The following is a 144179-nucleotide window of genomic DNA, read 5'->3' on the forward strand; positions in this document are numbered from 1 at the left end:
AGACTTTTAAAGTTAAAATGTCAAAATGTATATTGAAATGCCCCTCAAGGCAACAACAATGAATGTTTGTGAATGACAAATTAATTAGAAATAACAAAAAAAAAGAACAAAAAATGGAAAAAAAAAGAAGAAAGGCAGAAAGGAAGAGCAAACTAGATGCAAAACATACTCCAGTAATCAACAACCAAGAACAGCAGCAAATTTTTAGTACTTACCAAAAAGAAAATTGAATTCTTGTAACAGCGATCAATGAATGAACTGCCAATGGATTTTGAAGCTTCAGAGGTACAGGACTAAAAGCAGTCCTTCAGTGGTTTCACCAACAAACCAAAAGGAAAAAAGGAGACCACATAATACATACGTAGTCAGTCAGTCATTTCCTAACCAGTTTGTGCTGAACAGGGTTGTGGGGGTCTGCTGGAGCATATCCCAGCTAGCATAGGGCGCAGGGCAGGAACAAACTGTGGACAGGGCACCAATCCATCACAGGGTATACATACGTAGTACATAAATAAAAGAGTAAAATAACAGTAACCAAAAAACACATAAATACAAAAAAATCAGAAAAGTAATACTTTGCAATTAACAAAGAAGACACAAAAAAGAAAATAAACACAAATCAAGTACAAAACAATGGCTAAAACATTACAAGATGCAGACAGACTCACTTCATGCTTTGTGTAAGAGATGGTGAAGTTTGGTTAGATTTTTGCTGTAAATATGTTTGTAGCCGGTATTCCGACATAGCGAATGGCTGAAATTAGCAAACAAAATGAGCAAGAAATGTATCCTTACCTCAAGAAAATAATACCAAGAATCTGTGATGAAATAATTATTTCTAGTTGCCTTATCACAAGTATACCTCATAAACACAAAAGGCATGTTTTCTTAAATCCAAAACTTTGCCACTTCAAAGTGGATTTATTTGGTATGTTTTAAGGATTTTTTTTCTATCACCTATGCTTCTATGTACCCTAAAGACCAAATATAAACTGCAAGAACAGAAAAAGTATTTTTAATATTTATAAAAAATGCTTCACTTCAGAACACAATTTTCATGTGACAAAATTAATATATACCATGATTGTGAAGAAAAAGCTTTGAATTGAAAAATATGAAACTTATCCTTTAACTAGCCTCCATTTCAAAAAAATGCATGTGGACAAAGGAGTAAGCCTTATTTACAATAACAGTATAATGTATCCCACTATACACTGAGTAGCCATTTTTGAGTACTTCTGCTCTATCCACATTATTTACTTCTTAGCATCAAATGTGGTGATAATATATTTTAAAGAAAAAGGACAGATATGTATGTGACATTTGAAATGAAGAACAGAAAAGTCTAATGGTTTAAATGTGTTTTATCTTGACGTGGCTGTATATGGAATCGCAACTATGCTGCGGTTTTCACACGTGACAGTGCCCCATGTACATTGGGAAATGGTGAACTACCACTTAATAGACGTGCAGCAAACAGACTGTGGATGAAACGGAGAGGTAAAGGCTACAGACAGGCTATAATCACCTAACTGTAGATATAATAGTGGTCCTTACAGAGGCTTCTGAGAACACCAAGCACATCATATCATTTCACAGGTGATTTATGACAGTTGACAAGGTAAATACAAGAAAAATGGTTGTGGTGAGGTAAGGTTCAGAAACTGGGGACACAGTGAAGATTTTCATTGGTCTCATGAATCCTGTTTCGTATTGGTTTATGCTGATGGCTGGATTAGATTATGGCAAAAACTAAAACATAGAGGGGTAGAAGTAGTAAAATGGCATAAGGAATGTTTTTTTCTAGCTTGTATTAGATGTCTTGATATAGAAAATCATTACTCAAAATACTACAAACTATCTGATCATCATCATCACGTGCCTTGGCAGTATTTTATCCATTGGTAAAGGCTTTTTTTAGCAATGTAATAATACTATGTGCTACAGTGCTGGTGTGTTCCTGAAATGGATCTAGGAAAATAACAGTAAATTCAACTTAATGCATCCAATAATTCATTCACTAGATCTCAATCGAATTGCTTATCTGTACAATGAGATGGAAGGAGCTCTTCAGAGTACAGACCCAGCAGCAGCTATCCTGCTAACAATTACAAACAAACTGGAGCAGAGGTGCAGTGACAAGATATGCAAGACAGATATTTGCCCCCGAGGGTGCCCGTTTACATAGGTACTCCTTACAAGAACAAATCTATGGGAATTTCCCTTGATGCACACTACAAAGACATGGTTGGAAATCCCCTTAAGGGCAGCTTCAGTCTCCATTTTAGTGTGTGAATGTTTGTGACAAATGTTACTTGTTTAGTAATGTTAAATGTTATCAGAGTGGATTTTGTAAATCATGCAGAGCATGTATATGTCTGGAAGCAAAAACTGGGTTGACTAGGTTTGTTGGTTAATTCTGATTCACCTGTTCAGCCACAGAGTGAGTGGGTAACAGTGAGACAAAGGACTTAGAAGTCAAAATATAGTCCCTCAGCAGTCCTGACTCTTCCTTTCACTGCTGCCTCGGGTGAGAAACATTTCCATCTTTAAAGCTGTTCATGTCTTACTTGAGAGCTGTCACGTACCAGCCTGAGTTCTAACTTCAGTATAATGCAGTGTTCAAAGGTCTCGAGGACATAGAGGTTGCATTTGCTATAACCAAAGCTCGCAAACAGCCATTATTGTATGACCCATTTTTTTGTTTTTTAAATTTCTGTTGCAGGTATGTGCACTTTTTAAATATTACAATGTGCAATTTGTATTTTTTGTGCATGTTATATTTATTTGCATTTTATTTACTTCTTCATTTATTTAGATTTTTAAAATTTACTTTATTAATATACTAGGGGCTTTGCCGTGTGCTTGCTTCGCTCACCAACCCCCCTGCCTGCGCTACGCGCCAGTAACTTCACAACATGAATTAGACGATCTGTAAGCCTCCGACTTAATGTTTAAAGCCAAACAATATCAACATACTTCTGTCACATCACCTATGTCCATATATTTGATTTCTTTTCGCTTTTACCTTTTCGTCAATATCGCATTGAATTTTGATTCTGTGTTTGGAATTACATCGTGACAACGCAACGTATAACTGCCCATGAGTGATTATCGTTTCTTTCTCTCTACACGAACTGTGTCTGACAACAGCATTTACACAAATGAGAAATGATTGAACCGTGTGCGTGGTTGTAAATGTTTCAGATGTGGGCAGGACTTTTCCAAATCTCTTTGCATAAAGTCTTGTCTTGCAGGGCTTGAAATTTTCTCTCGCAACAACAACAAATCTTTTAATTCTCATGGATACGCCTCTTCATTGGGAAGAAACACTACTTTTCCCTGATGGCAACACAAATTAGATCTGCAAGTCTCCGGCTTAAAGTTTAAATCCGAACAATATATTCGATCTGTTTTCGCTGTTCTGCTATTTCACCGAGTAATAAATTACGTTTGTTTGCGCTAATGCAATCTTTACCATCATTTTTTTGAGAGTTTCGAATTTTTGTACTTCCATTATCTCTAACATGCTCTGCATGTGTATCGCGCCAACGTTTTTGAATTCTTTACGATTTTCTACTTTGTCATCTACTCTTTGTCTTTTATTTCCGGCCCTGGGCATGGTTAAATCTCTTGACACAAAGTCTTGTCTCGCGGGACTTGAAAGTATCTTTCTGAAAAAGTCATGTCTTGTCTCTCTTCCCAAGTTTTTTTATTATAATAGAGAGATTAATATTCATATAAATGTATTTATTGCAGTGTTTTATTTAATTGGTTGTTAACAAAATAAAAATAAAGGATTTAGTATGTTTGTTAAATCCTCCCTGTTGATTTTATATTAATCTGTATATATTATATTATATTAATTTGTATTGATAGTGATAGTTTTACAATGCTGAGGCTCGACTGAGGGTGAGTCGGAGAGCCCCATGGAGGTTTTTGCCTGGGGTCCCCAGAGTCTTTAGAATTACCTCTGCATTGGAAGCAGCATTGCCACTTTGTCATTAAATATATGCCCTGACACATTCAGCATATAGTATTTAATACTAACACATGGTTTAAAATATAACTAGAATAGTGCACACTAATTAAAGTAAAACTGTTATTGTGGGTGATACATCTAAAGTACTTTCTGAAACTTGTTTTTTCTTATCATTTCCACGCATGTGGTGCAGTGGTAGAGCTGCTGCCTCGCATTAAGGAGATCAGGTCCTCCCTACGCGGACAACACTTTAAGTAGTGAGAAAAGCACTGTATAAATGTGAAGAATTATTATTATGTGTTATTTGACTTCATCTAAACTTGCTGACCTTTATTCTTTGTGAATTGTTCTTGCATCCTTATCTAGCCATAAAAATCAGCAAACCATTGCAAACAGTCTAGCTTTGCCACAAGCAATATTTACTTTTCACAAAGGGTACCTTGGAAAATGTAATACATTTAAAATATTTCTAATGTGAGACAGGCTTGTCGACTGCTACTACCTGACAGACAGAAATAACTTGATTTGAGTCACTGTTTTTGAGTATTTTGCATGTTCTACCCATGCATGCTTCTGTTTTTCTGTGGGCAGTTTTTGCACCAATATGCAGATTGGCTTCATTGTTGCCTCTGTATTGTCCCTGTGTGATTAAATGTGGATGTATATGTGAGTGTGCCAAGCAATAAACTTTTGCCCTGCACTTTGATCCCCTCAGACCCTAAATCAGGCAAAGCAAGATGGAAAATAGATGAATTTCTACTTTACACTGCAGATAAACACAATTAATGCATTAACCTTTTTCAATATAGATATTTCGACTAAAAAAATACATGAAAAGGTTACAAGTGACTTTTTAAAGTGGCTGCTCACTTGACCATAATAAAGATTGCCAACATAAATTTGAGTACTTTACATAAATAAGCAACTTTGTTCATTGCAAATTCTTTCTCTGTAAAACATTGTTAGAGCTGTAAACGTCTCAGGCCTTAATGACAGATATCAGATTTTTACAGCATGCTACTGATCAGAACTTTGGATCTCCCATTTGTGACATCTAAAATCACAACTTCATTCTATTGAACAGCTTTTTGATTGAAAATTCTAGAATGGTAATGTAGGATAAAGTGAGCATTGCCATTTCTGCTAGGCTTTTTAGTGGCACACAAGGCCAGATTTAACAGGAATGAAGAAACTCAGATTCACCCCTAATCAGCCTTCTCAAGAACGTGGTTGAACAGCAACTTGTAACATTTTTGGTCAGCCCTGTACCACATCTGGCCACAAAGGTGTAAATCAGGGTTGAAATGAGATCTTTGCAGACTCCTGGACACATGGAGGTGCCAAATGGACCACAAAGTGGGAACAAAGAGCTATATTTCAATTAATGGCAAATGTGATGGACAGTGCTTTAAGCAGACACTGGTTTTGTAACTGGAAGTGACTTTAATTTCAGTTACTAGAGATTACATCTCATTTAAAATTAGCTGCATTCATCTCTCACATTGTCTAGAACCTCTCCTCTCCGAAACCTAAATCCTGATGAGCTGCTGTCTCTTTGTGGACCTATAAGCTGAAATTCACTCTGTCAAGACAAGCTCTATGCCAGTGACACAGCCCAGCCTGAGAAGACTGAGAAGCAGCCATTAATTCAAGAGGGGGACTTTAGCATGAGTAAAGCTTTTCCCTATGAAGTTGCAGAGAACACAGCAAAGAACTTGAGAAAAACCCAGTGCACCACAAACAAAGGACCATGTTGCAAAGAGAAAAATTGCACTCCACTTGAATCGGGAAATGCAACAGCAACCACTCCATGCAACATCGGACGCCATCCCTACAGACTTTGTATCATAAAACGGGATGTATTAAAACTCTAAATAGCCACTGAACAGACAGCCTCTTCTGTGTTGTACGTTCGTCTGTCTAGTCTGCCTTGTTGTGTCTTGCTTTATATGTCAATATACATATGCAGTTATCATAATTCTAAAATCCTTGTGTTTCTCAATAAGTTGTATTATTCTGTTTCTTGAAACAAGTGTGCTTCAGTTACCGTGATATAAGTCTAAGATATAAGATAGCTTCCTACAGAGAAAGGTAAGGGAAATAAAGTAGGGGCTTTACTCAATCATATCATTTGTAGCCAGTGAATCATTATTATCATTATTATAAAATGAATGTGAGGCAATATCATGGCAATGACCAATGAACAATGAAACAGCAATAGCATGTATGACAAAGACGTGTTTCAGACTCATACAGTGCCCCATGTTGATTCACTTGTGCTTTGATGGATACATTCTATGCAACAGTTCCTTGTTTGCTTATTATAAACACAATTTAATATACAGCAGGTAGTCTGGCTTTTTCTTTAGTAACTAACTGTGATGTAAAGAAGTTATACATGACCACTTTCAGCAACAGACAACAGCTCTGATTATGCAGCAATCATGACATACAAACTGAGTTTGTAATTATCTGTTCACTTTGAATGTGATTAGTGCCAATAATAATAATAATAATAGATCAGATTAGATTTATTGATAAAAGCACATTTAAAACAACAGAGGTTGCACCAAAGTGCTGTACAAAAAAAGCATTAAAATAAACAGAATACAAACAATCATGCAAAAATAGATTAATAAAACAACCAATTGTAACATCCACCAGAATCCCATCATACACAGTGAAAGACGAAAGAAAACAAGTAGGTCTTAAGCCAACTTTTAAAAACCTTGATTGACGATGAAGACCTGATGCGCAGAGGCAAGTCATTCCAAAGCTTAGGGGCATATATTATATTATATATAATAATATAATAATAATAATAATAATAATAGTAGTAGTCCTAAATGTACCTGCATTTTGGATAATTATAAACAGTATTAGTATACCAAGTGACAAAAGCTAATGGAAGGTAGCACATAAGTTAAGCCTGAAAAGTTTATTTTCTCACTTGTTGCTGCTAAAGAATTTAAGCTAAGCTGGCATCCATACAGCCTTTTCTACTTCATAACACAATAATGTCTCTTTTTAGGAAAATTGTCAGTGTTCAATGTCTGCAGGCATGTTTACTATAGAATTCTACCTAAAACATTGACAACCACAAAGCAAAGAGGATGTTATGTACAAATAGTAACATTATTCTAGAGTCACTGATGTGTTAGCTTCACTTTTACATCCGTTTTTGTGCAGCCTTTAGCAAATTTACTTTCTGAGTAATCTGCTTCCTTTTTCCACTCATGCAAAAAGAGTCGAGATTACATATATTTCAAAACCTTAGGAAGACATCATGAGAAGTGCAGCTTTCCTAAAGTGGCTTGCAGGTTTTTCTTACAAATTTTAACACACCTGATAAGTGCAGTCTCACTACACTGAATTGGATTAAGCCATTCCAAAAACGGAAGGGCAGAAGTCAGTTTTGTACTTCTGTGATTTATTAACTTTACTAATGTTACAAGTGAGAAAGAGCATTGTGTTTGCCTTACTAGATGGTGACATAATGATAATCATAAATTTTGACATCATTTTGATTGTGACTGGCTTAACATGACATGGTTTAATTAAAAATGGAAAAAAATAGCTTTTTAAAATGGGCTGCTATCACTTTAACTCAGAATGGAATGTCTCTCCTTCAAAGGACATATGAATAAGTTCACCTTGCTCATTCTTGGTTAGTTTATTGCTGCCAAACACGCATAATTCTGTGGGGAGCTGAAGATATAACTAAGGTGATTACTAAGAAATGTTATTCACATACTAGACAGAGCAATATCTAATTCAGAGTTCCTCAGCGTCCATGCTGGAGGGTTACAGTAGCTGCAGGTTTTTGTGCTCAAACGATTTGCTTCATCAGAAGACAATCCTTGTTATTTAATTTCATGGTCTGCACGCAGGTCTTCCAACTTGCAAGGGAAAATTTGGAGGTTGGTGGCACTCCAGTCACCATAAAAAGCCTCACATTGGTTCCATTCCATCTGAACTAGTGTGGTGTTAAGGTGTCACCCCTTGCATGGCTGCGCTCAGATCCTAATTTGAGATCCTGAGGTGGTTTGTCTTGTGGTTGGTGCAGCAACACACTCAATCCATGCTTGCTCCCATACCCATCTCTCTCACTCTCTCTAAGGGTTTTCATTTTCCCATATCAGGTCATTCTTATATGGTAATTTTTTCCTTTTATGACGATATCATTTAAATAAACTGTGTGTTGCACCAAATTAGTAATTATCAGTTCCATTTTTTCCCATAATATTTAATACATTTCATGAAAACACACACATGTGTAAATGGGCCCAATATACAGTACAGTAGATGGCAAACTGATGGCTCCTTTCTCGTGTGCATCACAATTGCTAATTGGCAGCTCGCTAAAAAACAGTAGACAATTAAAAACAGAGAATTCTACATAGACTTTCAAGGTTAAAATAAGCACTTAAGAAGTGGGAATATTGACAAGCAAGCTCATGAAAATGAAGCACAAAAATATTGTTTGAACAATAGCTGCTTTGACAATGATGACTGGCTTGTAATTAAGAAACTGGGGTGGAACAAAAACCTGCAGCCATTGTTGCTTTTCAGGAATGAACTTGTTGGACCTGATCCAGCTCCTAAAATCAGGGTTGTCAAACTCAGCTCCTGGAGGGATGAAGTGGCTACAGGTTTACCTTCCAGCCACTTTCTTGGTTAGTAACCAGTTACATCTGCTGATGGAGCACATTTCTTCCACCTTCATTTGAATTTACTTTTTTGTTAAGATTCAGAACTCTTGTTTCTTTTTCCTTTTAACCAACAGCCACACAAAGTGTGCTAAAAGATGAACAGTCAACTCAGGGATCTGAAACTCAGCTTCTGGAGAGCTATTATTTTCAGTAAAAGCAATTTCTTAATGAGAAGCCAATTCATACTTTTAATGAAGCTTGCTTGTTCATTCTACGACTTGTCACTGCCCACATGCTGCCACACCACTTCATTTTTGGAGTGGATCATCATCATGGTTTGTGCAACAGAGTGGGTCAGTATTTCCCAGACCTTCATTTACTTACTTTTTAGATATTTTATTAAAACAGATGTTGTATGGTGGACACACAGCTGCTGGAAACAGTTAAATGTTCTGAATCTTAAAAATCAAGTCAATTCAAATCTAGGCAATGAATGCTGATCTGTTAGAAGCAGTTGGTGACTAATTAAGAAAAACTGTCTGGAATGAAAACCTGTAGCAATTGCAGCATTCCAGGCTGTGAGTTTAACACCCCTGCCTAAACAAATGAATGTCACGATAATAGTGTAATCTCTGAACAATTTAAGTAGTTGCACTTAATATGACATGATGCTGTTTCAGTAATCTTGAGGGTAGCTCCGCTGCTTCACAAATTCACTTACCATGGGTATCAGTCTTGCACCTGGTCAATGTCTACCTGGAAACTGCATGTTCTCCCACACATATCTCCAAAGGCATGCTAGTTAGGTGAACTGCTGATTTCAAGTTGGCTCAGTGTGAAGGTGCAAGTGGGTTCTGCAGTAACTGCAGAGTGACCAGGAGAAGCCCTGGCCACATACAACTCTGAATTGGATTAAGAGGATGTGAGAGTGTTATTTTACATTGCTACTTCTACACTACAAAGTATTGAAGAAATTACATATCGGTAGTGCAATAAAATGTACTAATTCCAGTGCTGATTTCCTGTCTACTCACATGTATACAGGGAAAGTATGTGATTTTACAAGTACAATTTTGATGTAACACTGCTCAGTTTGCTGGGAGACATGTTGAGAAATTAATAAACTTCATTCATAAAATGAATATGTGGGTAATTGATCAGAGATCACTGGAACTGTAAGGCAGCAGTGTAAACCAATCTGCTATCACATCACCCACTGCAAAGGCCAGCATAAACTTTACATCTTTTACTTATAGACAATAACAAAGTGCTCGATTTTTGTACTGAATATGCATGCCTCCTTTCTTTCTAATGCTATTATACGCCTCAGTTGCCCTGAAATGTAAGCTCGTTTTAAAGTGCTTTGTAATACAGGAAATAATTAAAGGTGGTGCCCTTGTTTAAGATAACTATTGTGTAGTGTGGTAATTGTGTATTAGCTAGTAAAGTGATACATACGGTATATGCATGTTACAAAATATCTTTGAAATCTGCACTTGTTTCAAGTATTTCCTGACACAAAATAGTTTTCTTTTTTATTTCTTACTCTGAAGCAACCAACATGAAATAAGGATGGACTCCTCATGTCTACTGCCACTGTTTTTGAAATCTGTTATGCTCACCGCAGAGTTCAATTGCATTGGCAGTTACATCTTTTTAAACTTAAAGATCTGTTGATATCATAGTTCTATCTGTCATTTTTTCCATAACAAAATTGTCATTTAATAATTATAAGACTTTACAATGTAATGAGGACTTAAATGTCAGAGAGAGACATACTGCATAAGAGGTACTCCAATTTCTATCTAAGGATATGACAAGTGAAATGTGACACTAGAAAAAAAGATCAGAAATTCTGCAAGATAAAGATCTATCCATTGTTATAATATAGTTTTAATAGTGTGACATTCTTTTGAAACCGGGAGCTAATTCCAAGATGAGTTTAGAGACATACTGTTAATAATTTTGTCTCTTTATTCAGAAGAATGAAAACTGGCATTGTAACAAAATCATCTGTAAGAGATTTTCATAAAATAAGGCTTATTAAGTATAGGCAACAACAAAGTTCAAAAAGTATTCAACACATCACTATTTACTGTCTATTTAAGAAGCTTTCCACTCATGTACATTACCAACCATTCATCCATTTTCTCAACCTACTTATCCAGGAAAGGGTTGCCTGGCAGCCCATCCCAGCAAGCATTGAGCACAAGGCAGGAAGAATCCCTAGACCCGGCACCAGTGCCTTGTAGGGCAAACACCCCCACACCTGTACATACACCATGTCCAATGTAGTAATGGCAACTCTTATCAGCTCATGTCTGTGGACTGTGGGAGGAAACTGAAGCACCTGAAGGAAACCCACGCAGACATGGAGAGAACAAGCAAACTTCTTGCAGGGACCACAATGAACGTAAACTCCATTTTCCATATTGTGAGGCAGCAGTGCTACCATTGCAGCAGCCTACTATTCCATAAACATTTCCTGCTTATGAAATATTATTCTTTCATATACCATATATTTTACTTCTATTTGTTATTATTTTTGTGCTTACTTTTTCTTGTTTTTATACATTCTTGTTTTTTTTTCACTATTATGCCGCATCAGGCCTTATTATGACGCCTACAACTAGTCCAGAATGCTGCTGGTCGCTTATTGAGTGGCTCTCGTAAGCGTGACCATATTTTACCAGTACTGACCTTGCTCCATTAGCTTCCAGAAAATTCTATTACCTATTTTTAAATGCTTGAATGGAACAGTCCTGTCTGACCAAGGTCAAGGATGAAGCAAAGCGGGGATCGGGCTTTTGCAGTGGCTACTCGTTTTCTCTGGAATGGCTTGTCTTATTAGGTACGACCCAACACTGGACAATTTTAAGTCATCATTAAAGTCTTAACTCTTCTCGCTGGCATTTTTATGCTTACTTTTTCTTGTTTTTATGCATTCTTGTTTTTTTTTTTCACTATTATGCCGCATCTGTCTGTCAGAAATTATTTCTGGGGTTCTTACTGGAGAAATACTGAGAACATTCTTTTTTTTCCACAGATTTCTCACAAAAGTGGTGTAATGATCATAGTTAAGCATTGATTGGTTTATTGTAGCAAAACAATATTATTTAATCTAACACAGGCTTTATCTTAAAATCCTCACAGGTGTTGAACCCTGGATACACTGAGGACCCATTCACACTAGTAGCACACATTAGTCTCCATTTTTATCTTTACTTCACACTACTCCAACGTTTTCAACCTCTGGAAATAGTGACTTTTGAAAACACTCTCCAGAGTCATAGACTTCTGAAAACACAGCTTCAGCGTTGCTTTTTTGATGGGCAAAAACTCAGATTTTTTAAATTGTAGACTCTAATTGTGCTCAGATTAGTTTGTGCTTATTATGTGTCCATTCTCTGAATGGATCCTGCTAATTACAAGTAATTCCCTGAATGGTTACCCATCATGGAAGAAAACCATATTTCAACAAAGTGGGCATTGAAGAATTGCTTTGTATGGCACTTATTGTGTTGCTTGCCTATATACAGTACAACTAAACCGTGTTTTGTAAAGTTTCAATGCTGCATACATGTCCAAAAGGCAAATAATTTACCAGTTGCTATGCCTGCAGCATCACCACACCTTCAAGAATTTTTCTACAGATGCAAGCATGCCCAGTGTAGTTGAACGTCTACATTATAAACGTTTTCGGTCATTTTGGAATGTAATGGGACTCTTATGTAAACAATGTGAAAACACTGGTATGGACTGAGATTGTTTTCATTTAAAAACAATAGTGCGGACATAGCCTGAAGCAGCAAAACCATTGACCTGGTCAACCTTGGGATGTTTGATTTATGGTCCTCTGTAACCTTTCAATCTCCAAACTTCTGCATATTCCAGTAGCACTTGGAGAAGGTAACAATCAGAGCACTGAGCTAACACAGAGAGTGTAAAGAAAGAAAGAAAGAAAGAAAGAAAGAAAGAAAGAAAGAAAGAAAGAAAGAAAGAAAGAAAGAAAGAAAGAAAGAAAGAAAGAAAGAAAGAAAGAAAACATCCATTCTGTGAATTTCAAATAGGTTTTTCCAAACAAAGTCTGGCATGGATTGTAATACTGAATGATTATTTAATACAAGATAAGCATAGTATTATTTGTGTCACGATTGTTTTTTTCTTGCTGTTTTATTTATTTTACCAGTGTTGTGGCTTTGAGACAGCATTGCAAGTGGGACATCCTTTTCATGGTGCACTTCAAAATATTGAACCTGTATTTTTTTTTGTGAAGCTAACACTCCCTTGCGTAATACAATATTACAATAGTAAAGTTCTTTTAGATAGAAATATGTACTTCTGGACGAAAATAGTATTTTAGAAAAATTCCAATCCGGTTTCAGATCCTATTACTGCACTGAAACAGCTTTGTTAAAGGTTTACAATGACCTCCTCCCTACTACTGACGCTGGAGATTCTGCTGTTCTTGTACTGCTAGATGTTGCCTCAGCTTTTGCTATTGTGGATCATGTGATTCTTATATCCCACCTTGAACAGTATGTAGGAATCAAAGGTAATGCCCTTAAATGCTTTAAATCTTATCTAAGCAATAGAAGTTTTTTTGTTCACTTGGATGAGTTCTCATCCTTTTTAGCCCCCCTTACTTGTGTGGTTTCACAGGGTTCCATCCTTGGACAAGTTCTCTTTTTGTTATACATGTTACCATTAGGGGCGGCACGGTGGCACAGTGGGTAGCGCTGCTGCCTCGCAGTTGGGAGATCTGGGGACCTGGGTTCGATTCCCAGGTCCTCCCTGCGTGGAGTTTGCATGTTCTCCCCGTGTCTGCGTGGGTTTCATCCGGGGGCTCCGGTTTCCTCCCACAGTCCAAAGACATGCAGGTTAGGTGGATTGGCGATTCTAAATTGGCCCTAGTGTGTGCTTGGTGTGTGGGTGTGTTTGTGTGTGTCCTGCGGTGGGTTGGCACCCTGCCCAGGATTGTATCCTGCCTTGTGCCCTGTGTTGGCTGGGATTGGCTCCAGCAGACCCCCGTGACCCTGTTCGGATTTAGCGGGTTGGGAAATGGATGGATGGATGGATGTTACCATTAGTCTCCATTGTTAAGATGTATGGCATTCACTGCTGTGATGATGACACTCAAATCTATTTGCCACTAAAATCAAAGCAGAGCAAAATAATACAGTGTTTGAATGCTATTAAAACCTAGATGGCAACGAGTTTTCTTAAACTAAATCATAACAAAATTGAGATTGTGGTGTTAGGTGTCTCTGATGTTGCTTTTGGACCCTTTGCCATATAAAGCTTCAGTTAAGAATCTAGACATGATTTTTGACAGCTTTTGACAGATAAATTCTCTGGCTAAATGCAAATGTTCCCAGCTAAGACTTTTAGGTAAGGTAAAGTCTTTACTATCTTTTAGTGATCTTGAAAAGGCCATCCATGCTTTTATAGCATCTTGTTTGGAGTATTGCAATTCTTTATATGTAGGTGTTGATCAGGCTTTTCTTATGACCCCTAAAACTAGTCCAAAATGCTGCTGGTCGCTTATTGAGTGGCTCTCGTAAGTGTGACCATATTTTACCAGTACTGACCTCACTCCATTAGCTTCCAGCAAATTCTATTACCTGTTTTTAAATGTTTGAATGGAACAGTCCTGTCTGACTTCTCGGAACTTCTTCACTTGTATGTGTCAACAAGAACCCACTAGCCAGATGCTCTCAGTTGTGCCAAGGTCGAGGATGAAGCAAAGGGGGGATCGGGCTTTTGCAGTGGCTACTCGTTTTCTCTGGAATGCCTTGTTTTATTATAGTTAGGTACGACCCAACAGTGGACAATTTTATGTCATCATTAAAGTCTTATCTCCTCTCGCTGGCATTTGAACCTGCAAGAGGTTGAATTTATGTTTGTATGTGTTGGCTCATGTACATTCATGATTGTAAATATATATGCATGGCTGTGGGTATTTTGAGTTTATCTTTTAACTCATGGTAGGTTATGCTTGCAGTTTTGTGATGTGTATATAAATATATTATTTTAACTGCTTCTTATATCCTTTATGTACAGCACTTGGGTTAAGTTTTGGCTGCTGTTAATGTGCTAAATTAATAAAGTTTGCCTTGCCTTGCCTCTTCTTGCCTTCTTCCTAGACTGCCTGTATTATATTAAGAAAACATGTGTTTTCATATAAAGAATGACAACTGAAAACATATGAATATTCTAGGAAATAAAACAAAACCATAAGGTTTTTCATATGCTCACTATTTTTGTTATTAGTTATGAGAATACCCAGTGTCGCCCAGATACAGGCCATTTATAACAATAACATTTCTGTTAGTTCTGCAGTTTCTTTTTGTAGAAAACCATCTGAACTTGTCATTTCCTAACAGGCACCACTGTAACGCAGCATCTGTAAAGTTTCTCCTTCAACAAAGTTCAGTTTGCTTACAGCATAGTGTGGGAATTTTCCTTAAATGTTGCACTGCAAAGTATTGTCTTTATTAGTTTTTGAGTTATAAAACATACATAGATTACAATCTGGCCTTTTGGGCCCCAAGCTGAAGGACCCAAAAGTCAGAGGGCCCCTCATGAAAATTAAACCAACTAGTCATTTGAAATCACTCTGTCTAATGGAGAAAGGGAGTGATCTGACTAATAACACCAACTTTGACGATATTGTTAATGATTGTAAGAGGAGAAATGCAAGGTAACAACAAATGATTTATTAATTATTACTCTATGTTTCTCTTCTAGTTGTATTTTCTACTGTATTCAGACCTGGTGATATGTGTTTGTATATATTGATTGATTGAGTAAGAATATTAAACATAATGTTGGTAGCTATAGTGTTGTTGTTTACAGCTCTTCAGATTCATCCATCCATCCATTATCCAACCCACTATATCCTAATTACAGGGTAACGGGGGTCTGCTGGAGCCAATCCCAGCCAACACAGGGCACAAGGCAGGAAACAAACCACGGGCAGGGTGCACACATACACACCCACACACCCTAGGGACAATTTAGGATTGACAATGCACCTAACCTGCATGTCTTTGGATTGTGGGAGGAAACCCACGCAGACAACATGCAAACTCCATGCAGGGAGGAAACCCGGGTCTCCTAACTGCGAGGCAGCAGCGCCACCCACTGCGCCACAGTGCCGCCCTCTGCAGATTCATTCAGGCACATTTCACTGTCAATACAGTGCTGGATGATTAAAGCTCAGCTTGTGAAAGTCAGCAGTCTCATGCTGTAGATTTCAGTAAACTTCAGGACTGCACCATCTCAATTTGAGTTAAATAGTGGCTGTCATTTTTGTCATTGCCACATGGGAAAGGAAGGCAGCCAAATGAGGATTACATTATTTCTCAGTTTGTTTTATTGCCAGTTTTTACTGGTTTTGTCTTTTATTGTTAAATGTGAATCATTTATACAATTGTGTTTTTTTCTCATAAATGCAAGCTCTTCCACTGAAGCATGCTAATTTTATGTGCTATCCATTCATCTAGGAAATTGAATTAATTAATTGTGTTTGATATCTTATAAATATCAATATATGTTAGAATTTGGTTGAATATTTAACAGGTCTACATGTTGAATCTGGCAGGTGCTTTTGGCTTGCCCAATATCTTTTCAGGCCCAGGATCCATCTTTGGCCTATCCCTTCAGGACTTGAGATCCATCTTTATTACATACACAACATACTAGTTAAACTTACACATCCACCAATCTCTTTAAACCACTTTCTGTTTTATATACTACTGGTAAAGCAGGACCTCTCTTATATTAAAGCTTAAGGCAGAAAACTGTTCTGTGAGAGAAATCAGTCCATCGCAGGGCACACTCTCAATTTAGAGTCACTAGTTTGCTCATTAGTTAATAATAGTTTTAATAATCACAAAACACCAGGAGAAGCAGAAAGAAAATCATCATGAAAATCATCTTAAAATTAAAGATGTAAATCAGTTCCATGTCAGACACAGAAATGTTTGCTACATTTCAATAAAAATTTAGAAAAGTGACTGTTAGCATTTTTGGTGTTCACGTCAAAACAAAGAAACTGGGAAACAACAGTTTGTTTAATTATTGTAGGAGGAGTCCACTTAAAAGTAGAAGTTGGTTGCGGTGAAAATCTGAAGTCCTCAAAACTGAAATTGAGAACCCTCATGCTAGACTTCTAGTTATATTTCATGTGGTGGGCAAACATTTAAGGATCAAAGATCAAGGATTTTTATTCCCATTCCAATATGCATATGCAGAAACAAAGTTTGGTACTCAGGTCCCAGTAATTAAACAGTGCCCACGATAGCCCCATAAAAAAGTACCCCATAAGTAGCCCCTTAACCCCCAAAGCTTTGTGATAAAGGTATCATAGATAAACACAATAAAATAGAACAAAATAACATTTAGTCAGTCATTACGCAACCTGCTATATCCTAACACAGGGTCACTGGGGTCTGCTGGAGCCAATCCTAGCCAACACAGGGCGCAAGGCAGGAAACAAACACCGGGCAGGGCGCCAGCCCACCGCAGAGCACACACACACACACCCACACACCAAGCACACACTAGGGACAATTTAGGATTGACAATGCACCTGTCCTGCATATCTTTGGACTGTGGGAGGAAACCGGAGTATCCAGAGTACCCTGCTGGTTTAAATGTCCTTGATACTGTGTAGGCTGATGCTGATAATCCACTGTGCAGACTTAACCACTCGTTGCAGTGCTCTCATCTCAGTGGCAGAGCAGCTGCTGTACCACACCGTAATACAGGAGGTGAGGATGCTCTCTACCACACGCTTGTAAAAGGATGTCAGAACAGATGGGCACAGATCAGCCCGCTTCAGCCTCCTCAAGAAGCAGAGGCATTGCTGGGCTTTCTTTACCAGACAGGCCGAATTGTAGCTCCAAGAGAGGTCATTTGTAATATGCACTCCCAGGTATTTGAAGCAGGTAACAATTTCAACCTCTTCTCCTTTGATGTAAAAGTGGAGAGTACCAGTCTACTGAGTTTTTTGTTTTTTTTTCTGAAGCTAAGGTTGCTAACCTTATACCAAGCCACCAGTTTAGCCAATTCCATCTTGTATGCTGACTCATCATTATGAGTGACAAGTTCTACCACCACTGTGTCATCCACAAATTTCACTATTTGATTGTTCGGATAGTGAGATATCCAGTCATAGGTCAGCAGAGTATACAGTAGGGGGCTCAAAACGCATCCCTGTGGGGTGCTGAAATTGAGAATGATAGTAAAAGATGTAATGCTGTGGATTCTGACTGACTGGGACCTGGTTGTTATAAAATCCAAAATCCAGTTTCAAAGTACTGAGTTTAAACCAGTTGTGACAGCTTGTTCACCAGTATTTTAATAATAATAATGTATACCATATTGTTCAATATCAATACCGTATTTTCTGGACTATAAAGCGCACCGGATTATAAAGCACAATATCAATGAATGGGTCTACTTTCATACATAAGGCACATCGGATTATAAAGTGTATTCAACGAAACAAAACAGTCAGATAAGTCAAACTTTATTCAACTCGTTCACAATAACTCTCAACATTGTTCAGTTGTAACATAAAATACAAAACAATACACTCACTTTTTCAGTTCATTCCTCTTATACAAATCCATCAAATTCTTCATCCTCAGTGTTTGAGGTAAATAGTTGGGCGATTTCAGCATCAAGCATGCCCGGATCTCTCTCGTCATTATCCGAGTCAGTCTCATTGCTGTTACTTAGCTGTTTAGTGATGATTCCGCCCTTCATGAAAGCTTGAACGATACTCGAGACTGATACCTTAGCCCAGGCATCCACGATTCATTGGCAGATAGTGGCGTAACTTGCCCGGCGTTGCCTTCCTGTCTTGGTGAATGTGTGTTCGCTTTCTGTCATCCAAAGCTCCCACGCAGCTCGCAATTTAACTTTGAACGACCTGTTGACACCGATATCTAACGGTTGGAGTTCTTTGGTTAATCCACCCGGAATGATGGCAAGCTCCGAATTAGTTTGCTTCACTTGGATTTTGACAGTATCGGTGAGATGGGTGCGCATGGAGTCGCAGATCAATAGAGACGGAGATTTGTGGAAAAAGCCATCCGGTCTCCTGATGTAAACTTCTCTCAGCCACTCACTCATCTTCTCCTCGTCCATCCAGCCCTTTGGGTTAGCTTTGATGATGACGCCGGCCGGAAACTTTTCTTTTGGCAAAGTCTTCCTCTTGAAAATGACCATGGGTGGTAGTTTTTGGCCATTAGCCTGGCAACCGAGAACTACAGTGAAGGATGACTTCTCGTTCCCTGTGGTGCGTATAGATATCGTACTGGTTCCTGTTTTCTCGACAGTATGGTTCACGGGGATGTCAAAGGTGAGAGGGACCTCGTCCATGTTGGTGATGTGTTCTGGCCAGATCTTCTTTTCAGTGATCTAGTTCTTGCAGTAAGTGCGGAAAATGGCTAGCTTTTCTTTGTAATCCTTTGGCAGTTGCTGCGAAATGGTAGTTCTTGTGCGGATGGAGAGATTACGTCTTTTCATAAAACAGAAGCACCAAGAAGGACCTCCTCGAAACTCAGTGATCTTCATGTCACGTGCTACCGCTGTTACCTTGAGTCAAATAGAGACTGTAGAGACGCTTCTACCTGCTGTTCTCTGTTCAATAACCCACTGTTCAAGTTTGTCCTCTAACTGTGTCCATCTCGCTTTGTTCCCTCGGGAACTCTGTTTGGTCTTCTTTACTTGGCGCAGGTCATCTTCTTGCTTCCTCCACTTCCGCACCATTGATTCATTAATGTTGAATTCTCTCGCAGCTGCTCTATTCCCATGTTCTACTGCGTGTCTGATAGCCTTGAGTTTGAAATCCACTTCGTAAGCATGTCTCTTAACAGGTGCCATTTTGGGGTCCTAATAAACACGCCATAATATTACCGTATGTTGAAGTACAGTACGTATTACTCCTCGAGGCCCCTGTCTACGGTAGCCGTAATGCTCCAACAATCCATCAAGCGGTGCGGATTTGTAGCTTACCAAAGTCATTCTAAAACATTTTGACAGATTTTTGAGCACCGTGTATCACATAAAATCGGTTCGAGTTCAGTAAGCACAGCCATAATTGATACATAAGGCACACCGGATTATAAGGCGAACTGTCAATTTTTGATACAATTAAAGGATTTTAAGTGCGCCTTATGGTCCGAAAAATACTGTACTTCACATTTATAAAGCACTTTTCTCATGACTCAAAGTGCTTCATTGAGTGGGGAGCCACTTCAACCATCACTAATGTGTAGCACCCAACTGGAAAATGTGACAGGAGCCATTATTGCACCATTATGCTCACCACATATTAGCTGTTAGGCACTGACGTGGTGACAGAGATAGCCAATTAGAGACAGGGGATGATTAAGGGGACAGAATGACTAGGCTGTGGTGAGAAATTTAGCCTGGACATTGGGAAACACCTTATTCTAGACGAAGGATGCCCAGGGAAATCTTTAAAGACCAGAGAGAGTCAGGACCTCGGTTTTACATCTTATCCAAAGGACGGTGCCATTTTTACAGCACAGTGTTCCCATCACTGCACTGGGGCCCTGGGATCCACATTCAGATCACTGCTGGCCTCAACAGTACCTTTCCTAGCAGCAACCCAAGCTTTTTCTAGAATGTCTTCCGTCAAACTACTGGCTGGGCCTGAACATGGTAAGCTTTAGATGGATGACGTGTTCTGCAGTGCATGTGGAATGACTGCTTGATAATTGTAAATTTTTAATCAAATCCCCTCAAATTCAGTAGTAAAGGAATATTGTCATTCTTCTCATTTTGTGAAAATGCTATGGGACATCTGTATTTTTCAAGACAAAGTTACAGGGTGTCACTGTCTTTTCTGCTAAGCAGGAACCAGCTTCAGATAAAACTGCACTTCATCACAAGGAATACTGGGACTCATATCTACACTAGGTTTTAACAGTGTTACTACTTAACATGGGTTTCTTTAAGATAATGGAGGAAACCATGGAACATAGAGGACATGTGTAAAATTCAAAAACACCTGTAATGAGATCTGCAATGGAGTAATGCTAATCATAGCACTGCTATATCATCCAGTATGTAACACGGAAAACTGTATATTTATGTTTACAGTGTACATATAATAATTTTTGCAGAATTATTTTTGCACCTTTCATTGGTTAAGGTTGATTTTAGATTGATTAAAAAGTTTTTCTCTCAGTAAAGTCACCTTTCATGACAAACAGCCCAATGCACAACCAAACAGGTTTCAACCCCATTGTTTTTTCTGTAATTTCTCATCTCATTTTCTGTCCATTTATTGTGCTGAGGGTAGTGGGGGTTAGTGGATTGAGTAGGTTTGACAAGTCTTCCATTTCCCAAGCAATAGCTTTCAACACCTCCTAGCGAATTTGCAGGCACTAACTGAATTCTTTCTGATACTTTTTCAGAGGCAATCAAACTAGATGAATAAAAACAACTATTGCCTTTGGCAAGCACATTTGCTGATGCCTTTGTTTCTCAATCCTTTGTTCATTTTGATGTGAACAATACACCAAAATAGTCGTACTGCTCCAGTTGGAGTAAGTGAACTCCTATCACTTGCAAAGACTATAGCCCTGGTCCCAGAGCCGGACTGACCTTTACAGTCAGCTGGAGCGTTCCCGGTGGCCTGCTGCCTGGCCTTGCCTGGCATTCAGAGCAACCAGTGAAATAAACTAATGGTGAAATTATATAATGTTATTATAATGGAAAATGTTCTGTGGTGGGCACATATCCTTTCGGTTTAACGTTAGAGGGTTTCTTGTTTTTGTTAAAGTCAAGTTTTGACTTCGCGTGCGTCTCGCGCTCTGACAATTAAAAAGGAGCGCAATGACGAGAGGTGCGTATACGTCTGGTGCTTTTGTGATTAAAGTTATATATGAAGATTGTGTAAAAGTTTATAATATACTTCGAATTATATTTTGATGTTGTATGGGTTTTGGTATTTGCAGGGCCGCTGCTGGCCAAATGGGTGCCCTAAGCAGAAATTTACTTTTGTGCCCCCTCCCCCAAATATTAGTTAGGCAGCTTTTAACAGAGGTGAGGGCGCGCGCGTCATCACGTGTGCTTAGCCTACTCTGCGTTCACCGTAAAATGCAATATATACGTTTATATTTTTGTTTATTTGTATATGTATATTATTAATATTAATTTATTATTATAATATATAAAAACGTTTTTTTTGAGCAGCTGGGATGGTGCCACCCTGGGAGTTGGTGCCCTACGCAGACTGCGTATTCTGCGTATAGGGAGCGGCGGTACTGGGTATTTGTTACTGTGAATTTACTTTGTTTTATTTTTGTTTCAAATTTTAGTGAAGTGTATCGTATGGTCACTTATTTATCGTTTTTGACTGAATAGACTACACGAAATGCTTTATTTATTTATTTTTATTAATGAAACACGGAGTGGAATGGTTTGTGTTTTTAAATGTACCCGTTATTTTTATTTCATGATAAGCTTGTTAATGAAAGTGTCTTGTTTTTATTTTATTTTAGTATTTTTAAAGTGCGTCTCTTGCGCTCTGACAGTTAAACCTTAGCGCTATGATGAGAGAGTGACTGAACAGGCTACACGTTGGATAGTTTTTTGTTTACTAAGTGCATTCTTTAAAAATGCTTGACAGAATTCTGTGACACTGAGACATTTTGTGAGTCTTTTGTCTATTGACGAAATTCAAAGTGGTGTTTTTTGATCAACACTTTAAACTTTGTGGAAGGGTGTTCAGCAGTACCATCCAGACGCTGAAACTGCAAACCTAATCTATGCACTGTGGATTCCACTGACCACTATGTGTAAAAGCTGAGTATACTGTCGCCTCGTTCATAAAAAATTCCAAGACAAAATTGTGTTTGCTGTTTTTTTGAGTCTGTGCCTGTACAAGAAAATCGATGTACTGTATATTGTGTGGCCTTAGACTTGGGAATCCCGGCCTGAATAAGCTTCCCAGTCCGGCCCTGCCTGGTCCTCTTTACCAGGAGCAAACCACAGACTCAGGTATGGAGGTGCTGATTCTGACTGATTCATGCTCCTTCATATTCAGATGTTAATCATCCAAGTGCAAGTCAGAGATCTGTTCTGTGATTCTCTTTACTAATATGATAAGGTGACTTGCTATTTCTGTTATTGATATTTATTATATTATATTAAACCTAGTAAGAACGTTACATAATTTTTAAAGCTGTAATTGAATCTCTTAAATGACAGCAACCAAGAAACAGTATTTCTGAATTCAGTAGAAACAAGAGAATGCAGAGTGAACGTGTAATGTTTTAAAAGTTTAAATAAATTTCTTCTTAATGTGACGTGATGAAAACATTCTACATATATTTTATTGTGTTCATGAATGCAAATAAAAAGAACTTCTCACAGTTATAACAATTGTTTATGATTTTAAATTTTGCAGACCTGTGAGCTATTGACAAACGGTACGCAGCCATCTAAAGTCCAGCCTTCTTCTGTGATTGCGGCATCGATTATCATGAGAAGAGTCAAGGAGGCGCCTCGCACACACCTCCCTGTCGTCTTGAACCCACCTACATACAGATGAAAGATTAGGAGAGAGACAATAAGGGCGGGGCCGCGCGGGATTGGTCCGCTTTCGTCTTTATTATGATAAAATCCTACAGCAGACTTCATCTCTTGATTATTGCCTAGACTGAGTCGTTAGTACTGCGTGCCAAAGGCTGCGACGTCCTTTGTAGCTTTCTAGGACCGAACACACACGAGGAGCGGCGCCCAGGAGTCGAAGCTTTTCTACGGATTCTTCCCGGTTAGCAATGTGAGTTTCGAAGTTTCAAGTTGCCAATTACTTACTGTACTTCAAGAGCTAAAAGTAGACGAACGCTAAACCAAGTCCAAAAGGCAGAAACTAACCGCGAAATGTTGCTAGCATGAAACGCGTTAATATGAACTTTTTGATCCACATCGCTTCCATGCGGTCGTAGTTAAGTGAGAGTGGAGTGGCCGCGCTTTTCAGCTTTAGTTCGATCACTAAGCCGCTGCATCGGCGAACAAATGAAGGCGATCGAACGAGAGCGAATCCGACATACGCTTTAGGAAGCAAAAGCTTACTTAATTCATAACGCGTGAAAATGTATTGTTTATCGCGAGGGAAATTTTGTTACTTTCGAGTCACGTCTGTTGTACCCAAGGAACATGCCCCCCCCCCCCCAGTCTGAGGGGCTTTGTGAGCGCTGTTTAGGGGTTGGGGCTCCTCCGCCGCCGAATTCTCTCTACTGCAGCGGTTTCTTACTTTTTCTTTAAACCGTGTACGTTAAATTAAACAGGACGTCCGCAAATGTGGCACTATCGTCCCTTTCAGTATCAATAAATGTGATATAGTTGAGAAATTATGGGTTAACTGGAAATACTGTGTTGGCTGCTTATTGAATTATCAGTATATTTCAATAACGGATAGATTCAGTCATTTCACTGAATGAGCTGGTTGGTGCGATGACTACTTATTATAGACCTCAAAAACTTTTATTTGTATAGCACATTTCTGTACAAAAAGAGTAGCTCAAAATGCTTTCAAGAAAAAAAAACTAGAAATTACAACTAACAGTATAACACGAAAAAGTTTGGATTAAGCATAAAGTACTGTTGAGTGGGTAGTTTGTAATAGTTATAAAGGCAATGTCTAATTTGAAAACGTATGCTATAGCCAGATGGCTAGAGAGGAGAGGAAAACAAAAACTCTGGCTGGCATGAATAGTTGGAAAAAAAAAAAACAAACCCCTGTGCCAGTTTGTAAGTTCATTTTTGGGAGACCTTAACGCTGCAGCATTTTGCTTCAACAAGATTCAAAGTCGGGGAGTTTGTTTATCTGTAATTGACCTCATTGTTTGATTAACTGGTCGTTTTTGCCTCTCCTACTCTGCATTTATAAATTTGCTGTACTACGATTCAAAGTATTATGGCACCCTGGGTGGAGCACCCCCTAATTCACAGGTAATGAAATAAACAAAGAATTACAATAAAGTTGAATAAGTTAATATAATACCATATAATACTGTGAAATATAACACAATAATATACAACACAACATGCTTTGCCTGGGTATGAAATTGTGAAGCAACACTGCTGAAACATTAGTCTTGTATCTCTTGCCACCTTAACTAACTGAAATCAATACCATTCCTCTTAATTCATCTTCTTCCTAGACTTCATGTAAGCAACATTGTCAATTTCTGATAAATCAGATTTTGCTACTGTTTCATTTTTAATAGAGAGAATTGCCAGCGAATTCAAATTTGTCTTGGTCATGGATGATCACAGATATATTTCAATTAGCTTTTGTTTACCAAGACTTCTGTTACTAGTTGACACAGTTATATGAATGGTTGGCATAATTACCAATGTTTGCAAGCATATTCTGCATTTAAAAACTTCAAAATACCTGAAATATAAGATGCACTTTCAGGCAAAAGTACCACCAGTGTCTCCATTTTTTGGCACAATACTTTACAATTTGCATCACATTAATTGACATCACTAAGCTTTAGTTGAAGTTTTTTCCACCTTTGCAATAATTTTAATAATTCATTGTGGTCTTTTTTGATATGGCACAAGAAACCCTAATTTTTCATCGAACTCTTTCATTTGTTAATCTTTAAGTCAAGAACGTGATTACATTGTCTAATGTTACAATAAAGTATTAAGGATTGACCTATAAAATCAATAAGTTGGAGAAATTAAGTACTTCTAAATTCACATTTAGTGTTATTGCTGAAATTTGTGCTACATTGGAGGCATTTATTCAGAAATTCTTAACAGTTTTTTATGGTGTAGTAATTCTTTGCATTTATATAGCACTTTTCTCACTACTCAAAGCGCTCAGCAATTGCAGGTTAAGGGCCCAACAGAGCAAAGTCCCTTTTGGCATTTACGGGATTCAAACCGGCAACCTGTCAGTGCAGATCCCTAGCCTCAGAACCACCACTTCTGCAGAAGCAGTAATTGATTCAGTGTTTAAATTTTCTGCTAGTTCAGTTAAGGTTTTTCTTAATTCCAGGGCTTCATTTTTGATGGCTTTAACACTACAAATTCTACATTCCCACCTAGTGTTGCACAAAGGTTTAGTGTTTAATCTGTTTCTTCTGCAATTCCATTTGCAGAAACAGAAACATTTGTATTACACCAAAGAAAGCCCTTGGAAAATGTTGAACTTGCAACACTGTCCCCATTACTAAATTAAAAGAATGACATTCACAATTGGCATACAAAATGTGTGTGGATTATACTTCAGTGTTCTAGCGTTAGGATGCAGTATATTGTTTTCTACAAAAATGACGCTGCATGTACAATTAATCTGAATGGTAAGGGGAATGATGGTAGGTTCTGTCAAGTTGCAATCAAAAAACTACAAGTGGTAACAATGTACTCGACTATGAACACCCTTGATGCTCTTATATTGGCACCATTGTATTATCCCTGTCCACTGCAATTATCTAAAATAATTTAATTTGCCTTATGTGCTCGGCTTTCTCATTTCTAAATCAATTTAGTAAACATGGTATCCAAAATATAATGAATTACTCTACGGGCTAACTTTCCACAACTCTGAGAGTGCAAATGTAAAATAATTAGTTTACATTCATGCTGGAGCACCCAATACATTTAATATACATGAACGAGTGTGCTCCATGAAGTATGTCAGTGGTTTTTGATTTAGTTTTTTACTTTTTAGAAAAGTGGAATGGCACCATTTAGCAACCTGTCATAATCCCTATCGATCAATAACTATTTGCAAATCAGATAAATTAATATTTTGGTATATCTTATTCCTTCCTAGAAATGTGTTGTGCTTCTGTTCCTCTCGTTCCTCATTTTTTTCCACACTTCTGCTGATGGAACTGTCCTCTGTAAATCCAGTGTTTAATGTCAATGTCATTTCTGGACATATTCTGTACTCAGGCCATCTCTTCTTGTTGCGTTTCTTTTGCACATACGTGTGGAGTCCCCATCCTGGAAGGCAAAATGAAAAGGTGTTTCATATATTTCTAGTATGTGCCCATGCTTCGCTTATGCAATTTTATTGTTTAGACAATGAATTAAACAAGCCATGGGGCAGACCCCCCAAAGTCTCGAACTCCAGGCAGCCGTCCAGTTTGCCCAGTGCTCGTGCCGGCACTGGTGATTTATACTCCTCCAAGAAAGGTTTATCATAGTTCTAAATTCTCAAAACTCCCTTGTTAAGTCACCTTTCCTGTGATGTTTGCTTACTTAATTATAACCTAATAATAACAACAAAGAGTAGATTAGACACTGGGGTAGGGGTTCTTCAACTTAGTCCTGGGAACTCCATGTGGTTGCAGATGTTTGTTCCAACGAAATTATGTTTTAAATTTGATTCCTAGCCTAATTAAGCAAGCTGTTATTTCCCAATTTCTGTGTTGTGGGATCAATGTTAAAATTACCAAAGTTCTTTTTAATGTATGAAGCTTTTATATGAAGCATGTTACATGGTGATGACTCAATGTTACTGTTTTTTACTTTGGGTTTTAAACATTGTGATTGTTTTCACTCTCCTTTTCCAGATGGTTATTTAACTAATTATTTACTAATGGGCACATTAGTGGGTCTGACACTGAAGCAGTTGCCGTCTTCCAGCATTCATTGTCAGCTCTGCTTGTTGTTAATTGTTATTATTAGGGTACAATTAAGGGAGCAAACTGCCCAGAAAAAAACAGTTTAACCAGAAACAACTAAAGAGAGTTAAGCATTGAAAGCTATAGCCAAAATATTTCAGCGAGTAAAAATCACACTGCTGTACTTTTTGGAATGCAATATAAGAGAACAGAAAAAAAGACCAGCTAATTAAACAATGAGATCATTTTAAAGTAAAATGACTCATTGACTGGGAAACTTGGAGGAACACAAACCTGCAGCTCCTAGTGAGCTTCCAGGATAGAATTTGGAAACCATTTCGCTAAGGCAGTGCTACTCCGTTAATTCTGGGAGGTCGGAGTGGCTTCTGGTTTTCACTTTAACCAATTTCCTATTTTGAGCCCAATTTATTTACTACCAAAGGAATATGTTTTTTTGAGTTTAGTTTTGGTTAGCTCTCAAGTTGCAATTCAGCACAACTTATCTATTTTAGTTTTAAACTGATGCATTAAGGTTTTAAGTTTCTTAAGCAGCCATCTTAATACATAATTCGCCTGCCTCCTCAGTCACTCATATCCATCCGAAGCCGAATGTGCAGTCGCCTTCTGCCCAGCTGCCCGAAAAACCTTACGAGACCAACATCCAATCCCAACATCGCGGCAGGCGGCGGATTTATGGCCGCAAAAATTCAAAGAGAAAGGCGACTTCAATTAAAACTCTAGAGGCCTGAAAGGCGATTTCGACTACAGCTCGAGGCCTAATTACACATTCTGATTCAATTACGCATTCATTCAATACACCTATATCAGGTTTGTGATGCTTATACTTATTACTATTCCATATTGTACTGGAACATTCATCATTCAGTATTATACTATAGGCCTGGAAAATTCATCAACTAACATTACAAGCCTGTACAGTAATGAGTAAAGTGGACTACAATCATTACAAAACAACTTCTTCTTTACTTATTTGTTCTTCATTCACTGCTGATACAAACTCGTGCCCGTTTCATCTTACGTTGTCTAAATGGGCTCTTTGTCTAGTTAGTTAATAATGAGGGGCAAATAGCGAAGGAACCACCGGGTTCCCAGTTATACTGCTTCCATTTAAACCTATGTATGTGCATCATAAACTTTCTGTGTTTATAAAATGTTTTGAAAGTAATGAGAGAAAATTAAAGGACCAAAAGGTACAAATCTGTTAGTTTATAAGGCATATGGACAATGTTTTCAAAAAACCAAAAATCTACAATGTGATTAGGATTTATCTTAGAAGAATGAAAGCATTAACATGCCATATACAGTACAATCCCTCTTAACTGGCCTCGCATTAACCGGCCGAATGGATTAACCGGCCTGTTAAAATAAAATAAATATTTTAGAAATAAAATTAAAAAAATCTTTAATCCTGAGTTCTTCTTTATATTATATGTATGGACTTCCTTCTTTCCTGGAAGGTGAGAGGGCTCTTACGCTCCGAGTGATTTCCGTTTACATATTCCTTTATGAATTTTCCACGGTGCCTTCTACCTGGCAGCTCCCCTGCTTCGTAACAGGGGAGTCACCCTACCTGCAGGTGCAGCTGCCTTCCACACTGGTCCAGTAGCCCTCCAATCCCTGGCTACATCGGGCTCTATCCAGACCAAGACTTGGGTTCTTTCCCCAGTGGCCAGGGGGCTCACGCTGGGGCTAAACGAGCCCAAAGCCTCCATGACTGCAGCTGCCTTTCAACGGCCAGTCATCTTCAATACTGGTCACTCCAGCTCTGTGATCGTTCACCTGGAGCGACCGCTTTCTTCAGCCCCACCGAGTGTCGGCCAAACACTCATCAGCAGGGGTTCACCTCCCAGCTGCCTGCCTTTGCTCCATCAAATCTGCTCTCGCTCGCTCTCCTTTACTGGCTTTCCTGTATCTGCTTCCTTCTTCATTAACGTCCCGTTCTTTCCTGTTCTCCCCGTAGCCGCCTCGCTCTTCTATTTATCACAGGGGCGTGGATCAGATGTGGCAATTAGCAGTTCCCGGGAACAATTACGGATGCGGGCAACTCCTCACCTGTGCACTTAAGCTAGGATCGCATTGTGAATTCCACGGGAACCGATCAGCCACACATATTCTCTAAGCCGCGAGTGTGGCGATTATTTATTTAAAAAGTGGCCTTTTTGACTTGAGCTGTGGACCCGCTACACCACACTGTCCAGTTGTTGTATGAGAAAAAAACCCGTGTGTGAAATCGTGGATGAAGCCTTGTGGATATGGTTTCTTCAGGAACGTCGAAGAGGTACAGTACATACTTTAGAAATATTTTTCTACATGAAATAGATATGCGTCGGATTAACCGGCCAAAACGGCAACTGGCCATGGGTCCAGTCCCAAGGTTAAGAGGGATTGTACTGTAATTAAATACATTTTATTATCAGCTGGGCCTGGCTTCTAATTACTAAATTGGTTGGAATGAAAGCCTGCAGCCACTGTGGCCCTCCAGGAGCATAATTGAGGACCCCTGCACTAAGGGTTCCAAGGCCAATATACTACCTAGCCACTCTTAGGCAGTTTAATGTACAATAAATGTGGCAGAGCTATTATTTGTTCCTGTTATAATGTACCATTTTAAGATTTAGTGTGGTGGGTTTTATCAATAGTTGCAGCATCCATATTCATCCCAGTATCAAAGGTGGCTACAGCTCTTCCTAATAGACCACACTTTCATTCACACCTTTGTCTTTCTGGTAAATTTATTTTTAGTTAGCAGTGTGTTACTGTTGCCAAATGGGAATTCATCTACATCCATGATAACAGATTCACAACACTGGAAAGGTTCCTGGAAGGCTGCAGTCGTTGCAGACTTTCACTCCAGCCACTGTCTTAACAAGGAGCCATTTAATAAAGGGATAAAATTGTAAGATATAAAGGCTTGTAAGTTTTAGTTTTAGGAACAGATTTCATCTCTGTCAACTAGTCACATTAAGACACTGGGTCTGTGAGCAATGAAGTAATTTGTCCATGATAGTGGATTAATACATGATAAACAAAAAACCTAAAGGAAGACAGAAGTTTAGAGGTAATGCAGTAGTGCTTGCTGATCTTGGCACTGGAGAATGGCAATGTGTTGCATGCTGACTACCACATGCAAGTTAAGATGTGACCCTGTATATGTGACAGTGTTGATAATATGAGCCTGCTCCTGCTACTAATGAAACATACTTTGTTGCCTTGATTTGAATTCACTTGCCTTTTCAGTTTCCAAAAGCAAAATTGCATTTTTCCCCTTAACCTGCAGCCAGTTCACAATATGTACCAAACAGGTCAAGTTAAAATATATTCAGGTGACAATTTTGAAAATAGAAAATACATAATATTAGAAATGACTGTGCTTGAGTGAGTGCACTGAAAAGCTAAATAATGGAGTTTCATTCATATATATATATATATATATATATATATATATATATATATATATATATATATATATCCATCCATTTTCCAACCCGCTGAATCCGAACACAGGGTCACGGGGGTCTGCTGGAGCCAGTCCCAGCCAACACAGGGCACAAGGCAGCAGACTTTATTGTCATCTCAATCATATACAAGTATACAGATAGATGGAATTGCGAAGCTCCAGGTCCACAGTGTAACAACATGAAGTCCATCCATCCATTTTCCAACCCGCTGAATCCGAACACAGGGTCACGGGGGGTCTGCTGGAGCCAATCCCAGCCAACACAGGGCACAAGGCAGGAACCAATCCCGGGCAGGGTGCCAACCCACCGCAGGACACACCCACACACCAAGCACACACTAGGGCCAATTTAGAATCACCAATCCACCTAACCTGCATGTCTTTGGATTGTGGGAGGAAACTGGAGTGCCCGGAGGAAACCCACGCAGACACGGGGAGAACATGCAAACTCCACGCAGGGAGGACCCGGGAAGCGATCCCAGGTCTCCCAACTGCAAGGCAGCAGCGCTACCCACTGCGCCACCATGCTGCCCACAACATGAAGTGCAATAATAAATTAAAAATAGAATTAAAATCCATATTACTAACCGAGAATGCTAAACCGGATGGACGCAGGGACATCCGGCCATGGGCCGCAGCCGCAATAAGACGTACTGCGCAGGCGCCCCAAGAAATGAGGGGCCGCGAGAGGCGGACAAGACCACAGAAAAAAGGAGTGAGCACAGAAAAAAGGAGTCAAAGAAATGAGGCGCCGCGAGCACAGAAAAAAGGAAAAGGCACAGAAAAAAGTAGTCAAACGCAGGCGCCGCACGAAACCCATTGCACATGAAACTAGCACACAAAAAAAAAGAAGATGCTCGCGCACAACAGCAAGGCACCCCCCCCCACTTACAGGCACCGGACGGGACACACACCAAGAGGGGGATTCAACAAGCCCCTGGAACACAAAAAAAAAGAACACAAAACCACCCCACACACCCTACAAGCAACGGACGGGACACACACAAAGAGGGGGATTCAACAAGCCCCTGGAACACAAAAAGAAAGAAGACACTCGCGCAACAACAATCCTCACCCACCACCCCCCCCCCCCCCCCCCCCCCCCCCACATCAATAAGAAGTGACACCCAAAGCCACATTTCTAAAGGAAACATCCATATTAAACATACGTCATCTCAACACCTTCACACTAGGCAGCATAGGTGTCAGCATAGGTGGATCTCCTTACAATAAAGCACTATTAACCGTTCAACTGCAGAAAAGGCTACATATTAACAGTGAGTGCGATCCTCCTTATTACTTATCCATATTTCGCATGCTGAGGAACAAACAAGTCATGAATACACGGTCACGGGTACAAAACGATTCGGATCGGATAACGGGACCAAACACACGAACATGAATGAAACAACAAAATACACGGCGGCGCATACAACGCACTTCGGAAACTCGAGGAGAAAAAATGTCTCGGATCAAAAAACGCAAAGCTCAAGTAACCCCGTTACAGAGACGTGCCCAAATGGACAGACACAATGAACGTAGACGCATACAGCGCGCGTCTCAAAGTGCTGCATCGAAACAAGCACGATTTCAAACCGAAAGAGCTCGCGTCTCAGACATACAAAAAAGGGAGCGAAGAGACAGAATAAATGAACGCAGACGTGTACAACGCTTATATGAACTGCCAGAAAACAAGCAAGCAAGACTCCAAAAGCAGAAAGCTCAACTGACCGACATACAAAAACGGACAAGGCTCGATACAAACAATGCACGACGTAGACTGAAACAGACTTTTCGCAAAGCGGAGGCGAATCAATTAAAACTCAGAAATAGCGCGTCACAAATAATGGACATGCAACAACGCGGCACTCAAACGCCACAAGCAAAACATGCCCGTCGCGGACGTCAACGCCAGACACCTGCTACACGCTTACGCCAGTTGGCTGACAACGCCTTCAATAATGAGTCCACTATTGAGGAAAATTCATTGGGATTAATGAATGTCATTTGCAATCATTGTCATTCACTTAACTTCCCAGAAGAAACAACTGGCAATACAAATAATGAATTTACACGTTGTTGTCAAAAGGGGCAGATTAGACTGCCTCCTTTACATTTATATCCTGAATATCTACAGAAGCTTCTAACTAACGATGTGCCTGAAAGTAAAAACTTTATGAACTGCATTAGATCCTGCAATAGTTCATTTGCTTTTGCATCTACCAGAGTACATATCAGGCCACCAAAAGGCAATGGCCCATACTGCTTTCGCATATGTGGTTAACACAACGCACTATATTATGTCCAAAAAATATTACTGTTAATCACATTAATAACCAGGTCATTTCATTACTTCCTGGAGAGACACGGCTCTTTCTAAGCTCTGACAAAGTTGACTCTGATGACAACAATGAACATCTGAATTTACCCTTAGAATATTTGAACACTATTAACCCGGCCGGATGACCACAACACAACCTTACCCTTAAAAACGGAACAATAATCATGCTATTAAGAAACCTTAACACTAAACAGGGTTTATGCAATGGCACACGGTTAGTCGTCAACACCATGACACACAATGTTATTCAAGCAACAGTTCTTACAGGATCACATGCTAACAATACTGTTCTCATTCCTAGAATTGACCTTACGAGTTCTGACCTAGAATTACCTTTTACATTGAAACGCTGACAGTTCCCCATTAAACCTGCATTTGCCATGATCATCAACAAATCACAAGGACAAACCATGGACAAGGTTGGCATCTATCTCTCTGAACCCGTTTTTGGACATGGACAACTTTATGTTGCCTTCTGACGTGTTCGACGTTCATCTGACGTTAAAGTTATAAATGATCCATGCCAAGGAAGACTCATTCAAGGACAAGACACCATCTTTACTACTAATGTTGTATACAAAGAAATATTCCAATAAAACATTACTCTATGCCAAACACTCTATTTTTTATTTCTATAGGCATCATCCAAACCTGCACACTATTTTATATCTAATTCATACATCTCACTCTTTGTCATGCCCCAACGCCAGGGGTTGGCGAGCGAAGCAAGCAGGGGGCGGAGCCCCCTAGTTTAAAATTAAAACACAAACAAGACAAGACATTGTGCAAAGACAAGGCTTAGAAGTAGCAGCAATGTTGACGTGTAGTAAGCAGTATGAACAGCGGCGGCAACTTTTCTGATCCATCCATGTTACAGGCCAATAGCAGCATCAGTCAGTCTTTTGGCACTTTAGTCCCAGCAGCTTCATGGTGTTTAAATGTTAATGTTCCCTCAGGTGTGGCACGCCAATAAAGCCCAGTTTCATCAGCATTGAAGATATCACGTTCATCATACTCTTTGATGTCAGGAAGAACTTCAACTATCCAATGCTTGACACCAAATTCATCAGTGTCCTGCTTTTCCCCCGTGTTGCTGTTTAAACTGGATGTTTTCTCGTTGTTTCCAGTGCTCCAGCCATCCATTTGAAGCATTAAATCCCTCTATGCCAAAGCTAACAGCAAGCTGATTGGCTTTTTCAATCAACTTCAGTCTGCTAACTGGCAGCTGTCTGCTTCTAACTTGGCTGAAATAACACAACAAAGCGACCTCAACATCCTCAGGTTTTCCTGCCCGTTTTCTTTTTCGGTCAGGATTAGCGTTTTTTTTGCCAGTCATCAGTCACCTGCTGCCATTGCTTAACAATGTGACAGATTTGACTTGAATGAACACCAAAGTGCTTGGCAACAGACACTTGACTTTCCTTTCTATCAATTCGTTTTAACACTTCTACTCTATCCGCTAATGACAGGGCTTTTGATGCTTTTGAAGTCTTACACGCTGCCATATTAGACTAGACCTAATGTAATGATATTCCAGCAACTTTTCAAAAAACTAAATTATGTCGGATCAGTTGATGTTCTTTTCAGATCTGTCGGCTTTCTAAGTTACTGAAATAACAGACACCGCCCACGCATATGCCTGGCACTGTCGACTTTATATGGTGTTGTCTCTCTCTGTACAGTGTATCAACTACAGTTGACTCCACTTGTGTGCACGTTGGTTGAACGCACGTTCCACTTAGCTGCACACGACTTGCACTGTCCCTATTTGCATAAAGTCAAGGGAAGTCGACTCCGCTTACGCGCACGTGGTGATCTTGTCTGGAAGTCGTGCACTTAAACAGAGTAGACTGTACAGTAAGTGGAAAACGGACTTGCACGGCCATTGCAGCTATCCGAAGCCAACTGACCTGAAAATCATGAAACGGTAATATTAAAGGCATTGTAGCGAACAGGAAATTGCAGATAAGCAAATTGCAGCTAACCAAATGTAGTTAGCAATGGAGTGTATAGCAAAAAAAACGGCCCCAAAACCTGCATTGCAGCTAGGTGGAGATTGCAGCTAATCGAATTGCAGGTAAGTGGAGTTGACTATATATATATATATATATATATATATATATATATATATATATATATATATATATATATATATATATATATATATATATATAACCTTTGCCGCCCTACAGGAGCTGAGTTTGAGACCCCTTATCCACATATTTTGTTTACGTAACCCTTGTTGAGTTGTCACTTTTGGTTATGCCTTGTGACATTTCAATTTTCATCCTGTCATTAACTTGTTCAATGTGAGTGTGTCCTGTGATGGGCTCCTGCCCCCTCCAGGATTGGCTTCTGCCTAATGCAGTGTTGTCAGTGCAGACATGGGCTCACTGTGACCTTACACTGATTAAAACTGGAAGGATGGTTGTAAAGCTGTGTGTATTTTCCTCAACTTTGCCATTTTTGTGTACTGTATTAATCAGTTTTCTTTTTTTAACATAATGTTAATATTGTCATTGATTTAATTATTCATTTATTAAAAGAGCCTTTAAAAACTGAGATTATAAGGTAAAAACAAATTATATAACCAATTGTTTTATTTATAATTTTTGAAGTGCATATTCTAAATTTTAATACTTTTTTTTTTTAATTATGGATGACAAAGTTACAAAAATGTAATTTAAAAGGTAGATTCAAAAAATAATAAACACTCATCACTGTTATCTGTGGTTATCTATCTTTCCAGTCCATTCAGATCATAACTAAGGAAAAATCAGTAGATGATGTAAATCCAGGTTTCATTTTAATGTCAAATTTTATGCTGTATCATGTCATTCTTGTCCATCTTTAGTATAAACTCATGTTTCTGTGTCCCTTATCCCCAGTTCTCCCCACTAATATTTTAGAATGTGTTATTTGGATGGAAATTGAATATGTAAATGGAAGAGGTACATCAATATACGGGGGGTGTTCAAAAAAGTTTCTACACTTGCTTTAACTCTATTTGTTAAGAATTTCAAAAACAAATGACATCACTTTTCTACATAGTCACCTTCCTTTGGGATGCAATTTTCATAGCGTCGTACCAACTTTTTAATGCCATCAGCAAAAAATGTTTTAGGTTGAGCATGTAGCCACTGATACACCACTGCTTTCACATCAGGTTTCTTTATTCATTCTTTGTGGTCGTGGCTGTAGCTGGATGTCCAGAGCACTCTGCATCCATCACACTAGTACGGCCATTGTCAAACATTTCAATCCACTCATAGACGACACTGCGAGAGAGAGCTTTATCCCAATACTGAGCACACATGCGGAGATGAATTTGTGCTCCTGGCACACCTTCTGCCTACAAAAAGCATATGACAGAACGCTGTTCCTCTTTGGTGCAATTTATAAGCTTTGCAGCCATCTTCACCACATAGTGACAACACTTATACTAAACTGCAAGGGCAGCCAGCTTGCCAGACAGAGCTAGTCACATGACACTCCCAGACACGACCAATTCTTACTCCTCCCGTCTTCACCTTTTCCAACGAAAATATAAAATTTGGAAACTTTTTGAACTACCCTCGTAGATTTACTGAGACTGATACAGACTCAAAATTAGATACTGGGTGTAGCTGACTATCCTGGGCAAACCTATGAAATGGTTGTTATCCTGGAGGGGATCATACAGACTTGAAGTTATTTTGCAGTATTATCATTTAGCTCTAAATTTGAAACAAATTTTGGTATGACAAAGTGTGTGTTTTGTTGTTCTTAGATTTCCATCCAGTATTTACAAAAATGCTTAATTTTTTAAAACAAAACTATTAACTTCATATAAATTCAGCTATATACAAGGTGTGTATTTATTGTCAAAAATAAGAACAAACTTGACAGGAAAAGTATTTTCCGCTCGTAAAAATACCTCATCCTGAAAGTGCATGATTTTAAATAGTGATAAGGGTACAGCCTGCATACTTGAGCACAGACCTGTGAGTTTAAATGTCAGAGTAGTAAACTGTGCTAAAAGAGAGAAGTGGTCAACTCACATCTTAGATCATTAGTTATTTACAGAAGTGGGAGTATATGGGCTAATTGGCACTAAGTAATCTTTGTGTTCTTTTCCCTGTCATGGATTTAAGCGATCATGCTTTTTATGTATTCCCTTTTTGGTCAGTTGTTAATGTGTGTTAGAGGTTTGATGGGGTATTGCATATTACGCACGTTTCAAAAGAGGACTGGTAATGGCAGACACTCCTTACTTGTACTCTGTGTTCATTTTATTAGTAAATTAAACTCCCCTTGCTTTCTTCTGGATTAGTTTTGATATATAAGAAGAAACTGCTAAAGCTTTTCACTCACGGATTTATGGTTCAGCTTCAGCCAAAATGGCTGCACTTAGTCTCTGCATCAAGTATGCTCTAAGCTTCAGTTGTGAATATTGCATTTTTAAAATATTGATCATGTAAAAGTGAAATCTTGTGTTTCGTATTTAGACTTCTATAAACCAGTGCTAATAAGTTCAACGCTTTAAGCACTCCCAATAAAAATGACTGATATGTTTTCCAGTCACGGTGCTGCCAGCAACCGAGAATAGTTCATTAAAACCTGTGAAGAGAGGCCAGACAGGGAAATGTTTTCCAGGGTCAGGGGTACAGAGCTGAGGAAATTCCCACAACAGACTTCAAATAAATGTAAAAGGTCAAACTGGCTGAGTGAGAGCAACTTCACATACCATTTTTTGGAAGGACAGGTTCTGCCAAAGGCAGAAATTCCTGTCAGGTATGGTTGCTCCTGTTGTAGAGCTCTACAACTCTTTTTAATTCTTTAACAGCACAGGCTGCTGCTGAAGGGCTGCTGCAATCTCTGGGTTGCAGGGGCCACTAGAGGAAGTGTTAGCCTGGTTGTTCTGTAGCTGAAGAAGTGCTTTTCTTGACCTGCCTGAGCGAAAGTACCCAGGGCAGCAGATTTAGTCCAGCATTACACCAAACTCACAGTGGAATCTGTAATTAGAAGTCGTTTTTTGACCCCACATGTCTTATTGGTCATGAATTAGAGGTAGATAAAGGTCAAATTGTAGTTTTGTGTTATTGAAGCACTTTTTAAGTGAACGGCAGGTTCAAAAAACTATTGATATAGTTTCTGTGTTGTAGCAAAATTTTGCTGTAACATATTGTCTGCTTATAATATTTTAGCTTTATGTTTTCCCAGTTGATCCATCCTTTCTGTTTCCTCATACTTTTTGTTATATTTCCTCAGGGCTTCACTAATGGCATAAAACGCATTGACTGCTACCAAGAAAAAAAAGGATAATTTCCATTCTCAGCTCTTCAACAATTTGCATGCTCTTAAAACTTTTGTGTTTTTGTTTCTCTGCTGGTGTTCACATCTCAGGTAGACCCACGACATTATTGGGCTTTCAAAACAATACACACATTATGTTTCATTTTAGCTACTTAACAGATGCTGACTTTATCTCACTTACAAACAATGTAGACAATTTGTATATTTTTAATACCTAGCAGAGGTAATAGTAAGTAACATTTATCAATGAAAGTGCTATTTAATTCTTTTGATAAAAACATGACTTTTGTGTAGAAATCAATGACAATGAAGACATACAGTAAGTGGAATATGTCATATTAATCTTGAACAAATATAAATGACACAAAGTTGCCAAAGCTATTAATGTTTGTTTTGAACAGAGCAAGCTGAGATGACAAAGTTTACATTCAGTGATATATTGAGAAGATATGAGCTTGGGTTGACCACAAATTCATAGTATCTACACACCACATGAAGGACAGAGTTCATGCAAACTGTGTCTTCCTGTTCTTCTTGGGTTCAGATTTTGCAGTGTTTCCTCATTTTGTTACTGGCAGCAACCTACAATGATGAAAATGGTGGTTTGTTTTGGAAGTCTATTAATTCATCTGTCGGTGTCTCTACTCCTCACACAAACCCTTTCTAAATCTCTCTCTCTATCTATCTATCTCTATCTATCTATATATCTCTCTCTCTCTCTCTATATATATATATATATATATATATATATCTATATATATATATATATATATCTCTCTCTCTATATATATATATATATATATATATATATATATATATATATATATATATATATATATATATATATATATATATATCTATATATATATATATCTATATATATATATAATATTGTACATACATATACATAACATTTAGGCAACACAGAGTTGGTGGTCCTGTGCTCCAGAATTCTGAATTCTCCTCGAAATGGCTGTAGAAGCATGAGTCCTTGGGATGTGCTGTCTGTTTCCACTGGATTTTTGGTTTTACCAATTCCTTGCCCAGCTCTTGAAGAAAGAGAGCTTTCCCCTGTTCCAAGTTGGATTCTGCGACATGCATTGTAAATGGAGTGTGTCTAGTGTAGGATTCTTCTTTTACAGCTGTAGCCGCTAAGCAACGCATCCATGTTGTCTACTTCTCCTTTTGTTGCATACATTGTAATGAATAATGATTTCTGGTTTATGATGCCCCCCTGGAGATTCCCTGGTCTCTATGTAGCATGATCGTCAGAACCATTTTTTTTTTTTTTTGCTTTTCTGAGATGTAAGACACCAGGGATGTGTTGACTGTGAATAGAAATTCACTTGAATTGATAGGCCTATCCCTTTTACTCATCAGTTGAGATTGGAACTCTGGCTTGCTTTTTTCTTATTGTTTCTACCATTGTCAGCTTTCTTTTCAGGACTTCCTGTCCTAAATTGTCACATATGATTTTGTGACAATGGAATTCCTGTGTCATGTCCAGGACACCTTGTTTTTTTTCATAAACTCCTCCACAGGGCTTCCCAGTGTGTACATGCATATTGCATACATATGATGAAGTAGCATCACGGGCAGTCCAGATCTTGATTTCGTATTTTGCAGGTTTAGACAGCATTTACTGCTTGAAGGGCATGTGGCCCCTAAGTGGCATAAGCTCATTGGTGGTATTGTTCAATCCATGGTTATAGCTCAGGGGAAGGTCATTCCACCCACTTATTCCATGTACCCTAATTGCAGCTAGCAAGCAGATAGTCTTTGAAATATTGTTAAAAAATATTCAGAGACTTTGTTGCAAGAAGAAGTTTTTGGCCAGCATCTGCATATCACAGGGATTCAGTAGATTCTTCACTGGATCTAAAAACACCAACAAGTAATTAACACCCCAGTGTGTGTGTGTGTGTGTAAATTGGTATGGTCAGTATCCTTCCATCCCTAAATAATTGCCGTGCAGAATGATTTCTGGTGGTTTCTGAAATAAAAACTTTAATAGAAGACCTGCTGTCTTCCACATGAGTAACTTTCATCCACATTGATCCTGGTTGCTCCTTTATCACATTAGAAGCAAGGCTGGGTAGCCCCTTCATTGGGCAAGAATACCATTCAATGATATCATTTTTTTGACTCCCATATTTCTCCTCTTGTCTGAGAGTCAATCTTATCCTCAAACTCACTATCAGACTCCAAATTGACAGAAACGTGATCCTCATGTTCTGAACATTATTCATCTTCCAAAGTGGGCTGTCCTTCGACGTTTGCTTCTCTGTCTTCTAAAGTGAGCTGCTTATGCACAAAGCATACAATTATTCATCTTAAAAGTTATCTATTGAGCACATCTATCTTGTTTAAAATTCTCAAATGTTTTCAGTACAAGATCCAACCTGCAAACTTTGCAATCAAGTTCTAGCTTCATTGGGCAATATGTTTTGCATGTGCACCAAATTAACATCATTTTGGACCAAGATCTTTAAATGACTTTCAGGCAGCTTTTATGTCACAATCCCTCCTAATCCATTAACAGTTGTGTTTGGTGTACTCCCAGATAGGCTTAAAGTGGAGAAGGACAACCAAACTGTAATGGCTTTTACTTCACTACTAACACGTAGACTTATCTTGCTCAACTGGAAGAATCTTGATTCACCTCTTTCAAGTCAGTGGGTAACTGATGTTTTATACTATTTGAAATCGGAAAAAATCAAATTCTCACTTAGAGGATCTGTGCAGAACTTTTTCAAAACCTGGCAGGATCTAATCAATAGCATTTTAGAATAAGCATTTAAATTGAGGAAGTGGATTTTCTCTCCTCTTTTTTTTTATTCTATTTATTTTTATTCATTTATTAATTTATCTATTTACTTATTTTTACTAGTTTAAAGTTTTACTCTGTTGGCCTAGCTCTCTTTCTCATGGGTGGGGGTTGATTTGTTTCAAGCCTAGTTTTGTTAAACTTGACTTGCTTGTATGGAGTGTTATTTAATTTTAATAAAATCAATAAAATGCTTTAAAATAAATAAATAAAGTGATTCCTAAGGTCATCTGGGAAAAATTCTCTTGCCATACTAGTTGGTTTTTGAAGAGGAACCACATATGCAGAATTATTTGTTGTGTCCATCCCCCCAATTCCATTTTGAAAAGAAATGAGAATGATTAGTCCGATAGTCTGATGAGATTAGGTATTGTGTGTGAAAGGGAATGGTACTGTTGGAGGTTGAACGGGTATGGAAGAGTTGATAGAGGTCTTCATGGTGTTCATGATGGTCATGTAAATGAGTGATCTGATAGGGTGTTAGGTGTTGGATATTTGGAAACAATGCCTCGAAAGTGGTGTTATTATTGTTTTATAGACAGTTTCCACACCTGTATTGCTGTCAAGCCTAGCAGACCCAAAAGTCACCAATGTAATGTAAATGTGTTTGGGAGGGTCACAGTATACACTCAATAAAAATTCATCCGTTAACATGTTTTTCAAAGAAAAATGAGCCAAGGACATTCTGTCTAAGGTCTTTTTTTTTTTTTTTTTAAGTTAAACATTTAGTAACCACGGAAGGGTTGATCTGATCTTTTCCTCTGAATTCATCCCTGCCCTGTAGCCGCAGTATACTTTTTCAAATTTCCAAGAGAAGTGGTGATGGGGTGGCTATTGGTAAGCATTTCAATAAATCCTGTGGTTTCCATGTAGTATTGTCCAGCATAAACAAGATGCAGTTACTTAGTCAGAAAGCATGGTAATGCAGCTATCCAATAAGGTCCCAACCATCTATACTCCCAAGTCAGCAGAATTCAAATGCCTTGTACAAAACATTTTATTACTGTATTTGACATTTGTGACATTTTGTTAAACATTCCTAGTGTTTTGCTATGAAAAGCAAACACCTTTTGCTACCTGAGGTAATATTATGTATTTTAAAGAAGGTTTGATGATTTGTGTGTTTGTGACCATCCCACTAGTAAATGTTGTACATTTTAAATATAACATTAATAAATCACCTCAATCTAATTCAGGGTTGTTTTTGTCCATTGCATATCCTAGCAATATGAAGCAGGACATAGCTCTAGAGTTGATGACAATTTAGAGCTCACTCGCTGTTATTTCCAAACTTGAACAGAGTCAAGGTGGCATTGCCCACCTGTCTAACCATTTTTTCTTTGGGAAACCCAGAATGCTGAATACTACTATGCAACTACATTTTGATGAAGCTTTTTGGTTTTATTTGAATTCACAGACACATGAAGCACAATATTTCTTGTTTTAAATTTGGATCTAATGCTTCTTAATTTGACCTGCACTCTTGTATTGAGAAGGATTATAATTTTTCTTATTTCATTCAAGGCCGTCAATGTGTGATAGATGGAAAATTCCTTTTTACAAAAGCAAACTGTTCACTTAAAGCTTACACCTTAAACTAATCAGGATACAGTAATTGTTCATGTCTGCACTTGCGCTATGCTTACACTACAAATGGCCATGAGCATAGATAAATTTTGCCACTTTGCCTGCGAGTCCTAGCATTTTTAAGTATACCCAACAATACACGAAGAATAGATACATTTGCTTGGATCCCTAAGGCAGGATCTTATTTGATACTCTCTAGACCCTGCTGGTGTTTTGGTGTGACATGTTTGATTGTGTCTGCCCCTAGCATTTTGTGAAGATGTTTTGGCTAAGCTCTGCTAAATCTTGGAGGCAATTACAATCAAGCAAATCAGCGATTGGAACGTTTTACTAAAAAAAAAAAATAAAATTAGCTATTGAACGAAATAAACAGTGCCACCTATATGCAGAGAAACGTACCACCATTTTCTTATGATTCCACAATTTTCTCCAAACCAAACCTTTTTCAAGGCTATTAAAACTTGTACTGCACTCTGATGACAGGAATCTTTCATTGTGTTTGTGATACAGCATTAAATTTGTATATACAGAAATGCCTTTTGTTCTTACTTGTGCATCAGTCTTTTCCAAAAAATGGTGATCATCAATTTTTGTTACATCTCATGAGTGGCAGAATTGTTTTTATATCTTTAATGTCTATGGTCTTAATATACGTTTTTCCTGCCATTTTGACAGCATACTCACAATCAGAATTGTTGGACTTAATAGTTTGTTGGATTTTGCTCCAGAGTGAAACTGGTAGTCAGACATCTTGAGGTGAATTTAATGTCTGCAGCAGTGCTGGCTTCATTCTTAAGGCCGGGTTTATACTTCACCCGAAGCGATGCATGCTCCAGTGGACGCTCCTGCTACGCAAATGTTTTACTGTTTATACTTGTGCGTGTACTTTGCGTAAATCTGGAGGAATCCACCTGGTGGCAGTGTGAGATATTATCACAGTGAGAACAGGTTCAGCTTTGCTGTGTTGTGAATTGCCTGGAACACCCATTAAATTCTGATGACACCGTACCGCAATATCTCTGAAAAGGATGTTTAATGATTAAATCCATCAATCTAGGGATGTGTCCATTCCAGCATGAGGCAGAAACAATCCCTAGATGGGACATCAGCTCATCGCAAGGTGAATACAAGCACTCACATACACTGGCGTCATTTTAGTGATACCAAATCTGCATATCTTTGGAAGGAAACTGGAGCACACTGTGGAAACCCAGCAGGAAAACATGTAAACTCCAGGCAAGGAATATCAGCGACATGACTCCCTGCAAGACAGCAACGCTACCGCTCCGCCACCGTGTCACCCCCATGTGTGTAATTATTAACAGTGTTCATTATTGAAACAAAATTAACAATTTATCTGTAAAATTTAACATACATACTTTAATGCATTTCATCTTGAAAGTGATATCAAGTATAAGTCTAAGGATTCTAAATGTGCAGAGAGCTGGAATATCATACATTTAATGTGTTCAGTGTGGTGATCTATTGCTATTTGCCACAGCAGTCTGGTCAGGAGGAAGTCCCAGAAAAAAAAGACGGCACAAAAGATAGTATGTGAGACCTTTAAAACATATCATGTCATTACGATTGGGAATATGTGACGCTTGAATATAAAAGCACCATGAATGCATTTGTATGTCGGCATTTTGCTTCACCACATCAAACCATTCATCAAACATTGAAGCGCGCACATCGAACCTAATAGGATCCGCATAGCGGCTTTCTGTCACATGTAGATAGTAAACTGAGACTCTGACGTCACGTTCTGAGTTTTATGACACTGCGCCAACAAACCCCCCCGCACGCGTCACGTTAATTTCTGAGGACCTGCTCAGAGGACATATCAAATGAACACTGGGAACACGTGGCAACCATGATGCGTGCGTGTATGCGTTCTGAGCGTGAAGTATAAACAAGCCCTAAGAATATCCGCATGTTACTCCTGATTTATTCTACAGTGTTTGACCACTTTGTCTCCCATTTAGAAGAGTATCCATCTTTACTCCTGTCACATTGCCAACTTTTAAATTGAAAAGCCTGACTTCCTCTAATTCTGACACACTGTAGTCTCTCCAGCTCCCCAGTGGTTCTCTTTGAAACTCACATAATGGTAGTCAGAGCTGTACTCTTTTTGGTAAGATAGGGAGCAAACCCACAGACTCCCCCATATTGTGCTCTCTGTGTTGAGTAAAATATGAAGATATGGAATGTTTGTGTCATTGTATGTGCAGGCACATGTACAGATATAAATGTCTGTCTGTCCACGGACTGATTTTTTTACCTCATTGTAGCCATACTGTCCACACTAGGCCAAAGGTGTTTTCTCCTTTTCCTTTACATGTGGTCTGGCTGTTTGTGGTATAATTTCAATTTCCAGTTGCTGTTAGGAAAGCATAACTTGCCTAGTGACTTGCTGTCTACGTCTGTAATTTTACCCTTTCTGGTATCACACATTTCCAATTTGTTCCTTTCTTATACATTTCTTTTTGGAGGTTTGGGGGAAATGTAAGGTTGCTACTGTTTCCTCTCTTGTACAATAAGCAATTTAATATATTGCTGTTACTTTTTTTGTTAAAAGAAAAAAAACAAGTGCGATGCAATAAATGAGTAATACAACATAACTACAAAATTATATTTCTTGTATGATATTAATATCCAGATATTATTCTTGCCTTGTGCCCTGTGCTTGATGGGATAGACTCAAGCCTCCTCATAAACTACATGGTTTATCTTAGCATGTGCAAATTCTAAATTTATTCAGATATTTTCTGTTCAGTATCCAATAAAGTTACAGCTTACAATTCATACTAAATATAAAAATTTTAAAAATATATGTATTGTTGAGTTAGTGAATTCCAAGGTACAGTAATTCAGGATATTTCCATTTAAACAAACTCTTTAATGCAGTTTTTATAACATCATTCAGTTAAAGTCTGGTTTGTCAGTGCTATCGTAAGATTTTATATTTGCATTATTAGCCGGATAAAAATATTACTGAAGAGTAATACTTAACAGACGAGTCAAATTAATTCAAATTTCAAATGTTATAAACTCATGGTGCTTTAATTTTCCAAATCTGTCTTTCATTTCTTTACATTTTTCCCAACTTTATAGCTTCCTATGTGGCTAAAAAGATGACAATATGAAATCTTTCGAAGCCACTCGGGTCCCTTCAAATTGCCTGAAAAATGGGTCTGATTTAGTCTGAAGGGACCTGAGTTGGCTTGAAAGCTTTCATATTGTCATTTTTTTAGTTAGCCAATGAAAGGTGTCATTTTGCTTGACTTCTCATTGCATCCACAATGCCTAACATAGTACAACACCCTACCACTACAAGCTTTCTGTGGGAAATTAAACTTGTCAGTATTTCATGAATCCTTTATTTTAGAAGTCCTGCTAAACAGTGGTTGTTTTGATGTTTTCAAAGTTTCTTGTGTGAGTGATTAGACTTTGCTATTTCTTGTGTGTGTACAATTACAGAATTTGAAAATGAACTTGGTCTGTCGTTATCTGAACTCAAAAATGTGTAACTGTGAGACCATTTATATATATATATATATATATATATATATATATATATATATATATATATATATATATATATATATATATATATATATATATATATGACGTGTGCTTTCACATATGGGTTATACTAATGAACATTAGTTTGTCTTCAAAAAGCCAAACAAATGACATATTCAGTGTTTACAGATTTGTATTTAGCAACGAAGTATGCTGTTTTGTTTGTTCTACTAACTGCGTCTTAGTTAACATGGTACATGTCACATTAATAGGGAGATGTGCCTTGTCCTTAGAGGCACTAAAACACTAAGTACATTTTAATTTGTTATTAACAAAAGGATCAACTCGCACCATTGCTGCTGTAGACAAGCCAAATAGGCACTTTGTTTGACTCTTCCCTTGAGGTTTACTTGAAGCAACTGTTGTTTGCGCTGCCAGATGTCCCACATCCCACAGTTCTATACATTTAACTGTGGATGTGTGTGAAGTGACCCTCCTCGGTTTGTGACATTAAACAGAATGTGAACTGGACGGATGCTTGAACTGATGGACATTTGTAGAAGTGCTCATTGCAATTTACAGAATGAGTACGAAACTTCCTTTTATTTATTGGGAATGTGTAGGACACTGTTAAAAGCAATTGATTTTGTTATCTTTTCAATTCCTCTTAACAAATGTGAAACAGTACAAGTTAAGCAATTACAAATAATTTGACTGGTAACATTATTTCGCTTTCAAAGCATGTACCAATTCTGAACTCAGAACTAATTCCATAATAGGGTAAAAGTGGCAATAACATGAGCCAGCGTGTGTGTTTGAATGCTTTTTTCTTTTTTAAAATAATAAGTATGATTCCTGCACTTGCACGCTGAAATTTTCCTAAAGCATAAGAAATTTAACAAATGAGAGGAGACAATTCAGTCTTATCAGTCCTTGCGGGAACACAAAGCATTTCTTCTGCTTTTTTCATTTTGACGTGTGTTGATGTGGTCCTGTAGAATTACCATTGTGTATCACTTTCATATGTAGTTTTTACTCATTTTTTTTGTGCTTTCCGAAGTAATTTGTCTAGTTGCAGTCGCACATAAACACAGTACTGACTTTCTTGGTACTACCGATACTGTAAAATAGCTGGTACCATTACGTTTTTCAGTCTTTCATACTGAGTTAATGTTGAAGTATAGTTTTTGTGACATCTTTATATAAATATAAATATAATGCGTGTGTGTCAGGTCGAACTTCACTATTTGAATATAATTCATATTTATTTGAAAACAGGTCTTATTCAAAGGGAAAAGATGACATTCAATTGTTTAAGAATAGTTTTTGTTTTACCTGCACTAATTTTGGCACCATGCTACTTCAGATGCACCATGCAAAGCTACAGTATTTTATTGATCTGTTTTTTACACTTCACTTCCACGATCAGCCTTTTCAGAATTTTCAATTATTAGCTTGTTTACTTTCACAAGTAAAACTTACAACCAGCCCCTTTCACAATGTAGTGTTTTCTTCTGTCCCACTGTTCTGCACTTTGGTCTACAAGTGTACTTGGGCAGTTTTTCTAAAAGCTTCTGCTCTGCTCTAAAAGTATTCAGTTTGCATTTTACTCTGTCCCATTCAGTTTTAAAGCTCAGATCATTTTATTACAACACTAAAATTTGAGCCTTGTCACTCAACACGCCTTGTTCCACACTTAGTCTCCATCTTATGTGACTGCTGGTTTGAGGAAATAATGCCTAAAACAAAAAGTTGTAATTAAAAATATTCAAGCCACCTTTATTTAAATATTGCTGCATCTGTAAAGAAGAAAACAACATACTTACTGTGCAGACTCGACTTGATACTATGACATTCCTATTTTTCTGGGTGAGTTCACAGGTGCCAACTGGCTTTGTATTCTTTATGTTGTGATGTTAACTGTACTCCATTGTCTGTTGGACGCTTTAAAATAATAAAGCAAGCTCACCATTACGCTGCCTACCTCTTATCTGCTCTTTTACTTTGCTTGCTGTTCACACCCTTAGTAGCTAACTGGTATTCTTCCTGATCTAAAACTGCTCTGCCTGTGCCTATTTGGCAGCAAGACGCATCACAATACGTTTGCACTGCAGGATTCCAGCTGAGTTTTTCAAGCAGGACCTATGCAACGGCGTCCTAAGCAACTTCTAATCTGCAGTTGCATGAGTTTAAAAAAAAAAAAAAAAGTTAAATGTTGGTTTGTATGAATTTAATTTCCTTTTTGTGGCTACTTTTATGACTTAAAGTCCCAAGAAAGGACTTTCACACCCAGCAGTCAGTACTAGACTAAAAAAGACGGAAGCGCAGATGCTCAGGATTTTGATGACTCTTATTTAAATAACATGAACCTGACTACTGCCAGGATTATTCTCTTTTTCTATTTTATTGCTGTTTGTTTTTGTTGTTGCCGTCAGGGCGGTCATTACCATAATAATAAAGTATGAAAAAGCGCATACAAATTTCGAATACATTCAAATAATTATTTATTTTTAATTTGAATAATCAAAGGTTATTTTTTATTAAAACCTGCCAACACTGTAATTTCTTCCCCCCCCCCCCCCCCCCATGCAGGGATACCCACTACAACCTTCATCATATGAAAAAGATGTCAAAGTTACATTTTTTAAAAGTGCAAAATAGATGAATTCGTAGGAAAAGAAACAAAAGGGCAGAACACACATTTCTGGCCACCACTTTTTCATGCTATTTACTTTCGAACAATTTCAGTTTCTGGCACACGAATTGCAGGGTTTATAGCCTACCTTTTGCTGAAATGTTGCACTCTCTCTCTGTCTCTTTATTTTTTTTATTATCAGATATTATTCTGCCCTGCACCATCCTAGTGGTGCTCTTGTCCCTGGAAACGTTTTGACATGTTAAAATAATAATTCTTTACATTATAAAGCACTTTTCTCACTACTCAAAGAACTTTAGTGAGTGAGGAGCCACTACAACCACCACTAATGTGCAGCATCCAACTGGATTATGTGATGGCAGCCATTTTTGTGCCACTACACATTGCCTGTTAAGTGGTGATGTGGTGAGAGAGATGGTCAGTTAAGACACACTGGCCAGAATGACTTGGCCATGGTGGGCAGTTTAGCCTGGACTTTGGGAAGTACCCCACTCTTTACAAAAGGTGGCCAGGGATCTTTCATGACCACAGAGAGTCAGAACCTTGGTTTTACATTCCATCTGAAGGACGGCACACCATATCACATCATATTCCGCTCATTGTTTTTGTGTTTTTTACATATTGCTGTTGCATTTCAATTTTACTGAATGTAAAAAGTACTAAACAACAGTAAAACAATACAGAAACATTTCACAATCAATTTTATTTTCATTGCAATATCTTCTTCAAATGCATCATTTAGAGTTAAACTGAATGTAAGAGCGGTTGATCTATGCATTGTACTTGAAAGCAGTGGTGTTTTGGTAAGCATTAGTGATGGAATTATAGCAGTTCACTTTGTTCTTTAAATCATAGATGACAGATTAACAAGCACATTTATGATGAAGTGGCGTTCTTCATTTATCATATGTTTGGTTGTGGAGCAACAAATAAACAGTGTGCTCTTGGAAATGTAAAGAATGCCATAATTAGCTCATATCATGAGAGCTATGAAAATGCTCAAATGCATCTGCATTATGAGTGAACAAAGACGTGTGCTCCAAAAACACTTTACAGTTTATCTAATGTATATTTCTTATAAATATACATTTCCTGATCAGGATCTTCAGAATCTCTTATCTCTGTCAAATGTTCTTTAATTATTATTTTCTGCATATTCAAAAGCTGTTTCTCAAGAAGACAAATACTAGAAGCCTTCAAACATTGTATCAATAACACTATATAGTATTATTATTTTCATTAGAATTTTGCTAAGGTGCAAACTCAGATTTTGTTGCTTGAATATACAGAATAATAATAAAATAATCCAAGAAGATACTTTAAACTTTTTTGTGTATTTTCCAGTTTAATGTAGAGAATGTTTCTATTATATCTATTATTATATCTTTCAATAATATTTTGGTGTATAGGGTATCGGAAGGATTTGTTTTATTACCGTCAGAAATTCATAGAACATTTACAAAATTATATTGAACTGTACCTGTGGAGCCAAATCGTTGTTTGTGCTAATTATTTACTTCTCTTATAATAACAGATTACATGAATATGCAGACATTACAAAGGCCTTAGTTAATATGTGAAAGAATGTGTAATATGCTGTAGATCAGTTGTGGCTTTAAATTTGATTGTATGTGGCACAACCCAGGTGTGCTTCATTGGCAAGATTCTAATGATGGAGTTTCAGAACATGTACAGTATATAGTTTCTGTATTAAAAATTATATTATAAGGTCATTGGTTTTGAAACAACAATCTGATATATCCATGGTTCCAAAATCTGTAACCAGCACCAGCTGTAAAAGCAATGGAAGTAACATCCCAGAACATGCTGACAGCTGAGCAATGAAATCCTTAGAAATATCACAGCACATTTTGATATTCACCAAATGTTGACATTATGAGAAGCATCTCTAATACAGTCACACATTTCAGTCCTGTCTGTCATTGTCATTTTGAGGAAACTGTAAAAGTATAAATGAGTCAATGTACGCCTTTGGTGTATAGTGTCAAATTCAGTGCTGGTTCTGATTTTTGCACATATCGTTTTGCACTTATGAATGTATCCACAGTAGCCTTCGAATTATTGATGAGAGACAGCTTATCATAATTCTGCAGTTATCACAGTGGATTTAAAAGTGTGTTCACAGATGTACAGTATATAGATAGAGAAGCAAATTTGTGCCTCTGTAATTAAGCTTTTACATCGATCATCCATGATCAGGGTCATCTTTGCAGAACAGAGCACAGCAGGTGAGGTTGCCTTCTGTCAGTTAAATCTCATGACTTCTGAAGTGAGAAACTAATGTTATACTCTCAGGAAATTTATTTACATACAGTGTAATAACATTGTTTCTGTTTTTAACAGTTTATTTTCTGTGTTGTGCTTTTTTTGTCCTATGCTTACTAGTGGAATATTTAGTAAAGCTGATGCTTAGGCCTTGTATTTAAAACTTTGTGACATATCTGATTTTGATAATTGTTCACTTTCTTTTCTTAAACCTAGATATTTAAGCTAGCCTAGCTTTAGCACTGAAGCACAGGCAGATATTACTAAACTTTATATGATATAGTTTCTAAAAGTCGATCTATTGAATAGGAGCAGTATTATATTTGAGTTACATTATGTTTTCATGCTTTTATTGTCCTAATTTTTTTGCTTCTTTTGGCGTCTTTATTTTTTATAGTTAACCTTAGGTCTCATCGCATTTTGAAACCTTATTTTTAACTTCCAAATGGCGAGTTTTTAAAGAATAATGTATATTGAAGAGGATTATATTTTACCAAAGGCAAAGTTTCAACAAAGCTATATATGTGAGCTGCTTTTCTGTTAATATACTTTTTTATTCGGCCCTATTTGAAAGACTGTTCAGACACCTCTCCATAAAATGCTTATGTTTCAACATTAAACCATTTTTTACTTTTTCTATGTTTGAAAAAAAATCACCATTCTAATTTAGAACTTAAACTTTTTCTTTGATATCATGCATCTATATTTCTGATTAATTTAGGTAGTATTGTCAAATGTCATCTGAAATGAAACCTCAAGCTTGAGTGAAAGCTAACTTTTGAGTTGCCTAAAGTAAAAGCAGCAGATGGTTAGATGACTAAGATGTATGCTTTATGTATTTATCCTGTGAGACATCTGTAGAAGTGAGAACAGTTGCATTTTTCAGGTGGTGTTTTCTTTTTCTGGTGTTTATACTAGGGTGTTGTACCGTGTTAGCTATTATGAATGTAGTGAGAAGTTAAGTAAAATGACACCTTTTATTGGCTAACTAAAAAAGATTACAATATGCAAGCTTTCGAGGCTATTCAGGCCTCCTCGTCGGGAGGCCTGTCTTTATACTAAAGACATACTCTTCAGTGTTCAACATTGCTCTTAAAGATAAAGCCCTGGGGCCTCATATATAATGCCTTGTGTAGAATTCACATTAAAACATGGCGTATGAACAAAATGAGAAATGTGCATATGCACAAAATAATTCAGATGCATAAAACTGTTTATAATCAAAATTCTACGCCCTTTACCTTTATAAATCCCAATCAACATAACACACATGCACATACCTACAGCCCCACCCCAACTCAAGTCAGAATTTTGCCTGTTTCAGTATACAAATCAGTATAAATAACAACTTCTGTTCAGTGTTTTGTTAAAAGACAATGGCAAAAACATATGTACAAAGGAAGACTTTCAGCAAATGTGAACTGGAGATCCTGTACATTGAAGTGGAGGCAAGGAAAAGCATGCTATGTGGTGGATTAAGCAGTGTCATACACAACAAAAGGAAATTGATGGAGTGACACAGCGTGGTGGAGGCACTCGGAAATTCATGTTCAGAAAGTCACACAGTACCCAAAATAAAAAGAAGTAGTCAGATATCATAGTTGTTGCAGTAAGTGGGTCATGGCCCTGCCTGGAGTTTATATGTTTTTCTGGTGGGTTTCCTTGGCATGCTCTGGTTTCCTTTCAGAGGCATGCAAGTTAGGAGATTTGGTGATGTTAAATTGGGACCATTAGTGTATGTGTGTGCTCGTATTCACATTGTGATGAGCTGGCACCCCGATCAGGGATTGCTTGCTGAAATGGGCGCAACCCTGGATGGATGGAATAATTAAACATGTATAACAGATTTTTCAGTGTTCCTTAAAAGTTATTATAACCTTAAGATAAGTTCTTTTAACAGCAACAGTATCAGAACCTGCCTTTTTATGTGCAGAAGCTTCCAGTTGTTTAGAAAACAAGTCTCTTATCAACAAGGACCCCTTCATTCAAATCCCTGCTATTTAAACAATTGCACATTTGCACCTTCCTAATGGTACCTACCTTTTGGGTAGTCTGTAGCAATGGCCTGTATTACTTTTCCAACATTATACTTTTGACACATAATGCATTGAACAAGATAATTGGAATGAGGTGGAAAACCTTGCCATGTTTGTTCAATTAAGTTAGTCTTTCAAGTCATAGAAATTTAAGATGTCCTAAAAGAAATGAGGGCAAGAAACAGAATGATTAGGGGCCACTATGCGGCTGTCCGGTGATCACCAAAATCCTTGTTTTTGGAATTAAAGCACAATTATGAGATAGCCAAGTATGTTTCAGTTTTTTCAGGGGGCACCTGTTGCGCAGGTCTCAGTGAAACAAAGATGAAACAGGTCTGTCAGTTGAATTGGTTGCCTGCCTTGCAGGATAATCAGCTAATGTATTTCTTTTTTTATACATCTTTGGAAACCTTGCATGAGCAACAATTTAATAACAGAAAGAGAAGCAGGAAACAATAAAGCCACAAGCAGACTATTTATCAAGGAACTGTGCTTTATGTGTGTACCAGAGGAAGTAAGAGAACCACTCCGTTTCCACAAAATGGAAAAATAATAAATGCTACTCAAAAGTGTAATGCAGATTTTTGTAAATATTGACAATCTTTTAAGAAACATGAATGAGTGAAAGAAAAAAAATTCTTTTGCCTGAGAAGTGAAAAAAATGGAAGAAAGACATTTAGTACCCTCCACACAGGCAGCAGGAGAACATACAGAATAACTAGTTGCTGAGAACCATCAAGCACTCAAGTAGAGCAAGATAACAGATTGAATTGGGGTTGTTGAGCAAGTTATCTTGCAGATCTTGACATGGTGAAGACAGCTGAGTAACTGGTAATTCATAAGCCATGTAGTCCTTAGGAGATGTCAGAAATTGCGGCAACATTTAAGGTCCTGATGCACTGAATTGTAATGTTTTGAGACCTGATAAGAGAAAGCTTACAGTGGTGTGAAAAACTATTTGCCCCCTTCCTGATTTCTTATTCTTTTGCATGTTTGTCACACAAAATGTTTCTGATCATCAAACACATTTAACCCTTAGTCAAATATAACACAAGTAAACACAAAATGCAGTTTGTAAATGGTGGTTTTTATTATTTAGGGAGAAAAAAAAATCCAAACCTACATGGCCCTGTGTGAAAAAGTAATTGCCCCCTGAACCTAATAACTGGTTGGGCCACCCTTAGCAGCAATAACTGCAATCAAGCGTTTGCGATAACTTGCAGTGAGTCTTTTACAGCGCTCTGGAGGAATTTTGGCCCACTCATCTTTGCAAAATTGTTGTAATTCAGCTTTATTTGAGGGTTTTCTAGCATGAACCGCCTTTTTAAGGTCATGCCATAGCATCTCAATTGGATTCAGGTCAGGACTTTGACTAGGCCACTCCAAAGTCTTCATTTTGTTTTTCTTCAGCCATTCAGAGGTGGATTTGCTGGTGTGTTTTGGGTCATTGTCCTGTTGCAGCACCCAAGATCGCTTCAGCTTGAGTTGACGAACAGATGGCCGGACATTCTCCTTCAGGATTTTTTGGTAGACAGTAGAATTCATGGTTCCATCTATCACAGCAAGCCTTCCAGGTCCTGAAGCAGCAAAACAACCCCAGACCATCACCCTACCACCACCATATTTTACTGTTGGTATGATGTCTTTTTCTGAAATGCTGTGTTCCTTTTACGCCAGATGTAACGGGACATTTGCCTTCCAAAAAGTTCAACTTTTGTCTCATCAGTCCACAAGGTATTTTCCCAAAAGTCTTGGCAATCATTGAGATGTTTCTTAGCAAAATTGAGACGAGCCCTAATGTTCTTTTTGCTTAACAGTGGTTTGCGTCTTGGACATCTGCCATGCAGGCCGTTTTTGCCCAGTCTCTTTCTTATGGTGGAGTCGTGAACACTGACCTTAATTGAGGCAAGTGAGGCCTGCAGTTCTTTAGACGTTGTCCTGGGGTCTTTTGTGACCTCTCGGATGAGTCGTCTCTGCGCTCTTGGGGTAATTTTGGTCGGCCCGGCCACTCCTGGGAAGGTTCACCACTGTTCCATGTTTTTGCCATTTGTGGATAATGGCTCTCACTGTGGTTCGCTGGAGTCCCAAAGCTTTAGAAATGGCTTTATAACCTTTACCAGACTGATAGATCTCAATTACTTCTGTTCTCATTTGTTCCTGAATTTCTTTGGATCTTGGCATGATGTCTAGCTTTTGAGGTGCTTTTGGTCTACTTCTCTGTGTCAGGCAGCTCCTATTTAAGTGATTTCTTGATTGAAACAGGTGTGGCAGTAATCAGGCCTGGGGGTGGCTACGGAAATTGAACTCAGGTGTGATACACCACAGTTAGGTTATTTTTTAACAAGGGGGCAATTACTTTTTCACACAGGGCCATGTAGGTTTGGATTTTTTTTCTCCCTAAATAATAAAAACCATCATTTAAAAACTGCATTTTGTGTTTACTTGTGTTATATTTGACTAATGGTTAAATGTGTTTGATGATCAGAAACATTTTGTGTGACAAACATGCAAAAGAATAAGAAATCAGGAAGGGGGCAAATAGTTTTTCACACCACTGTATATTTAGTAAAACACAATGCAGTAAAATACTGAATATCAGTTTGAGTAAATAAAGCGTACTGCATGCAGAATAGCTATTATTAAATTATGACCAGAAAGGGTTAGTCATGTTGCCATAAGAAAAAAATGAGGATAGCTTTTACGGCATGAAAGTGGTATGCATAGTAGTAATTAATTGTGATATGTATGAGCTTCACTCAGATCCTAACATCAAGTAATTCTCCAGTGTGGCATCCGTATACACAGCTAGTGACAAATTTTGCTTGCCAGTAACATTTTTAGTTAATATCAGCTAGCAGTAAATGCCTATATAATGTGAGCTATAGGTGCAAAACAAATCCTCCATTCCAATATTAGTTGTGCATTATAAGCTAGGAATACAATTATGGTGTGAAATCATAAACAAAGACGCACCACATCTAAACAGAAAACTGATGATCAGTGACTGTCCATTTCTAATGCTCTTTTTTAATTGTCAGTAGCAGTAATTGAGCCTCAGACAACCTGTCATTTCAAGAAACATCACATCCATGGTATAGATAACAAATCAACTGGTATATCTTGCGTGAGAGAGAGAGAAGAAAAGAATGAATGTTTTTGCAGTATGCCAATCTTTATGTTCTCTTAATGAATTGGGCCTTCAATAGACTGGTACTCTGTTCAGGGCCATTTTTTGTTTTGCACCCAGTTCTGCTAAGATTACTTCTGGCCCTGAGTAGACCTAAATTATATTAAGTGGGTCTCTGACATAACTTGAAGACCAGCCATTTCCTAGTTTTCATCTGAAAGGTATTCTACATGACCACTCATACACAGGTGTTTGCTTTAGCCATTGCTGTAGCTGTTCCCTTTGTGGTTTTCCACTACCAGTCTGTCAGATCTGAAGACCATCCTGCTAAAATTGCATCGAAGACCTCTTTGTTCAACCCGTGCTTTCCTGATTGCTGGGGTTTTAGACCCATGTTCTTGCCTCCATTACGTAGGTCTTCAGCAGAGTCAGAGACTACCTTGGCCAGTCCTCCCAATTATGCCACTCAAGGTGCAGTGGCTCAGTTTCGTAAATGATAATTGAAATTTCTCAATAGGACTGCAGTGGTTAAAGATAGGCAAGTACAAGTAGTACAATTAGTAGGGAAAGCCAAATGATTTAAAAGATATACAAACTACAAAGAATAAAGGAGTCTCGTAATAGAAACCAGTTAATGGTATTTGTTTCTAATTGTAAATGATAAACTGAAGAACTGGAGGAGCATGGTGTCCTTTGAAATGTATTGTCCTTTGCTTGCTGCCAGTCACTTAGTGCATAGCCAGCATCCTTGAGAAGACACATTCTGTCCACCATAACATTTGTGGAATAAAACATAGAAGGGTTCCATAAAATACTGAATTGTCCAGTTAAGCAAATGTACATTATAACACCATCAGGCATTTATTATGCTTCAAAGGATGCTGGTTATGTGCTCACTATCTGCCATACTTATGTTTGCTGCAAAAAGTTGACTTGTTAAGCTTTGTTTGCCATGCTCAAGCTTTATAAAAAAAAAAAAAAATGAATACACAAGTTATTTATTTACACACTGTTGTTAAATAACTTACTCAACTGATTCCTATTTGGCACACTGAGCACTGTTATATTTAATAGGGCTTCAGTACCCTGCTATGATCTTTTTAATCATCTCACCAATTTTTGCTGAGTAGGAAAAAAATCTGTTTGAAACTATTTGTAGAAAGATATAGATTATTCTTTTATGTTGAATTAGTCATCTTTTTTAATACTATTCATTTCCATTTCAGGGATAGTATTCAAATTTATATGTATGTATTTTTGCATAAAGCCTGAAGATCATGGGGTCCTCTGCAGTTCTGGTAGGATCTTTGCTCACACCATTTAGAAATGTACAAGTTTTGAATGAAGAATGTAACAAAGCCAATCATTCTTTAGACCTGTTGAAACTAAATCCTGAGTGAAATATCTTGTCATAGTAAAACCGGTGTAGAGAGTGTATGCAAGAAAAGACATGCGTTGGGTGTTGCTGTGACTGTCAAGTGATGTTTAGCTGTGGCAATGAGAACTCTTGGCTGATGAAAATTTAGTGTATTCTGAAGAATCTGTAAGTTTTGACCTAAGCTGAGAAGTGGTAACTCTTATTTTAGCTGGACTGGAAAGATTAATTCACTTAACCAAGAAACTAACTGTCCTAACATGGCATTTAAATGCTATTTTATGTTGCCAATATATTAACACTTATGTCTCTCATTAGAAAAATCAAGGTGTATGTGTCCTATAATGGCTTGTCATGTTATCACATAGTTTAGTGGTATTAGTATTGTGCCAATAGTTACTGTAAATGCAAAATTTGAAAAGTAACTTAAGTACTAGTGCTTCTTTGTTCATCTATTTTACACTCCTGTATGGATGGAATTTTACATTTGTCTTTGCTCTCAGTAGCATACATTTTTAAGACCGTTGTTCAGCAAGCAAAAAAGATGGGAACAATACACCATATGATGCCATATTGTGAAAATTGCAAAACAGTAATGGTATCTTTTAATGTGTATTTTGGTATAACAAGTCATATGCAATATTGTGCAACACTCCTGTATAGTGTGACCATTTATTTATGAAGAGTTTACTCTTTTCTGCTACACATGCAGTCTTAAGAATAAAATGTCTTATGTAGTGGTTTTTTTAACCTCTAAGCATGTACTTGCCCTTTTACACTAAAGCAGTTATAGAAATGTATTTACCCCTTGATTTACGTAATTATACTGTACTGTATTCATGTTCTATATGCGCTTCATTATATGGCTTTCTCATAGTTATGAGATAAGAAATTTTCTCTGTTCAAGTGGCAGAAAATGGGAAAAAAATAAGACATTAGGAAAAACTCTGGTACTCTGCCATCCAACTGTTAGTTCGAATTAATTCAGTGAAGGGTTTGTTGGATAGAGTACTCTGATTTCTGTCCAAAAAGACTGATTAGGCAACTCAAACCTGTCTCTTGGCTTGTTTAATCTGACTTTAGAACAATACATTTTAGCAATAATATCTTCTAGACCAGCATGTATAACAAATGATTTTTCTCCCTCTGTTATGTGATCTATTTTTTTTAAAACAGGTATAATAAAGAATTCCTCTTAAATGTTTCCATTAGTTTTATGGTATTGTTAATTGGGATTATTACAGGTCCATTAGTGCTTAAAAAATTTCCAGGTTTGATGTGAACCTTGATAACATTATCTACCACCTCCATTATTTCATTCCTTCACGTGTTGTTTCTGTCTTTAGTTTTACATTGGTCCCTTGTGTTTCTGTGGAAAGTTTCAAGGATCTCAAAGACACCAGCACATCAAATCAACACTTTAACTCTCTTGTGCAAATAAAAAAAGCAAAAAAAAAAAACAATTGCAAAGGGAATACTGCTGTCAAATATGTCATAGTAACAGTTTAATGAGCATCAGAATTGATTTTTTATATCAGTAAATACTGTATTTAAACCAAATACTTACAGAAACAAACACTCAATTCAGGAAAACAACACTCAATGTTGTAAGGCACATAAATGTCAGCAAGCAGCTTTTTCATTTATCTGCATCTTCTTATGTTGTCAAGTCTAAACCATATGCTCTAATCTCTAAATTAGGTTTCACAGAAATGCGTGTTCTGTAGCGGTGTATTTGCTTGGATCTACTTTACTAGGTCAATTCCAAATTGATGTCACCTGAATGAATGTGAGCATGTCCACGATAGACAGGTGCCCAGTTCAGGGTTGGTTCCTACTTTGTGTCAAGGAAGCAAAGCTGAATTAAGAAAGGTGGCTAAATGAACATGGCTAAATGGCTTGATGTTTGAAATACATTCATAAAATTAACTGATAACCACTTCTTACAAATTTTTCTGTTTTTTTCCCTTTTTTAATAGCTGGATTTTCACAATCTTAACTTCATGCGGCAAAGAATGGTCATGATTTTTTTTATGAAGAGGTTTTTGTGGGTAATTGGTGCTTGTCTTGTAATCTTAATTCTGGATTACTCCTTAAAACCTAACCCAGCTGTACAAGAAAAGTTAAGAACATTTACAGCTCACAAGGCTCGAAACATTATTTCATTGCGAAGTCAAAGTAACTTTTCTCAAATGCCCAGTGTAAGCTACAAAAAGGTCACTGAGAGACCTTCCAGGAGCACTTTGAATAATAAGCGCATTCCAAAAGAAGTGAATAAGATAAACAAATTAGCTTTCAACAGGGGTTTCCCAGTCTGGAATGAGGAGACGTCTACAAGCTTGCTTACATCACTGCTGAAGAAAGTCTGGATCAACTATCTTTCAATGAACAAGTACAATGTGACGTTTAATTTTAAAAAGAAGGCAGTGAAACTATCTAGAGAAGAACTTCTTTGTGAATTAAAAAGTAAGCTATATCCTGTTAAGATGCTCACACTGGCAGATGGATTTCCTGTGGGTAAAGATAAACATGATGATTGGAAGTCCTACTTACCAACGAAACCATTTAAGGATGTTTTTGGTAAACTTAAGAGGTGTGCTGTGGTGTCATCTGCAGGTTCTCTGAGATGGTCTGGCCTTGGTCGAGAAATTGGTAGGTGCATTTATTATTATAATTCAAGTTTAATCTTTAAAGGAGCCACATGTGGCAAATGTGTATGTTTTCTTTTTCTTTTTTTTCTTTTTTTGGTGTTCTGTTTGGAAACAAATCTATTTGGCATAATTTCTTCTAAGTCGGATGAACCTTTGAAAACATTATTTGACTTGATCTGGCTGTACTGATAGTTGTCTAAATCATGAGTGTTTTTTTCCACTAGATGAACATGATGCTGTGCTGAGATTTAATGCAGCCCCTACATCTGCGAGATTCATCCGTGATGTTGGGAGTAAGACATCCATTAGATTTATTAATTCACAGGTAACTAATTAATGTCTGTAGATATTTTTCTAATGCAGTTTATTGATAATTGATTTGTAATAATCAGGAGAATACTGAGAACTATGTGATAATCTAATCATTATTTCGGTAGACACATTAGATGAAAAATACAACTAGTGATATAAAGTTAAGACAACAGTTGCACAAGTTTTCCATTTAAATGCCACTGCAAGAGAATATCTGATGATTAGGGTAAATACAATATCTTATTCAGTCATGGCAGGGATCGGCAACCTTCTTAAAGCAAGATTCACAAAGACTTGCAATGGGTAGAAAAGGGGGTTTGAGATACAATTTTTTAACGTAATATGGTTATGTATGCATTTAATACAAAAGCAAAACTTCAAGTACTTATAGGAAATAAAGAAAAACAATTTAATGAGACTTCTGACACTGTATTTCCGCAGAGTTGTTTCATGTTTGGTGAGTAGTTGGAAGACTTCAATTTTAAACAGGATTCCAAACTTACATCATTAAGCTGACTTCTTAGCTTGCATTTGGTGTCATTCATGTTGGAGAACGTCTGTTCACAAGAATAAGTGGACCCAAAAATCATCAAAATTCCAAACTCTACTATTTTGAGTTGACAGCAATAGTTCGGAAGGCTAGTTCCATGTTTCAAAAATCAGTTGGTCCTCCTTTCAACAGTTGGAAAGTTCTGTCCATTTGTAATTCATGGTACACGTCGCCTTTTTCTCTTTCCAGGTTTTCTAGTTCCACTTGTAAAGATATAAATTTTGAAGACCACAAATCTTTGCTTTTCAAATGTGTTAGTTTTAGTTCAGACTGAGCTCTGCCAACTGTTGGAAACAGCAAAGAATTTATTCGATTGACAAGAACAAAAGAGTGAATTTTTCATTTCTGAAATCTTTGAAGCAACCAGTAAATTAATCATGCATTTTTGTAATGGTTGCCTGAAAGATCAATGACACTTCCAGTAGTTTCCAGATGTTTTCTTAATGTTTTGAAATTAAACAGATTTCCACCTTTCAAGTCTTCTGCTAACAAATGTAGTTTTGTTTGAGCAGGGTAAGAAAGCCTTTACTGGATGCTCCATCTGTAGCGATAGACACCAATTTATTGATGTCAATTTCCCTAATAGTTGAAAATTCCAAAATTGCTGCAGAGATATCTTCACCACAAGTTTGTCCTTTAATGGCCAATTTAAATCTTCATGGAGACCTTTGTTGGAAACATACAGTCTCAGGAGGCTAATTTGTGCAACTTCCTTCATGTCACGACTCGTCACATGCCAAAGAAAATACAGATGCCGATTTTATTTCTGTAATCTGTTGATCTGTCACACTCTTACCCATCTTAATGATTCTGTGATGAACAGTACTTTGTGGATAATGGAGTGTCTTTAATCATTTTTAATAATATCTTCTTCATTTTTGAAGTCAGAGTAGAGATGTTGGGCCAGAATTAAATAAGACTTTTTTTTATATATTCTCCATTTGTGAAAGGATTCTTGTGCTTTGCAATCTAATGAGAAACGGCAAAACTTGCTGATTTTTGCATAATTTACTTTAAATCAGTCACCTCTTTTTTTCTTCTCCGAATGATTTTTTTTTTTTTTCGCAAATGCATTGTGTCTTGTTAAAAAGTGATGTTCGAGATTTGATTTTTTGTTATTGGATAACTTTTCATTTCAAATTATACAGTATCTTCCTGTCCTCTACATCTTGCTCTGTCACACCCAACATTTTCATGTCCTCTCTCACCACATTCATAAACCTTCTCTTAAGCCTTCCTCTTTTTATCTTGCCTGGCAGCTCTATCCTTAACATCCTCCTCCGAATATACCCAGCATCTCTCCTCTGCACATGTCCACACCAACGCAATCTCACCTCTCTGACTTTGTCACCCAACCGTAAAACCTGAGCCGACCCTCTAATGTTAGATTTCTAATCCTGTCCATCCTCATCACACCAAATGCAAATCTTAACATCTAACTCTGCCACCTCCAGCTCTGTCTCCTGCTTTACTGGTCACTGCCACCGTCTCCAACCCATATAACAAAGCTGGTCTCACTACCACCCTGAAGATCTTCCCTTTCACTCTTGCTGATAACCGTCTGTCACAAATTACTCCTGACACTCTTCTCCACCCATTCCACCCTGCCTGCACAATCTTTTTCACCTCTCTTCCACAATCCCTGTTACTCTGTACTGTTGATCCCAAATATTTAAACTCATCAACCTTCTCTAACTCTACTCCCTGCATCCTCACCATACCACTGACCTTCCTCTCATTCACACACGTATTCTGTCTTGTTCCTACTGACCTTCATTCCTCACCTCTCCAGGGTCTCCTAAACCTGCTTCTTCTCTCACTATAGATCACAGTGTCATCGGCAAACCTCATACCAGTCCAAAGGGACTCCTGTCTAATCTCATATGTCAATCTGTCCATCACCATTGCAAAGAAGAAAGGGTTCAGAGCCATTTCCTGATGTAATCCCACATCCACGTTGAACGCATCCATCACTCCTACTGCAGACCTCACCACTGTCACACTTCCCATCGTACATATCCTGTACAACTCTTACATACTTCTTTGCCACTCCCGACTTCCTCATACAGTACCACAACTCCTCTCGAGGCACCCTGTCATATGCTTTTTCCAGGTCCACAAAGACACAATGCAACTCCTTCTGGCCTTCTGTATACTTCTCCATCAACACCCTCAGAGCAAACATTGCATCTGTGTTGCTCTTTCTTGGCATTGAACCATACTGCTGCTCACTAATCATCACCTCCCTTCTTAACCTAGCTTCTACTACTCTTTCCCATAACTTCATGCTGTGGCTCATCATTTGTATCCCCCTGTAATTACTATAACTTTGCACATCCCCTTTATTCTTAAAAATCAGTACCAGTACACTTCTTCACCACTCCTCAGGCATCCTCTCACTTTCCAAGATTCTATTGAACAATCTGGTTAAAAACTCCACTGCCATCTCTCCTAAACACCTCCATGCTGCCACAGGTATGTCATCTGGACCAACGGCCTTTCCATTTTTCATCCTATTCATAGCTGTCCTTGCTTCTGCCTTACTAATCCATTGCACTTCCTGATTCACTATCACTACATCATCCAACCTTCTCTCTTTCTCTCTCTCTTCATTCATCAGCCTCTCAAAGTACTCTTTCCATCTTCTCAACACACCATCCTCGCTTGTGAGTATGTTTCATCTTTATCCTTTATGACCCTAACCTGCTGCACATCTTTCTCAGCTCGGTCCCTATGTCTAGCCAATTGGTATAGGTCCTTTTCACTCTCTATAGTGTCCAACCTCTCATACAACTCATTATACACCTTTTCTTTAGCCTTTGCCACCTCTCTCATTACCTTGCACCTTTATGTCCTTGTACTCTTGTCTACTTTCTGCATCTCTCTATCCCACTTCTTCTTTGCCATCCTCTTCCTCTGTATATTCTCCTGTACTTCCCCATTCCACCACCAGATTTTCTTTTCCTCCTTCCTTTGTCCAGATGTCACACCAAGCACCCTTCCTGCTGTCACCCTTACTACTTCTGCTGTAGTTGCCCAGCTGTCTGGTAACTCTTCATTGCCACACAGTGCCTGCCTTACCTCCTCCCTAAACTCAACCTTGCAGTCTTCTTTTTTCAACTACCACCATTTGATCTTTGGCTCTGACCTCACTTTCCTCCTCTTCTTGATCTCCAGTGTCATCCTACAGACCACCATCCTATGCTGTCTAACTGCACTTTCCCCTGCCACCACTTTGCAGTCTTTAATCTCCTTCAGATTGACTCTTCTACATAGGATATAATCTACCTGTGTGCATCTTCCTCCACTCTTGTATGTCAATCGACGTTCCTCCCTCTTCTTAAAATACATATTCACCTCAGCCAAGTCCATTCTTTTTGCAAAATCCATTATCCTCTGACCTTCTTAATTCCTCTCCTTGACACCATGCCTACCCATCATCTCCTCGTCTCCTCTGTTCCCTTCACTAACATATCAATTGAAATCCGCTCCAATCACCACTTTCTGTCTCTTGGGTACACTGTTCATCACTTCATCCAGCTCGCTCTTCTTTCTCATCCATTTCACACCCAACTTGCGGTGCATATGTACTAACAACATTCATCATCACACCTCCAATTTCTAGCATCATAATCATTACTCTGTCTGTACTTTTCACTTCCAAAACATTCTTGACATACTGTTCCTTCAGAATAACCCCTACCCCATTTCTCCTCCCATCCACACCATTATAGAACAATTTGAATCCACCTCTGATCCACCTGGCCTTACTCCCCTTCCATTTAGTCCCTTACTAGTCATACTGCCAACATTCAAAGTTCCTATCCTTAATTCCACTCTTTTCCTTCCTGCTCTCCTCTTTCCTCCTGAAATGTCTCCCACCCTCTTCTTCTTCTTCTTCTTTGGCCAACTGTAGCCCAATTTCCGCCAGCACCCTGTTAGCTAACAGTACTGATGGCAGTCGTCGTTAACCCGGAAATCTGTATTGTTGTCCACATGTTGATCTGGCAAAATTTTACAATGGATGCCCTTCCTGATGTAACCCTCCCCATTTATCCGGGCTTGGGACCAGCACAAAGAAACACACTGGTTTGTGCATCCTCTGTGCCTGGGTTTCTAGACTACTCAGTCTTTTTTTACTATCTAGTTCATTAAGGAAATCTATAAAGTCTTTGCTACTAATATTGGGTGGAATTGTGCCTAAAAGCTCTGATTACTTATTTAGCTGTTTTGGTAATAGCTGTTTTTAAAAATAAAACCTACAGGTTTATGTTTATTTATCCCCATGGAGTTGCATTCAAAGTGTACCTTCTACAGGGCTTTCTCAAACTAAATTACAAAAATTACCAGTCCCACTGAATTAGGTTGTTTTCTACATTTTGCCTCAAAGTTTTGACATTCTAATTTAGGATGGCATGTGGTATCATTTAAAACTTGGTGAATCCCTTTTCACTTGTAAAAAGTTGAAACAAACACATAAAAAGAGTTGGGGTTCCAGATGCAAGCCCTATTTAGTAGCAGATTGTTAAGTAAAACAAAGGAAAAAATAGTTGCTGAGTCTGAGAAAACCATTGGGCCTTCTTCAGCAGTCATTCAACTGAAACGTTTTTGGTGGTGTGTGGGATTTGTATGTCTAGCTGGAAGAGGTGGGGCTAGAGGCAGGGTCTGCGGAGAGGTCACTGCATCTCTTCCAAGGTATAGTTTTTCCATCCAAGAAACAGGAAAGGAAAATGAGTATAAATTGGCTGTGTTACATTCAGAATCACCCCATGAACAAAGCACACTATACTCATGCATATGACACACTTTATATTAATTACGTTTTGAGAAAAGCTGCACTTTTCAAAGGCAGCTTTACAGGCAAGTTAGTTATGTGTGGGGTGATAATAGCATTAGATCAGTGCATAGATTAGAAACTGTTAGAATGTCAGTAAATCTTAGAAGTAATATTTGAAAGTGTCATTGACAGCCTGGATAATTGCATTTTGAGTATTAGTATCTTTGGTGACAATTAGCCTAAAGTTATAGTTGTGAAAATAACTAGGACTTTTTACAGTTTGGAAGGGCATGTTATCATAAGTTACACTCAACTACAACAGATGAGATCAGAAAAAGAGTGTGCCCAAATTCAGTGTTCATATATGAATTTCAAGGTTACCCCACAATATAACTATACTATATACAGTATATATTAATAAGGTAAATTCACAGAGAAGGTTGCTTAACTCAACCGCAGATGAGGAATGTGATGCAGGAGGTCCTATTTGTTGATAATATACCTATCGGTACCTCAAAGGATTTAAAAATTGCTCAGAGCTGTTGCTCCATTTTGACTCATTTGTTTCTCCATGCTTTTTTTTTAGGTCGTATCTACAGAGGCACACAGATTTCTGACAGATCCTTTGTATAGAGATACTGTTTTGGTTATGTGGGATCCAGCACCCTATTCTAAAAACATTACTCATGTAAGTGAAATTAATATTTGTAGCCATCCTTTCAGTGTTTCTAAATTTCTTAAATATATCATTTCTTTGTGCTAATTTCAGAATCCTTTACATGATAAAAATTGATATATTTTTCCGACTGTAAAGACTTTAGAAAAAGCAGATTATTCAATGGCATTACTAGGAAGTCATCCTAGTGCAGGCATTTGGATATATGGGGAGGGCAAGCAATGACTAAAATAAGCTTATTTTTACTGTAACTTTAGCCATGCCCCTGAAATTCTAATTGAAAGATGTCTAGAACATATGGTAAATTAGTATGAGTAGAAAAGGCATCACAGCATGTCTCACAGGGACAGTGTAAATTTTGATATCAAGAATATATTAACTTGATCTTAATCATTATCATCACACCATCCAGCTATCAAAAGAAGAAAAAATTCTGGAAAATGTTGTAGCCCACCAGCTAGGGTGTTTATGATAACCCCCATATACTGTACTTGAATCTGGTTGCAAAATAATAGTCTTTACAGATAGGAGCTCAAATCAGACTTGAATACAAAGACTTAAGGTAGTGGTTTATACACCCGGATGAAAGGAAAGGGCAGGTCTAGAGAAACATGAACCAGAAGTGACACCAGTGGTGGAGAGTTCCATCTGCTGGTCTGCAGAGGGTGAAAGAGAGAAAGTATTAGAGGACAGTGCCAACCCCTGGTTTGGTAGGTAATTATAATTATTCAAGCACTCAAGCTGTCTCCTATACGCACATCTATGACAATCTCTCTCTCTGTGTGTGTGTGTGTATATATATATATATATATATACAGGTACTCATCGACATACGACCTATGCAAGTTACGACTGTTCGACTTTACGACGCGTTTGACTGTTTCCCCTGCCAGCTGTTGGCAGCGGCAGTTTCCTGCACTCTCAAGTCTCGCTACGCAGCAGTAAAAATATACGCAGCAGTGTTGCCCCACGTGTGTTTGTGTCTTGTTGTTTTGGCAATTTTCGATAATAATATAACCCTAACATATAACCCTATAATATTAACACTAATAGCAGCTTTCTACTCAAAACGGCAAACTTGAGAAGCTGCCAGCATCAAACCCAGAAGCTCTTGATTGGGCAGTTCTTAGGATTGCACTACGCAAGCAGTCGCATCAACTGCTTACCGCAACCTGCTTTCTTTTTTCTTCTTGAATAAAAGCGCACTTGTTCTGTTATACTTGTACTTGTGAAAGTGTTTATTTGATATTGGACTTCAGGCTTCACACCAGTCATTCTCAGTCACACACACCACTCACATCCACATCCACAGTTATCCCAGTCTCGTTCGTGCACAAGTTTTATATACAATCATCACATTCAAATGTTAACAGTTCCCACACACAAACTGCCTGACTCCCAATCAAGAGCTTCTGGGTTCGATGCTAGCAGCTTCTCGAGTTTACCGCTTTGAGTAGAGAGCTGCTGTTATTATTAATATTATACAATAAAAACATACATTTGATTTACGTCTGTAACAACCGCTGTAACTTTATAGTGCTTGTCAAAGTTAGCGTTCACACTCGCCCCGATATAGCGCGTCTTTATTTGAAAAGAGCAGTGTCATAACAGAGGTGAACTCAGATCAGAGAAAACAGAAGCCCTCCCCGCAAGAAATGTCGACTCACAGTGTATGAATGGCGTATGGAAGAAGTGTGTTAAGCGTTATGTAAATACTTTTGCTGGATTTAACAGTGAACAAGAACTTGATGAGATTCGTGAAGAAATAGTGAAACTGTCAAAAGACCTTTCATTGGAATGTGAAATGGAAGATGTCGAGGAGTTGCTAGACCGGGAATCAGGTGAACTTATGAATGAAGAGCTGATAGAATTGGAAGAAGAAAGAGTGGCGGAAGAAGAAACAAGAGAATTGGAGTAAGACGAAGAGGAGGAGGTGCCACAAACAATGTTCACCACAAAGGGATTGTCAGAAGATTTATCTCTACTGAATAAACTCCTCGCTCATTTTGAAAAAATGGACCCAAATATTGAACGATTTGCGAGGATTGAACGGATGGCACGCAACACATTTCGTCCTTATTGCGAAATTTATGAAGAGAAAAAAAAAAAAAACAATTCAGACGAAGCTCACTATGTTTATGAAAAGAGCAACTCCTCCCATCACCCCGTCCGCAGCCTCGCCTGATCTGATGAAGGCGATATCGACAACCCGCAGCCAAGCACCAGTGGTGCCAGGAATTAAATGTACAGTACAGTATTTCTTGTTTTGTACGTTTTCCACATATTAAACAAATTGTACTGTAGTATGCTGTGTTTGTCTTAGAAAGTAAGAAAATGTTGATAAAATATTACTTTAAGATGATTACAATATTATTACCCAGTCTAATATTCTTACCTTAAATTAACATAGGCCGACTTACGTCCAGATCAACTTACAACCAGTCAGTCGGAACCAATCGCGGTCGTAAGTCGACAAGTACCTGTGTATATATATATATATATATATATACTGGGAAATTGAGATTTTTATTTCAGCCTTTATTTAGAAAATTTGGTATGTGTATGTGAATTTGGCTTTCAATGACCATGATGTCACTATATTTTTCTCTAACAGCTGTTTCAGTACACCTTCCACTTGCAACTAATATTAGTCTGCATATCCACTCACACATGTCATCCTTGTAGCAGAACATCTTCATGTTCATCTTTCCGATGAACAAATTCAAATTATAGTTCCAACGGATCAGGAAGCTGTTCTGTTATAAGTGTACTTTTTAGCAAGTGTTCATTGCTACTGCCGAACACTTACACTGAAGCTTCAATTTTAGCATTGTTTTTATTATATTAAAAAAAATAAAAGCCAGCATTTTGATAGCCCTTTAGAACTAGTCACATTATAGACCCATTTGCCACTGAATGACATTACAGCAGCAGATCATTTTGAGCTGTGGGCTTGCACTACTGAGGCAATACTTCTTTTATAAGGAAATGTAAACCGTCACCAATGAGTATTGCAGCTTTGCTGCCATCAGTAAAGGACAGCTATTTTCAAACATATAAGATTTTTTGCAATCAAATTATTAGACGTCACAGTGACAGTGCTATTTACAGAATTGAATTGGCCAAATTTAACAGTATAAACACTTTGCCGCACAGTTAGAGGTACATTGTCAGGATTTTAAATTGATATGCTGTGTAATGTAATTTTGCATTGAAATGTACATCACTTATCAATGTAAACTACAGCAAACATGTGAAAGGCAATATTTAAATTGTCTTCTTTCTCTTTCCAGTGGTTCAATAATCCAGATTACAGTTTCTTTGACAAATATAAAGAGTACCGCATTAAAAACCCAAATCAGTTCTTTTATGTAATGAATCCATCATTTCAGTGGGACCTGTGGGATATAATTCAGGATAACTCAGATGACAATATTCAGAAGAATCCTCCATCCTCAGGAATTCAAGGTAAGAGACAGTTGTTTACCTGAAAGTGTGTGTTTAAGGGATTTTCTTTTAAATATGATGATCCTCGGAGGAAGGGAATTCACTTTTAAATTGTTTGTGCCTGGAGCATAATCTCATTCTGAGCCTTATTGAGTGACTTTATGGAAATTAGTGCAACCACAAGAGTATTGTGAAGACAGGTGATTAGATACTGAGCAGCAGGTTATTTAATGTTAAGGTTCTTTGATGTTAATATTTGTTAAAACCCACTAAAGCTACTAGGTGGCACCTTTGACATGTTCACAACACCAAAAGGTTGTAGTGCCCTCACTGTGTGCATTGTCATGCCAAAAACATAATGCCATGCCTGTGACAAAAAGACAAATCCCAAAACTACCACTCAGCAGGTTAGCTAAGATTTAACACTAGAATTACCAGAGTCTACGAAAAAACTCGTAGATCCGGCCCACCTTAAAACCGTTCTCACCTCTCTTTTGTCTTCTAAATGTGCCGATTATGAGGAGCAGCGAGCAGCCGGCTATTCCATCCCCCACCATCGCAGAACGTTCACTAAGTTTTCCCAGCTCATGGCTTGTTTGATTACCTGGGAGTGACTGAACTGCTGTAGTTTTAGAATAGAAATAATAGATCGCTATTTGGAATACTTGCATTTCATGCGTGTTCCGTTTCTACAGTAATCTGTGTAAACACATTGCTAAACAGAAACTTTTTCATATTTTAGTAATAAATGTTACAAAATGTAGAATGTGTAAAGCCCGAGTTCCTAAGATCAAATAAACACTTCCACAAAAGCTTCACACACCATATAACAGTTTCCGTGGCATAGCGCGCTAAGATTTGCTTCTCAGACCGAGTAGCTTTTCTTTGCCTCACAAACATGAGTTATATTCCCCACTGGGGATAAAGTGTTACTTCTATTTTTTGTTTTAACCTCAAACGGACATAAAATTTGTAAATTGGTATGCACTGTCAGTTAATGAGATCGTTATATTTTCATGTGGGATGCTCCTTTTAAAATATTTTTAACAATTGAGACTGCAATTAACATGAACAACTGTCCTTATAACTTATTTTTTTCAAGATCCATAACACACAGACAGACAGAGCACTGCGTAATACAGAGACAGACAGGCAGAGATATACAAACAAACAGGGAAGGCACAGGTACTGAAAGAAAAAGCACTGAATAAGCACACCCGCTCTAACATCACCCCTCCCCCGATCTGGCTCTCTAAGTAACAGCGCAAGTACAGACGCAAACCAAGTGTGATCAAGAGTACTGGTTCGATCCCCACTCACTCCTATATTTGCCGTTTTCAGTAGTAAGCTGCTCTTTTTGTTAATATTATACAGTACACATATTCACTTGATTTGTGTCTGTACTTGCGCTGTTACTTAGAGAGTCAGATTGGGGGAGCTTATTCAGTGCTGCAGAAACAACGCGCATGTTGATTTTTTTTTTCTTTCAGTACATGTGCCTTCCCTGTTTGTTTGTATATCTCTGCCTGTCTGTCTCTGTATTATGCAGTGCTCTGTCTGTCTGTGTGTTATGGATCTTGAAAAAAATAAGTTATAAGGACGGTTTGCTGACTTGGAGCACCACTGCCTTACTGTGCCACAGAGACGCGAGTTCGATTCCCAGCTTTGAAGAAAGTGTTTTTTTTTTCCTCAAACGGACATTGAATTTATAAATTGGTATGCACTGTAAATCGTTAACTTTAAAATGTCAATCGCGGTTATTTCTGTTGATTAATTCATGGTTTTTTTACTTAGAGTCAGAACAGGAGCTTTTTCAGCTTATTCAGCTTCTGATCTGACTCAAACAGCGCCAGTATAACTTCACACCCAACCTGACGCTGTTCGTTTTCAAATAATATTGCATTACTTCGACGTTGTTTTCTGATTGGTACTATTCGCGTCATAAAATGATTTCTTCAAAACGTCACATATATTTGTCTCTTTCTTTTTTTAAAATGTGCGTTGTAGCACGCAGCAACTGGCCACCTGCATGTTCTTGCGCACACTGAATCAGACAGCGCTATATGCAATCATCAGATTCAAATGTTAACAGTTATATAGCACAGAATGGAAATCAGCAGTTCTTAGCATTCCACCTACTGTAACTTGCTTTCTTTTTTTCTTCGGTTATAGTCTTGAATAAAAGTGCACTTGTTTTGTTATACTTTTACATCAACATATGTTCCTGTGTTTGAGCTACATGGGCATGCTCAAAAATACACGTATAATGCCACGAAAAGTGCATGCAGACACTTCAGTTCGCAAGCATTGGTACGACAATGCAGTCACAAGTAAACTGCAGAGCTTTAGCAGTGCCAGATGGGGAGTGTCTGATGATTGCATATAGCGCTGAAGTTACTGCTCTTTACTATGCTTTCCTCTGCATGTCCTGGAGTACAAAAGAAACAGCATACAGCAACACATGGGGACTGGCAATACTGGGGGAAAAAAACACGCGGTCATATGTATCGTGATACACTGCAGAACTATAGCGCGTCTTTATGTAAAAACAGCAGTGTCAGGTGGGGGGCGGTAGGGATGGATCCTGAACGCGACTGAGACAATGAAAAGTGAATTTAAAAAAAATAAAGCTAACCTTTACAAATATCATAAATTACACCAGCTGTTACAGACTGAAATCAAATGTATCTTTTTATTCTAAAATAGTGAAAATAAGAACACTTCTCAAATGGGAGTTGTGCAGGATTGAACTCATGACCTTCTGATTCCCAGTCAGCGATTGATACTGTTACGCCATGGAAGAAGTGATAGTAAAGTCATGTCAATGTCTCACACTAAGGTGGGTTTTTTTGGCGGTGGCTTTTTTTTGTACCTTTTGTGAAAGTGTTTCTTTGATATTTGAACTTCAGGCTTCATACATTATATAGTTTATGCCAACATTTTGTCAATTGCTACTAGAATATATAAACACATTTCTGTTTTAACAATGTGTTTACACAGATTACTGTAGAAATGCAACACATATGAAATGCGTGTGTTCCAAATAACAATCTTATTATTTCTACTCTAAAACTCCACTTCACTCCCAGGTAATCAATCAAGGCAAGAGCTGGGAAAAGCTTGTTTACGTTCTAAGTCGTTGGGGGATGGAATAGCCGGCTGCTGGCAGCTTGTCTTTATCAGTACATTTAGATGACAAAAGACGCTGGCGGAGAGGTGAGAAAGGTTTTAAGAAGCGATTTAAGGTGGGCCAGATATACGAGTTTTTTCGTAGGCTCTGGTAATTCTAGTGTTAAGCAAATATTTTCCACTGCTGTTGTCAAAGAGTGTTGACATGTAGGGCATAACCTAGATGGTGAAAGAATTCAAGGTGGCAAAAAACAGACTTGACACACAGAGAACACATTGCAGTGGGATCATCATTTTTATCACTGGTTTGTTGTACTAAGGCGTGTCATGCAAAAGCAACCTATTCTAGAAATGATTTTATATTTTTTTTTAAATCTCTCATAATTAATGTCTTGTCTCTATGATACTTGTAAATTTTTAGACCAATGTACTTTTTTTCTGAAGAATGCAGAATGCTTTAGGCTTATACACAAACATAATATTTGTAATAAAATTTGGTAAACATGGTACATTATTGAAAGGAATCTGTGATGTTTTATAATTTAAAATAATAAGGGCAAATACTTTTGTGTCTAGCAGGCAGAGAAGAACGTATAGGGGATTCAAATAGTTTTGAACAATAAATATGAGGGTCAATGCAAGCATTTGCAAGAATTTTCTGTGAAGATTATGTTTAGGGCAGAAAAGGGCATGCATACACAACACTTGAAGCAAATATGTCTGGAATAAGTGTTCTTATTTAGGGAGATGAAGAGTAAAAGAGGTGAGTTGCTGAGATAGTCAGTAAAAACCAGAAAAACTGAGAAGCATGGGCTTTATTATTGGAATACAAAGACATCTAAACTTGGGAGAGTTATCTTGTGAATTGCATTCAGACTTTAATATGTAATGGTACGGAGGTATATTAAACATTATTTCTTAAAAAATCACTCTGAGAAGTGGGATAAGACAGGGTTATACTCCGTTAACATTATTGAAATAGGCATCAAGGGTTGCCCTCACTATAGGGCACATTTCATGGGAATAGCCCAGTTGCATTTAAAGAGTTAACTAGAAATGACTGATTTGCAGTCTTTTCATTCGATATCTAAGATGCTTTATTTTGTTTTTTTTTGTAATGGTTGAGTTTCAACCAGAGATTACTCATTATAACCCATTCTCGATATCTTTTTTTTTTTTTTTTTTTTTTTTTTTGCTGCTGTTGCCTGCTTTTTCTTAGCAGTTCTCTTTTCTAAGCATAGTTATTTAACCATCTGATGAGCAAGTTCTTCCATTTGGGTTATTGTTCAGCTAGTATGGTTTGTTTTCGGATAGAAACTTTATTAATCCCAAAGTAAATTGGCAGGTTACAACCAAAAAAGGCAAAGATATTATTAATAAAAGTGTAGATATTTACTTAAATGTAAAGTGATGAGAATTACAGAATCTCACAGTAGAGGATGTCACTCATTGGCACAGTATACTACATGTTGCATCTTTGTCTCTTAAGATGTCTGCTATGCCAGCTCAGTACCTTTCAGCACAGAGAGAAGAATACCATTGTAGCTGTGTGGTGACTTATTATAGAGCGTGATCCAAATACTCTTAAGATTGAACTAGCCAATTTTAATCAGTTTGTTTAGTCTGTTGGCATCACCTGCATTAATACCATTTCTCTAGCACACTATAGCATAGAAAAATATATCGGCCACTACAGACTGTCAGAAAACTTGTAAGAGTACCTTGCATGCCCTAAACAACCTCAACCTTCTCAGGAAATGAAGGTGACTCTAAAACTTCATTGTATACAGCATCTGGGTTGGTACTTCAGTCAAGCCTGTTGTTCCGATGCCCCCTGAGGTACATTTATAAACTTTTGACGTATATTTTTAGGAGGTCACTATGCCCTGGGGATGTTCCAAAAGACTGCAAAATGGCAAAGATTATCCCATTATATATAAAAGGTGATTGGGCAAACCCAAGTAACTGTATTCCAGTAGGTTTAACATCATAGGTAAATTAATGAAAGGAATTATTAAGGAAAAGATTGCTCAACACATGACAAGAACAGGAATTTTACTGAACGGACATCTTGGGTTCAGACAGAAAAGGTTGTGTTTTACTGATCTGCTGGAATTATATGAGGAAACAACAAAAGGATACAGTCAGAGTGGTGCATATGATATTATTTATCTTGACTTTTAAAAAGCATTTGATAAGGTTCTACATGAGAAATTGGGCATCAAACTAAAAGAGTTGGGAGTTCAGGGTGTATTGTGTAGATGGGTGCAGAACTGACTAAAACACAAGAAGCAGAGGGTTATGGTGTGAGGAACCTTAGCAGGATTGGGTGAAGTTAATAGTGGTGTCACTCAGTGGTCAGTTCTAGGGTTGCTACTATTTTTAATATATAAAAATTATTTGGATAAAAATATAAATAGCAAGCTGGTTGTTTGCATGTGATAAGTTAGATAATACACCATCTGTAGTAAATTTACAGAGGGACTTGTACAGTATACAGACTTGGACAGATTTGTGTCAGATGAAATTTAATGTCAGTAAATGTAAAGTAATACACATAGGGAGTAAAATGTTAGGTTTGAATACACAATGGGAGGTCTGAAACTTGAAAGTACACCTTATGAGAACTTTTTAGGAGTCGCAGTGGACACTACACTATTAACTTCAAAAGTCATTAAGAAGGCTAACAGAATGTTAGGTTAAAAATCACAATATGTGGAGTACAAGTCCAGGGAGGTTATGCTCAAGCTTTATAATAAAGTGATGAGGCCTCATCTGGAGTAATGTGTACAGTTTTGGTCTCCAGCCTACAAAACGATACTAGAAAACAACCCAGAGAAGAGCGACTAGGCCGATTCCAGGGCTACAGGGGAAGAGTTGTGATGAAAGATTAAAAGAGCAGAGTCTTTTCAGTTTAAGCAAACAGAGATTCAGAGGTGACATGATTGACGTGTTTAAAATTATAAAAGGAATTAGTAGGAATAGTAAATTGAGACTTACTTTAAAATTAGTTCATCAAGAACACATGGACAAAGTTGGAAAATTAAGGATAAATTTCGAACAAACATTTGGAAGTTTTTCTTCACACAGAGAACTACATACACAAGGAATATGTTGACTTTTTTACATAGACAATCAGAACTCAGCCTGGAGGATTTAGGTGGATAGGCCTGTTGAGCTTTGTTGGGCTGAATGGCCTGTTCTTGTCAACATTTTTTTTAATGTTCTAAATACTAGTGATTTGATTTAGGAGCCCCTTAAAAAATTTCATAAATTAAAGGTAATGCACTTATGCTGCAGAATACCTTGTTTCAATTTTGAAGAGTTGTGCAAATGCACAATACCCTTCATTTAGTTTCTGGATTTTTTTTATGGATATAGGCAGATATTTTTTTTTAATTACTAGTTGTTCCAAAGTAATCCAGTAGGTGGTAGAATTTCTCCCGGGGAATAATAATTAAAGGATAAGTTTAGTAATTTGGAAATCAAAGGTAACTTTTCAGAGTCATGGCATGTATTCATTTTTCTGGGAGACTATTGTTAGGTGAAGTGTAATTCATAGATTTTAAAAAGGTTCTCATTCCCTTTAATATCCTAGAGTCATGCTCAATACAGTACTGGAATTAACGTGAAACAAAAGTCTTAAAATATACTGAAAATTTCCACTTCAAAGTGACATTCAATTTTCAGAAAGCATGCCATTCACATTTTAGAGGTATGTGTATGGCAATAAAACAAACGTTTTATACACATTCGGAATGCTGTTTTTCCTGAGGGATACATGTTAGGGTTCACAGCAACTGGTGTGGGTGGATTTTTTTCATGCAGATATCTAGTGAAATGGAAGCTGTGGCGCAAATTATAAGTGTTAGAATAGAACATCACTTAGTAAAACGCACGTCTGTGGCAGCTTGTTACAATATTTCCTTTCAGTTAAAATGGATTTAAAATGTGAATCCACCATGATTCAGTAATCTTTTTGAAGCTACGGCACTTAGACAGGACTTGTGAGGCTTCTGCGCTAAGCAATGAGATGTTACCATCTAACAAGATCAAAAAACAAAGTTTAAAGTTGTCTGTATGTATGTATGCTTCCTACCTCAGTAACTACACATAAGGTTCAAAAATGCATGTATTGAAATACAATTAACACAACAATAAGAAATTGTATAAAACCCACTCTATCACACCAATACAGGTCCACAGCAAAGCAATATGACAACTATATGATAGGTCCTCTGTTGACATTTTACAGTTTTTATTTGCAGGAGAAGCTGAGCGGCACATAATCAGCCTTGCATGTATCTAATGCCTTAGCTTTCACAGTTCTTGGTGGTCTTCTAATTTTATTAATTTATTGTTATTTTTTTTAATATCAATCATATCCACTCAATCTAGGCTGATCTTTGAAACACTAGACATGAGAAAAATCCAAAGTGCACTCGGCCACACAATACACTCATACTTGGCCACTTTAGAGTATTCATAAACAAGAAAAGTGGAAAACCCACACGTACATGGGGAGAACATGCAAACTGCACCCAGATGGTGACTAGGCTGAGAATCAAGCCCGATATTTGGCTACTGCTGCTGCATCACAGCTCCAGATTATTTACTATGTTCCTATAATCTCTTTCAATGTAACATAAACATTAACTTCTAAAGTCTACATGCAGTTCCAATGAACATTTATATGTATATATATACTTTTCTTTTAGGTAACGTGATGATACTCGTTCATTATTTTTAATGGACCTACTAGAATTAATGTAGGCTATGCGCACACAACTCCTGTCCACTTTGGATTTTGTTTCTTCTTATTTTTTCCCAGCCATTTTTTTCATTTCTTTCTATATATATCACTGTGGTTAATGTGTATATACAGTATCTTTATTAATTACAGGATATTTACTCCCTGTCCTTTACAGTAAATGTATGCATTCAGTCTGAATCATTAAACATTTCTTATTGAGGAGGAATTCACATTTAGTATTGCTTTGCTTTTGAGATTTTTCTTTTTTTTTTTTTTATGTTGCTGAAAGTGATGGTTAAATGCAGAGGCACTAGCGTTTCATTATTACACTCTAGCAATAGTTAAGGAGAGTACTTGAAAATGTAGAGAGTTGGTTAAAAACTCTTGTTATATCCATCCATCCATCCATCCTCTTCTGCTTATCCGAGGTCGGGTCGCGGGGGCAGCAGCTTCAGCAGAGATACCCAGACTTCCCTCTCCCCGGCCACTTCTTCTAGTTCTTCTGGGAAAATCCCGAGGCATTCCCAGGCCAGCCAGGAGACATAGTTCCTCCAGCGTGTCCTGGGTCTTCCCCGGGGCCTCCTCCCAGTTGAACGTGCCCGGAATACCTCACCAGGGAGGCGTCCAGGAGGCATCCTGATCAGATGCCCGAGCCACCTCATCTGACTCCTCTCGATGCGGAGGAGCAGTGGCTCTACTCTGAGCCCCTCCCGGATGACTGAGCTTCTCACCCTATCTTTAAGGGAGAGCCCTAATGTTATCTTTAAGGGGGAGCCCTAATGTTATATAAATAAGGTTTTATTTTCTCTACAGAAGCGACAACTTAATTTAATTTTTTTAATGTGATCGTTTGTCTCCCAATTTGTAGTTTAATTTGCATATAGTGTCTGTACACTGCACAGGTGCACTTCATTGGCTAGAATGCACACAAGAACAGCAGCATAGACACAAAGAGAGCACATTAACAGATTTGGTGGAATGGAAGCAGTGTTTGGTTTGGCAATGTCAGCATATAGGCTTTTATTTATGTAGCATGCATCTACTGAAGTTTTACTTCCAAAGTGAAAGTCAACATATTCCTTTACTTCAACTGTGTAGTCACTGTTATTAATCAGTTTATCCATCATTGATCATGTTCACGTATTTGGTGCAATGTTTCAGGTACTACTGTAAAAATATTTTGGCTGTGAACATCTGTCCTGGGCATCTTCACACAGATGACGTCCTGAGAATCAGAAGGGTTGAGAATCACATAGCAGTGTCCAGCCTGTAGCATGAGCCTTGTGCCTTGACGGTATATAAGATGTCCTGGAGGCTCGACATTGTAGATTGCTCCAAGTAGCTAGGCAGCCTAGAAGGTTCAACCCTTCATTTTACTGTCATTTTTCCTTCATCTTCCATTTTTGCAAGTTTAGTTACATTTCTAACAAATAGTTGGCATAACACAAGTCACCTCACAAGTCTTATAGCAAGACAACTCGAAATTTCATGTTTAGAAAAGCAGTGTTTTATAAATTAGCTTTCACCGGCCTGCTGGATCCTGACATCTGCTGAATTTCACACTTCGAAATCAGACTACTGTCAAGACATGTGACTTCCATTAAATAAGTAAGGGATCTGTACTCCAATATTGTGAATTACTTTTAAAAATGTAATTCTTGGAATTTACTGTTTACGTGTGGCAGCTCAGAAAAGCTGTACAGTCAGACGGAATACTGACATGGTACACCTGACCTGTTTCTCTTCGCTTTTCAGGGATCATACTGATGATGAGTCTTTGTGAGGAAGTGAATGTCTACGAATTCCTGCCTTCCAGGAGAAAAACGGATGTTTGTCATTATTACCAAAGCTTTCAGGATCGAGCTTGTATTGTAGGCGCCTATCACCCTTTACTCTATGAGAAGAATTTGATCAAGCGAATTAACTCTGGAAGTGACAATGACATCTATTATTATGGAAAAGCCGTTTTGAAAGGTTTTGAAAGTTTTGATTGTGCAAACACTTGAAGACCATTTTGTCATTTATGCTTCAGAACAGGGTGAAATCACGGGACACTTCTAAGGCCAGCAACAAAGAATCCTGTGTTTGCTGATGAGGGAGGTGAGATGTGTCTGAAGATGATATGTGGTCTTCAAGTTATGAAACAGGGAAGATTTTTTGAGCTGCATCAGCTTGCCGGTGAAAATTCTAACTTAATGAATCTTGATTATGAAATAATTATCATTGAAGTAAGAATGTTATGAATAAGTACAAAGTTGTGAACTTGAAAGCTGAGCACTTTTTTCCTTCAGAGTTACATTATTTGCCAATGTCAGTTTTGTCTAAGAACATTTTTTAACCGTGATTCCACTATAAAAAGTAACCATAGGCCATTTTATTACATCCTATCCAACACTTCGTTTTAGTAAATTCTCATTTATCATGGCACTGAGGAGTGGCAACGTATTGTATGTTGGTCAGACATGCAAACAATTTCATTGTACTCTTTACATATGCCAGTATTGTTAGTGCACCATTTTATGTATTGTTGTGTGCTACTCTCCACAAAATGAGCATAATTGGAAAAAAGGACATTTCCATTTTTGTGGCCTGTGCACCAAGAGTGGTTATTTCAATATACAGAAGATGCAATCACTTAATTTCAGTTGGAATACTGTGTATTACAGGTTTTTGGGTTTTTTTTGGGTGAGTATGGAAAGCATTTCTTTACAAAGACGGCACACATATGCATATATAAGCAATACATAAAACTACAGTATTTAAAAAACTTCTTATGCCATTTAAAAATAACTAAATAGCACCTCAGGGACACATTTATTGTCACACTCACAATACAGAGTCAGTTCAGATGTGATTTACTATTTAATTCAAACATGGGGAAGTGGGGAGCCAGAAACTATCACAGCAGCATCCGTACCAGTTCTGGACGAATGAGGTGCCCGTCTATAGCTGGGCACAGTCATGAACACAGGGCCAGTGCAGACTGATCACTTAATGTAGCATGCACTTTATAGTAATTCTTTGCTCAAATCTGTTTTCTCCAGTGATGGAAAAAGTACACAGCTGTAACCTAGGAACTTTAACAAGCACATAAAAAATATTTTAAATTATTATGTTTATGAAAGCTAGCAGCTCACAAATGGAGGCCCAAGGTTTGTCTTAAATACCGTCAAATGCTGGCTTTTTGGTGGGGTATGGGAGCAGCCATTGAAAAGTCAGTGCCACTAAGCTGTTTACAACTTTATTGTCGTGTGCCTACCAACCTGTTAGCCAAACTATGTGACAAAATTCATGACAATATGTGGTTTGACACATCCATGAAATGTTTACTTTATATTTGAAATTTGGAGAGATACAATAAAGGTTAATTTATAGATTTCTAAAATGGTGTGTTTTTTGTTTCTTTTATCATTTTGGAAATGTCCAGCTTGATTGTGAGGAAATAGGTAAAATAACAGCACGCTGCCATTTGGTATAGTCTGTTTGTGATTAAATCAAACATTTAGCTACCGATTGCCTGTGTTTGCGGGACAGAACAAGCTTTTAACAATTCGTACCTTGAAAGGATTTTCCATTCACTGTGTGTGTACTGTGAACCCACACCAACAAAAAAAATGCCAGTTTATGACAGAGATAAGCCAGCCACAGTTTCCTGGAAGAAACATTTTAAGGTCACTGCTCAAAGCAGCCTCCATCACTCGCCTATAGGAGCCACAGAAAGTGCCCTCCTTTTATCTTCAGAACAAAGCTGGGAAGTCACCTTGGCAGGGGCTTCTCCCAGTGTGCACTTGCTTCTGGGGGGCACTGCTGCTCTGGTGGGGGCTTTAAAACTTCTGTCTGTCGTATAGTATGGACCTTGATTTGCTACTAAAAAAAAAAAAAGCTAAAACCTGCTTACTAAATTCCTTGTATAATTCTGGTTTGTTATTATTTAATGGTGCCTATTTATATATTTTTAACTATTTTATGCTTTGTACTGCATTTTTATTTACATGATAGTTTATAAGCACTGACTTTTGCTTGTCTTGGGACATATATAAAAACTCATTTGTTTTTATGCATTCTTCCAATAATAAAAAAGAAGCAAAATGTCTGCAAATGAAAGTGATGCCGTAGGGTGATTTGTATCTTCTAAAGCGTGGCAACAACCTCCTTTCTCTGGCAAGTGCAATACTGATCTTCATCCTGGTTTTAAAGATGACGGCACAGAGTTACTTTCCAGTTTTGTTACTTTCAAGTGGCTGTCCAGTCTGTGAGTGCAACATACTTACATTGAAGTGTACTCACCTCCGGCCTACCTCCACGTCTCTCTGCAGCATTCCTATACTGGCACAGCTTTAATATTTCAATTCTGCACAGTTTTGACATTGTTAGGGCAATGGGCACTTGAGATTGATCTGTTTGAATTGAAAGTTTTTCAGAAGTAGAAGTATAACCACCTGGCTGTAGACACATTGTTAATGCCACCTAGTAGCTAATTCATAAACTGACCTAAATTTTGACTTCACCAGGCACTTGGAGCCTTATTTAAATAACTGTGCGTAGTTTGAAGCGTGAAAATATGTGGACCCCCAAAAAAAAAATTGTTCAGCAACAAAAAAAACACACTAATAAAATCTGATGTACACACATTTCTATACAATGTACCATTTATAAATCACAACTACCTTGTAGCGGTGCTATATGATTGATGTCATTGTAAATGTATTTTGTGCCGAGTCCCGTCTTTCGAAGCGTTGTCCTGTTTACATGGTCTGTGTGTATGTAAATAAGCTCCCCTGGAAACAACAGGGGGAAGGATAACACTGTGGAACCGTGGTCCCTCATGATAATTAGTCCTGTCAATTCCATCACCTGCATCTGATCATTTGCTATTTAAACAGAAGGGCAGAAAGAAAAATAAAAACATCTTGTACTACTAGACTGCCATTCCACGACAGAGACAGGAGAAAGCACCGCTTCAAATCATTCACACCTTTGTCTACCTGCCACTTTCAATGCCCGACAACAACAGCTTTGTACCGCAAAACTCCAGGATTCTGGATCACGCTATGTACGGAGGATAAACACAGTGAGACTGTTTCTTGTTTGGGGAGAGGAGTAAGCCATTTTCATCTGTATACTTTCCATAGGACTATTTTTCTGGCTGACCCAGGTTCACAAACATTATCCATTTTCTGTTAAATCTTCTGGACTTTTTTGTGCGTTTTGTACTTTGTGTGTCTTATTGAGTTCGTGTTTAGTGTGGGGGTCAAGGGAGAGTTTATATTATAAACTTTGTGCTGCACTTTTTCTTTTTATTACTACTTTCCGCCAGACACTTTTGGGGTTGAATGTTATGTCTGGGTTGGTTGGGGTATGATATATATATTGTTTGTAGTTTTTTCATATCTTTCTTTATCAATATATACTCACTTCATTATTTTACATAGTTAGTTTGTTTTCTGGCTTATTGTTGTTCGTTGAATGGGGGGGGGAGTTTATTTGGAAGAAGTAATGCTTGTTGGGTGTAACGTCCTCAGCTTTCCAGGCCATAGGTCTTAGTGGTATAGCTGCCGGTTTGGGAGAGTGAGTCGGCCATTACAACCTTGTAAATGTGCATAAGTGAACACGCCACGAATGAAACCTTGAAACACCCATATATGGAGCATGCTAATCAACCTCATACATATGCAATCACGATGCTGCAGAACTTCATTGGTTGGTAGAGCAGCCTTCCTCCTGACACATCAAGACACCACCCCTTTTATTGAAGAGTATCTGGCTGCACACCACAACTGAGACCTCAAGAGATTACATGTGCATTCTGGGGGTCCAGGAAAGGCATAAGGTGCCAGTGTCCGAGTGGATAGCCACTTTCTCTTGCCACATGTAATAACATGATTGCTGTTGCAATGAATAGTGCAGGCCATGTAAAACACTGATGGTTCAGATAGGTTCCTTACCAACAAGCCAGCCACCACGTACAGTAGTGTCACATCTGCTAAAGCTCTTTGCCTCAAAATAAATGAATCACAGCTTGAGCCAGGCCACTGAGACACAATGTTTGTCAGCCATATCTCAGCATCACAGATAACTTGTCTGTTAGTGGAGTGTCAGTAATCATGGCTAACAAAAGCAGCTTCATTCTCACTAGGTGCCCTTATTTCAAAATGAGTGCTGCAAATAGCTAAGATTAGTAGAAACAGACACTGCTTCAAATTGTCTTTTTATGCAAAAAAAAAATGTAATGTCATATGCACTCACATGATCCAAAAATGAATGTAGTGCCTTGCAGGATGGTAAGTGGCTTCCAGCACAGTGGGCATGACAGAGTGAATTTTAACTGAGATATTCCTGTCTTGGGGGTCAGATACCTGAGAAGTGACAACAGGTAGCCGATATAAAGTGACAAGAAAACAAAAAAGTTCTTCAGTGCAAATACACAACGTTGGCCCATTTAAAAGGAAACTCAAAGACAGTCTGAATATCATATTCAATGCTTTAGAAGTGTAATATGTTTGTCACATTGAGGAACATTCTAATCATAGCTCAGTGATATGAATTATGTGTGAGTTGTCGTTTAGCAGGTTTGGCTGCATTTCCTCCTTGATCAAGGGCATAGTCATTTTCCAGTTTCTCTGAAATGTACGCATGGAACAGAGTTGCAGTAAATATATAAATGTACCCTGGTCAAGTTGTCTTTTATAAATCCCAATATTTGCGTGGAAAGTGGTGTATGCATATTTTTGTGTATATATAAGCTTTATAAACAAGGCCCTTGGTGAGTAAGCTGCAATTAGTTATAAGATTGCAGCTATGGTAGTGCTGAGCCACAGCTGAGCCCCAGTGCTTAGTCCACGAAACAAGACCAGTCTGTCTGTCAAGACACCTTCTGCCGCTCTCGGATTCAGCACTTGACTTTCTACAACAACAGCAAGTAGAGCCACACTCGAAAGTTCAGATGAGCACATGCAAAGAAGACCCTCTGGGATGCGTCTCAGACACTTGCCTTCTGTAATTACTTTCTTTGCCACAATGCTTCCATCACGGTGTTCTTAAACCACTACATTGTAATTCATTTTTTATTATAAATTTATTTGTAAAACTATGCAAATTTCAATAGACAAAAAGAAAAGGTTAGTCCAAACAGAAGTATAATCCACCCTATATCCACTTTAATAAGTGTCTGTGTGTCCATCTAGTTGTTATGTCTTTGTTATTCCAAAAGATGGTGCAGCACATTTTTATAAAATGCGTTGCAGTTGTCATTCCAATGGATGGCGTGTCACAAACATTAACACCACTTATATGAATCCCATACCAAATGGCACATAACAGAGACATATGTATTGCATTTGTCATTCCAACAGATGGCACATCACGATCGTTTGTAGTAATGCATTTTATTACTACAAATGTTTGTGATGCACCATCTATTGGAATGACAAATGCAATGCATTTTTATACTACATGCATTTCAAAATAAATGGTGCACTGCAAACATTATCACTGAGGTCTGCATTGATTACTTAGATGGGCAGCACACCTAGTGGTTCATCACACTAAAAACCCCACCTTTATTTAGAACAGAGAGCTAACTAGTAATAAAAACCATTCTGTTATACATGATCATATTGATTAAAAGAATGGGAATTTGGCAGAAACACTGGCAGGGGCATGGCAGACTGACAGTATTATAAAATCACATTCATGGAGTCTTGCCAAATTGTAAAGGTGCTCTGCACAGCTTCTTGTAGAGCAAACTTGATTTTTAATTAGTTTTGGATAAAATAAGCTATTGTTTTACTATTGGCACTGAACCCTTCAACAAGAAAAGCACTTTGGGATGATGATGATGTTTTCTCATTGATTAATGGAGTGTATCAAGACTCCAAACACCACTGTAAGAGAATTTGGAATTATCGTAAATCCAACACTATCAAGTAAATAATGAGTGTGTTACAACAACAACATTTATTTATATAGCATATATATATTCATACAAATGAAGTAGCTCATAGTGATTTACAAGATGAAGAAAGAAAAAAGATAATACAAAAAGAAAAAATATACAAATAATTTTAAAATATATACAAGGTGAAGAAAGAGAAACCCAACTACAGCAAATTACTAAAAAGTTTAAAACTCTATGGCAACAGGATTTTGCCTGGCTTAGACAGAATACAGAGAAGCAAAACAGTGTATTACAACTTTTGCTCTAAAGTAGATGAAGATAATGTGGTGTAAAGCTGATTCTCTTTTATCAACTGAGCAAGTCAGCAGCACAAAACCAGAAGTGCATCTCGACACACACTGTCAGCTCAGAACACAAACCAGTGGACCAAGAAAGAATTCAAAAGTGTGCAGATGAAGTTTATTGTGGTTTGCTTGTAGGAAAATTTTATGACACAAATTTATCACATTTAATTCTCGAACTGCACTAATGATTTGAAAGTCTTGGAAGACATGTGGCAAGGAAGTGGCACAGTTTAAATGTATCGGATACACTGCAGATGAAATAAAATGAACAGCAATTCCATGGCCTTGGTAACAGACTGCAGCACAGGCATGTCAGAAAGAGGGAAGCATATTGCAGGGCAGGCACTTTCGTTTCATTGTTTACTACACAAACCTGATCTGGCAATGTTGAGTTCTCAGGGCACGTGGAAGTGCTTCCCTCGAGCAGTTGCCCAACCACTGCAAGTACTCCCGGGTCCTCAATAAAAGGGAGCACACTCCTTCATGCAGGTGAGTCGGTGCTGGGAGTAAGGAAGGCACCATTCGACTGGAGGAGGGCAGTGCGGTGGTGAGAGGACAGAAGAGAGTATTGTGATGAGAGGGAGAGAGAAAACCTGTGCTTGTGTTTTATCAACTTTATGAAGGTATTTTGGATAATAAACCATCCATTATTTGAATCTGGGACTGTGTTCGTGTGATCGTGTGTGGGGTTTGGGGCTCACTGGTTCCCCAGTTCCATCACACCTTTCTACAGCTAATGCAGAAAACGTTACTGAAAGCAATTGGTTTAGAGAGTTGGGCAGACCAGTATGGCATCGATCAGCTGTTAAGACTCATCCCTGGCTGCCTCCCGTTTATCCAATGTTGTCTGTAGTGATGAGTGAAAGTGGCAAGTCTTGATTCGCATAAAGTTACTTGAAAGTGACACTAAACTTAGTCCTGAAGCGATTTTTGCAATTGTGAAACATGGAACTCTTTTTTTAAGGATTTAACAGTTTTTTAGGTGGAAAACAAGGAATACCACTCTCTAAAGCACTTCTGTATTATTTTCTAAAGCTGCTCCATGCCACACTGGTGAAATTCATTCTATTTATGCGTCTCATTCATATCTCCGGGTGGCATGGTGGAGCAGTGTGGAGTTCCTGTGTGGAATTGGCATGTTCTCCCCGTGTCTACGTGGGTTTCCTCTGGGTGCTCCGGTTTCCTCCCACAGTCCAAAGACATGCAGGTTAGGTCGATTGACGATTCTAAATTGCTCCTAATGTGTGCTTGGTGTGTGTGTGTCCTGCGGTGGGTTGGCGCCCTGCCCGGGATTGGTTCCCTGCCTTGCACCCTGTGTTGGCTGGGATTGGCTCCAGCAGACCCCCGTGACCCTGTGTTCGGATTCAGCGGGTTGGAAAATGGATGGATGGATAGATTCATATCTCCGCAGGGGAGTGGAGTACATTTTTTTTGTAAATGTGAAATGCTGCTTATTGTCCACACAAAGATTCATGAAAACAGACTATGGTGCACATCACTGTGTTTTCTTCGCATGGAAGCTAAGTCCAGGGGAAGTCCATCCATCCATCCATTTTCCAACCCGCTGAATCCGAACACAGGGTCACGGGGGTCTGCTGGAGCCAATCCCAGCCAACACAGGGCACAAGGCAGGAACCAATCCTGGGCAGGGTGCCAACCCACCGCAGGACACACACAAACACACCCACACACCAAGCACACACTAGGACCAATTTAGAATCGCCAATCCACCTAACCTGCATGTCTTTGGACTGTGGGAGGAAACCAGAGCGCCCGGAGGAAACCCACGCAGACACGGGGAGAACATGCAAACTCCGAAGTTGTGTCTGCCAAACCCCACCTTCTTCGATATTCGTTAGCAATTGCTCCATCCTAGTTGAGGATATACAAATGTCCGGTTTATTTAAATATTAAATGACTGACATTTGCATGCATAATTAATGCATGAAAACATTTCCAGATTAAAATTAAGCGTTTTTCATGTTTTGTAAATGGCACAAATTGTGTTGGAAGCATAACACAATTTATTTTGTGTTTGGCTGCTCTGTGTTTGGCTGCATTTCTGGATCACTGTATTGGACTTATACTTGGTATAATGACAATAAAGACTTCTAATTCTAACTTGCTTTTTTTGGATTGCCTCATGTTTCAGGCAGCTCCATTTTGCCTTTGTGCTCATTGGAGCTTTTATGTAATTGGAAACTTTGTGAAGAATAAATCTTTTATTTTATAAATATTCTAAAGAGCCCATCTTATGTTTAGCCAGAAATTTTAATGGTGTTCCCCCTCACCAGTGGGCATTATAGGAAGTACTTTTGGAACTTTTGGGACTTAACCTGCTTTGGGACTCCTAGTTCACGACACATGGAGCACCTTACTGCTGCTTCTAAAAATGTCAAAGGAAGGGACATTCTAGATTTAGTTGGAATTGATAGTATTACCAGTATGTACACACACGATAAGGAGCCCTACCAAGGTTTCAGCAGCAGTATAGTTAACTGAAGCAAGAAATATGTCTTTCTGCGTATTTCATTTTGTTTTGTTTGTTCTTATCTGTGTGCATGCTGGACAGAAGACACATCTCTATATATACATATATATATATATATATATATAAAATCTAACATCTGTCTGTCTGTATGTCTGTCCGCTTTTCATGAGAGAACTACTTACTGGATTTAGATTGTTTTTTTTTCTTTAATTTGCTTGAACATTCCAGATGATTTTGACTTGACATGATGATGACTACTCTCATCGCGCTAAGTATCATAGTTCACTTGTGGTGCAGATTTATTTTTGCGAATCCTAGAGACAGGCTGTGGGCCGAGGGTAGAGGGCGGGACCCTCCTCACTGATGCACCAACCTCCGTACGAGTCGGTGTACCTCTTGCCATGTTTAGTTTGTTTATTGATTTTTAAAGTATGTCCTGTTTCACTACTATGCGGGCGGAGTCGCGGGGGACAGCTCCTTCATACAAACAATACCTTCACCTGCTCTTACGGGCTCACTCATGTTCGCCCTCTTTCATTGCTGTCTTGCCTTTCTGTTGTTCTTTTTCCTTTTCACTCTTTCGTCTGACTCCCCCTTATATACCTCCGTCGGTGCAGCGACTCTAACATAAACCGAATGAAGCAATCAAAGCAGGCCACACTCACACATGACGGTGTACCCCATCTCGATCACTCCACCAACTCCATGCAGTTGTGTGAGCCTGCACACCCATGAAGATCGAGCCTGACACTTATTTATCTATTTAAACAAATGGATGTGAGCTGGGGGGCTGATCGCACCCTCAGAGAATACAGACGTTCCTGGGAAAACCCCTGAAAAACGTTGACAGACTACCTTCACATTTCTCCTTACCTTACTGGTGGCTCTGTCGCGTGATAAGCCTCTCATGCGGTACTCCGCTTACTTAAAAGCCTGCACGGGCACCTGTCAGATTTGGAATTGATTGTTTGCTTTTCTCTCTCTCTCTCTCTGACATTCTCTGCTATTGGCGGAACTGTCATCTCTGACTTGTCATGGAGCACGTTTAAACTTTTGAAAAAGAGACAAATGTTTGTTTGCAGTGTTTGAATAAAGTTCCTGTTTTCTACAACCTCCTGTGTTTCTGTGCAAATCTGTGACCCAAGCGTGACAAGTGGTATCAGGAGTGGTTGCACAGATGGATGCTGAGGAGTTATTTCAAATCGCTCAGAATGTTCCGCTTCCTTACGATCCGGATGATGATCCGATTCCTCATCAGCATGTCCCACTTCGTAATAATCGGCAGAATCTTCCTCTGCCTCCACTTCCTGAAAATTCTAAGAATGTGCTGACGAAGATGGGCCCTTCCGATGACCCAGAGATGTTTCTTTTGGCTTTTGAGCAAGTGGCGACTTTGTTGGGATGGGACAAACGACACTGGGCTGTTATCATCACCCCTTTTTTGTCTGGGGATGCCTTACTTTCCTTATGGAATGTGCCTCGAAATAAGCTGGGCGATTATGATTTCCTGAAGCGGCAAGTTGTTTTGCGTAAGACTAGGACCTTTTTGGCTAAAGGTTTTGCACTTAATGACTGGAAACTGAATATGGACGATCCCATCCGTGAGCATATACAAGATATGATTCATAAAGTACATTGCTGGTTTGAGGGGGACGAGATGGAGCGAGTCGTTGAAAAAGTTGTCATGAACATAGTACTGGCCGGGATACCTGCTGATGAGTTTCTTTGTCATGATGTTGAATTATTAATGATTGTGGCCAGACGTTTAGAAGGTTCTCAGACCGCTTGGAGAAAAAGCGGTGGATTTGGTGCTCCGTATGCTGTGTCACAACCTCTGAGGGAACACCCAGGGCATTCACGTCACTTTGACTGAAGACTGGAACATCGACAGGCTTCAGGACCTGACAATTGGATGTCGTCAGGAAGGCCTCCGGGGAACGCAATTATTGATGACATGCCCGCATCTGGAGAGGCAAGAGGTGGCCGAGGCCGTGGATATTTCGGCAGTGGAGCTGAACGAAGATGTTTCCGGTGTGATCAACCCGGTCACTTGGCGAAGGAATGTCACCTGTCTCCAGCTCAATCGAAGGAAATTGAATTGGCCGAGGTTTGTTGCTCTCGTAGTCCCTATTCATCTGAAAAAAAAGATAGCTTATTGATCTTGGTGAAGTTGGGGGGCCGCAAGATCTCGGCATTATTGGACTCAGGCAACGACCTTTGTGTTGTTAGATGGGACTGTCTTGACGACGGATGCCTCAGTAACATTGAGACTGTAAAAATACATTGTGTACATGGAGATGTTAAAGACTATCAGACATTGCTTCTTCCTTTGACTTATAAAGGTTGTCACTTTAAAGTTTGGTCTGCCGTTTCGGACTCCTGCCCCTGGCCTTTATTGATAGGCAGAAGGAATGCCCTTTTTCTAGACTAATTACTGAATGTTGGGCACCAGTCGTCGAATCCCCTATTGAGCTTAGTTTGGGGGGGGTCAGGGGGGGTGGAGAAAAAGAAGAAGAAGAAGACCTGGTAGCAGCTGGGGAAAATCTACAGCCCCAATTAGATATTGAACCCTACCCCCCCCCAATTTCCCAGAGTGGCAGGGAGGCTCTTCTACATCCTCTCAGATTGCAAATGCCTCCGAACTCAAACCGAGTACTAGCGAGCAGTCAGATTTTGCGCTCTTGCAGCATGCAGATAGCTCATTAGAATATGCATTTAAACAGGCTTGCTCAGCTAATGACTCCTATTACCAAGAGCATGAATCCGGGGGCTTGAAAACTCCACACTTTCTAGAAAAAGACGGTTTCCTTTTCAGAGTGATTTCAGATCATTTAATGGGGGAATTTATTGAACAAGGGCGGCACGGTGGCGCAGTGGGTAGCGCTGCTGCCTCGCAGTTGGGAGACCTGGGGACCCGGGGTCACTTCCCGGGTCCTCCCTGCGTGGAGTTTGCATGTTCTCCCCGTGTCTGCGTGGGTTTCCTCCGGGCACTCCGGTTTCCTCCCACAGTCCAAAGACATGCAGGTTAGGTGGATTGGCGATTCTAAATTGGCCCTAGTGTGTGCTTGGTGTGTGGGTGTGTTTGTGTGTGTCCTGCGGTGGGTTGGCACCCTGCCCAGGATTGGTTCCCTGCCTTGTGTCCTGTGTTGGCTGGGATTGGCTCCAGCAGACCCCCGTGACCCTGTGTTCGGATTCAGCGGGTTGGATAATGGATGGCTGGATGGATTTATTGAACAACTAGTTGTACCTGAAGTGCATAGGGAAATTCTTTTGCAGCTGGCCCACTCTCACATCTTGGGAGGGCACCTGGGGGCTGATAAGGCCAGAGATCGGTTATCACAACGATTTTATTGGCTGAATTTGGGAAAAGATGTTGAACAGTTCTGTACTTCATGTCCTGACTACCAGATCTTCTCCGCTTATAAGCCTCCTCGGGCTCCCCTCTGTCCTATGCCTATTTTGGAAGTCCCCTTTCAGCAGGTAGGATTAGATATTGTAGGCCCTTTGCCTAAGACTAAAAATGGGTATCAGTATATGCTGGTGTTGGTTGACTATGCAACATGATATCCAAAGGTGGCTGCTTTGAAAAAGGCCAACTCCTCCACTGTAGCCAAAGCTCTGTGTGGGATTTTTACTCATATTGGCATCCCTAGAGAAATTTTAACTGATCAGAGCACACCTTTTACTTCTCGCGTGATGAAACAATTGTGTGACAGCTTTGCTATTAAGAAATTGAGTACTACTGTTTACCATCCACAGACGAATGGTTTGACTGAACAATTTATCAAGACTTTAAAACAGATGATCAGGCGAGTCGCTCATAATGATCCTACATCCTGGGACTCTGTCCTGCCTTTTGTTATGTTTGCGGTGCGGGAATCGCCCCAGGCGTCCACTGGCTTGAGTCCGTTCGAGTTGTTATTTGGCAGGCACCCAAGAGGCATCCTGGATGTTGTACGAGAGGAATGGATAGGAAACGAGTCAACAGCTCTTGGACCGAGCTTTGCAGATTGGGTAGTTTCGTTGCAAGATAGAATTTCTAAGCTTTCTTCTATTGCTGTGGAACATAAACAGCGTGAGCAGGAAACTCAGAAATGTCTTTACGATAGGCGCAGTAAGCTCCGTGAATTCAAACCTGGTGATCATGTTTTGGTACTGGTTTTGTCTGACCCGCACAAATTTCTAGCTAAATGGCAGGGCCCAGCCATTATTGAGGAGCGTATGGGGCCAGTAATCACAAGGTTAGAATACCAGGCCGGTACAAGCCATTCCAGATTTTACAGGTTAATTTATTGAAGGAATGGCATGGCCGGCTGGGGATTTACACTTCCTTGGCTGCTGTCTCTCAGACCGATGTTGCCATTGGTAATGATTTGACTGAGTCACAAAAGACAGAATTTTTAACTTTGATTGAACGGAACACTGATGTCTTTTCAGACTTGCCAGGCGTGACTAACCATGCAGAACATAAAATCACTACTGATCCTGGTGTCCGGGTACAGATGTGGCCGTTTCGGATCCCGGAAGCGTGACGAAATATTGTGCACAAAGAAGTCAAGAAGATGCTGGCATTAGGTGTAATTCGTGAAAGTAAAAGTGACTGGTGCAGTCCGGTCGTATTAGTCCCAAAGCAAGACGGTTCAGTTCACTTCTGTATCGATTTCAGGCACTTGAATAAGGTCTCTAAATTTGACTCTTATCCAATGCCCCGTGTTGATGAGCTGTTGGAAAAACTGGGTCAGGCGACCTATATCGTGATTTTCAGCAATGATTGGCATTCGCATTTAGAACGTCTTCAGGCTGTCCTTGACAGTCTGAGACAGGCCGGCTTGACTACTAACCCTAAGAAGTGTAAACTGGGTATGACTGAGACTCATTATTTATGTTATTCCATGGGCAGGGGTTTACTTCGGCCACAGTTAAGAAAAGTAGAAGAGATGCTTGTTTACCCCTGGCCAAAAACGCAGAAACAGGTACACGCTTTTTTGGGGCTTGCTGGTTATTACAGAAGATTCATTCCTGACTTTGCAAATAGGGCTGCTCCTCTTTCAGAGCTTACTAAAGGCAGGAAGAACCGCCCTATTTTATGGACAGAAATTTGTGAACGTTCCTTTTGTGATTTGAAAACCGCTTTGTCTTCTTGTTTTGCAGAATCTAATTTCTCTAAGGATTTTGTCCTACAGACGGACACAAGTGCATTTGGTGTAGGCGCTGTCCTGTCCCAGGTTTTTGATGGAGAAGAGCACCCTATCACATATTTGAGTAGGAAATTGCTCCCTAAGGAACGCAATTATTCAACTATTGAGAAAGAATGTTTGGCAATTAAATGGGCTGTAGAAGCACTTCGGTATTACTTATGGGGTCGAAATTTCACATTAGTAACTGATCATGCTCCACTTCAATGGTTATACTGTCAGAAAGATACAAACTCTCGTCTCATGAGATGGTTTTTGGGCTTACAACCTTACAGTTTCACAGTCAGGCATCGACCTGGCTCTGAGCATGTTAATGCTGATGTCCTGTCACGCCTGTTTGAACCTGGTTTGGAGAGTCGTTTGATTCACGAAAATGTGAATAAAGCTGAGGGAGGGGGTGTGAGCTGGGGGGCTGATCGCACCCTCAGAGAATACAGACGTTGCTAGGAAAACCCCTGAAAACATTGACAGACTACCTTTACATTGCTCCTTACCTTACTGGTGGCTCTGTCGCGTGATAAGCCTCTCACACGGTACTCCGCTTACTTAAAAGCCTGTACGGGCACCTGTCAGATTTGGAATTGTTGTTTGCGTTTCTGTCTCTCTCTCTCTCTCTCTCTCTCTCTCTCTCTCTCTCTCTCTCTCTCTCTCTCTCTGACATTCTCTGCTCCTGGCAGAACTGTCATCTCTGACTTGTCATGGAGCACGTTTAAACTTTTGAAAAAGAGACAAATGTTTGCAGTGTTTGAATAAGTTCCTGTTTTCTACAACCTCCTGTGTTTCTGTGCCAATCTGTGACCCAAGCGTGACAATTTATTTTTTGGCTAAAGAATTCTTGCTGTTTAGCCACAGCCCCACCATTCCACACCCTGATATATTTTGCTAAACATTTTGTTACTACAATATGTGACGCGTGAGTGTTGTGTTGTATAAAAACTGTGAATTTTTCTCTATATTTTCATTATATTTTGCTGAATCCCAACAAGATGAATTCTGATGCAGAACACTTGTATAGGCATTGTAACATCAAAAACATATCCTCTGCCCTTCTTACCTCACTTTTATAACAGTTGTTTACAACATATTGCTAAATTGGTTTACAGCCTTGGAAAGGAAGACATGCCGATACCTCAAGCTATTGATTACTTTATGGATGGACATCTGGGACAACATATTGTTAAATTAGTTAACAGCCTGGGAAAGGAGTCACGGTCTTGCACCCAAGAGAAGACACCGATTCCAAAGATTTCAGGAAAAATAACTTTATTTTCATTGAAACAAGTACAGCCAGGGTCTTTATTCAAATGGGAGTTACTACTTTAATACCCACAGACACAGCTAACATGCAGTAATGGGGCCAGGTTAGTGACCAGTTTAGACTGTTCCCTGCATCAACTATTGGCTGACAGGCACGTTATGTGGCGAGGCTATGAACCTGCAGTTGCCTCAGAGATGGACAAGCAATCCCTGGCTGTGTTGATAGAGTTTCGGTGCAACTGAAAACAGAAGGGCTACACAAGTATGAATAATATTCTTAAGATGCAAATAAATTGTTCCTCAAGTGTCTTGGATTAAATAGTGAGTAGACTGGAGAAGGTTGAAGAAAGGGATAGGCTAACAGATGAAAGCTTCTCTACCTTGAAATGTGTCCTACTTTGGTTCCATATTGTAAGTAATTGGTGGACATCTAGATTGCTGGTAAATTGACGGTAATTAATAATGACTGGAGCACAGAGCATTGGCATACAAAGAAGATGTAGAAATTGATTTGGTTTCCATTGTAAGCCACATCAGTGTAACTTCATGGATTTCTGCCAAATTCCAAGATTGTTTTGTGTGAATTTTTGCTGCCCAGTAATAAAATTGAAAGTTTGATCTTTGTAGATTCCCCAATTTGGCCATTTTGAATTCCAGGTGAATAATCTTATAATTGAGTCTAATTTTTTAAACAATGATTTGTTTACATATGTGGGAAGGTTTGACTGGAATAGACTTAGAAGCTTAGGGAGGATGATCATCTTGATAGTATTAATTTTGCCTGCTAAGGTGAGATGGAGGATGGACCATTTGTTATCAGCTTGTTAGATTTTTCCCACAATACTTCCAAAACTATATTGAAAAAAGACCTTTGTATTTACTTGTGATTTTTATCCCCAGATATTTAAACTGCTATGATAATACGCTGTAAATGAAAGAGGTTTTGTCCATGAGAAGAACACGATGTGAACACATAAGTATTAATTAACTATGCTGCTGGAAGCAACTTTATCATTTCACGTGACTCATTGTCAGATGGGGTTTAAGCTGTTCATTCTCACAAAAACGTCTAAAGGCAATGAAAACACTATGAGTATAGATTTCATATCTAGAAATTAGACTCGAGCATAATCTCTGTAGATTGCTTCTTCATATTGTGAAGTCATAAAACTTTAAACCTGACTATATAGACACCACAAAGTCCTAGGGGCTTTCCTTATCCTTTTTGGCAAACATGTAGACAGTTTGGTTACTGGGTGTTCGTGTCCACTTAGTCATGTTTGAAGTTGTTGTGTAGGAAAGGCTGTGGATGGTATGTCAGGTGTTGAACCCTGTAGCTCATATACCAGAAAACAAGTTAGCAGGAAGTAGTTACTTTCCAGTAAACAGACAAGGAGAATGTAACATTTGGATTGTTGACATTTTTGATTGAAGGTTGTGCAGCTCCCAAACATTTGAGATCCGTCTTTAATTAAATGAATGTGGTACCACAGATATCATCTCCCATATCCAGAGATGGTTGGCTGGACCGTGAATATACTGTATGAGTACAAAATCATTGACAAAGCTGGAAACCACAAAGCTAAAGCAGATACTCGTAGCTGCTTTTCTGCTGCTAGAAATTCTAATTACTAAAAATAACTGTTGTTGAAAAACCCCATTATCATATTAGTCAGCACAAAAATAAGTAAATACACAAAAATGTACAGAATCTCTTTTTGGACTAACAGGAAGTAGGAGCTACAACATAAATTATCATTGGGTGCCAGAATGTATACTTTGGAAATGCGTTTATGAGGCTGTCCAAATAAGTGTTAAAATAACACTTTAAGAGGTGTTGACATGTTACACTAGCCCAGAGTTGGCAGCTCAGCACTGCAGTTGTTAAAAATGCCCACTGAAATTCTGTCAATCAAAAATCAGTGTTTCATAGTGCTAAATATGGAGACGTGAGTGTCAGTAAATAAGCTGTAGGGTATTGAAAAAGGTCTAGAAAATATGAACAATTTCTCTAGTAGGTTTGCCAGATTCAAAAATAGCACAAAGCCCCTTAAACTCTCACCCAAAAGCTATTTTAATTATATTTTTCTATTTCTCACTACAAGGGTGTTTGGAGAAAATTTCCTGAAAAGTAAAATGAGATATTTATATGATATATTTAACCTTCTAACAACATTCTGTCGTCTTCTTCTTCTTTTGGCTGCTCCTGTTAGGGGTTGCCACGGCAAATCATCTTCTTCCATATCTTCCTGTCTTCTGCATCTTGTTCTGTTACACCAATCACCTGCATGTCCTCTCTCACCACATCTATAAACTTTCTCTTAGGCCTTCCTGTTTTCCTCTTACCTGGCAGCTCTATCCTTAACATCATTCTCCCAATATACTCCGCATACTATAACATTCTCAATCCTGGTAAGTGCAATTCACTGTAAGTTGGACTATGGCAGATGCACACACTCAAATGCGTCCAGTTTAGAATTAGTATAATTAATGTAATGCACGTTTTCTAATTTTTGTTTAGCAATTTATATTGGCTATCTGTTTTCATGTCTAAGGACTGAAAACCAAAGTGCAGTAAAAACACAGATATGATTCACTTGCTGCATACAGAAAGCTCTAAATCTCATGCCCTGTTCATAGCCTAACAGTATGACACAACATGGCCAGTTTGAGGACTATGCAAATGGACATATGGACTGGTCGGATTTTTTCACCAATAATTATGACTGACTTATGAGTGACTTTCAAGAGTCATTCTATATGCCTTCAGTCCTGGGAGCATTAAATGACTGACAAGGCACTATTTACCCTTTACGTATGCTTTGGTTGTACATGCCAACATAAAAAATAAATTTACAGCAGTGTCCACTTTACCTAATGCAATTGTGGCAATTGGCAGCACTCATATTGCAATAAGGGCAACTAGCGTGAATGAAGCTGCTTTTGTTAACTGTTAGGGATTACATTCCAATAATGCATAAAAAAATCTGTGATGCCAAGATGAAACTGACAAAAGTTGTGGATCAGTTGGCTGGGTCAATGCAGGATTTTTTTTTTGAGGTGAAGTAACTTTTACGTAATAGCTGGCTGGTCGGTAAGGTAAATGGCTGAACCCTCAGTGTTGCAAATGGCCTATGCTATTCATTGTAAGTCAGCAATCCTGTCATTACATGTGCCAAGTGACAGTGGCTGCCTACTCAGACGCTGGCACCAGACCCCCAGAGAGCAGAACACAGGCTGACGTGCATTCTTGAACATTGTGAACAAATCCAGATCATATTATGTGATATCATCTATTGTTGAATTCTGCTCTGTACTTGTAATATTTCTATTGCACTATTATTTTGTATTGAGGATTACTTGTGTGGGCGGCACGGTGGTGCAGTGGGTTTGCACGGTTCGCTTCCTGGGTCCTCTCTGCGTGGAGTTTGCATGTTCTCCCCGTGTCTGCGTGGGTTTCCTCTGGGTGCTCCGGTTTCCTCACACAGTCCAAAGACATGCAGGTTAGGTGCATTGGTGATTCTAAATTGTCCCTAGTGTGTGTTTGGTGTGTGTGTGCATGCCCTGCGGTGGGCTGGCGCCCCGCCCAGGGTTTGTTTCCTGCCTTGCTCCCTGTGTTGGCTGGGATTGGCTCCAGCAGACCCCCGTGACCCTGTAGTTTAGATATAGCAGGTTGGATAATGGATAGATGGATGGATTACTTGTGTTCTGTTCTGTGTATTGTATTGTACTGACCCCCTTTTTTTTGACACCCACTGCATGCCCAACCTACCTGGAAAGAGGTCTCTGTTTGAACTGCCTTTCCCAAGGCTTCTTCCATTTTTTTCCCTACAAGTGTTTTTTGGGTGTTTCTCCTTGTCTTCTTAGAGAGTGAAGACTGGGGGGCTGTCCAAAGGCAGGGCCTGTTAAAGCCCATTGTGGCACTTCTTGTGTAAGTTTGGGCTATACAAAAATAAATTGTATTGTATTAGGCAATAACACTGTCTGTCTCCTCATTGAACTATAAGTGAATAAAATAATTAAAATTTTTCTTTTTCTTCCAGTGGTTTACAATTTGAAACTATCAAAACCTCTTCAATAAAGCACATAATATATTTATACTAATAAACAAATTCATACTCTGTATCACACAAAAAGTCTACCTATTAATTTGGTGCTTGTTAAATGCTTTTCCATATATACACAATTTTAAGTTAACATTACCTTGTAATAATAACTTAAACAACAGTGACAATTCAGCTCTAAATTTAGCCACATTGGCATTTTAACAATTTTCAGTTTGCCTTGTCAGAAGAACGTGAGACGGTGCCAGTCAACTCCATGCTCACACTTGTGTTTTGGGAGCCTCTTGAAGCCCACACCATCAATAACATAACCAGAAGAGTCGGCAGATGAGGACATAACACAAAGTAAGGGGTAGGTGCAAAAGTGCTCCAAAGCTTTTGTTTAAAACAAATTAAAACAGTGTTCAAGAGTGCCGTGAAATCAATCCATAATAAATAAATAATCCAATAAAATAAAGTGATGGAGGTTAAAATCCAAATAATCCTTTAAAATAAGTTTAAAACACCACAGAAAACTGTCCTTAAAAAACTGAGTTCTGGTGCACTCCTTTAATACTTGACGTCTCGTTGGCTTCACCCTAACGGGTCCCTGCAGCCAGGAAGACACCTAATCTGCAGTTCATTCACTCTTCCACAGGCCCCTTTCTGGCTCCCAGCAGTGCACCATACCAAACGTTCCATGTCCAGCTGCCAGGCTCACTTCCCTGCAGTCCGTTACCCCTCCGCAGGACAACTCACTGAGCCTCTCCTTCCCCTGCAGCTGTTCCAACTGAGCACCGTGCATCGGTCACTCCAGCTTACAGGTCACTCAGCTGGAGTGACCATCAGCCCTTGAGCGTTGGTCGCACGCTCCCACAAGGGACCTCCTCTCAGCTGTCTGCTTTCTCACTTTCTTGGTCACATGCACTCCCTCTAACTCGTTCCTGCCGTCTCTCTCTCCATCTTTTAACCTCCTTTCTTTTTCTTTCGTTTCTCTCAATCACCTTTTTTCATGTGCTGGCTCTTTCTTATATGCCTCCATGGGCACAGCTCTCAAGCATGCACCACAGGAAGCCAATAAAGACAAGATCCTCACATGCAGGTGCATCTCGCCTCTATTACTCCACCATTCCCCTGCAGCTGCATGAGCACGCACACCCACAGAAAACAAGCTGGCCAATTAAATATTTGTTTATTTAAAATGCTGTGGACCCAGTATCATAGTGTTGAAATGGCACTCCTGAAAGTGTTCAACGACATCTCTCTTATTACTGACTCAGGTGATGCGGCAGTCCTTCTCCTCCTTAACCTATCCGCTGCCTTTGACACTATTGACCACGAGATATTGCTGTGGCGGCTTGAACATCTTGTTGGGCTTAAAGGGGCTGCTCTTAACTGGTTCAGGTCATATTTAACTGGTAGACACCTTTCAGTGACTTTTAATTCCTCTTCTTCATCTACTGCTCCTCTTAAATATGGTGTTCCTCAGGGATCCATTTTGGGTCCTGTTTTATTCTCCATATACCTTCACCCTATTGGAGCGATTTTTTGGAAATTTAACATTTCTTTTCACTGCTATGCTGATGATACTCAGGTTTATATTCCTGTCTGCAACTCTACAACAAATCAACTCCACAACTGTCTGTCTGAACTAAGATCCTGGATGGCTAATAATTTCCTTGACCTAAATCAAAATAAAGCCGAGGTGCTTATAGTGGGTCCATCAGCTAAACCCCAAATTGGTCTTGGACTTCTCGACTCTTTCTCTGTCTTTTCCAAACCTCAAGTCCGCAATCTTGGTGTTACCTTTGATAGTAACCTCTCTTTTGAGAAACAAGTAAATTCTGTAGTCAAGAGTTGCTTTTTCCAACTTCGTCTATTAGGTAAGATAAAGCCTTTTTTATCTTCTAGGGATCTTCGAGATAGCTACTCATGCGTTTATTTTTTCTTGCCTTGATTACTGCAACTCGCTGTATTCTGGGATTAACAAATCCCTGATACACAGGTTACAGTTGGTCCAAAATGCTGCCGCTCGCTTTCTGGTTGGGGCAAGAAAGTATGACTCTGTTTCTCCAATATTAGCTTCTTTACACTGGCTGCCTGTCAGTTTTCGAATTGATTTTAAAATCTTGCTGCTAGTTTTTAAATCTTTACATGGCTTGCTTTATCTGAAATGTGTGTATTACATCAGCCATCCAGAGTGCTTAGATCTTCTGGTCAGCTGTCTCTGGTTGTCCCTCGTACCAAGTGTAAAACCAAGGGGGACAGGGCTTTTGCAGCTGCTGCGCCTCGCCTGTGGAACTCTTTACCTCATCACATAAAGGAGTCGTCTACAATTGAACTCTTTAAAACAAGATTAAAGACTCATTTCTATTCACTTGCATTCCGTGACCTTCAGTAATACTGATGGTTTCCTCTTTGTGATTATATAACATTACTTCTATTTTTATGTACAGTATATAACATTACTTATATTTATTATGTACTTTATTTTATTTCTATTTATGTTTTATGTTAATTTGTTTTGTTTTTCTTTTATTCTATTATTGTAAAGCACTTTGGCCACAGCATTACTATGTTGTTTTAAATGTGCTATATAAATAAATTGACATTGTATACCACAGAAGACCAGCAGAGATTATGTAATTTTCTCAACCTACTTAATTTAGTTCAGAGATGCAACAGGACTAATGATTATCTTAGCAGATTTGTGTGTAAGAGCCAACCCTGGGTGAGGTGTCAGTCCATCATGGGCCTCTCTCAATCCAGTTCATGTGAATATGTGTTTGTGGTTAGTAAGATAGTGATCTGCCTTGGGATGTCTTTGGTTACAAAAAGTGTGCCACTACAGAAAAGAGGTTGGGAAACCCTCATATAGATAATAGTATGAGGCTAATTATTTTGGCAGGCTTAGTGAAATGACTTAATTTAATCAGAAAGTAACTGAGAAATGTTCAGGCCTTAAGCAAAGTAGGGCAAAATTTATGTTCAAGTAAATATAGGAATCTTGATCGTAAAGGCAGAATAAGATTTAGGTTGGACTTGTCCTATGGGTGTAGTACAAGACAGGTTGGGGGGCGAATTATGTTTTAAGATGTGGGGGTCTGTAGATCTTATAGTGGGAATTTGAGGTAAGCCTGGCAAACTTGCATAGGACTGGGCAGACTAGTAGCAAGTGTAGAATAAAATTAAGGTGGGAATGACTCTATAGGTTGTGGAGGATTGCCGGCTTTCCAGTCCGGCCCTCACCCCCAGGCCGCTAGGAGGAGCCCTCCGGACAGCATATTGGTGCCCCGAGTTCCAGCAGGGCCTCATGGACTCTGTAGTTTTTATACACAGCCCTGCTGGATACCTTGGGGGCCGCCAGGAGTCGCTGTGAAGGGCCTAATGGACTCTTGCATGCCCTATAACCCGGGAGTACATCTCAGTCACGTGACTGGAAGAAGCGACGTGCTCCCGGGATGAAGAAAAGGACTGTTTGCCCTGACCCGGAAGGAAAACGGACTTGTGGGTTTGGCTTGGAGCCACTTCCGGGTCAGGGGCTATAAAAGGACTCTGGGTAAGCCCAGACACTGAGCTGAGCTGGGAGGAAGGTGGGCTAAGTGTCTGGGAGTGGAGGATTGTTGATTGAGAATAGTTTATTGTGTATGTGAGTGTGGTGAGGACAGTGCTTGGTGCACTACTGTATAATAAAAATAATTATTATTATACTTTCACCTGGTCTCAAGAGTGGTACCTGAGGGTGTTAGAGGTGGCTCCACGCCTCTACTGCTACACTGGCGTAGTCGGCAGGATTATCTGGCCGTCCGTTGGCAGAAACCTGCATTTGAATATAAATTTTGTGGTGGCAGAAAACCCTGAAAAGGTCCCTCTTGAAACTGCGGAGGTGAAAACCCCACCCGTGACAGAAAGCGCTGCAACAGCAAGCCTTAGGACAGTGATGGGAAAGAGATCCAAAAAGAAGAATGGGCGAGCCCAATGCATACAGAAACTCGCAGAAATGTGGCCACCGGAGGACGCCGCGACGCTGTGGTCTCACCTGACGGGTCCTGTGGAAGCCAGGGAAGAAATTGAAGCCGTGAGAGAGCACTGGTTAAAGCAACAGCAAAGCAGTGAAGAAAGGACTGTGCTGGAGCCTGAAGCAGTCTCTCATAAGTCGGAGGTATGTGTCGCGATAAAGCCCGAAGCGCAAAGAACAGTGTTTTCTTGTTTTGCAGAAACCGAGCGGTTCGGGACGTCGTATAAGGAAGACGCATGCCTCATACCTTGGCAAGATGGCCGCGAGGAGTCTGTGGATGTACACCTGAGGGGCCTATTCGCAGAGAACGATCACGGGAGCCATCCTGGTGCAGGCTGGGACAGACGTAAGGAAAACACGAAGTCACCTGACCAGGAAGGGACCTGTCTATTCGCCTCCCCACGTCGCGTGATCACGCGCAATGAACGCCGGGAAGCTGACAGTCAGTTTGGGTCCCTAGGCAAGATCATTCGTTCCTTGACGGATCCAAACTTCCTGAAAGGGAAGGGGGCGGCAAGCGAAGCAGCGCCAACTTCAAGCGAAGGCAAAGAGGAGCGGGAAGTGACTGTAGTGTCTGCCGGCAAAATTACAAAGGCAGACCGCAGCCAGCCGCAGGAGGCTACCCGTTCCTCTAAAGACTCCAAATCCCAGGAGCCCTTGCGAAGCCCAGCAGAGCACGTGCCAGGAGTGGACGTGCTCATTGGTTCCCGGTCGGCAGGTGACCAAAATAAGGAAGTAGCCTTACTGCCGGCCGAGACAAATAACTTTATAAACTTAGGGGAGCTCGATGAGTATCTCGAGCCCCTTAATATTGTCTTCCAGGGACTAAATGACCTGAGGAAACGTCTGGAGGAGCTGGGAGCTGCAGCCGAAACGCCGTTGAGGGGACTGCAGGAATACCTTCGGCGGTTAGGCCGTGAAGCCCCGGCCTCGATTGATTCGGCAGTGCAGGTGAGTGAAATCTGCGCCGTATATGATAAGGGGACGCAGTGTGAATCGGCACCGCGTTTAATAAGTTGCGGTTGCCAAAGCGCTGTGTGCCCGACAGTCGAATGTGGCACGATAACGGAGTGGTCGGGAAATTGTCCGTCAAAACCGGAGCAGCGGTATCAGACGCTGCTCTGGACTAATGCGGACGTTAAGAGCCCGACCCACGTGGAAAAGGGGTTACCGTTGATTACTGAAGGGGCGGGGGAAGTACCGATCGTCCCGGGGCAGCTGAATAGTGCTGTTACCCGGAGCGATACGGTACTAATGACGCCGCCTCCGAGTTTACACAGGACAACGGGCGTGCAAACAGCAAAGAGGCTCTCTCTTTTCCATAGGGAGCCTCACGCTGTGCACAAGCCCCAGAAAAAGCAGGAGATCCCCGAATTAAAAAGAGGGTCTCCTAACAACCTAAAGAAAAGGGCAAAGAGCAGCAAAGCGGCTATAATTCCCTCCTTGGCGGAGGACAGGGCGGAGCTAACCCTAACGGAGTTTCCAAGGTGTTTTAGGTCCCAAGAAGAGAGGCGACCAGGAGGACGGCGGCGGTGTTACAACTGCCGTCAACCGGGCCACCTATGGCGAAGTTGTCCCCGGAGGACAGGGGAGCGGTGGGTTAACCGTTACACTGTTCCCCCAAGGTTCGCTGGGGAGTCTCGACATCGTCGCCAGGGTCCAGACGACGCGTCCTCTTGGAGGAGAACGTCCCTCGCGGGGACCAACGCTCCGCCCCAGTTGGCTTCGCTGAGAGGGGGGAACTGTGGAGGATTGCCGGCTTTCCAGTCCGGCCCTCACCCCCAGGCCGCTAGGAGGAGCCCTCCGGACAGCATATTGGTGCCCCGAGTTCCAGCAGGGCCTCATGGTCTTTGTAGTTTTTATACACAGCCCTGCTGGATACCTTGGGGGCCGCCAGGAGTCGCTGTGAAGGGCCTCATGGACTCTTGCATGCCCTATAACCCGGGAGTACATCTCAGTCACGTGACTGGAAGAAGCGACGTGCTCCCGGGATGAAGAAAAGGACTGTTTGCCCTGACCCGGAAGGAAAACGGACTTGTGGGTTTGGCTTGGAGCCACTTCCGGGTCAGGGGCTATAAAAGGACTCTGAGTAAGCCCAGACACTGAGCTGAGCTGGGAGGAAGGTGGGCTAAGTGTCTGGGAGTGGAGGATTGTTGATTGAGAATAGTTTATTGTGTATATGAGTGTGGTGAGGAGAGTGCTTGGTGCACTACTGTATAATAAAAATAATTATTATTATACTTTCACCTGGTCTCAAGGGTGGTACCTGAGGGTGTTAGAGGTGGCTCCACGCCTCTACTGCTACAAGGTATAGTAAATGATAAACTGGGAGGCAAGACTTGAGAACTAAATCAGAGGACTAGTGATTGTATGATGTAGATTTTTGGAATACAGTGGAAATGGCCAAGGACTGGGCACTCTATTAGCAGAGGAAGAATAAGATTTGGATTGGATTTACAGTATGCTATAGATGTGTCATAGGACAATCAGAAGACACCGTTATTTGAAGATTATGGAGGTGGAGGTGTGGGCAGTAAAGTGTGGGTTTTGGAAGAATGGGGTACTGGGCAAGTTGGCAGAGGATTGGACAATTTAGAGACAGGTGTAGCATAAAATTTGGGTGGCAGACACACCTGTTCTGTTCCATATCAATAAGACAAGTTAGGGGAAGAATAAGAGGGTGGTGGTTGTCACGGACTGAAGTTTTGGAACACAGTAGAAATGGGAAAGCCGGCATCAGATTGGGGAGCTTGGTGGAAAGGGTATAATACTTTTTAGCCTGGATTTCACCTATGCGTCTGGTACTGAATAGTTCAAGATGTGCATTGGCACTATGATGAGGACCGTGAGAAAATGTGGAATGACCAGATAGATAGATGTGAAATGTATTATATAATAAATAGATGTGAAAGGCACTACATAATAGGTAGAGAGATGTGAAAGGCACTATATAACAGATAAGTGCAGTCAATTTGTTCCCCCAAAAACAGCACCCCTGCCCAATCACCTCATATGCAGTGGAAAATGAAAATGGTCTGTGATCAGTCATCTCCAACATCGTATTGGCCAACACGACACCATTCAAATTCAGATTTGTAAGACTTTCTCCCAGTCTGCAGTAGTCCACAGCTGGTATTTTTAAGACCCTATTTTGTCCTTTAAGGAATGGCTTTTTTACTGCCACTCATCCCGTCAAACCTGCAGCACAAAGTCTCTTCTTCACAGTAGAAACTGAGACTTGCTTTTTTCAACCACCATTAAGCTGTTGGACTGTGAGGTGCCTATCATGCAAACTGGTGACACCTCAGAAACTTGTCTTCTGTTTGGTTGTGACTTTGGGTCTGCCAGATCTCTTCCTATCAGAGTTTCTTCCAGTTTCCAGTTGCCTTTGGATTGTGTTGGACACCACTGTACTCACTGACACTTAGAATTTTTTTTTTTGCAATTTCTCTAAATGAAACACCTACACTTCTAAGAGTAATAATGCTCAGTCACATTTCATTTGTTAATTGCCATTTTCTTGCCATTATCATTGAAATTTAGAGCTTTCTACAGTGTAATATTGTCCAAGTAGTACTTCAGAGGATGCAGTAACACAGTCTGTTCCAACACTGCTTTAAGCAGATAGAGGATTTTTAAGTATTCAATTCAAGTTGGGACACCTGTGCAAATTGTTTGCTTCAACTTACAAGGCTTAATTTACTTTAATTGCTGCAGAACATCTGTAGAGTGTAACCTATTAGTTGTTCCCTGAAGAAGGGAACTTGTAATATTCTGAAATTTCCTTGTCTTTGTTTCTGCTAACGTAAACTTAAGTTTTAAAGCTCTGGCAGTTTACTACTTACCTTTTCACCATTTTAGGTCATTCAGTTGCATTTCAACAAATTACATTTAAATATAACCTGGAAGAACTGAGTTGTTTTAAAGGTTTTGACTGTTAGTGTATATTGTAACATTTAGGAAGCTTACCGCTATAGTAGGGTGGGTGGAAACCACTTTGATTTCTTTGATTAAAAGGGGTTGACTCCTGAAATCATTGATCCTTTGGTAAGACATAAAATGGTGAATATATTAGATGACATAATTGATCTCATATAGAAAACTGGTAGAAAAACTGAGAGACAACAATAAAGAGGGGAACTTTTCTGTATATCCCTCAAAAACTGCAAGTCTTCTGTGGAGCTTAAAGTGTTAGGAACAACAAATGTGTGACTTAAAGACTTAAATATCCTTGCAACACCTCAACAATCTCAGCACTTTTTTAGATTTTGGAGCATGTGGTCAAAATTTGCCCCAAGTAAATTCAATTAAACACTTATTGAACTGGCCCTCTGCTAAAACATTGTGAAATGTATTTTAGTATGGTTACTAGATTACAGGTAACTAGATGTCTTCACAACCTCGTGAGTACAGGCCTGATTATTACTGAATAATAAATCTAGACCAGGGTCTCCTCTTGTTGATGCTTTAGAATACTGTGTTTAATGAAATTACATTGTTGTGCTTTGCTATTTGTAACGTTATCACAGTTAACTTCTGCGTAAACAAAGTCAGCACATACTGTAATATCACCCTCTAAACTTGCCTTTTTAATAATATTAAAAAGAGATATAATGAAACTTAATTTGGGGTATATTATACTGTATACTCCCACTTTTTCACCTCTATTTCAAAATGATTTCTATTAATATCTATTAACTCTTTCAGAGCTGATGTCGAGTTGATGATGGTAATTGACTGTAAACTGTGACAAAACCAACCATTATGTTTTAGTTGGACTCTTGTTGCTAGAAGGAAAGTCAGATTCATTGGCTCGCATGAGTAGCAAGGCACAAACAATGGCAAAAATGGCACTGACATCTGGCGAGAGATCAAAGCGAATGAGTCGGGCAAAATATTCCGTGGACGTTTTGCCTATTATTATCTCTGAACTGGATTATGACTTGTCAGACTCAGATTTTGATACAAGTGATTGAAAATGAATGTGAGATTCCAGCTTCAGCTGATTGGTCCCCAGCTAATCATTGTACTGACAATGTTCACCAGGGAAGACTGCCACTTAACAATGATTAGAGGTAGAAACCAGATTGTAATGCACTGCGACTGTGTCCCAGCCACGCAAAGACAGCCTGGCTGCATGCCTACCGCATATTCTTGGCAAACTGGCAGCCACAGCATGCAGCAACAGACATTTCATGTTGATTTCTGTGTGAAGCCATTGCTTTTTAGAAACTGCTTTTTTTTTGGAAAAAACATTCAGCCCTCAAAGAGTTAATATCCTGACTAAGCTATGGCTCATCGCCCATTTGAAGAAGACATGCATTCCATTTCTTTTTAATGTAAATTGTCAACTTCAAGGTCCTCTTTTTAATAGGCTATCTGTCTTTAAAGGTCTGTTTTAAAACATAACCAATGATATTATAATTATCTCCATCTCTAGGATTTAGCTAAGTTTCTGTTATTGCTATAAAATTTTAAGCACAGCATATGCAGCTACACAAAATCCAAGATCATTTATTTTTGATGCTTCTAGTGTTAAATCAAGCGATTGTTAATGAATTATTTTTTTATTTTTGGCAATTAACTATAAGCTCGTAAAATCAAAGTTACCTTCCCCAGTATCACTACTCTGGCTCAATCAACCAGAATTTATTTTACTTTTGTTTATTTCCCTATGTGACTGTTTCTTTGTTGCTTTCTTTCTTCCTTTCTAGCTCTACACAGCTATCTATACAATACCTGATTAAATTCTTTTCTTTGAATGTGGTCTTCTCTTTCACTTTCTTCCAAGTGGAAATGCTCATCCACTCAACACTGATGTATCTGTATTGATTAACATCATTTCCTCATATTCCTTCCTGATTGGGAAACTCACTCATTATTTACTATTAGTAGATACAATTCTGTTTAATTATTTACTTTCTTCCTCTTCTTACAGAGATGAACACCATCATTCACACAGCAATTGTGTTCCTTAGCAGCTTAAACAAAAGCAAAGGAACTTGTCTGGACAGTAAAAGCTATACAATGTACTGCCCAGCTCCTAACTGACAAACAAAAACAAAGGTTTTAGGAGTCAGTGTTGTTGTGTAATTAACTTTCAAACAAGACAAACATGCAACTCTGAGCTCTCTGTTCAAGTCACCAAACAAGGAAGATGACAGCACTGTGTACATCCTCTGCACCCTCCAGTCCAGTTCTGTGTCAAACAGAACTTCACTAGTTGAGAAGAGAGTAATAGAAGACATGCGAAAGAATCTCAAAGTAAACAGCAGGTGCCAGCTGTTCCTCATAAACTTTAACAATAAATGTAATTTGTTATAGCACAATTCCCTGCGGTGGGCTGGTGCCCTGCCAAGGGTTTGTTCCTGCCTTTCACCCTGTGTTGGCTGGGATTGGCTCCAGCAGACCCCCGTGACCCTGTGTTAGGATATAGCGGGTTGGACAATAATGACTGACTGACTGACAATTCCATAGTGAAGGATATCCCAACCACAGACACTAACACTGAGTACCTTCAGCCATTGAATTATTCAGCAGAAGTGTGTCAAGAAATGCTATTGGGGTTTCTTTATACTAACTACAATACAGTAATCCCTCACTTATCGCGGGAGATAGGTTCCAAGTCCGACCGCGATAACTGAATTTCAGCGAAGTAGGGACACCATATTTATTTAATTATTTAATGTGTATCTGGATGTTTTTAAACCCTCCCTGTATTGTTTACAACCCACCCTTTACTCTATTAATAACAGGGACAACTGCTAAGCAATATGAAATCAGTAGATAAGTTTACACTTACTGTATAGCGAAGTACACGTAGCTATATATGACATGATGATGGTGATGAATATGCTGCACAGTAAAAATGATGACAATGAAGGTGATGATGACTTTTACTGCGCAGCCGATGACTATATTTTACGTCTCTTCAGACAGCGGTGCCATTTCCTGGGGCACCTCCTCCACGGTTTCCGAAGGTGTATCCATAGTAGTAGTAGTAGTAGTAGTAGTAGTAGTAGTAGTAGTAGGAACTGGCTCTTTTTTGCGAGGCTGCAAAAACATTGTGATCGGCAGTTGCTGCCGCTGCTTCTTTTTCCGGTTGAAGAGCAGCTTGTAGGCGGTCATGACGTCGTCGACCTTGTTGCAAAGATTCCTAAAGCAGATTCCATCCAGACTACTGCCTTATCACGTCCACTTGCAACTCGTTTTGCGCCCTGGTTAAAGGACACTGCGGCCGTAGATCTTATATGCTTTTCCTCCTTTTTAAATAAAAAGAATCGTGGACTCATTGATGCTGTAATGGTGTCCTGCAGCGGTGTAGCTGTTCCCTTCCTTCAACATATCCAAAACTTTTACCTTTTCTGCAATCATTTGCATCTTCTGTTGGCCCTGAAGCAGGAGCACGTTAATGCTGAATGAGTGAGATGAGACTTCCTGGTTAATGCAGCACTCCGTCGCTGAGCCAATCAGCAGCACACAGGAACTTAACTGCATGCTCTGATTGGGTAGCTTCTCAGCCATCCGCCAATAGCATCTCTTGTATGAAATCAACTGGGCAAACCAACTGAGGAAGCAAGTACCAGAAGTAAAAAGACCCATTGTCCGCAGAAACCCGCGAAGCAACAAAAAATCCGCATTATATATTTAGATATGCTTACATATAAAATCCGCAAAGTCGTGAATCCGTGAAAAGTGAACCGCGAAGTAGCGAGGGATTACTGTATGCCTTTAGAATGTTTCATTCTGACTGCTCTCTTCTCTACGAGAGTGCTGTGACACAGTCGTTAACTTCCTTTCCCTGTTTAAACCCTGAGTGGAGGAGGACAGCCAGGAGGACCTCATTTCCTCTCAGTCTCATCCGATCCTCCCTGCACACTATTTAGGAAATGGTTGGACCAGAGCTGACATTCATTTATGGACCAGCAATTGAAGGAGATGGATCCTGACTCTCAGAAGCTTTACTACCTAGCTGAAGAAGTCCCAATACAGATGAGATGATTTCTTTCATTCATTTTGGTTGCAACAACAGCATTGACAGTAAACAGGGAATCCACAACAGACTGCAACACTTTAAATTTGTTCTTCTTATCTTTTTGCTATGTTTATATATTGTGAAGTCAAACCTTGAGGTGGATGGCAGAAGACCATGACAGGTTACACTCCTGTCTGCCAAGAACAGAAAGCTGAGGCTGCTGTGCACACAGGTTCACCAAACCTGGAGTGTTGAAGACTGGAAAAATGTGGCCTGGTGTGATGAATCACGATAAGACACACAGATGGTAGGGTCAGAATGTGGCACCAACAGCATGAATCCAGGCTGCTGGTGGTGGTGGTAATGGTGTAATGGTGTGGAGAATGTTTTCTTGGCCTACTTTGGCCTGTTAATGTCAATCAGTCACCACATAAATGCCCTGGCTTATCTGAGTATTGCTGCTGATCATATGCATATCCTCATGGCCACAGCTTCCCCATCTTCTAATGGCTACTTTCAAGATAATAATGTATGTCAAAAAGAAATTCCTCTCAAACTGGTTTCATGAACATGACAATGAGTTCAGGGTCCTTCACTGGACTTCCTAGTTGCTGGATCTGAATTGAAAAGAACACCTTTGGGATGTGACGAAAAAATGGAGAATTTGTCACACGAATATGTAGCTGAGAAACTAGCAGAAATTGCATGAGTCAATCATGTCAACATGGACCACAATCTCTAAGGAATGTTTCTAACATTCTTTTGAATGAATGCCACAAATAATTTAAAACACAACATTTTGGCTGTTTGATGAATTGTGCAGTTTTTTATTTGTCTGTTCTTCTGATTATGATTCCCTTTCATATTCAGGATTCATAGAAAGGATGGACACATTTGAAAAGGGGTATAGTGTGTTGGGTTTATAAATGGAAGTGAGTTTTATAAAAATACATTTAATTAATTTAACTTTGATGACACACGTGAAAAGCTTCCCTAGTGAGGATATAACACCAGAATCATCTTGTGGGCATCAATACCAGTGACTTCAGTATGTGTCATCAGTTGAGTTCTGTGATGGACACATATTATCTAAAGTGCATTCTGCATACAACATATATTGATAATGTGGACGTTAACCAGCTGCTATGCAAAGATGTATTGACAGAAGTGTTCCTCAGAGATTAAGTGGCCTTGTGATTTTGTGTTCCTTATTTCATTCATGAAGAGACTGTTTTGCATTATTAGTCTGAAGTACCCCATTGGGAACAGCTTCACTTTAGAAGAGTGGAAGTTATATTATTTAAAGCAAGATGAACAGTTGTCTCCGTTAATGCATTTCCAATTGAGCCCAGCATAGGCAGTGCCTTCTCCCGAATGTGCTGAGCAAGCTGAAGTTAACAAATCTGCTGCTCTGCTAATAGGATGCTGAGTTATATAATGAACTGTGTAGAACTTACATTAAGAATGGTTATGCTTATTTTGTATAAAATCTGTGGGTAGCCACCTCTATAATATTATGGGTATCTTTGATCTCCTTATCATAAGATAAAACAGTTCAGAAAAAAGTGCAGAAAAGAGAAAATAAACTATGACCTAAAAAGAGAAACTGAAGTAGATTAATCTTTTAATTTTATACAATCTGAGACTAAGGAGAGGTATGGCTGAAATATTTAAAGCTGTAATGAGGTTAAGAACGGTGGTTGTCATCTGCAACATTAAAATCAGTTCTTTAATTGAAGTAGATGAAGGTCAGTTTTGCTCAAATGTAAATAATTTCTTCACCCATATGACTTTAAAAACATTGAACAAGTTATCACAAGGTACACCTGAAAGCTGTGAATTTCAAGTCTCAAATCAATGAAGGAATTCATAAGCTGGGTGGATAGAAAATGAGGGGATTTCTTTGGGGTTGAACGTTCTGTTCTCATTTAAAACATGTCTGAGTTCTGAAGTACAAAGCAAAATAAATTTGTTGGCTTGATACTGCTGACTCAGTGGAACATTAGTGTTGATGTTTGTCTGAAGCTTTTATGTGTCCCTCATAGCACGTTTCCTTCTTTGTATCTCTATAAGCCTGCTAGACAACACTAATTTGGAGGAAGTGGAGATTACAACATTAGAACATACTAGACAAGAACGGGCCAATCAACCCGACAAAGCTCACCAGTCCTATTCACTTAATTCTTCTAAAATAACATTTCCAGTTTTGAAAGTCCCACACTACTTGGTAGCTTATTCCATGTGTCTATGGTTCTCCGTGAAAAGAAAAACTTCCTAATGTTTGTGTGAAATTTCTCCTTAACAAGTTTCTAACTGTGTCCCCGTGTTCTTGATGAACTCATTTTAAAATAACAGTCTCGATCCACTGTACTAATTCCCTTTATAATTTTAAACACTTCAGTAATGCCTCCTCTGAATCTTCTTTTGCTTAAACTGAAAAGGCTCAGCTCTTTAAGTCTTTCCTCATAATTCAATCCCTGTAGCCCTGGAATCAGCCTAGTAGCTCTTCTCTGGATTATAAAATGTTTTATTGTCACCTAACATGAAAGGTACTAACTCTTTATTTCAATTCTTAACTCTTCCAGGGCGGATGTCGACTTTTGTTGAAATTCAGGGGTAGTGGACGGTAATCAGCTGTAAACTGTGACAAAACTCGCTGTTACATTTTAGTTGGACTCTCTTTAAAATCAGCTTTGTGGATTTGACCAGGATTTCCTGCATGTGCATGAGAAGCGAAGAGCAAACAACACCTCAAATGGCATCGACATCTGGTGAAATGCCAAAGCGAATTTGCAAAACATAGCGCTCTGTGGACGACATTTTACATATCATGTCACTGAGTCGGACTCTGAGTTGTCGGATTTTAATGTAAGTGACCTGGAGATTGAAAATGAAAGTGACGGACCAGCATTTAACTAATGCACCTACACCAGCATTCACCCTGGGAGGACCACCTTGTACGATGACAACAGGTACAAGCCAGACTTTATGACACTGCGACTGCTACTGCTGTACGTATTCCTGCTGGTCATTGAGCTGCCACCCGCACCGCTAGAGACCCAGAACGGGCACCAACAGCAGCTGCTGCATGCGGCAAAAGATTTTTTATGTTGATTTATGTGTGAATCCATTGCGTTGTGTGCTTTTCAGAAAACTGGAAAAATATTCAGCCCTCAACAAGTTAATGGAGGATACGAAGAAATGTCAAGATTAGCTATTTACCTGTTTCCTTTCTCACTCTTATGTATTATAACCTGTGTATTCAACTCTAGGAACCTCTAATGGCTGGCTGGCTGCTTGCTGACTGGACCGTCTTTTATTTTCAACCCAGTTTTAGCACCTATTAGAGTACTACACCCGTAGTACTCGAGGGCTTCACCTCAACTCTTTCTACAGATTAATATCACCTCTTATTTGTTAGAATCAAAATATTTAAGTTACTCTTGGCTACATAGACTTGAATTCTAGAAACTGAATGTGTCATCTGCCAGCAAATGTCAACAAATGTGGTGCCTTTTATAAAATATTTTGTTAGTTTTCCAGTTAGTATTCACTGATGCTTATTTATATAAGTACCATATATAAACTTCTTACTATAGATTTAAGGGATCATTACTATCACATGTATATAGTACAGTGAAATTCTTACACATGTGCTAATCAGCATGCCACACATTGCCATGTTCGGTGCTACATCACAAAGCTATCATACATACTGAAGATTTATAATGCCAGTGCCACAATTTGTGGCATCCTTTGAAAATAAAACCTAACACTACTGTGGCAGCTATATACCATCACATGAGCTGTTGTCAAAAATCATCAATATTGGGAATGACAGTGGTAATGTCTAGTATTACAATGAAACATTCCAACAAAACATTATAAGAACATTGTTTATTCATTATAAATTCCAGAAATGAGAATGAAGTGCCTGCCCACCTTCTTGAGCTTACTCTAATTGACATGTTTCTTTCATCAGTTGAAAATAGTACTGAAACCAGGAATAAAATCAATAATTGTGCATCAGTGAGAAATAAATAATACATAATGAATGAAAATGCAAATGCCAATTTCCTGTAAGCTGTCATCTTGAATTTTATTGTATTAGAAGTGCACAGATAAGATGAGATATTGATTAGCGACCCTTTCTTCATGACATGTCATTAAAAATTAATCAGAGTATGCAATAAAAAGCTAACAAACAGCCTTTGTTGTACTTTTATTTATTAGACAACTGGACACGTTCTTATCAAAATAATAAATAGAAAACAGAAACGTTTCCTATTTATATTTCATATTTCCTATATTTCATATTTACAGGTTTACTAATGATTTCTTCTCTTTTTCCCTTATAAAGCTATGAACAGTTTAAAACCACGCTGAACTTATTAATATGTGTATAGCTGAGTATATATTTTAAAAAAATGTGAAAAAAAATGTAATTACTTAACCCCAGGGCCTCACACATTGTCCCTGTAGAGTTGCAATGGCCACTGCTCCTGTTTCAGACAATTTTTCAATCAGACATCATTTTTTGCTGTTAACAGAACATGTTGTTTAATTGCATGTCTTGATCTTTGTGAAACAACGGTGCGCACTCCCTGATTAGTTTTTGTAGTTGTACAAGTCTATTTTATCAGAGTCACAGAAACGAGTCACAGAAATTGCAATGAGCTGCTTCTTAGCTGTAAAAACTTGGCCAGGTTTGCTCCACAGTATAGTGGAGGTAACCGTCTCTCAATTTCCGGAACATGCTGAGGACCATTTAGCTCACAGAAACTGTTTCTGGTAGATGTTGTTCACCAAAGAGACCGTCAGTGACAGGAGGAACTTCAGATTGCCATCAATAGGAGCCTGTATTTGTGCTGTCATCTGCAGAGGTAGAAAATTTGTGATTGCCTGTCTCCAAATCTCAAGGCATAAGTGTGGAGAAATCGACAATGTTAAGCTCTTGGAATAGTTTTTCTCCAACCATAACTCTTTTCAAAGGCATTTCACACATAAATATGATTTATGTAATGGCTTTTGTTTTGTCTTGGTAGAGTAATATATTGCTCTACTTTCCCCTATTGTATTATTAATATGTAGCCTTTGTCAGAATGCCTAATCTCACAGACTTACCACTGTTTATAAGGTATTATTGTATATAACTTATCCCCACCTTCCCTTCTATATCTATAACCTCAGGCAATTAGATGTAGTAAAAAGACAAGCAGAAGTTAAGTTACAGTTTAAATAATGTATTATTGATAATATTCATAAATAATAACAAAATGCAAAGTATATTTGAATATTGGCAACCATACAACCTCATTAAATGGTGATATGTAGTTCAGGCGGCACACAGACTTCTAGTTACTTAAATGTCTCTAGTTAAGGCATCATTGGTGCTCAGCTTTCAGCCACATGACTGTTCAAAATGGCTGCTGAGCTGTGCTCTTCATTGTGTTGTCTTTATCACAGGTTAACAAGAGAGATGCTTCTTTCAGATGTTGATTAGTAAGAGAGAGATACTTCTACATCATCACAGGTTAGCAAGAGAGAGATGCTTCTTTCAGATGTTGGTTAGCAAGAGAGAGACTGTGAGGTTAAACAAGTAAATATATAGATTTTCTGTTCAACCCCTACAGCCAATAGGGCGTCATAGTACTTAAAGGCTTCTGAACCAAGCCAATTCCAAACAGCCATACTTCAGACCAGTGGGGGAAATAGAACATCTTAACACCTGCCCCCAAACCATATGTTAAAGTACACCTTAGCCCATTTGTGGGGGTAGAAATGACTTTAGCAAAGAAACACTCGGCAAACTGGTTTCAGACACATCCCCCAGATCCTGTCATAAAATTCAAACAGACCCATTCCTAAGTGGGGGTAAACACTAAATTACATTGCTATGCCTAAATTACAAATAAAGACATACAAAATATTCATCAAGTTATATGTAAAATCTCACATCACAACAGCTTTATTTTCACATTCTGAGCTCTGAAAGTCTTAACTATTTGTCAACCTAGGATCAATGAATTGATTTCACAGTTTGTAAGCCCCCTCTCAAAATTCTTATTACATGCTTATGTGCAGTAAAAAATGAATTTATGATTTTTGATATTACTTATGAAGTTTTGATAATTATTTTACTGTATTCATTTTTTATACAAACCATATACAAGATCAACATAAAAAAAGGATACAAGTGGGACAAACCACGATGCAGTCAGAGATGCATTTGCACTTTTTGGCAACTGCTAAAGACCAAGGTAGATTGCCATTCTGACTATTAAATACTGTAAGTAAAACCAGTATGGCTTTCTCTGACTTTTATATGATTAATTTATATTTTTTGTGAGGTTTGATTTTTCTGTGCCTCAGGGCCATGAAATTAATCCATTATATAAAACCATTTTCTCAGAAATAAGAAATCTGAACAAGGAGATGGAGTGAACAAAATTCAGAGTCAAAATTCATTCACAGATTGTTACCAGAATTTCACTGAAAATCAAACAAACTAAATCCAGTACACAAAGAGTAAGATCAAAACCGAAGAAACATGCAAGGAAATCAAATGCCTTTTAAACCTAAATATTGCTAACTTCTGCCACAAATATCTTGCATTGCTCTTTTGAATCCAAACTCACATAACCAAGAAATGCATGACATCACACGTGGCAACTCCAGGATGTGAAATGGCAGACATGAGAATAGAGTTAATTGCATTCTTGTCTCATACACACAAAACAAAGAAATCCATCCATCCATCCATTTTCCAACCCGCTGAATCCGAACACAGGGTCACGGGGGTCTGCTGGAGCCAATCTCAGCCAACACAGGGCACAAGGCAGGAACCAATCCCGGGCAGGGTGCCAACCCACCGCAGAAAACAAAGAAATGGAGCTTTCAAAAACCCTTTGGAGAAAAAAAGCATCAAAATATGAAGAAAAATGGCAGAAGAATTTTAAAAAGAAACCAGATCATACTACTTCCAGTATTTTGCCTTCAAATAGCCAAGTATGCCTTGTCAGTCAGTCAGTGAGTCCAAAATGGAAGTATAGATTTATACACAGTGGCTTCTAAAAGTATTCAGAAACCTTCACTTTCTGTCCTCTTTATTGTGTTTTAGATTTAATTTTACATTATACAATTAACATTTTTGCCAAGCAATCTACATTCAATACCTCATAATGGCAAAGTGTTGACGTGTTTTCAGAAAGGTTTGCCAGTGTATTAATAAACAAAATCTGAAATCTCTCTTTTCTATAAGTATTTAGACACTCAGCTATTTAACTCCAGATTGTGATCAGGTGCATCCTGTTTACTTTAATTATTCTAGAGATGTGTCTAAAACTCGAATGGAGTCCACCTGTGGCAAACTGAATTGATTGGACATAATTTAGAAAGGCACACTGCAGTGTATAGAAGGTCCCACAATTCACACTGCAGGCCAGGATAACAACCAAGCCATGCTGTTCAAAGAAATCTCTATAGACCTTCATGATCAAACTGTGGTGAGGCATCGATCAGAGCAAAGGTATAAAATGATTTCTAAAGTTTTGAGTGTTCCCAGGAGCATAATAGCCTTAATAATTGTGAAACTGAAGAAGTTTGAGACCACCAGGATTCTTCCTAGAGTAGGCCATCTGGACAAATTGAGTAACTGGGCAAGAAGAGCCTTGGTCAGGGAGGTGACCAAGAACCCAATGGTTACTCAATAGCTTCAAAAGTCCTTTGGTGAGATGGGAGAGCCTATTGGAAGGACAACTATCTCAGACACTCTTGAGTAAAAGGAATATGACAGCCCACTTGGAATTTGCGAAATGGCATTTACAGGACTTTGATGGGACAGAAATTGAACTCTTTGAGCAGAAATCCAAGCATTTTGTCTGGTAAAGACCAAGCATTGCCCACCACCTGTCTAATACCAGCCCTGCGGTGAAGCATGATGGTGGCAGCATCATATTATGGACATGCTTCTAAAAAACAGCGACATGGAGACTGGTCAGAACTAATGGAAGGATGAATGCAGCCAATGGAGAGAGAGGTCCTTAAAGAAAACCTGCTCCAGAGTGCATGAGACAGACTGAGACAAAGGTTTACCTTTCAGTACGACAATGAGCTAAAGCATAAAATGAAGACAATGCTGAAGTGGCTTTGGGACAAGTCTTTGTCTGTCCTTGAGTGAGCCCAGAATTAAACCTCATTGAATATCTGTGGAGAGACCTGAAAACAGCAATTTACAGAAGCGTCCCATCCAATCTAATGGAGCTTGAGAGAATCTGCCGGAAAGAACAGGATAAACTACCCAAGTCCAGGTGTGCAAAGCTTGTAGAGACTTACCCAAGAAGATTCAAAGCTGTAATTCTTGTCAAATACAGAATTATGGGCCTAAATACTTACATAAATGAGAGATTTCAGATTTTGAATTTTTAATAATTTTGCACACCTTTCTGAAAATATTTTTACATTTTGTCATTATGGGCTAAGTGTAGACTGATGGACAAAAATGGCAAGTTTATCCATTTAAAATTTACAACACAATAAAGTGTGCAGAAAGTGAGGGAGTCTGAGTACTTTCTTAATCCACTGCATTTATAGATGTGTAGTTCAAAATTGTTTATCTTGCTGAATTTTCTCTGTGGACTATAATCCACTTTGCCTTTCAACAGATGCTCTCTCAGCACTATTTACTAAAACAAAGTGATGACTGAAATAATCACACAGAAATACCCTGACTTGATCATTCCCAGAGATACCTCTGTTATTTGACATTTGACTGCAATATAATTCTGTCCAATCCTGCTCTGTCCACATTAACTTGCTAGACATCAACTGCTTTAACCGGTACAGTATGGTTTGTTCTAAAACCGGACTGAAACTTGTCAAGATTAGAATGTTTATTCAAGTAATTATTAAGATGGAACAATATAAACTGCCTTTTCTAGAGTTTTACTTAGGAAAGGGAAGTTAGCAATTGGTCTAAAATTGTCAAGGATGGACAAGTTGAGATTACATTTCTTGAGCAGGGGCTTTAGACAGTCAGGGAAGAAGAATGGAGCGACTGTTTGTACAATTGCTGCAAGATGCTTTACCAATCACCGCTTCATGAGAAATTGGCAAAGAGAACAAACGTGTGACATTGTAGCTGGAATTTTCCAGAAGGCACCTGGGAGACTCTGAACTGAGCTGGAAGAAGGTTCTATGGCCCGATAAGACCAAAATTGAGCTTTTTGGCTATTAGTCAAAACGCAATGTTTGGTCTAATCTAAACACTTCCTTTTATCAAAAAGCATGCCGTTATTCACCATGATGCATGGTGGTGGCAACATCATACTACGAGGATGCTTCTCTGTAGCAGGCCCAGGAAGGCTTGTGAGGATAGTTGGGAAAATGAATGTCCCCAAATAGAGAGAAATCCTGGAGGAAAACTTGATGCACTATGTAAGAATACTGCACCCTGGGAGAAGATTTGTTTTCCAGAAAGACAACAACCCCAAGCATAAAGCCAAAGTAATGGCTTAAAAACAACAATGTTAGTTAATGTCCTGGAGTGGCTGAGTCAGAGTACAGATCTCAGTTGAATTGAGAATTTGTAGCTGGACTTGAAGAAAAGCTGTTCACTCACGATTTCCATACAAGGGAAAGAAGAAGGGGAGAAAATGGAAGTGTCTAGATGTGCAGTGCTGATAGAGAAAGAGAGAGACCTGTGCACACAGATGCAAGGCCGTCATGGCTGACAAAGGTGCGTCTACTAAATACTGACTTGAATACTTATGCACTCCATTATTTTGTTTTATATCTGTAATTGATTTAGATAGATAGATAGATAGATAGATACTTTATTAATCCCAATGGGAAATTCACATTCTTCAGCAGCAGCATACTGATACAATAAATAATATTAAATTAAAGAATGATAATAATACAGGTGAAAAAAAAAAAAAAAACAGACAATAACTTTGTATAATGTTAAATGTTAACGTTTACCCCCCCTGGTGGAATTAAAGAGTCGCATAGTTTGGGGGAGGAACGATCTCCTCAGTCTGTCAGTGGAGCAGGACAGTGACAGCAGTCTGTCGCTGAAGCTGCTCTTCTGTCTGGAGATGACATTATTTAGTGGATGCAGTGGATTCTCCATAATTGATAGGAGCCTGCTGAGCGCCCTTCGCTCTGCCACAGATGTTAAACTGTCCAGCTCCATGCCAACAATAGAGCCTGCCTTCCTCACCAGTTTGTCCAGGCGTGAGGCGTCTTTCCTCTTAATGCTGCCTCCCCAGCACACCACTGCGTAGAAGAGGGCGCTCGCCACAACTGTTTGATAGAACATCTGCAGCATCTTATTGCAGATGTTGAAGGAAGCCAGCCTTCTAAGGAAGTATAACCGGCTTTGTGCTTTCTTGCACAGCGCATCAGTATTGGCAGTCCAGTCTAATTTATCATCCAGCTGCACTCCCAGATATTTATAGGTCTGCACCATCTGCACACAGTCACCTTTGATGATCACTGGGTCTATGAGGGGTCTGGGCCTCCTAAAATCCACCACCAGCTCCTTGGTTTTGCTGGTGTTCAGGTGTAGGTGGTTTGAGTCGGACCATTTAACAAAGTCATTGATTAGGTCCCTATACTCCTCCTCCAGCCCATTCCTGATACAGCCCACGATAGCAGTGTCATCAGCGAACTTTTGCACATGGCAGGACTCCGAGTTGTATTGGAAGTCCGATGTATATAGGCTGAACAGGACCGGAGAAAGTACAGTCCCTTGTGGCGCTCCTGTGTTGCTGACCACAATGTCAGACGTGCAGTTCCCAAGACGCACATACTGAGGTCTGTCTTTAAGATAGTCCATTTAAGCTACACTGAAGAGATCTGTTTTCATTTTGACATGGAAGAGTCTTTTTCCGTTTCTCAAAAAGCCAAATTAAACCCGCTAAATGAAAAATGTGAAAACCTGCAAGGGGTGAATACTTTTTATAGACATTTTAACTGTGCTATGAAAGTGTTCAGAAAAAGAAAGGGTGGATAGAAAATTACTGGAAGATTGAAGAAACAAAGGTGGCAAGCCAGAACTCTAGTCAAAAGGCGAGCAAAGGTTGCAATACCAAGACACACAGATAAGCAGACAGACAGAAACAGCTATGCATAGCAAAGAAATGGCTCTAATTCGAAAGAAATATTTATAAAATAAAATCTGACACCTATTACTAACTAAAAACTAATTACTCAATTATTTTAATCAAATCTGGTCGCCATTGTTAATAAAATAGGCCTGCATCCCAGCATTGGATTAAGTGGACTCAGTAAATGATTAGATAAAACCAAATAACTGGATGCAAATACGTGGCAGATGCCTTCACTTGAAGCAGTTAATGTCTCGGCAGAGAATTAAAATTAATATAAATAATCCTGAATGGCCCCTATGCATTTGAACTAACAACCGCCTATCGCTACTTTAAACCACAAGGCATCAAACATAATGCCTGTATTATCAGTTTGAAAAAAATCCAAGAACAATGCAAATTGTGTCTTCCCCTGAAGGCTATGTGAATGCACATGTTCTACTTTGGCACGCCTTTTGCTTTCTGCATTCTTTTAAACAGGGTTGGTCTTTCTCTTGGGAGGTTCTGGCAGAGCCCACAAAAATGACAGCTGGCTGGATGCCCAGGTTCCTTTGTCTTTTAAATACTGCCTGATCACCGTACAGAGGTGACAGTTGATATGTTGCTTTGTTCTATGAAATGGTCAATTGATGCATTCCCCTTAGTCGAAAAGCCTCCTGGCCTTTAAATGAATCAATTGCATGTGGAGCAGGTGCATCGCCGCTCCCTTCCTTGCTGGTGTGCTAGTAACACAAGGGCTAGAGGGAGAATAAGTGACATTTCTAGATTGTCTTTTGAACTAATCTGCAAGTGAAGGCAGCATCTCTTGGCTTGCCTGGGGGTTTCATTGGAAGTTCACCCCAGGTTGCTCTGTGGCTGTTAGTTCAGCCCTCACAGTCGATCTCATTTAAACCACAATTCATTATTATTCAGACATATAGCCACTTCACAAATGTCACATCATTTAGAACAGCTTTTCTTTCTTGCTCCTTCTTAACTGGTTTGATTTTTCTCAGGTCTGCAGAATACAGAAGACTTGGAAATGGTGGCCAACATGACAAGACAATCATGATTCCTCACAATACTTGATGAAGTACAGTCCTGTCAGCCTTGGGGGCTTGTTGTGTTTGACTTGACAACTCCTTATGTGACTTACACAGTATCTTACCTTAAGTGGGAACAATCAGTGCACAACTTGTCAGCACTATTTCATCAAATGTGATGACCCAGAAGACATGTTTGTGATTCTGCTCGGTTATTTTTAATGGCTTACAATTTGCCTGCAGTGATGTGTCTTTTGTTAAAACAATATATATTTTTTTATGTAACAGGAAAAATTACAAATGGTGAAAACAGCACCATCCTGAAGTACATCCTTAGTTATCATTATTAGTAGATGTATATGTGATATTAAAACAGTTTGGGCTTCCAATGAATGGACTGAAACACTACAATGGATTGACACCCGGCAATGCACTCAGCTCAGTGCTGCTATAATAGGCTCTGGCGCCCTGTGATTTCAATACTTCTTTATTTGAAAGTTATCTACATTTATTATGAAAACTGTAACAAACGTTCACCTTTCTTGGACTTTTTCATAAATAACTTTGTTATGAGGTGTAATATTATTTTGTTTAATTTGGATTTGGACCAGTTGCTGCAGCAGAGGCAACAGGAATGGTTAGCTACCCAGATGAATGCTGTCAATCTCCTCTCCTTTTTTGATTCAGTATCTGCCACCTCAGATTGTGTAACTTATGCCATGATAGAGAGTCTCTGAAATATTACCCAGGCATAAATGTCTGAACACCAACTTCATAATCTCACCATTCACATTCTCCAGACCAGCACCACCACCTGGCTTATCATGAACTTTCATCTTTTGATGTATCTGTTGGGCAGGAGGAGAAACCACTCAACAGTTTGTAAGCTTCATTTCAAATTTTTCAAAATGTTTACGTACAGTGTCTAAATGATTACAGAATGTTTTATTTGTACTTTGTTTCAGCACTGCATTCATAGCTTTTGGCTACATTTGTGCATTGTAGCTGTCTCAACAAGACATTTAAGTATTTTTAAGGTAGTTTATTGAAGTGCTTCAAACAAAGGAATTGCAAAATTAAGGTTTCAGACTTTTAATTAAAAATGTACACAAAGCAAAAATGTCAGTTCTGCTGTAGGTTTTTTTACTTTCTCATACTGTATATGAAGTTTATTGAAATTGTCCAAAAATTCGCCCTTGACATTTTTGATGAATCTCGACATTTTAGACCTCCCTGAGTCCAAAATGCCATTTTTGGAATTGGGTGTGTGTGTTTGTGTGTGTGTGTGTATATAAACACGATAACTTGAGTAGCGTTTCACTTAAGTCAACCAAATTTTCCATACAAGTATTAGGTACAAAATTTCTATCAACTTTTGAACTATTTCCGCTAACTGGAAGTGGTACTTTACTTTTTATTCATGCAGCTGCAGAGTCTGATTTATTCAACTTTACTTTTATAATAATTGTTCAATATATATGGGCAGCACGGTGGCGCAGTGGGTAGTGCTGCTGCCTCGCAGTTGGGAGATCTGTGGACTTAGGTTTGCTTCCCAGGTCCTCCCTGCGTGGAGTTTGCATGTTCTCCCAGTGTCTGCGTGGGTTTCCTCCGGGCGCTCCGGTTTCCTCTCACAGTCCAAAGACATGCAGGTTAGGTGGATTGGCAATTCTAAATTGGCCCTAGTGTGTGCTTGGTGTTTGGGTGTGTCCTGCGGTGGGTTGGCACCCTGCCCGGGATTGGTTCCTGCCTTGTGCCCTGTGTTGGAGACTTGTAGATCATCTAATTCATGTTGCCATCAGGGAAAAGTAGTGTTTCTTCCCAATGAAGAGGCGTATCCACAAGAATTAAAAGATGAGATTGTTGTTGTCTCCAGACTGTCTTGCAGGAACTTTTACCATGAGATGCTTTCAAGTCACGCCCTACTTACAACCATTTTCAAATAAGATCACAGACATCTAACCTCTCAGTTGTGTAAAAGCTTTTAACAGACACATGTCTTGTGCTCTCAGCTGTTATAAATACTTTCTACATGACACGTCAATGACTAAGCGAAGAAGAAAGAGCAGCGTGTGCAGATCACGCAGATGGACAGCAGCAGCAAGCCAGCAGCTGATCGAGCAAAGAGGAGGTAAAAAAGAAAAAAAGTTTATTTGTTTCCCATTGTATCACCATTTAAGAGGGGGTTTCGGAGGAGCGACCGCGTCTCCTTAAGGTGTGTTCAGCCCCTCTCTTCACAATGCGAGCGGAAGAGACGCGAAGTGGCTGGCAAGTAGCACTGGCGTTGTTGGCAAGCGAAGCCCCCTAGTTTCTAAAAGAAACAGAACTAAATGACAATTGTTTTTGAAGATGCTATATGCACACAGTGGGAAGTTGATGGCCATGTACTTTGTAAGGGCTTGCCTAACAGTTTCGTCTGCTCTGTTTAAAGTGTTGTATGGCTGTGCAATAGTTTGTGCTGTGTTTCTCTCCACTGAAACAGCTTCGTCCAACCAAGCCATGGTAACATGTTCTTTTTCTTATTCCCAAAAATTGGGCAGTGCACAGCAAGCAGCAACCACACATGGAATGAAGCTATAGTGGAAATCACTGCTCTTGAGGAGAACTCTCCATTGTAACTTGAATCTCCCAAAAGCAATTTCAACCACAATTCTGGCAGCACTTAGGTATGCACTGAATGACTCTTACTGTGGGGTTAGACCTGGAGTCTGTGTAAACCTCTTCATTAGCCATTCAGATAGAGGAATTAGGAAGCAGACCGCTTGCATCCCCTGGATTTTCTTGGCTTCTTGTGTATCAGAACACAAATTATATTTAAAGGAAGGGAGAATTGCCTTCAACAGTTTGGCATAACAAAATAGGTTTTGCTTTTGACCAATAAAATGTTGATATACTGTCTAATTCCTGATCCTTAACATTAACAGTACTCTGTGTGCACAAGTGAAACTTCACTTTGGGAGAAGGTGGATTGAGATTGTCTGAGGACATTGGTGTCACATGCATTCCTGGGAATCAAACAGCTGATGTTCCAAAAACTGGAAAATAAAAACAAAAAAAACATGGTAGCAAGCAAGAAGCTGATATGCCTAGCCACTGCTTGTAAAATGTTCTATGTTAGCTATGCAGATGCTACAGTATGATATGTTTTCTTACCAGTACTGCTCATTATGATTATGTTCATCCTTTTCAGTTGACAAAGTTGCGGTAGCCATCACTGGGTGCTAAGACATCCTGTCATTTTTGTAAGGTAAAACTGCCTCTCAATACACTGGGCTATTTCCTAAGTTTCATACAGAATTGAAGTTCTGATAAAGTCACTCCTTTTTGACACTTTGCCTTTACAGAAAATGTACATTTTTATATAATGAAGTTGTGTACACCAAAACTGATTAGTGATCAGTCTGTACTCTTCACATATACTGAGCCTACAACAAGCAGTTGGAACTGGCGTTTCTAAAGAAGAGCAGAGGTGCATGCACGGTCTCTGGCTCACTCAACTTACTGCATAATTTTACAAACACACTTCTTGACATCCTGAAGTTTTCCCTCCAATTCATTTTTGGTAAATGCTTTCAAAACAGCTCTGTCCCAGCAGTCTTTGCTTCGCACATGCATCCAGCAGGCACACAGAGGAAATGAAGGATAAATTTCTTGAGGTGAGTGCTTGGGTAATTGTATTTTCGCATCTCCTAATTGAAGTAATCTGTCTTAATATTTCAGAAATTAACACATATATGTTGACGAGCTGAATGTACATTGCTGAGCTCAGCAGCACGATGCTTGTTTGCGGTTTCATGGGGGCTGATGATGACGTTGAACTTTTTTTTTGTGCAGTTTAAAGACGTTGGAGAGTTTTGCCAAAGAAAAACTCTAGAAGACTACTTGCACATGTAAATGCTGATTATTAAGAAACCATTTTTCTGCCTTAACCTGATTACGTGTGTGCACGTTAACACATTCAGTGATGATATTCCTTTGGCTATTAAGGATCTTTGCATGTCCAATTTGTGGTGGGACTGGGATTGAGAGAGTCTAAATGTAATCCCAAGCAATGGAGACCATAAAAAATGCTGATTTCAGTTATAAGGTATTGTTGGAAGGCAGTACATTAAAGTCGGACTAAGTGAAAGACTGAGCAAAGTACTATTTCTATAACAATAAATTTGACAATCCTTTATTTAATTTATCCACTCATTTGAAAATCATGTTAATACTTTTGGAGAGTCACAAGAGCCTAAATTCATTCTAGCTATATTGGGTACAAGGCACCCTGCACATAACACCATCCCATCACGGGGGCATTCATAAACACATAAACACACACAGTAGCCCATTAACTGAGCACTTAAGTGAATGTGTAGACTTAAAACCAAGCAAACATTTTGAGAGTGTGTAGAATCTACAGATGAAGCTGGAGTTGAAATACAGTAGTACTAACCATTGTGCCTCTTTGCTGATCTGAATCTTCCTTTAAAATATATTTATAGCCATTACCTCTCCCAAGTCTAACATTAGGTGTAACCAATTTAGCATCTCAAACAGCCTCAATTCTGTGCATGAAGAATTCATTCACTGCGGAGTCTGATCCTCGCTTGACTCAAAACCAGCCACACAAGTCCTGCAGAGTTTTAAGTCACACATTCACTTTACAAACCTCACACTTGATCTCATCCCAAAGGTGCTCCATTAAATTGAGATCTGAAGACTGTGCCATCCATTGGAGTAAACTGAAGCTATTGACATGCTTGTAGAACTAATTTAGGATGTATGCTTTACGAAATGGTGTTTTATCTTGTTGGAACTATCCATTTCAAAATGGGTAGGCTTTGACTATACAGCAGTGCTGGACAGTGACATTGCATGTGGATGTTAAGGCATTCAAATTATACTTAATCCTCTCATCTGTATGTTACATCAGAAACCGAAATTTGTGAGACCGGACAATATTTTTCCAGTCTTCATTCATATCCATTATACCCCATATTTGTGTTCTTGACTGACAGAAGTAGAATCTGGAGTGGTCTTCTGCTGCTGTAGCTCATCTGCTTCAGGATTCTCTATGTTCTTCATTCAGAAATGCCTTGTTATGTAAAACTGTTGTAAAGAACTGTTATTTGAGTATTTGTGGCCTTTCCGTTAGCTTGAAAGGCCATTCTCCTCTACCCTCTCTTGGTAACAACACAGAACTGACAGTCACTGGATGTTTTATCGTTTTTTACACTATACTCTGTGTTTTGTTGTGTAGTGTCCTATGGTGACCCTATTTTCCCCATGTGAAAAAGAGACCAGAGAGACAGATTAAGGGTTGGGGAACCGTCCCCATATACTGTAGGTGAACCAAAATATTTGCTTTTTGCACAGCACTGCAAGAGTGAGAATATACATTCACCATTGATACTGGAAAGACAGCTGGTTTTATGGCGGGTGGACCAGAAATTGGTGCAGAGGTGAAAAGACGTGAACGGGATGTGACGGAGATGATATCATCAGAGGGCAACAAGGGTTGAAGTCATCACATGGGGATGGCTGAAATGCAGAAGTTCTTCCTTGTACCTGCTCGTGTCTTAGTGGAGACTTCATGTATCGGGATTCGTCTGGTCTTTGGTCTTCTGATGAAAAAAGGAGAGAGGCATAAGTCCTGCCGTTTTATATCCCAGTCCGGTGAGTTTTCACACTTCGTTGGTCCTTCTGGCTGCCCCCTAGTCCCGCGTGTGTGATACCCTTTATATTCCTGCTTGTGTAGACTTAACCAAAATGTTTCAGATCCCATTTGCTTAGCACTCTGTGGCCTGGTATACTGCTTCAGTTCAGCACTTCCTCTCCCCCTTCCCTTCTTTATCTATAACTTCAGGCATTTAGACAGAATGAAAAACCATCCAAGAGAAAGAGCTACACTTTTAGCTATGTGTTATAGACAATACATTTTATTATACAGTAACTAATGCCATACAAGCAAATAGAATTTGTAAAGCAAAACCACACAACCTGTTAATGCTAGATGTATAATTTCAGGTAGCGCAATATCTTACATGTGCATTCAATTCTTCCTGGTCAGCTCATCATCTGCAGAGCCCCAGACAGCCAACTTTCTTCAGATCTTCATCTGGTTTGCTTCATCAGGATGCAACATGGCAGAGAGAGACACAGCTGGCCTTTGCAAGCCTCTGTAACTTTAAATTCTCCGTGTAACTCTTGACAAACACACCTTCCTGGGCCATTCACCTCAAGTAATTTTGTTTCTTCAAGCAAATAACCAAGAAAGGAAATGTAAGCATTAAGCAATAAAACTAGCAATCTCTGTCATAGATGGACAGCAATTCAGTCATAAAAATCTGAATTCCTAAAGTTTTGGAGTGAAAAGTCAAGCAAAATGACACTTTTTATTGGCTAACTAAAAATATTACAATATGCAAGCTTTCGAGGCAACTCAGGACCCTTCTTCAGGCAAGATGTAATAGTGTAATTAAGATGTACAGTTTTGGTGGTAAAGGAAAAAACTGGGTTGCCCATTTTCCTTGCTATTTAAACATAAAATGATAATTGTACAAATAAAGACAGAAGATATTTAGCCATTTCTATGTTACACATCACACCACTACAGTCTGTTAACTATAAAGATTGTAGTGAGTCAGAGCAACCGCATCAACAAACACACCCCAAATGAAGTCACTAAGATTATGTGTCTAACACATTAGTCAGACAATACCTAAATACTCAATGGTATCTGTGTTCTCTGTATGTGAAGGTGCAGCCAAATTATAGACTGTTCCAAAGAACAGGCGATTTGTGGTAAAAAGCAGTTGAAGCTAATAAAATGCTCACTGAATGTACGTAGTATATAAGGTAAAACCCCCTTAATCCAGTTCAGGATGGTGGGATGCTTCAGCCTTCTTCCAGTCGATGGAACAATCCCTGAACAGGGTATCACTGGTGGTCCACTCACACTCACACTCACACACACACACACACACACACACACCCATCCACACTCGCATTCACATAGAGCTAATTTGAAATTGCCAGTTAACTAAAAAGACATGTCTTTGGAGATGCAGGAGGACAATCCACTGAGACACAAGCGGGGACAAGCAAACAGGTGAGACATTCTCTGGAACTGCATAATATGCCGTGTTACAGTAATGAGTATACTGGCATCGCCAAACTGAGCCCAGAATGGTTCTCATAGCTTCAAGTGTCTGTTAACAAAAATGTGATTTAGTGATGTTAGTTTGAAATGTGAATTTTACTTCCAAAGTTAATACAAATACCTTTTCTGATGAGAATGAATGTGTAATGTTTGAAAGCAAATACCAAAAGGGAATGTAAGCATTGATTTAATACCTAACTGAAATAAACAATTCTTGGAAGTCACAGCAAAGTTTTGTTGGAAAGTGAATCGTATTGACCAATAGTCTTGGAAATGATGAGGAGATTTTAGATGCTTGCTTACAATCTATCAATATAGGTCAAGAAATCATGAAGTGCCATTTTGATAAGCAGAATATCACCTCGTGAAGTATTTCCAGATGTCCCAGATGAAGGAAATGTTCCCAACACTGTTTCCAAAAGGAGACGTAACACATAATGATTATTTTGAAGAAAGAAAAAGACACTCAGACTTTTAATTAGTATTGAAATACTAGAAAAGAATTGCTTATAAATACACTAGAAAAATAACAATTATAATTCAAGCAACATCCTTAAGCATTTATCAAGGCAATCAGGAAATCCAATATAGTTTTGTTCATTTTCAGTGCAACATTTAAAGAAAAATATGACAAAACCATATTTTTTATAAAAAGGTAACCATGGAAACCGCACAGAACTAAATTGGAGTTTAATGAAATCTTACAAAGCTTGCATACATATTGACTGTGGGTTGTATTGTTTTTTAAATGATGGCCTAATGTCTGCTCCATCAGCAGATAATTAAAGATTACTTTTACAACGTAAAATTCTGTGATCAATTTCACCACACCGTTTTCAACAAAGACTGCTAAAGATGCAGATGAGCATATCTGTGAGTACACCACCGGGACCACTATTCCAATTAAAGGAGAACATCTTTGGTAGTGGAATTCTGTTTCCTTCCTAAGGTAGAATGTCTGAACACAAAGCTGGAAATTATAACCAGAAGAGAAAGTGACGGGTCAGTCAATCAAAACGTATTGAGCTACCCCAGAAACTGCAGTCATGATAAGAAAACTGTACTTTTCATCATTTCTACAAAGAAGTATTCACTTTATTTTTAGTTAAAGTTCAGAGAGGGAGCATAAGTAACCCCTAGTCCTTAAAAAATACAGCACCATTTACATAACAGATTAACACAGAGCAGCACTAACATTAGATAAAATAATCAAACGCTACCAAAACAGGATATGAAAAAAAAATTTAATGAAGAGAACTACAATATATCCTAAAACTTCAAACAAATTAAGTCATTTGTCACTATCATTCATAAAATATGAGGTCTCTGCTCACTTCCACACTGCAGAGCAAGTCAAATTGAAATCCAGAACTAATGTTGAAAATTTTAAAAGATGTAATGTTCAGAAGATGAATTCCAATCACATAGTAAATGGATAATTTACGCGTTTTCATTGTTGAGCAATATTTTAAAAATAATCCAGGTTTGGCAGCTACAGTTCGCAATTTTCGTACAAAATATGGTCGGAATAGTGATTTAACTTCATCAACTGTGAAGAGATTAATTAAAAAATTCAGGGAGACTGGATCAATTAGTTTTCTTAGACACTCTGGCCGTCCTTCAACAAGTCGTTCAACACAAAACATCGAAGCAGTTCGTGAGAGTGTTGCTGAGAGTTCAGGAACATCAATTCAGCACCATGGTCAAGAATTGAACATTTCCAGAAGCTCTCTACAGCGTATTCTCACGAAAGATTTGCATCTTCATGCTTACAAAGTTCAATTGAGTCAAGAACTGAAGCCTACTGACCATGCACAGCGAAGAGAGTTTGTTGAATGGATTTTGGAACAACAACAAGTGAATGCCGATTTTTCGAACAAAATCATCTTCAGCGATGAGGCTCATTTACATCTTGATGGCTTCGTTAATTGTAAAAATTGTTGCATTTGGGGTTCAGAAAATCCACGAGTGATTGTTGAGAAACAAAGGCATCCACAACGTGTCACTGTTTGGTGCGGATTCTGGGCTGGAGGCATCATCGGACCATACTTCTTCGAAAATGCGGCTGGTCAGGCAATAACAGTTAATGGTGCTCGCTATCGCGTCATGATAATCCAGCTTTTTGTGGCCTAATTTAATTGCAAGATATGGATGTGGACGACATGTGGTTTCAACAAGACGGTGCCACATGCCATACAGCCCGAGAAACAATTCAATTACTGCATGAGTCATTTCCTGGTCGTGTAATTTCCCGTTTTGGTGATCAGAATTGGTCGCCCAGATCATGTGATTTAACGCCGTTGGACTTTTTTCTTTGGGGTTTTTTGAAGTCTAAGGTTTATATCATCAAGCCCATGACCACCCACGCCTTGAAGTTGGAAATTGAGCGCTGTATCAACGAAATTCAGCCACATTTATGCAAAACGGTCATGGAAAATTTCGACAGAAGAGTGCGTATGTGCCAGCAAAGCCGTGGAGGCCATTTACCCGATATGCTATTCCATACATAACCCTATACTGTATACTTTATGAATCAATTAAAAATTTACAATTTTTAATTAAAAACCTGTGTTCTCTATCAAAATTACTTCTTGCGTGAATTTTGGGACACCCTCTACAAGCATCTCACAAAATACAAGAAGAGGAAAGATTTAACCAACCTAGCACTAAAAAGACAACGTCAACACTTGACGTTGAGTCAATGACATAAGAAGAAATCAACCTTTAGGGATACATATATGGATATCCAACACATTAGATAGATAGATAGATAGATAGATAGATAGATAGATAGATAGATAGATAGATAGATAGATAGATAGATAGATAGATAGATAGATAGATAGATAGATAGATAGATAGATAGATAGATAGATAGATAGATAGATAGATAGATAGATAGATAGATAGATAGATAGATAGATAGAACTTTATTTGTCCTCACACAGACAGACAGAGAGAGAGAGGTTAGGAGCACGTGCTGATACAGTGCATTGCTGCACCCACTACATGACAAACCAACTCAGGATCCCAGATTAGGACCCATAATGCCCATGTAATGAGTGACACCTCAGCACCACACTAGTTCAGATGGAATGGAACAGTAACTAAAATAGAAGAAAACCCAAAAGAAAGGAAACTTCTGACTTGGCTGTCACAGTCCCAGTGAGGCATTATGCAGACGGTTGGTATAAGGAGCCCCAGTAGTGTTTCTTGACACACTTCTGCTGAATAATTTGTTGCCTGAAAGTCTTCAGTGTTAGTGTGTCAGAGAGAGGATGTGCTTCATTGTTCATAATGACACTCAAGTTTTGCTTTAATTCTCTCCTTTGCAAATACCTCCAGGGGTCCAGAGTGCATTCTGTGTAGCATATATTTAGTCATATAGGATGTCTAAAGCTACAAAAAATTTGGACTGTTACTACAAGAAGCTGAATAAGAAGTAATAAAAGAGCCATCAAAATAGTAGGGCATTTGTGTAAGAGTTGTATTGAGAAGTAGTTTAATGATGATAATGGAAAGCTTATGAAAAAAACACTTGGTCTTTAATCCAATTGGTTCACTTAGTCTTTAATTGCATAATAATTAAAATATGGATGCATTCATTAAAATTTTTGCAATAACAAGTATCACAACTTTATTCCAACTCAAACACAAAATAGCAGAAATGATTGACTACATCCTGCAAGCTTGAGATCAAAATGTAGAGTAAAGCATGGAGTATCATCAGACAACAGTAAAATGTTAGAATGCAACAGAGTTACATTGCCTATCTATGTCAGTGTCACTGCATGTTTAATGTAAATGTAAATGGTTTACATAAAACAGATATGTTTTTTGCAGTTTGTTCACTTACTATTAGTGCATTATATCTCTAAGTTTTTTTCGAAAAAATAAGTATATGATTATGGATTGGTTGACTGAAATAGTTAAGAATTTCCATGAATGGTACCTAACCAATCATATCAAAGGCAGGGGGACTTTATCACTTAAAAAGGTACAGTTTGAAAAATTATATGAATACAAAAGTAAAAAGACTTACATTATCCCCTGTGATATTTAACTAGGTTCAAATGTATCCGGCTAAGAAAAAGGACGTTGAGTGATGAAGGTCTTTCTTTCAGACTGGTTCTACAGAAGGTAGCCAAGAATTCTCAAAAGAGTACAATGAGAAACTGCAGGCACTTTCTGAGAAGATAGAGTTTGTTAATATTGGAAGGAAAAAAGTCCTTCATCGACAGATACCATTAGGTAAATTTAAATCTTTAGAAGGGAGAGGGAAACAAGTTAAAGCCAACGGGAAGAGGAGCTGAGTAATGGTGCATGATTTCAAGGTTAACACTCTCTACAAAAGTGGGATTAAGTTAACAATTTTAACATGATGTGGTGAAGAGGAATTTTACAGTGACACTGAGGGACAAAACACAACCAAAATCGCTCTCTTTATATTTTATTTGTGTTTTCATTTTTGTTTTTGTTTTTACAATCATGGCCACTATCAACAAAAACAATCAAAGTCCATTATGGGTTGAGGTTCACTTGGGATGCCATGTTTAATGTCCAACGATGGATAGAAACAGAATCAAAAGCTAGCCAGGGTCGAACATGAGTTGCCATGAGTTCTGATCTGTTTTGGTAGTCTATCATATAATGGACACTGGCTTCTGCTCAACAAGTTCTATAAACAGTTAGGTGGGTAGAAGAGGCGAAGCTAGTGATGTCCGAGCAGAAGTTATGCCAGGCATTTTTTGGGTGCTTCTGAGTGCTTCTCCACTCTAGTGGCAGTAGCAGAACAGGGCTAAGTAAATGTGTCATACCATCAATCTTCCTCCTTTGTTTCCCCTACACAAAACCATGGGACACTCCTAATGCTTACGTGTATGTGAAAATCTGTATAAATTATACATAATTCCACTTTTGAAACAGTATTTACAAAAGCATATGACACATTTGATATAAATTAATTTAAATGTAAATGGAGATTTATTTGGAGGCTTGGTCCTTCTCTCACAACAAAATGAGCTCAAAATGTTACACGGAGAAAGCTGTAAAATTTATGCATGACCATATGCAACTAGAAGGTGTGTACTTAGGTTAGAATGCCTTCTTTTCATGTAATGAAGCGCTTAAAGCAAGAGTTGAGAGAACCCCCATCCATTTCAAGACATATGCAATGTATTTATTTATTTGTGTGTATATTGTTTGTTTGTTTCTATCTATCTATCTATCTATCTATCTATCTATCTATCTATCTATCTATCTATCTATCTATCTATCTATCTATCTATCTATCTATCTATCTATCTATCTATCTATCTATCTATCTATCTATCTATCTATCTATCTATGGGTGGTCAGAAAATCAAGAGTACACCTTATGAGAAGGATTTAGGAGTCATAGTGGACTCTAAGCTATTGACTTCCCAACTGTGTTCAGAAGTCATTAAGAAGGCTAACAGAATGTTAGGTTATATAGCACGAAGTGTGGAGTACAAGTCCAAGGAGGTTATGCTCAACCTTTATAATGTACTGGTGAGGCCTCATCTTGAGTACTGTGTGCAGTTTTGGTCTCCAGGCTACAAAAAGGACATAGCAGTGCTGGAAAAGTCCAGAGAAGAGCAACTAGGCTGATTCAGGGGTTGAATTATGAGGAAGGATTAAAAGAGCTGAGCCTTTACAGTTTAAGCAAAAGAAGATTAAGAGGTAACATGACTGAAGTGTTTAAAATTATGAAGGGAATTAGTACAGTGGATCGAGACTGTTATTTTAAAATGAGTTCATCAAGAACACGGGGTCACAGTTGGAAACTAGTTAAGGGTAAATTTCGCACAAACATTAGGAAGTTTTTCTTTACACAAAGAACGATAGACACTTGGAATAAACTACCAAGTAGTGTGGTAGACAGTAAGACATTGGGAACTTTCAAAACTCGAGTTGATGAAGAAATAAGTGGATAGGACTGGCAAGCTTTGTTTTCTATCTATCTATCTATCTATCTATCTATCTATCTATCTATCTATCTATCTATCTATCTATCTATCTATCTATCTATCTATCTATCTATCTATCTATCTATCTATCTATCTATCTATCAGTCACTGAGGAAAGGTGGGATTAGCTAGGAAGCAATGCAGTGGCCATATGGTATGTAGCAATTCTTTCAACAAATTGCAACATAGTCAAACCCATTTGATCCAATCCATGGTTGCAGGAGACAAGAGTCCATCCAGGCAACATCAGGTGGAAGTCAGGAATCATCCCTGGACAAGAGCACCAGTCCATCACTGGGTCAACATCCACATAACCAATTTGGAATCACCAATGAAGATACTAGAAATGTCAGTGTGATATGAACACAAAACCAGACAACATATAGAAAAAATACGTAAACAGAGCGGGAATGTGCAAACTCCAGAAAGACAACAACCAAGTACAGGACTTCATCCCACAACACTAGGTTTATGAAGCAGCAGCCCTACACACTGTGCCTTGAAGAAACAAATGAAAAAAGGGTCAAAAGAGAAAATGCCTGAGCTGAACTGACATTTACTAAAGGAGATCCATGAGGATTTCATATAGGCCTATCTATGTAGAAATCCAAACTAACAATGCTAGAACAGATGGAAAGAGCAGTCAGACCTGAAAATTTTAAATGCACCATCAATGAGTAGCGAAGATGATGTGGAATAAGGAAGTGTGAAAGATCAGAACATCTAAACAGAGATTTCTTAGAGGCAGTCAGAAGCCAAATGTAATGAAGAACAAATTGAATTCTGTTTCCTTCTTCAGTAAATTCAAGACTAAGTGCAAGAAGTTTAAAATGTAAAGGATGAAGAATGGAGGAAAAAATCTGATTACACCTACATGTAAATCAGCTAGTAGGGATTGTTAATATTAAATTCATAAAGACTAACCAAATGTGGGAATCAAGGAGTGAAGAACTCTACAGAACAATACCTTACGATCATAGAGAAAATACTGGAAAAAAAATATATAATTCCCTTCATAATTGAAATTAAATGGAGCCAGGGCCAATAATATGTTATTGGAACCTTGGAGAAAAAAAATATGGCAAAAGGAAGGAACACAAATCCTAGTCCAGGCCCATCACTTTGAGGAAGTTGCAGCAGGTTAGTTACATTACTCATTACTTACTGTGGGGTACAGCCGGACACAGACAGGTAGACATGATGTTTTCACCAAACATGTTTATTTTACACTATATACAATAATCAAAGTGAGCACAAACCCAGTGCTGCAGCACCAATCACTCCTTAAGTCCTGGCCTTTCACAATGCCTTTCACTGTCTCTGGTCCGCCTCCACTCCTCTCCTCTGAGCTCTGTCCTCTTCCACACGACTCCAGCCATCGAATGGAGGGAGGCGGCCCCTTTTATGCACACCCCGATGGGCTCCAGGTGCTTCCCAACACTCCTCCGCCGACACTCCCCTGTGTGGTGGTGGAAGTGCCAGCTGTGCATCCAGAGGGACTCCGGGTGTCCCTGATCCTCTTCCCCCCAGCACTTCCGGGTGTGGCGGAAGTGCTGAGGTCCAGGGCTCCCAAGACATCAGGGCACCCCCTGGTGGTGACCACGGGCCCCTACAGGGTTGGGCTTCCAAGCCCTGCACCCGTGGTCCCCAACACAACCAGGGCGGTCACCCCCTCATGGTCTGGAGGAGGCACAATCCCTCCTCTGGTCCTCCTGGGTGTCCTGGATGGGTACCACCCACAGCCGCTGCCACATTACATAAAAAGTAACTAAATACGTCATACTGTTAACTTATTATAAAATGTAACGCTTTACAAACACTGTGTTACTTTTGTTCTACTTTTTCTAGCTTCATATGAAAACTTCACATTTCACTGCCCAGCATCTGTTATGAAATTCTTAAGCCCAAATCATATATTCTTTATGAAACTGACCAGAAACACAGCCACATTTTAAAATGTTCTTGTGTTTCATATGTTTTGAATATCTATTTCTTCATTTGCTGCAAAGTAAATAACATCCATCCCCTTCCCTCCTCAAAGATTTGTGGTATGAACACTGGCTGCTGCCCCACCCGATCACACTGTTTGAGATAACTGGCTGAAAACTAAACTGACACTTGTTTGTAGGTTTCTGTTACTGGACTGTATGCAGCACACTCTTTTCTGTTTGACTGAGCAATTCTGTTCTGCAAAGATCCAGCACACTGTCCACCATGCTGGCTTCTTGCCTTACACCTAGTGCTCCTGCAATGATCACTGGCTCCCTGTGACCCTAAAGTGGGATAATTAAATTTACCCCTCAGCACATGCAGGATTAAATGTATACTGTATAACTTTTGTTCAGTCCTTTTAACTTGATTGCATGCTACACACACGATTAACCTCTTTCTCACCAGCTGTCACCAGATGACTGGAGCACATGCGCTTGTGCTATCAAACCGACAACAGCAGGCAACATCTTTGTGAAAACAATATTAATTCTGAAATCTAACAGAGTTGTTTTATTTTTGTAGGAGTGAGAAGAATAAACTGTCACAGTAATGTAGTAGCGGATATCTGATTTTTTTAACTAACACAACTATTTTTACTTCAGAAAAGTAAATATTACATTAGGTTACTTGTTACTTTAAAAAGTAATCTGACTATGCAATACATAACACTTTTAATGCATTACACCGCCCAACACTGTTCCTCAGTTAGTGTGGTGCAGTGGTAGTGCTATCGGTTTGTTTCCTGGGTCCTCCCTGTGTTGAGTAGTGAGAAAAGTGCTATATAAGTATAAAAAAATTATTATTATTAAATAACAGAATAACAGATAAAAAAATAGTGAAATTAGTGAGTCTTCTTTGAAACATTTTAACATCTGCACCATTTTTTCAAATAGCATGTCTGTCAGAGAAGTTCATTTTTACTTTCTTGTATATGAAGTATAGGGAAAGTATTGTAATTAAAATTTTGATGAATCTCAATATTTTACACCTCCCTATGTCCAAAAATACCATTTTTGGAATAATGTCTGTGTGTCTGTGTGGGTGTGTATGTATGTAAACACGATAACTTGAGTACACTTTCACTTAGGTCAACCAAATTTTGCATACAAGTATTAGGTACAAAACATAGATTTCTATCAACTATTCGGATATTTCTGCTAACCGGAAGTGATACTTTACCTTTTATTTATGCAGCTGCGGAGTCTGATTTATTCATCCATCCATCCATTTTCCAACCTGCTGAATCCGAACACAGGGTCACGGGGGTCTGCTGGAGCCAATCCCAGCCAACACAGGGCACAAGGCAGGAACCAATCCTGGGCAGGGTGCCAACCCACCGCAGGACACACACCAAGCACACACTAGGGCCAATTTAGGATTGCCAATGCACCTAGCCTGCATGTCTTTGGACTGTGGGAGGAAACCAGAGTGCCCAGAAAAAACCCACGCAGACACGGGGTGAACATGCAAATTCCACACAGGGAGAACCCGGGAAGCGAATCCAGGTCCCCAGGTCTCCCAACTGCGAGGCAGCAGCGCTACGCACTGCGCCACCATGCCACCCTCTGATTTATTCAACTTTACTTTAATAATAATTTTTCAGTGTATTATTAATTTGATTTGATTTGTTATTGATGGTTCTTTAATGTACATAACATAAAAATATAATCATTGTCTTGCAGTTTACTCCTCAAATATCCATCCCCATATCTGAGTATACGAGAAAGTCTAGGGGAAACCACTCCTGTTTTTTTTATGATAAGCAGTTTACCCGATTGGCTAAAGCACTCAAAACACAGGGTGGCGCAGTGGTAGCGCTGCTGCCTTGCAGTATGGAGACCTGGGATAATATTAGTCCAATGGACTGATAATAAATTGATTGCATGAATTTTAGAACACCAAAAAGAAGCAAGTCAAAAATATCATCGACACAATCAAAACAAAAATGAGAATAATACCATATAGACAAACTGCAGTTATATCTAGAGAATGATGAATGTGTGTGGATGTAGATATGACCATGGAGCAGTGAATATATATACAGTGTAAGTCAGTGAGAGAATACAGTATATATAAATGGGATTTTGTTAATACAAAAAATATTGAGCTCTCATATTAGACATTGCGGGAATAATGTATTAATTGCTGTGTGATGGAATCCTAAACACAGCAAAAAAGGGTGTAAGACCTCCAAAAATACCCAAGAAGTAGGCCAGAGGCTTCGCTGGCCAGACCAAAAGAGTCTCACCTACTCCAGCCTACTCAAAACTTTGACCAGTAGCAGGTCTCAAACAAGGAAAACTGGCACAATAACACAAATATGTCCCAAAATAAAGCAAACGTCCCAAATGGAGGAAGATTACCACAAACTCCTGGCTTTTGCATAAATAGGCAACCAAGGAATCTTTATTGATTAAGATTTATAAAACAAAAATTAGAAAATTGCAAGAAAATGCTTAAAAGTGCAAAAACAGGCAAAAATGTAATTGCCAACAAGACAATTATGAGCAATACAGAACTCATAATTCTAAAACAGAAGCAAGAACTCAGCAAAACCAGAAGAAGTCAAAGAAAATAGCAATATTTCCAATACTCCAAATCCAAAACTGAATGAACTCCTACTCCTGAGCTTTCTCTGCTCCAGCTACAGAGCTAGAGGGAGGGCTCCATAGTGGTGTTCTCAGGGTGGCTTTGCCTGGGGTTTTATTGGTTTGTTGAAAGCTTTCGTCAGAGATTTGCATCAGTCAGATGGTACCCTACAGTAATCTCACCAAAAATGTGTAAAGATGATTATTGCACCCTGTGTATTGCTCGGCCATGTAGAAGAAGAAATGGAAGAAGAATAAAAAGAACCTGAGCATGATCATCCTGACAGTAATGAATTGCATGAATGTGTAGCAAGATATGCAATCAGAATTGCTATCATACGTAATAAATATGGTTCACTTCTGGGACTGGGCTTTCTAGGTGTGGTCTATCACCTGTTTTCCTGCACTTTCTTCTCCATAGCATTCCTATTTCTTTAAGTGGTGTTGCCACCCATTTCCAACTGATCAGTCAGACCATTGCCAGCTGCTGTCATTTTCTAGACCAACAGTTCTCAAAAAAGGGGGCGCGAATGTTGCCATATGTGGCGTAATTTCGCTATTCGTAGGGAAAGTTTAAACTTGTAGTGGTGTATCGGCAGCAAAAAATATAGGAATAAATTTTATTAGGGTTTCAAAAAAACGTTACGGGGGCGCAATTAAAACTGTTATGAAAACTCGGGTCGCAAATACTTAAAGGTTGAGAAACGCTGTTCTAGACAATTCTACTTATAGCTGCCTTCTCTTTGCCAATGTGTGAATAACTCTGCCTCTCTTTAGGTAGATGTCCCCTGACTTTTCACTTTTATCCGTAGTATAGAATTTCAAGTTAAGCCTAGTCAAGTCAAGTAGCTTTTATTGTCATTTCAATCATATACAGTTAGTACTGTACATAGTGAAACAAAACAATGTTTCTTCAGGACCACGGTGCTACATAGAAGACAGGCAACATAAAGTGTATATGTGCAAGCATGTGCAAACATTGCAGGACAGTGCAAAGACAAACAGTACAGCACCGAACAGTACACATTTATGTTTAAATTACATGATGGCACAATTGCGCGATTATGGGACAATTAAATGGCTTGAATAAACGTAATTCCACGCTTGACCAGGGGGTGGTGAAGTGCACTGATTCTCTCTCTCAATTCTGTGCAGACCATTCTCAGGAAGTCCCGCCCTGTTCTGGGGCAACAATGTCACTTCCGGTTCCAGCCCTGATGACATCACTTCCTCTACTTGCATTTAAAAGCCGCCATCTTAAGGCAGCTGTCGGTTCTGTTTTGGACTTAGTCGTGTGAACATGTCTGTTTTAATATTATATGGGTGGCTGTCCCAAACCTTTCCCATGACTCTTTGTCGTTCTTGTGACAATGACTAAAGGTACAAAAAAAAAAGTTTCAGGTTGTGCCAAAATGTGACAATATCTTAATAGAAGGAATAGATGTAAACATGATACTGGAAGAAGAAGGTAACAGTAAAATAATAAATAATATTAAAATATGATCTAATTGAATGGGAAGGTGTGCATGTGTGGTATCAGTCTAGTCCCTGAGTGTTTAGGAGTCTTATGGCTTGAGCGAAGAAACTATTACCCATTCTGGTAGTGAAGGCCTGAATGCTTCGGTACCTTTTTCCAGATGTCAGGAAGGTGAATACTTTATGTGAGGGGTGCGTCAGGTCCTCCACAATGCTGATGGATGCAGCGTGTGGTGTACATATGCGTGATGGAGGGAAGACAGATCCTGATGATCTTCTCAGCTATCCTCACTATCCTCTGCAGGGTCTTGCAATCCAGTTATGTTATGTTTTTTTGAAATGTTTGTCCAATATTTGAGACATCTTCCTTCTTCTGCATCAGAATTTCCACATGTGTCGAATGTGTAAATAATTTCACCACTTTTTTTTTTAACTATTCAAATTTGCATCTAAAGATTGAGGTTTAACTTTTCATTACCCTTTATGTCTATTTCCTGTATTGCAGTATGTCCTAGTATTTTCGAATGCCCTCATTATTTAAATGTTTAATTTGCATTGCTTCACAGTGGATTTCCATTTTTAAACTTTTTAATTCATCAAAACTGTAGGCAACCATGCCTCTTAAGGTTTTTACAGCTGTGGTGTCACTTCATTGGTTTGAAGTTCTCTCTGCTTTCTGATTTTTTTCACAAGTCTTTTAGAGACTTTGGTGAGAATCAAATGAGACGAACATGAGTGGATCTCTCACCAGCCTGGACAAGATTGTCATCAATGACCATAACCTATTTATATTTTATACGGCTCTATGAAATTAAGCAGGATTTGACTGTGCTTGTGTTTTAGGAAAACCAGGTCTTTTCCGAATCTAATAACACCGACTAGCAAAAGACTCATGTAAGGCGAGGGTTGAAGATCATAAATGGGAAGATTTTCAGTGACCAACAACAACACTTTGTATCAAAAATATACATGGTGAGTGGCAATGTCTGAGTGTGGTGTTCATCCTATGCAATTATTATTTTGCACAGTGAATAATAAAGACATGTGAAGGTATAACAAGTACTATGAGAAACTGAAAAACAGTAAAATGAAATCTAAAGAGCAAAAATATTATTGCTTCCTAAACCTAGGAAAAAGCTCCTCTTGAACCAAATGAACAGTTTGTACCCAGACACTTCACTGCAGTACTCCATGTAAACCAGCGACCTTTGTGTGGATAGCACAGCATAGCAATCGGACTTGGCAATCTGCTCAATGCTTTAAAAGAAGTGATGCTGCCTTATTTACAAATATAGTCAGTTTCCAGTGTCAGCCACCCGTATAATTGGTTTCCTGGCTGCAACTTTGTGTTAATAAATACAGCACTGCTGTGCACAAAACCAAGTCCAAAACAGAACTGAGGGAATAGGGAAAAGGTGCAGGCTTTTAAAGGGGAAGACAGGAAGTGAGATCATATGGGTCGGGCTCATGAAGGTCTTCAGCCATTGGTTCGAGCCCGGACGTGACATCACAGGGGCCGGAGCCGGCAAG

At 39.0% G+C, this 144179-nt stretch overlaps 1 protein-coding gene across 2 annotated transcripts; it reads left to right on the plus strand.

The window, feature by feature from the left end:
- Window positions 1-23230: 23230 nt before the first annotated feature.
- On the plus strand, window positions 23231-80924 carry LOC114646528 (beta-galactoside alpha-2,6-sialyltransferase 1-like). 2 transcript variants are annotated; one of them, XM_028794754.2, is made up of 6 exons: window positions 23231-23467; window positions 59791-60463; window positions 60687-60787; window positions 66688-66789; window positions 70071-70245; window positions 79862-80924. In XM_028794754.2, the coding sequence occupies exons 2-6, from the start codon at window positions 59815-59817 to the stop codon at window positions 80110-80112; spliced, it is 1278 nt and encodes a 425-aa protein (XP_028650587.1). In that variant the 5' UTR covers window positions 23231-23467; window positions 59791-59814; the 3' UTR covers window positions 80113-80924. The 2 variants fall into 2 exon arrangements, with proteins under 2 accessions (XP_028650587.1, XP_028650588.1); XM_028794755.2 differs by having other exon boundaries at window positions 23231-23458.
- Window positions 80925-144179: the final 63255 nt, after the last annotated feature.

Source organism: Erpetoichthys calabaricus, chromosome 2, assembly GCF_900747795.2.
Source record: "Erpetoichthys calabaricus chromosome 2, fErpCal1.3, whole genome shotgun sequence".
Lineage (NCBI taxonomy): Eukaryota > Metazoa > Chordata > Cladistia > Polypteriformes > Polypteridae > Erpetoichthys > Erpetoichthys calabaricus.

Bases quoted from the DNA above. Each gene is read 5' to 3' on its own strand.
- LOC114646528 (XM_028794754.2), top strand. From the start codon at position 59,815: ATGCGGCAAAGAATGGTCATGATTTTTTTTATGAAGAGGTTTTTGTGG. The intron at 60,788-66,687 runs GTAACTAATTAA...CTTTTTTTTTAG, and splicing joins TTAGATTTATTAATTCACAG to GTCGTATCTACAGAGGCACA. The intron at 66,790-70,070 runs GTAAGTGAAATT...TTCTCTTTCCAG, and splicing joins ATTCTAAAAACATTACTCAT to TGGTTCAATAATCCAGATTA.